The 121,896-nt window shown below is 40.7% G+C and overlaps 8 protein-coding genes across 19 annotated transcripts in view; 3 read left to right on the top strand and 5 right to left on the bottom strand.

The window, feature by feature from the left end:
• The window catches only part of LOC132979054 (EEIG family member 2-like), an 8,197-nt gene extending 5,538 nt beyond the window's left edge, over window positions 1-2,659 (top strand). Inside the window, exons 9-11 of the mRNA XM_061044521.1 lie at window positions 779-915; window positions 1,521-1,584; window positions 1,701-2,659. Coding sequence (XP_060900504.1) covers window positions 779-915; window positions 1,521-1,584; window positions 1,701-1,743 — 244 coding nt within the window. The 3' untranslated portion in view covers window positions 1,744-2,659. The remainder of the gene's footprint in view (window positions 1-778; window positions 916-1,520; window positions 1,585-1,700) is intronic.
• Window positions 2,660-3,316: 657 nt separating this feature from the next.
• Window positions 3,317-8,876, top strand: prpf38b (pre-mRNA processing factor 38B). Its single transcript, XM_061044524.1, has 6 exons — window positions 3,317-3,755; window positions 4,345-4,413; window positions 4,654-4,805; window positions 5,335-5,395; window positions 6,615-6,856; window positions 7,499-8,876. Exons 1-6 carry the CDS (start codon window positions 3,546-3,548, stop codon window positions 8,163-8,165), a joined length of 1,401 nt encoding a protein of 466 aa, XP_060900507.1. The 5' UTR covers window positions 3,317-3,545; the 3' UTR covers window positions 8,166-8,876.
• An 83-nt stretch (window positions 8,877-8,959) lies between these two features.
• LOC132979055 (fibronectin-like) lies at window positions 8,960-22,378 on the bottom strand. 2 transcript variants are annotated; one of them, XM_061044522.1, is made up of 18 exons: window positions 20,833-21,089; window positions 19,254-19,511; window positions 18,865-19,131; window positions 18,072-18,335; window positions 17,710-17,973; window positions 17,328-17,585; window positions 16,968-17,228; window positions 15,979-16,236; window positions 15,621-15,881; window positions 14,810-15,067; window positions 13,942-14,205; window positions 13,595-13,858; window positions 13,213-13,482; window positions 11,884-12,144; window positions 11,534-11,794; window positions 11,111-11,401; window positions 9,858-10,272; window positions 8,960-9,715 (listed from the first exon to the last, which is right to left on the bottom strand). In XM_061044522.1, the coding sequence occupies exons 1-17, from the start codon at window positions 21,059-21,061 to the stop codon at window positions 10,025-10,027; spliced, it is 4,437 nt and encodes a 1,478-aa protein (XP_060900505.1). In that variant the 5' UTR covers window positions 21,062-21,089; the 3' UTR covers window positions 8,960-9,715; window positions 9,858-10,024. The 2 variants fall into 2 exon arrangements, with proteins under 2 accessions (XP_060900505.1, XP_060900506.1); XM_061044523.1 differs by lacking the exons at window positions 8,960-9,715; window positions 19,254-19,511; window positions 20,833-21,089 and adding an exon at window positions 22,160-22,378 and having other exon boundaries at window positions 9,917-10,272.
• Window positions 22,379-39,557: 17,179 nt separating this feature from the next.
• On the bottom strand, window positions 39,558-47,794 carry fndc7a (fibronectin type III domain containing 7a). Its single transcript, XM_061044525.1, has 13 exons — window positions 47,621-47,794; window positions 47,091-47,109; window positions 46,641-46,898; window positions 45,727-45,987; window positions 44,866-45,123; window positions 44,501-44,755; window positions 43,773-44,027; window positions 42,673-42,930; window positions 41,874-42,131; window positions 41,190-41,444; window positions 40,083-40,337; window positions 39,924-39,953; window positions 39,558-39,618 (listed from the first exon to the last, which is right to left on the bottom strand). The coding sequence occupies exons 1-13, from the start codon at window positions 47,675-47,677 to the stop codon at window positions 39,587-39,589; spliced, it is 2,451 nt and encodes an 816-aa protein (XP_060900508.1). The 5' UTR covers window positions 47,678-47,794; the 3' UTR covers window positions 39,558-39,586.
• Window positions 47,795-50,592: 2,798 nt separating this feature from the next.
• LOC132979058 (uncharacterized) lies at window positions 50,593-61,374 on the bottom strand. Of its 4 annotated transcripts, none has more exons than XM_061044529.1 (22): window positions 61,036-61,374; window positions 59,700-59,934; window positions 58,303-59,510; window positions 58,149-58,223; window positions 57,914-58,031; window positions 56,852-56,991; window positions 56,565-56,624; window positions 56,266-56,399; window positions 55,974-56,166; window positions 55,225-55,400; window positions 54,621-54,785; window positions 54,250-54,409; window positions 53,963-54,057; window positions 53,651-53,856; window positions 52,983-53,097; window positions 52,698-52,880; window positions 52,480-52,586; window positions 52,227-52,358; window positions 52,023-52,121; window positions 51,626-51,737; window positions 51,333-51,501; window positions 50,593-51,225 (listed from the first exon to the last, which is right to left on the bottom strand). In XM_061044529.1, exons 2-22 carry the CDS (start codon window positions 59,896-59,898, stop codon window positions 51,055-51,057), a joined length of 4,017 nt encoding a protein of 1,338 aa, XP_060900512.1. In that variant the 5' UTR covers window positions 59,899-59,934; window positions 61,036-61,374; the 3' UTR covers window positions 50,593-51,054. The 4 variants fall into 4 exon arrangements, with proteins under 4 accessions (XP_060900512.1, XP_060900511.1, XP_060900510.1 ...); XM_061044528.1 differs by having other exon boundaries at window positions 51,626-51,740; XM_061044527.1 differs by having other exon boundaries at window positions 52,023-52,358.
• A 253-nt stretch (window positions 61,375-61,627) lies between these two features.
• gpsm2 (G protein signaling modulator 2) lies at window positions 61,628-70,869 on the top strand. Of its 3 annotated transcripts, XM_061044533.1 has the most exons (16): window positions 61,628-61,851; window positions 62,618-62,656; window positions 64,302-64,628; window positions 66,744-66,965; window positions 67,051-67,186; window positions 67,295-67,434; window positions 67,533-67,656; window positions 67,755-67,870; window positions 67,978-68,133; window positions 68,219-68,327; window positions 68,459-68,588; window positions 68,678-68,754; window positions 68,934-69,122; window positions 69,249-69,408; window positions 69,503-69,693; window positions 69,827-70,869. In XM_061044533.1, exons 3-16 carry the CDS (start codon window positions 64,564-64,566, stop codon window positions 70,001-70,003), a joined length of 1,992 nt encoding a protein of 663 aa, XP_060900516.1. In that variant the 5' UTR covers window positions 61,628-61,851; window positions 62,618-62,656; window positions 64,302-64,563; the 3' UTR covers window positions 70,004-70,869. The 3 variants fall into 3 exon arrangements, with proteins under 3 accessions (XP_060900516.1, XP_060900517.1, XP_060900518.1); XM_061044534.1 differs by lacking the exon at window positions 64,302-64,628 and having other exon boundaries at window positions 61,629-61,851; XM_061044535.1 differs by lacking the exons at window positions 62,618-62,656; window positions 64,302-64,628 and having other exon boundaries at window positions 61,629-61,851.
• Window positions 70,686-83,468, bottom strand: wdr47a (WD repeat domain 47a). 2 transcript variants are annotated; one of them, XM_061044532.1, is made up of 17 exons: window positions 83,283-83,468; window positions 81,572-81,741; window positions 81,145-81,228; window positions 80,894-80,978; window positions 79,966-80,097; window positions 79,401-79,577; window positions 78,751-79,262; window positions 78,506-78,623; window positions 76,835-77,016; window positions 75,858-76,103; window positions 75,719-75,779; window positions 74,999-75,156; window positions 74,550-74,716; window positions 74,278-74,448; window positions 74,047-74,178; window positions 73,681-73,899; window positions 70,686-72,185 (listed from the first exon to the last, which is right to left on the bottom strand). In XM_061044532.1, exons 2-17 carry the CDS (start codon window positions 81,727-81,729, stop codon window positions 72,043-72,045), a joined length of 2,745 nt encoding a protein of 914 aa, XP_060900515.1. In that variant the 5' UTR covers window positions 81,730-81,741; window positions 83,283-83,468; the 3' UTR covers window positions 70,686-72,042. The 2 variants fall into 2 exon arrangements, with proteins under 2 accessions (XP_060900515.1, XP_060900513.1); XM_061044530.1 differs by having other exon boundaries at window positions 74,550-74,719; window positions 83,283-83,467.
• Window positions 83,469-85,263: 1,795 nt separating this feature from the next.
• Window positions 85,264-119,947, bottom strand: camsap2b (calmodulin regulated spectrin-associated protein family, member 2b). 5 transcript variants are annotated; one of them, XM_061044536.1, is made up of 23 exons: window positions 119,356-119,947; window positions 114,074-114,333; window positions 105,636-105,815; window positions 104,494-104,580; window positions 100,966-100,998; window positions 99,716-99,857; window positions 98,496-98,635; window positions 96,942-97,032; window positions 96,710-96,814; window positions 96,032-96,101; window positions 95,649-95,927; window positions 94,126-94,855; window positions 93,881-94,027; window positions 93,552-93,783; window positions 92,713-92,896; window positions 91,808-92,543; window positions 90,585-90,721; window positions 90,249-90,463; window positions 90,056-90,155; window positions 88,963-89,028; window positions 88,200-88,315; window positions 87,964-88,082; window positions 85,264-87,153 (listed from the first exon to the last, which is right to left on the bottom strand). In XM_061044536.1, exons 1-23 carry the CDS (start codon window positions 119,492-119,494, stop codon window positions 86,854-86,856), a joined length of 4,608 nt encoding a protein of 1,535 aa, XP_060900519.1. In that variant the 5' UTR covers window positions 119,495-119,947; the 3' UTR covers window positions 85,264-86,853. The 5 variants fall into 5 exon arrangements, with proteins under 5 accessions (XP_060900519.1, XP_060900520.1, XP_060900521.1 ...); XM_061044537.1 differs by lacking the exon at window positions 100,966-100,998; XM_061044538.1 differs by lacking the exon at window positions 88,963-89,028 and having other exon boundaries at window positions 119,356-119,946.
• Between the last annotated feature and the right edge of the window lie 1,949 nt (window positions 119,948-121,896).

Consider the following 121,896-nt stretch of genomic DNA (forward strand, 5'->3'; position numbering starts at 1 on the left):
CTTTATATGATTTTTTTTTTTATTATTTGATTTTTTTAGTAGTGATACTACTCAGCCAATCAAATCCTTTACTTTGACGATGCATTGTGAGTGAACACGGGTGTGTGAGAATACAGTAAACACACAGTGGAGACAGCAGACAGGAAAGTCTCAGAAACACAGTGGGAGAAACTAAGTGAGTTAGGAAAAAGAAGACATGGTGTGTCTCAAAATTTGAAAAGAGGACAGCAAAAAAATAACTTTTAATCAAGAATGGGCGGCTCTTATTAGATTTCATTCTTACCACAGGCTGTTAAAAACCAGTACGCCTCGTACATTTCAAAAGCACACACATCTGTTGAACAGTCAGACCAACTCTCATCTAATCTGAGGAGACAGTAAATTAATGAACTACAAGCCCAATATGATACATCCACCAGAATCATGACACAATCATTCACTGCATAACAATGTGCCAACAGTATTCATTAAAAGGTGCTTTGGTTTTCGGTCAAAATAAAAATCCTTTCACATTGACACAGGGGAAACCTAGCATTCAGATTTTAAAATATCTTTATTTCAGTTCAGATGTTGACTGCCTACAGATGTTGCAACTACTAGACAACTTCAAAATATATGACACTGAATCATATCACAAGTTTGACATTATGATGATCTGGGCATTTGCTTGAGGGAATTTTCTCTTCTGATCTATGGTTTTTATATACTCATGTATTTAGTTTTTTGTCTTTTGAATCACATTTGAGTAATATATCACACCATTTATTGTCCTCCTTAGACATCCGGTGAAGCAGAACTCAGTGGAGAATCAGCTGAAGAGAGTTGATGCCACCAGGGTGGATGCTGATGACATAATAGAGAAAATCCTCCAGAGCCAGGATTTCAGCCACGGCTTCTTGGACTCCAGTGCAGAGGGTGTGTACAACTAATCCCTAACTTATTGGGCTCATGAAGGCGCTTGTTTGGAAGTATGCCTGTAATCCTCCTCATGGGTTCAAGTTTCTTTGTGGAACTGCAAAATACAACCTTTTTTTAGCACTTCTTAATGAAAAACTAAGGAAAGTTTAGATGTTTATGATAACAAATCCTACATTTGACATGAGGATCATACCTTAATGCCTACCTAAGTATTTTGGTATATTTGATTAAAGATAAAGAATAGAAGGTTAGATGTCATATCTATGAATACCACAAGGACAGTTTAACCTCACTGATAGCTGAGCACACATTGTGACTGCAGTGTTACGTATGATGTAGAGAACAGTCATTTGTTGTGTTGGGCTATGGTGAGTCTCCTCATTCAGTAAGCCTGATGTTTCACACTTTTTTTAGGGAAGGAAGTCTTTTGACAATGCAGCAGCTATGAAACAATTGTCTGTGTTTTTTGTTGTCATTTTTGCTACACTTAAACATCCCAGTCGATTTTCATTTGTTTTTTAGAAACTAAGCTGTAACCATTTCTACCCCAAATGTTATTGGCAGTATCCTTATTTCTAATCTGTGTGTGTGTGTTGTTGCAGAGGAGGGGCTCCGTTTGTTTGTTGGTCCTGGTGGGAGTACAGCCTTGGGAAGCCAGCACACAAGGTGGGTGTGACTTGCCATCCCAGTGTTAGTTCTCAATGTAAAACATTGTTCCTCAGCTAGATGTGATAACTAGCCTCGCTTCCTGTCATCTTACACATTGTTGCATTCTCTTACAGGGTCGCAGCTGGAGCTTTTGAACAGGTGGTGATCAAGCGCTAGCCTTTGGAAAGCACTTGTCTGTCATTAAGGGTGCTGTATTTCACTGACACGGGCGGGGACTGAGTATTGGAGATGCCATCAGAACTTGCTGCCGCCAAACTCCAGGAGACTTATTTCTCTTACACAATCCCTCTGGAGCTGAACCCCTACTGTCTGTTGACCAGGAGAGCCCCCTAGTGTCGAAGAAGTTGAAGTGAAAGCGACATTATTGGAAAATTATGGTGACTGAGATGACTGATGTACCAACATTTCTGCTTGTGCACATTGAAGACTAAAGGATTACTGCTGTTTTGTTGCACATTATGTTCACCCATGAGTGATATTAGAGCTGTTGAGTAAATCTGTTAATCTTATTTCATAAAAACTATGTTTTATTTCTGTATGATAGATTTATTTTAACAAAGCAGAAAACTAAAACAGTGTCATTTATAAGCTTCCTGGCACCAATAGTCCATAACAGACTATCACCTCTGTTCACCTGGCTGTGAGGGAGGATGGCTGCATACAAGATACCATGAAGTTTTATGTGTTTTGTTCTAGATGTGGTATCTATTTTTGTTTGAGCGTCTGTATGTCTGATGTCTGTAAAGTCAAAAGTAATTGTTTGTTTTTGTTTTTTTTACCTCAAATTTTGTTAAATTACCAAAATTACTTACATTTCTATTTGCTGCAACATGAGTAGTCAAAGCTTTAATATGTATTGAAAGTGAACTGTGTACACTCCCTGATGTATTTAAGATATCCTACATTGTTGAAAAGTTCTGAGGCCCTCAGTGGGGTATTTATTTTTAAGATTACTGACTGATGATTTAAAAGAATGTATTTGGTGGCATAAAAACATGCTATTTTGATAACTCATGTGTTCTGTGCTGTATTTGCTCATGTTTCTTTTAAAGGAGTGTGGAATTATTTTTTACTAGCATAAAGATAAAGATAAACTTTGTTGATCCCCCATGGGGGAAATGTTTTCATTACAGCAGCTCAAGAAAACAGGAAAAAGGAATACAATTATTCAAAATAAAATAAAAAATCAAACATATGTACATCAGTTAGATAAAGGCAGAAAAAATACAATAATAGAATAATACCAGGTATGTGCACTTCCACTTGTGGAAAGACTTATTATTAAAAACACACAGTGTGTAGCATTATTGATATGAGTGGTGATGCTGTTAAATAAAATTAAATACTTGGAAATCAGGCCATTAATAAAAGCTAAAAGAAAAAGTTAATAAAATAGCTGATGGATACATTGAAAGGAAAATTGTGAAGAGAAAATTGAAAAATAGTATGTACGGGTCAGACGCACTAAAATAACATGACTAGACAATACCACTTCCGGTTCTGACAAACATTTCAAATTAGAGACCTACTAAATACATTCATATGAAAAGCAAATAACGTAATATTTGGTGCACCTGTATAAACCAATTAACGTGCAATTATCTGAACGGGACAATATATAAAATAATAGTCATATATATATAGATATATAATTTTGTGTGCATCATGCTTTTATTTTGAAGCCGGAAAGCTCTCCGAGTTGACTGTATCTATGGTAACTTGACCTCATACCGTTCACATTGCACCACTAACGTTACAGTTCCGTTTCCACCTCGCGTCCACATTTCAGCTAGAAAGACGGCGGGAAGTTATTTGGACCAATTTTACCAAAACTCTGCTGCAACGATCTGACGGACGATACTGATAACGACGGAAACTTCACTACCGTGTATTGATGGAGCTGTAATCGGAAATAGGTTAACTGTAGTTTAAATTCAGCGGCGTGGACAACAGCTAACATGGCTAACGTCGGAAACCAGCAACCAACACAGGCCGTTAGCAAGTCTGCACCTGGAAAACACGGAAATGTATTGCCCCTGTGGGGTAACGAAAAGACTATGAACCTCAATCCAATGATACTCACAAATGTACTGTCGTCGCCGTATTTCAAAGTTCAGCTGTATGAACTTAAGACCTATCACGAAGTGGTCGACGAAATCTACTTCAAGGTACATTAGCAAATGCTAAACCGCATGCTAGCCTGATACCGATGTCAAGCTAGCATTGTTATTATGGTGCCATTGTACTTAAGTAGTAAAATAACAAGGACAATGTGGGATTGGGAAGTCAATATAACTGTACTTTAGACTCGCTCATTTAATGAAGTAAGTAAACAACCCATAAAACAGTTTTTAATTCGTTCATTCACAAGGCAGTCTCAACTCTCGTAACTTGTAAGTTAGCGGCTGAGCTCAGTGAAACATGGTGTCGTATGTAGGCTGCTGTTATAAACATAGACTGGCTTTACGTAATGACCGGTATACTGAGGAAAATGCGGAAGGGTAGTTGGAGGAAGTCATCAATTTCGTAGCTTTAATGCTAGTATACGAACTTAAAATGAACAGGTCAGTAAAGCATTATAATGTATACAAGTGAAGATGTTTTATTATTTCAAAGTACAGACTGTATGGCGGGTTACTGTACTCCTCATAAAGCCTCTGACGCCATTAGTTACAGTAGGATTAGCGGTCTGTTGTTGAAGAGGGCTTGTCCAATATAATGACAAACGTAAACTTGATCTTCTGTGTGTGGTTACAGGTGACTCACGCTGAGCCTTGGGAAAAGGGAAGCAGAAAGACTGCAGGCCAGACTGGAATGTGCGGAGGGGTAAGTGGGAAGTACGTGCTTTTTCTACTCCCCATCTATTCCCTCCCGTTACCCTTAAGTTTGTGGATGCTACTTTCTGTTTAAATAGTTTATGATATACAAGTGTGACAAATGTACATGGTTCACTATAGATGTACTTACTTTACTACGTTAGTTGAGTGTTCTAGTAAGGACAGGTAAGCTGTGAATAATATGCAATGATTCGCTTCATTTAAAAGGCTTCATCTTCTTCCGTCTTAGGTGCGCGGAGTTGGAACTGGTGGTATTGTGTCTACTGCTTTCTGTCTTCTATACAAACTGTTTACACTCAAGCTGACCCGAAAACAGCTGATGGGTCTGATCACTCATACAGACTCTCCATATATCAGAGCTCTCGGCTTCATGTACATAAGGTAGGTTCTTTGTGTGAGTTTACCAAATTTGACAACTATAGTTTTATGATGTAGAAGATGTATTTATTGACCTACAAAATTACATTATATAATAGATGTGTTTATTCTGGATTGTTTATATGGTGCGCTGGATAGATAAGCGGTTATGTAAATCTGTGTAAGGAAAAAAAAATTGCCTTTAAGAGAAAAGTTTCATTAAAAGTGAATTTCTTTTGGCATCTCTATGAATTGCAAAAAATAATTAATTAAAAGAGCTCTGCACAGTCCCCGCAGCGAGTGCAGTGAACACCACATCATCTCTCAAAGCCCCTTTAGGGAAGTTTAGTGGAACTGTTGAAATTGCATTTCTACTATGCTGATATAACATATAACGTTTTACTTTAGTGATTACCAATATAATACATAATTTCTGCAAAAAAAATGTATGATTTGTAACAAACAGGTCTATAAATACATATTGGTATTTGTGCAACATCTCGTCATGTTTTCGACATAACAAGCGTTGTTTGTTTTCTCTGTTCTGCTTCAGGTACACTCAACCCCCGGCAGATTTGATAGACTGGTACGATGGTTTCCTGGATGATGAGGAGGTATGTCACCTCGGGTAATAATTTAATGTTTCTTCTTCCTCTATTAAATACACAGTCACACATTATGTACTAAAAGTTGTCAGTCTCCCTCCCCCTTGTGATGCTCATAGCTGATTTTTCACCTTTGCCTTCATTTGGCTTAATTGTCCCAAAGTTATTTTTCCTAAACATGCGTAGCTAGGTGACTTGCTAACTGCTCTACTGCTGATTTTTTTTTTTTTTATCAGGGTAAGTAACTTAGATGATGCTGAGTAAATCGTTTAATGTAATATTAAGGCATGCCATGTTTTTATCAGGACTTGTTGCACAAAACTGAACTTGGGATACAAATGCTATTCGAGCATTGATACACACTGAAAAAGACACATAAACAAATCAAAAAACACACGTCAACTTCTGCAAAAGAAATGTGTTTGCTTCACTTATAGTTAAGGAAAATAATTTGATCCCAGACTGTGCAACCAGGCCTCTTTTGATGTTCTGTTGCATTTGAATTGATCGTATGAAATCAGTTAACTGGTTAATTCCCCCTGTTTTTTTCTTCAGATGCCCATTGTGCAGCAGGTGAATTGGAAAATGTATCTCAGCACTGTTGGGTTGCGTGTGTGAGTGCAAAGTGGCTGTTCTTTACCATATAAATTTGACAACTCAACTGGTAAACACTTGCCTCCTGCTTCAGTCTGTGCTTATACTGTGGGCAATTTTGTGCTTGAACATCCCCCTTAAGAATTCATTGTGCTCTTGAGAGACCAAGGAAGGAAGCCAAAGCATCTCTCTTTGTCCCTCTGGCTCAATGATTATGTTTCACAATGTTTTTAGATATGGTTCCTTCCTGTCATTTCTGCTCTGTAAACACATGTAAACTTCTTTTGAAGATGTTTTCAACAAATGATGGGAAGGAAAATTGTCATGGTATTCAAGCCCACACAGTAATTACAGGCCGCAGGAGTCGCCCTGCCAGTTTAGATGAGTCAGTATTTACTTGTTATTTATATATATAGTTATATTTCCCTTTTTAAAGTGATCAGTGTAAAACCAGGCACCTTTGATTGATTGATTGATATTTGGATTAAGCTAGATGAACAGAGGTGAAGGTTCAGTACTTGGTCATCACATTTTGTTTTTTTAAGTCAGATCAAAAAGCGCTCTGATATATCTGTGTGCCGTCTGTGTGCTAAACTGAGTTTTTCTTCGGAATTTTCCCACCGTTTCATTCTAGGAGCTGGATGTGAAGGCCGGAGGTGGCTGTGTGATGACAGTCGGGGAGATGCTGCGCTCTTTCTTGACCAAACTGGAGTGGTTCTCCACTTTGTTCCCCCGTATCCCCGTGCCTGTGCAGAAAGCTATAGACCAGCAGATGAAGGCCAGGCCTCGTAAGGTGGCGCAAAAGGAGCCGCAGGAGGAAGAAGAAGAAGCCGCTAGCGCAGAGCCGGGGAGGCAAGGAGAACGACGCCGCTCCAGGTAACATCTTAAATAATTCAAAGTATTAAGCCCCAGTTTTACCAAGGAAGTCCTGACGGAAGCTTCTCTGGTTACAAACATCAAAATTTATTATCAGCATGAATTAATAAACTGGTCTAATGGGAGCAGGGCCAGGGGTCTGAAACACAAGGAGTCCGCTAACATGAATGTGAACATTTACTGTTTTGTTAAAGTTAAAAAAAAAAAAAAAAAATTAAAAAACAAAACAATTACAGATATTCTCAGAAGAACAAAGGGACTAAACCCCACATTAACACATGAATGTCTACGAGGACACACAAACAAATACTAATATACAGAACAAACACAAGCAGATGAAAACAGTCTCAAAAGAACCTGAACTACAGATAGACACAAAATAAACAAGTCCAAGAAGAGATGAATTTGTACTGCACAGGGACATAAAATAATTCTAAGGAGATGCAACAACTACAGAGAGATAAAAACAACTCTCCAATAAGAAGCAAAATAACAAAAGAGGCTAAATGTCCACAAAGAGTTGTTGCCTCAAGTTGGAAACTCGACCTTAGTCAATATGAAACATTAACTTTAAATTGTATTCATTTTTTTTTATGGCTTATGTAAACTGTAATTTAAAGTAAGTGGTACTTCTCTTGGCAGGACACCCAGGCGGACCCCAAGCCCCAAAAGGTCACCCAAACGATCAAGGAGCAGGAGCCACCACCGTGAGAGAGAACGCCATGGGCCCAGTTTTGACCGAGAGCTGGAGAGGGAGCGGGACCGCCAGAGGAAGGAGAGGGATGGCAGGGACCGGGATAGGGACAGAGGGGAAAGAGGGGACAGGGAGAGGCGACGTTCCCGCAGTGCTGACAGGAACCATGAGCGACGAGAGCGCAAAAAAAGTCGCAGTGGCAGCCGGGAGCGGAAAAGTGAACGTAAAGACAAAGACAGAGACGGCGGTGAGGACAAGAGCAGGAGGAAGGACAGGGAGCACCACAAAGATAGAGGCGTTGAGAGGGAGAGGTCCCGGGATAAGAAGAGCAGGGGAGAGACTGATGACAAGAGGCATAAAGACGACAGGGACAGACACAGAGACGAGAGGAAGGCCAAAAAGTCGAAGAGTCGAAGCAAGGAGAGGAAGCACAAGAGTAGTGGAGAGGAGAAGAGCAGGAAAAAAGAGCGCAGCCACGACAAAGACAGGGAGAGAGAGGGAGAACAGCGTCCTCACAAACGTAGTCATAGCAAAGAGAGAAGCCATCATCAGCGAGAGTCCAACAACGACCATAGTAAACATAGCGAACGCAGAAGGAGTCATAGCACTGAGTAAATGTCACCTCACAGCAATATTCTCCTACTCCTCTGTTTTCTCCTCCTTTTTCTACCCAGTTGTCTAGTCCAGTCCCTTGTGCTGAAGAGAAGAAATGTCAGCTCTCCAGACATCCTGAATCGTTGTCTTTGGCCAATGTAATTTTGCTTTATGTTTCTCTGCCTTTTGTCCCCCAATAGACCATTGTTAGTCTTCACTTTATATTTCAAAGTGGGGAAAAAAATCACATTTTAATTTTCTGTGGTTATTTTACCCCACAAAGATGTGGGTTTGTACATAATGTTTCAGAAGCTGTCTACACATGATACGTCGCCAGATTTGCATTTCTTGCCATGTTGGTCCACAAATGACTCTATTGTCATAATTGTAATGTAATTTATGAAGAATACCGGTTATTTTTGGTTGGTACAGAAGCCCCAACATTTACTTTCTTCATATTTAAGCGTCTTAGTCATCTCTTGCTGGTTAAGCATGCCTTGAATGTTGAAAAAAGAGCAGTCAAAGTTATAATAGAGACATGGATTGACATTGTCTTCTTGGCATAAAGGAATCCTGTCCATCGTGTGTAGACAACATGAGAATGTTTTAATCCTCTAAAGGGCAGTCTGCAAAGGGTAATTTTTTTTTACCACACACAGCCCTGCTTGTGCTGTGTTTGGGTTATTGCTCTGTTGCATTTTGTTTTCTAATAAAACACTTTTACAAACAAAACATTGGCTTATTTTTTTCTGACAAGGCTACAGATATAGTCAACAAACCCAAATGAGTGACGAGAATCAGTCATTAAGTGGAATCAGAGGCTGGAGGCAAATATTTGTTTTGATAGTTTTAATAGAACATAGTCTGAAAATAAGCTTCCATATTAAATATACATTCAGAAATTATATGTATGGTAGTACATAGTATTGACGTAAATATTCCCTGACATAAACTTTAAGATCGCTAAAATACAGAAAACTTTGAGTTACCAAAATAAACCATGAAACCTGAACCCAAAGGAAACAAGTACCTCAAATAAGATTACAATTTTACACAAAAAGCATCAACATATTTCCTCGTCTTCATATCAAATAATTGCAGCTCATGATGAACAGAATTGTAAATGTAAGTAACCAACGACGATAACAATGTTCTACCAGATGACAAGTTACTGTGAATCAGAATCAGAAATACTTTATTAATCCCGGTGGGAAATTTGGTAGATGTAACCAGGAGACACTCTGCCATTTCAATCACATTTTAAAGGGAGTGTGCAGACTTGTTTTCTTAATGTACAAGCCCCTGTCCTGTGTGCACACACGCAGGCTCGGACTCTGGTCCACTTGTCACTGAGTTCTGGGCCAACAGCGTGAAACAGTAGGCCAAGTTTGGACTCAGATCATCGACAAAGATTCTCTCGCCATACACAGTCAGCTTCTGAGGCTCGCTGGAGCTGCCTTGCTTCCTGATCAGTAGGCTGTAATAGGAAGCAGCCGGTACTTCAGACCACTCAATGAAATATGCTGTTGACGTCACTTGTTTGACCTCCATCAGGGGAGCAGAGAGGCCTCCTGTTGAGGAAAAACAAGAGTTTAGTTAAGCACATATATTCACAACAAAAATTCAACCACTAGGTAAAAAAGAATGAAAGTAACAAATTATTTGATAGCCAACTGTTGACATTTTGAAAACAGCCGCTCCTCAGAAACGTACCATTATCTGACATTTCTTCCTTGAGATCTCTCCTTCTGCGCGTTAAAGCTAAAGAGAAAAAGCTTAAATAAGTCAAACAAAGCCTTCATTTTCATAAAATATGATTCAATCCTAACTGGTGTGTATTTTAAAATGAGTTCTTTATACAGCCCTAATACACACACACATTAGTTCTTACCATTCATGAGACTCTTTGCTTCACTTTCTCCTGCAGCGTTGCTTGCTGTGATCACCAGGTTATTGTAAGAACTGTTGGTCAGTGAACAGGACAGCCCTGCAGTGCTGCATCGCTGGATATTTGGTGTTACACTTCTGTCATACACTGTGTATATGGTGGCAAACACAGACGCATTCCAAGAAACGGTGGCAAAGGTGCTGTTACCACTGTACACCAATCCTGATGGAGGACATGGAGCTGAGAGAAGAGAAATGATTAGTTTAAAGCTAGATAACCTTTCCATGTAACCTTTCATTTTCATGACGATACATCACTTCAAATAACAACTGTCCTGAATTTGCCATGAAACACTGTTTACCCTTTAAAGCCCAATTAGCTGTCCTTGAATTGAAACTCTAATTCACCACAGAATATCTTTACATCATCAATTGACTCCTTACCTACAAAAACAGCCCATAAACTATCATCACAGTAAGAGTTGTTTTAAGGCAGGATTAAACGAGACCACACAACCCACAAGTATCTAGAAAAAAAACCGCTGAGACACAAAACAACTAAAGAAAGATACGACCACAAAGGAAAATAAAAGACAGGACAGAGATATGGAGGGATCACAAAAAGCCAATGAAAAACTACAGACACAAAACAGCAAACACATGGAGTACAAAGAACTTAAATAAACCTCCACAAAGGGACACCAAACAAATACAAAGAGATCCAAAGCATAAACAGAATGATTTAAAGAAGTTATTAAAAGCCTAACAACTGACAAGAAGATCCAGAAAATACAAAATAAATGGTCCCAAAATGATCAAGAGAGGCAAATACTGTCACTGTCAATGTTCTTCTGATGTAGGAGTGATTCAGGGCTTTTACATGTTTGTGCCACTGACACATTATCACCACACGGTCACAATGCAGTTTATGTCAGGAAACAGGATCAGTGGACACCTTCGCTAAGCTTACTATAAATACAGTAAATACTATTCCATGATAAAGATGTTTAAATACTCCATTGTTTGTAAGAGCAGAATAAAAAGTTTAACCAGTAGCTGAAGTGCTGATTGTAGTCTACCTGTTGTTCCATTGAGTGGCACAGAGGGGTCACTGGTACCAGCAGCGTCCCTGCTCTCCAAAGTAGCAGTATACAATGAACCACAGGGGAGGGGTATCTCAAAGTACGTCACGCTCGTCCAATAGGAGTAGAGCTCGAACTGAGCCTGGCTGTCTCCCAGCAGACTTCCCGTTAACTTCAGCAGGTACTCTGTGTTGTTGCATAAGGCCTGTGTCCAACTGAAGCGCATCACTTGGGCCTCCTGCACCATCGGCATCAGCTGCACCTCAACGGTGTCGGGAGGACAGGGAGCTAACAAAGAGAGAGAGGATATTTTTTTGTGTTAATACAAACATGGAAAATATATCAAGCCTCAAGGAAAGCAATCCAATTCAAGTCAAGTCAAGACATTTCATACACAAGGCAACACAATGTGCTCTGTACCTGCTCCGCTCTGCACCGGGTCAGCAAAGGAGCTGTTGCACGTCCCATCTGAGGCCTGAACAGAGAAATTGTAAACTGTTCCACAAACGAGATCCTGGATAGTACAGGTTGGTGTCCAGCTTTGACAGTACAGCATGTCTCCGTTTTCAGCCTGGGCACTTCCATGGTAGTATGCAGCGTTATCTCTGGGTTGCCATGACAGCAAAGCAGACTGATTGGTACAGTTGAATGTGACTGAGAGACCATCAGGCTGGCAGGGTCCTGGACAGACAGAAAATGGTCTATTATGAAATCACTTGGATCATATGCTGTGGTACTCACCATTTCTTTCTCTACATTAAGACAAATACCTGTGGTGAGTGTGCTGTTTTCACTGGCTTTGCTGGTGCAGTTCTCATGGCTGGCCGTCACAGATACTGTATACTGCTGGTCACAGTGCAGTCCTGACAAGCTGCAGTTACTGTCGGTGCTGTTGCAAGAATGCACATGTCCATCTACTCCTGTTGCCACCACATGGTACGTTTCTGCAACAGGAGAGGGGCTCCAGGACACCAGTGCACTGTGGTCCTCACAGGAGGCATTAACCATCAGGTTCCTGGGTGGACATGGCTCTGTGAAGAGGGCAATAAAATCTTTACAGCAGATATTTCAGCGAGGAAGAGGATTAGGGCCAAAATTGGTTCTGACTTTAATCTCAGAATTCTGAGAAAAAGAACCAAAAAAATGTTTTTCAGTGGCCCTAATCCTCTTCCGTATATTTCATCCTGAACAAATTAAGAGGTGTTAAGGGGAAATTCCCTCTCTTTTGGAACTGTTATAGTACAAAAAAGCCTTTTCAAAAACACCCCTAATAAGATATGACTTCATTTTAAAGACTCAAACAACTTCTTCATGTTCGTTGCATGATTCCTCTAAAAAATGAAGTATCTACAACCCTTAAAACAGCTTATTTTAAAGTGGCAGTTTCTCCGTTTATTTCTTTAAATGGATGTGGCTCTGTTCTGAAAGTTGTAATCATGTGACTTTCAACTGGTCAGAGGTTTGAATTAGAATCTGATGACAGTATTTTTATGTCCTTTGGTCACTGGTAATCAAATCTGATCTAACCACCCCCTTGCAGTTCTGAGTATGCAAATGTAGTTTAAAACTATACCAACAGGTGTGTTGTAGCTTCTTTATTTAGCTTCTTAAGCTGCAAAGAAGCTGCAAACAGTGTTCAAGTTTTGAAGAAAATAGGTTAGGCCACTTTTTCAATGATTTTTAAAAGACTGATCTAACCATTTTGGCAAACAAACTTTAAACAGACAATAGATCACTGCATCTGCCCAAGAAATAGTCCTTGATATACGCCAACATTTAATCATACATCGTCAACAACTTTGGTAAGTTTTAGTCAAATATTTACATTTGGACGGAGCCAGAGCAGCTGATTCATTCTGTTTCTAGTCATCACGCATTGTGCACTTGCTTTGACTTCATATTTACTGGATAGATTTGAATTCTGGATTGATCTTGTATTTTTAGTCTCAGCAGGAAAGAAACATGACATATTGTTCCAAAATGTCAACTGTTCGATCCAATCAGACATGGTAACCTCTAACCTTACCATTCATGGTACATTTGAACACATGTAAGGTATTCCATGTTAGAAACTAACAAACAAAAGACAATGTATATACCCATGCTGACTCTGTACGGGGGACTCCTCATACTGCTGCACTGGTCTGATGAAGCAGACACAATGATGGTGTATTGGAGGTCACATCTTGCTCCATGGAGGTAGCAGCTGGTGCCGGTGTTGTTGCAGTGTAAGTAGGTATGGTCCCTGGCTTCTGCTGTGGCAGTATACACAGTGTCTCCCCCGCTGCCCTCCATCAGATCCCATATGACCAGGATGGAGGAATTGTGGCACTGAGGGACTGCTGTGATACCAGCAAGGGAGCAGGGGGCTGGTGGAAGAGATGGATGTAATTTAACAACACTGCAGCATGCATGGAGGTTTGGATGTTGACATAGAATAGGAAATCCTGAGCATATATGAAAAATTAATAAATCTGTTACCTGTCTGTAAGTCGATGATTTCACTGGGCTGGCTGCCACACTTGCTGTTTTTAGCAATAACACTGAAGTTATAAAGAATGCCACATCCCAGGTCTTCCACCTCACAGGTAGTGTTGGAGGAGGTGGTGCAGTTTGCTGTATAGCCCTCTTCACCTACAGCTGACACAGAGTAGCTGTCCGCCCCTGGAGCAGCGTCCCAGGATATCTGGGCAGAATTAGTCACACAGTCGAGGGTGCCTCTGATGCCCTGAGGCTGGCAGGGAGCTAGAAAGTAAACAATTATGTGAGACTAGAACTGGATGGATAAATATGTCTACAAATATGGATGATTTTAAGTGGATTCATACCTGACATGATGTTGTGGGTGTGACTGTGCTGGCTGCGACAGGAGCCTCTGATGGAGCTGACTTGAACACTGAATGTATTCCCACATGTCACGTTACTGATGGAGCATGCAGTGTCTGTAGTGTTACATGACTCATGGTTTCCTCCACTGTCAGCAATTACTGACACCAAATAGTGGTCTGCTTCTCTCATGGCATCCCAAGAAATATTCATGCTATTCGACCAACAGCTGACCTCGGCACTCACATTCTCTGGCGGACATGGAGCTGGGAACAAAGAGATAATTTGATAACTCAGATCAAGATTTGAGTTGGAATGTTTTGTCATAAGAATATCGATTGTGGAGCACTTGGAATCAGTGTCCCACAATTGGACAATTGGTCAGGTGTATTTTTAAGATTTGTATGCACTTTTTAATATTAAAATAAGAAAATAAAAACAGGTGTTACGGCTGTGTGTTTCCCTGTACTTTTTGTCCCTTCTCCCTTTCTGTTCTCCAGCCCGGGTGAAGCCACATATTGCACAACAAGAAACACCTGGCCTCAGTGCTTAAAAGGCCAGTGCTGGCTGCAGGAAAAGAGGCATTTGGAGTTGGGACTGCTGTGCTGCTTAGTCAGGGATTGTTTGTTGTGTTTTGTTTCTAAGTTGATCTTCGTTATCGTTTAGTTTCTCATGTTGATAATGAATCCCTTCTTTTTGACTTGGGTAAGGTGTTTTAGAGTTTTTATTGGGTCAATGTGTGGATTGTTGTTAGCCCCATAGGGCCGCCTTATGGTGGGTTGTAAAACAGGTGTAAAGAAAATGTTTGGCATGCCCTTTACAAAACGATAAAACTGCAACTGTGTAGTAAAGTGTTTGTATTTCTATTACCTGAGTTGAACATCACCGCCTGGCTGGGGATACTTGAGCAATTGTCGTCCATAGCCACCACCTGAGCTGTGTAACGGCTGCCACATCTAAGGTTGCCAAGGCTACAGCTGAGGTCAGAGCTCAGACAGCTGACATTGTTATGGCTACTGATGGCTGTCACTGAGTACTTTACGGCACCACGGCTGGCGGACCAGGACATGACAGCAGTGTTGTTTTCACAGTCCATCAGCACTGCCACGTTAGTGGGGACACATGGCACTGCAGAGAGCAGCCAGACAACAAGAAAGGTTAGTCGAAATTTGAGGAGAGCATGATGGGTAAAATATTAATGAAAACAATCAGTGTGTCTTAACATGTATAGATATTAATTTAAAAAAAGAAGCATTTATATGTGGTAAATCGATCCCTGATAAATATGTAATTAAATTCCAGCTAGTAACAAAGCAAAAATAAGATAATGCTTTTTTTTCAGCTTTCAGAAAAGTTGCCCATGTCAAATTGTTTGGTTAAATTTACATTCTTTTATGGTTTTTATTTAGTGTGTTCCAACAATAATTACAAGATAAAACCTCCTCTATGTTATACTAATAGTTATGTTAAAGCAGGAGGAAGAACAACATTACTTATGTTGTATGTAGGAAGAGTGAGCATGTTTCGTCACTTACGACAGTGGATAGAGTCAGAATTCAGGGAGGAATAGAGTGGCAGGGGAATGACATGCAGGAAAGGAGCCACAGGTCAGATTTGAATTCAAGAGGACTATAGCCTCCGTATATGGGGCTTGAACCATTAACCACTTGTTTAAACCTACCTGACTGCAGCGTCGTGTTCTCTCTGGAGGTGACGTTACACTGCTGGTTGGAGGCTGTGACAGAAACAGAGTAGTACTGCCCACAGGTCAGGCCGGTGACGCTGCATTCATCAGTGTCTGACATGCATATTATGGAGATGCCAGTATCAGTCTGCATGGTGGCTGTGTAGTAGTCTGACCCATTACTGGCCTGCCAGGTTGCCATGACGATGCCTGAAAGACAGTCCTGCATAGTCGAGACTCCTGCAGGTGGACACGGCCCTAAGAGAAAAGACACAGAAGCCGAATTTAGACCTGATTGAGCCTTCGCTTCCTCTGTAATAATTGTACTTAAACATGTTGGATGTGCATAACCTACACATCTGTACAAGTCCTGCTGTAGTCGAGCTTCCAGGACAGTGCTGGCTGTGAGATGTGACTGTGAGGCTGTAGTTTTGTCCACAGGAGAACTCAGAGAAGTGAGCCGTGGTGTCATTAGTGGTGAGTGCGATTGTTTTGTTTCCCCCCTCGGCTGACACCAGGTACAGATTTGTTCCATTACTGGCATCCCAGCTCAGAGAAACAACTTTCATATCACAATCCACAGTTGGAGACAAATTCTGGGGCACACATGGATCTGGACGGAAACAGAGATGATGAATTTGTTATCAGAGTGTGGTTATTTAGGCCTGCCCAAGAGATGTGCTCACGCTCTCTCAGCTGGGCATGCTGCAAACATCAGTACATTCATGTCTATGATCTATTGTCAACTGGACAACCTTCATATATGTATGTATATATGTGATACTTTAGTTAATTAAACTATTATTTGAATGAGTAACTCTGTGTGGCCTCCCTCCTTTGTTACCTGCCATGAGCCAGGTGTACAGCCACATCTAGTGTTTAGTACAGCAGTAGATTTATATGATTCTATAAATGTATGCGCGTGTACATTTTGTTTTTAACTCTTTGTTGAACTAAAATATACACTTTGGTAGTATTGCAGTGAAAATACAGAAGGTATGTCAATTTCTATTATAATGACAATTTGAATTCTGCATACGCATTGAATTGTATGCATGCCTTTAGAAATGTTGGCATTTTTGCATGTAAAATGGACCTTTGTGAACTAATGAAAAACTTGATTTAGGGCAGGGATTAATTGAAAAGAATGACTTGAAAGTGTACTATTTATAAATAATTATTGGTACATTTTAAACGTCTTTTTCAATATATTTTATTCCAATTATAGCTTTGTAAAAACTAAACATTGTGCTTTTGTTAGCTTTATTGAAATGACTCCAAATGACATACCAGTGAGTTGTTAACAATCTACTTGTAATACATTTCAAATCACACATAACATACCCATATGGATGACTGTGCTGTTGCTGGGCAGACTGGTGCAGTTGTCGCCCTTAGCTCTCACTAGGACAGTGTACTCCTCTCCACAGTGCAGGTCATTCCAGGTGCAGGAGGTGGTGTTGGTAAGACACTTGTGGGTGTGGCCATCAAGCCCTGTTGCTATGGCGACATAGGTTTCAGCGCCATCACTCGGCCCCCAGCTGACAGAGCCCATGTTGGACTCACACTGAACATAGGTTGTAACATGGCGGGGAATACATGGAGCTGGAGAGAGAGGTTGAAGGTGAATACACACAAAAAAAAATAAGGGGCATGGAAGAAATTGTGTGTGTGTGTATTTTGCCATAAGACACTATATTATACCTGATTTGAAGTATGCAGGGCTGCTGGGGATGCTGTCACACTCACTGCCTTGTCCTTTTACAGTGACATTGTAGTCCTGTCCACATGGTAAAGCAGTTAACAGCTGATTCTGGGTTGTATTGAAGCTTTCCACATAACCAAGGTTTCCTGTGGCTGTTATTAAGTAATTCACAACACCACGTGCTTGACGCCAGAAGATCTGAACCTCCTCATTCTGACAGAGTCCCTGAGCAGACATGATCACAGGCGGACAAGGCTCTAAGAAGAGCAAAGAAAGAAAAACATGAGTACAAGTCAAAGTGTGCCAAAAAGCAGCAGAGAATAAAAAAAACTAGCGGTACTTTGTTTGAAGTCATTTGAAAACATTTGGCCTCTGCAGTACCTGTTTGGATGAACACAGTACTGCTGGCAGTGCTCGAGCAGCCTTGACTGTGTGCTGTCGCAGTAAAGTTGTACATTTCTCCACAGTCCAAACTGGAAAACTGACAGGTAGAGTTTGTAGAGTTACAGTGCTGGACCTCTCCTCCTGATGCCTTGATTGCACTCGCCACATACAGTTCAACATCTGATCTCTCCTCCCAGGACAGGACTGCGGTGCGGGAGCCACACTGGAGATTTACAGCTACATGCTTAGGAGGACAAGGACCTAAGAGACGTGTGAAAGCATGAAGGTTAAATAATAAACAAATCAAACCAAGACCAACAGTTGCAACCTATGAGGTGTGCTATAAGCATTCAACTTACGAGTGGTGAGGTTGAAGTGCATGGGCGCTGTGAGGCTGCACTGTGTGTTGCTGCCCGTGAGGCTGAGGTTGTAGGTTTCCCCACAGCTTAAACCCGTCACGTTGCATATGTTCTGCTGAGTTGCACACAGAGTCTGAAGATTTCCATTGACCACGGCGGTCAGGGAAAAGTTAGCTGTCCCGTATGTTGAGTTCCAGGACACAACAGCAGCTCCATCATAGCTACAGTCGACCTCTCCCTCCACCTCTCTGGGCAGACATGGAGCTGAGGAAAGAGCAGGAGACAAGTTTATACATGAAAATACAAAATGAAGCAAATAGTACGGAAGTCCTAAGTGGACATGCATGCACACACTTTATTTACTATGTTATCCTTTAATAAGTATTTCCCTGTTGCTCTCGAGATCTCTTCTATTTATCTCGTATCCCAGAGTTGCAAAAGCACGCAAAAAGAAACCATAAAAATAGGCTTAACGTATCTCATTGGTGCGGGCAATAGTAACATGGCATGTTGTGGTCTGCTCTATCACAGAGACCAGCATATTCTTTTGTTTTCTAGATTACAAGAAAATGATCTTGTTACCATGAGAAAACAAGCTTTGTTATCTCAAGACATGAAGACAATGAGATGAATTAAACAATTTTAACCGAAAAAACAGGTTTGTTATACCGGGATAACGGGAAAAATAAGTCAATATTTGAGAATATTACCGAAAATAACTTATCAAGGGATACCATATCCACTTAGGCCTTCCATAGAAAAGTACCAGTAAGTCATATAAGTTTGTGTTTACCTGATGTAAGAGACACCACTGCACTGTGGGAGCTATTATACTGATGTCCCAATGCCTTCACCCAGACATTGTACACGGTGCCACACATCAGTGCAGAGACACTGCAGACAGTATCTGTTTCTGAGCCGACACAGGAAGTAAAGTGACCATTTTGATTGTTAAAGTAGGCAACATAACCCACAGCCAGGTCACTTTGCTGCCAGGAAACAGTTGCAGAAAGTTGCTCACACGCCATGTTGGCTTGAACATTGGTGGGTGGGCAGGGCTCTGAGTGAAGAAAGACAAAAAAAAACATTTTAAAAGTGATATTGACATACTCATACAGTACAAAGCAATACCCATGTTGTAGTGAAATAGTTTACACATTTCATTCTAGTCATGTGGCGAACCTGTCATGAGGCGGTACTGTTGAGACGTCTTTGTGTTGTTGCAGGCCAGGTTTTGTGCCGACACAGTCAAGTTGTAGATCTGACTACACTGCAGGCCATTCAGGCGGCAGCTGGTGTTGGTGGAGTTACAGGTGACTGTCGAGCCTTGGTCAGTCACAGCCTGGACAGAGTAAGAGATGGCACCTTTTGCTGCTTCCCACATCACCCGGGCTGAGCTCACATTGTAGTGGACAGAGAGATTCATGGGAGTACAGGGCTCTGGAGGGAGACAGTAGATATATTCAGTATCATTTTACATGTATATGTGAAACATGAGATGGCTTTACTCTTGGCATTCCTTTGGTTGTTAAACTGACCATATTCACACACCATAGCAGCCATTTCCTCTGACATCATGTCCATTAATTGCAGCTCAAATTATGTTATAGATGTACTGTTCTGTTGTAAATCCCATTACAGGGAACTGCAACTGACTTCCAGATGAATCAGTTATGAAAGAAAGTGTGATAATCAAAATAGGAGGTGAAAAGGACAACAATTCAGTCAAAAACTAAACATATTTTAAACCATTGACTAAGATTGGATGACAAAAACTTATTAAAAAAGCTATTTCCTGGCTCACAGCTAATACCTTTAGCTTGGAAGTGGCTGAATACTTAAAATGACTTCGTTAAAAGTGTGAGAAACTGTAGGAAAGGTATTTACTGATCAACTTTTGTAAAGATCAAGTATTTCATATCCTATCATCTACTATCAGACAAAAGCTGATGTTTGCATTTTCTAGCTTTTAGCTAATAACTTTAACTTGGTAGTGGCTTAACGCTAAAATTAATTTGTGTTGAAGGAAAGTGTAGTTCAGTTAAGTGCTGTTTGAAACAATAGAAAAGGCATGAACAAAATTAACTTTCATACAGACAAAAGTGTTGATACCCATTTGTTACTTTTAGACAAAAGCTAATGTCACTCTTAAACTTCCTTGATAAGAATTGTTAGCCATGTATTTATGCCTTGCCTATACAGTACATACATTACTATCAACTTGTAACATTGGCTAGTAGCTGAATGCTAACATTAGCTTTTGTCTTGGTAGCCAAATAGTTATCAAATTAGTTTTTTTTTCCTTTTTAACTTGTAATAAGTCCCAGTGTCACTCTTGCTTTATAATTATTTATTTTGTTTTCAGTTGCTAGATTGGAAATGGTCAAATTATAGAGTTAGTAAACATTTGTAAGTGTATAGGCCTAAGTTATTTTGTAAGTTGCATACATACCTATTCAAGAATGCCCATCTGACTTGCAAAAATAAACATGTTTACAGCCCAGTACAAAAAACGATGACCGCCATTGAAAAGTTAGCTTCAGAAACCAAAAGGTGACGTCAAACTACATCCATGTTTTACAGTCTATGCGTACAACAAAAAAGCCACAGCACTACATCATCATGATTTGGCACGTGACCTTCAAACTCTGCATGATTTCCTAAGAATATAACTGCTGTGTGATTATAGTGAACTGTTCTGCTTCTGTGAACAAAATGACCAAAATTCAACAGAGGACACACACAGGTGAACTTACTGTACCTGTTGTGAGGTATCCTGTCATTTGAGCAGTGTTGTTGCGAGTATCTCCCAGAGCCTTCACAGAGACATTGTACTCCTCTCCACACTTCAGTGAGCTCAGCTCACAGTAGGTGTAGTTGGTGGTGCAGCTGGTGCTGTGGCCTGATGAGGCTGTAAGTTCAGTAACATAGGACTCGGTTCCAACGCTGGGCTGCCAGGATATGGTAGCAGAGTGTGCCTCACAATCCATAATAGCTTCAATGCTGCTTGTCTGGCAAGGTCCTACAGGGTTAAAATGAATATTAAGCTCCATCTTCCAAATCCTAAAAAAGTAAACCTTTGAGCTTCTTACATTATTTAGCCCAAACTTTAGAAATCAAGAACAAACACCAATGCACAAATTAAAACTGGCTTTTATGTGTTGACCTGGATATGGCTCCACATGCTGAATAAACAGCTCTATACCGTATACATTTCTTTTCAAAAGCCTTTAGACGACATTTAGCCTCAACAGAAATAAATCATTTTTTTACCACCTTATTCTGATAGTCTCTGGATTAGAGAAACAACCCCACTTAAAAGGTGCCAGTTGCACATCTCTTCTTAACTTTGCCAGCTTAACTTCACAAGAAGCAATGTTGGTCTGTCAGTCCAACGATCCACCACTTTGGTCAGGATTTTAATATCCAAGCAAACATTCATGGTCCCCAGAGGATGAACCAGGGACTGTATAACTTGTTGGTATGCACGACTTCCCCCTCAGATTGAAGCCAAAATATTCAGAGCTCCCCCTGCTGACTGTCTGCTGTATAGTTCATAAACTGTACCTCCTCCATGTTAACAGATGGGACATGGGTCAAACGATAAAATGAAAATACATACAAATAAGTTTTTCTGAAACACGGCTTCTGTTATCATAGTTTGCTGATTCATGCCCAAGTGTTAATTTTTCTGTGAAGTTTAGTTGATGCTAAAAAGAGTGGATGTCACATCACGATTGACAGCTCTGTTAAGAAATGTTTAACAGGTTAACAGAAAAGAGGAAAAGGGGGGGGCACAATAATTTGGTCTGATGTGGGCTGTACAAACCTATGGGAACATTTTTGTACAATGAGAGGAGATATTCATCATCTATATTTCTACACAGTTGATGGCATGAACCATAATAACTAGCAATCCCATGACATGTTCTTAATCGCCATGCTAAGGTTGATACTGTGAGTGTCACTTTGAGTGAAATTTCTCAACCTTTGGATTCATAATCAATACACTTGCTCATGTTACATTCAAAACAAATAATGGTAATAGTGGTTTTAATACACGTTGTTTTCTTGATCAGGTCACTAACCTGTCATGAGATGACGAGTTTCAGAAATAACACTGTCACAGACTTGGTTTCTTGCCACCACAGTCAAGTTGTAGATCTGACTACACTGCAGGCCATTCAGGCGGCAGCTGGTGTTGGTGGAGTTACAGGTGACTGTCGAGCCTTGGTCGGTCACAGCCTGGACAGAGTAAGAGATGGCACCTTTTGCTGCTTCCCACATCACCCGGGCTGAGCTCACATTGTAGTGGACAGAGAGATTCATGGGCGCACAGGGCTCTGGATGGAGAGAAACATACTTCATTTTTAATTTCTGTTTTAAATTTTTGATCCCCATTTCTTTACATTATGACTAAAAGGTGAGGCACTGTCATAACTTTCTGTGCTGTGATTTCCTCTGTAACCGATTTTTTTCAGTGTAGTCGACCCTTCGTCTCTTTACTGGTTTGATTTGAAACCCTCAGATTTGAGTTAAAGAGTATTACGACTAAAAGGTTTTAGTCATACGCACCTGTAGTTAGTCTGGCAGGAGAACTAGCAGGACCGGGACAGCCAGAATTCATTGCCTCCACAACCACAGAGTACTCCTGTCCACAGAGCAGGTTGTTGAGGTAACAGGATGTGCCCATCTCACTGCAGGAGGCGTTGTGCCCATCAACAGAGGTTGCCTGGACACTGTAGGCCGAGGCTGCAGCTGCGCTACTCCAGCTGACCATCGCTTTGTGTGAGGTACAGTTCAGCGAGGTCGACACATTGGAGGGAGGACATGGAGCTAGTAAAGGAGAAGGAAACAGTTAAAGAAACCATTGGAAAATACAACATTCAACAAAATAAATAGTTTAATGTTTTTGGAAATACACTTATTTGATATAATGTTGAGAGCTATATATACGAATTTACAGCTCAACCCAGCGTTAGCTTAGCTCAAAGGGTGGAAATTGAGAAGCTGCTAGCTTCTCTAAAGGCAATACAATACTTAAAGAGTAAAAACTGCACAGATTCATAGTGGGACATTTTGGATTATGCTCATTGGCCTACCCCTCATAAAGCTTTCGAGAGCTAAATGAGCGAATTGGCACCACTAACAAGTCTTTAACCCAAATGTAAGATACAACCAGCGTACAGTTAGCCTAACTTGGTACAAGGTGTGGACATGGGGAAACTGCTAGAGCAGTTTACACATTTATATAAAATGCTGAAGAGGAAAATAAACATGGCTTGTCGTGCAATCATTTCCTAATGTGTTGTGGATTGCTTGTGATTTACCCCCTGTTTGATGTTTTTGTGCTAGGCTAAGTTCACCATGCTAGCAGTAACTTTACATGTGCTGTACTGTATAATAGTGGTATGAATCCTCCTAGCTAATTTTCTACGTAATAAAAGCAAACATATTTATTTATTTTTACCAGTGAGCTTCTCTATGGGTGTGCTCATCTCGCTCATGCACACATCGGTGTGTGCCATCACTGTGAAGGTGTATAGTTGACCACAGCTCAGGTCCAGGAAGGAGCAGCAGCTCTCAGTAGAGTCACAGGTAGAGTTTACACCTGAATCAGATGCTGCTTTAACAGTGTAGTTCTGTGTTGTGCCGCTCTGTTTCCATTTTACTGACACCTCATTGCTGCTACAGTTCTGGTCAACTGAGGTGTTCTCAGGTTTACATGGAGCTGGAGGTGGAGAAAACAAGCAATCACATTATTACGCACAAAACACAGCTTTATTTTTACAATGATTTAGAATGCACATGAAAGAGCTGCACTAACCAGACTGAACCTTGTAGTCAGAGCCTGCAATCATTTCACATTTGATGGAGGAAGAGGTGACCGCCACCTCGTAGAGCTTTCCACACTCCAGATCATGAATGGAGCAGTAGTTGGATGTTGAGTTGCAGGAGGTTCTGTGTCCGTCAGTGCCGATGGCCCAGGCGATGTAATCGTCAGAGCCTGGGGTCTGTGTCCAACTCACATTCATCACATTAGTGTTGCACTCTAACTCAGCTAAGACATTCTCTGGGAGACAGGGAGCTGTGGGAGAGAATTTAACAGGTAAGATTATACATTGACATTCTGGATTGACAAATGACAAGCTAAAAATATAAGTACTTAAACTAAGGTTTTGGTTTATATTGGTCAAATAAACACTATGCTTCAGCTTGTACAGATTTGAACGCTGTCCATACATCTTACCAGATTCAAAACTAATGTCGGAATTTTTGGTGCTGTTGCAACTTTCTGTGGAGGCCACCAGTGACGCTGAGTAGGACCAACCACAGTGAAGCTTTATGGTGCAGGAGGTGTCATTGGATGAGCAGGATGCTACATGGCCGTGAGCTCCTCTAACCTCAACAGTGTAGAAACCTGCTCCTTTAGTCTCATCCCAGGAGAAATTCCCTTTGTTTGTCCCACAGTCCACACGGGCAGAGAAGTTGGTTGGTTGACAAGGGGCTGAATGAGGGGAACCGGAGGTTGTGATCATTTTGTACTTCTTTAAACAAATAAAACTTGCAATGTTTTTTTTTTTATAAAAAGCATCTTACCTGTGCTTATCTCGGTGGGTGAACTGTAGCTACTGCGACAGTTTCCCTCGTGTGCTGCGATGTGGAAAGCATATCTGTGTCCACACAGCAGGTTTGTCAACATGTGTGAGGTATTAGAGGTAGTGAGCACTGTAGGAGGCAGTGGGCCTCCTATCATCTCAGTTTTTAAAGTGTAGGAAACCCCTGACACTGGACTCTGGTCCCACATGAGGGCCAGTGTGTTGGTTTCACAATTGACTTGGCCCGTCAAATTAGTGGGTGGACACAGAGCTAGGGGAATGGAGAAAAGGTAAAGGTAAGAGCCTCACATAACAAATATTAAATCACTGATATTTTTGACATTCATTGCGATTACAAACATAAATAACATAAATCTAATGACTACAGTTTTTTCTCACCTGTTCTCAGCTCCACAGCTGAACTGGGCTCGCTCCAGCAGCCTCTGTCCACAGTGACAACAGTGACATTATACGTCTCCCCGCAGTGGAGGTCGGTGAAATTGCATGAGTTTGAATAGTTTGATCTGCAGGTGTGTGTGTGCCCATCATCTGCAGCTGCTGTTGCTATGATCATGTCGGCCCCAAGTACATGAGACCAAGAGACGGTGCTGTCGTCACACGATGGAGACACGCTGATGTTACTGGGAGCACATAGACCTGTAGAGAAAAAAAAGGTTTAAGGTCGTCACTTTGAATTAATTTGAAGGATTTTTTTCACAAGTAGAAGACTTCAATATTTCCTGCACCTGCTTTAAAGACGTAAGCTACACTGGGGTTTCCTGTGCAGGTCTTCGAGTAAGGTGCGACTGTGATGCTGTAGGTTTCACTACAGTGGATGTCAGAAATATTACAGCTGGTTGTGTTAGTTTGCCAGTGGTGTGTGTGTCCATCTTGGCCTGTTGCTGTCACATTGTATCCTAAAGCACTGGGGCTTCCTACCCACGAGACAAGGGCTGAGTGGTTGAAACAGGCCAAAGCGGCACTAACATTCTCCGGAGCACACGGGACTGCAGACAAAAGAAAAGAAAACACAAGGAAGTTATTAACCTACAATTTATAAATACATTTTTCATGAGGTTTGGCAGTTTAACATGACATGTGGGGTATATGCCCATTTTCTCATTAGACATTAGTAGAGAATATTGATACAACTATAATTTCTTAAAGTACACAGATTGAGCCAGCAACCAGTTAGCATAGCTTAGCACAAAGATGTGAACCTGAGGGAAACAGCTAGCTTGGCTGTGAATAATACTAAAAAGAAAAAAAAGCCTAAATCTTGCTTACACATTGTTTATGCTAAATACATACAAAAGTTCATTGGTTTGAGTATTACCTGTTTTGAGTGTTTCACTGATGCTCGGGTTGCTGATGCACTGCGCACCCTCAGCCTGGACCGTTAAATTCAAATCCAAGCCACAAGGAAGACTTTGGAACTCACAGCTGGTATTCATCGTGTGGCAGATAACCTGAAACTCTTCTCCTGCTACTTGAGCCTTGAACCCGAGGTGTCCCACAGGGTCAGTCCAGCTGAACATTGCTTTCATTGTGTCACAGTTGTACTGCTTAGATACAATAGTTGGAGGGCAGGGGGCTGAAAGAGCAGTTGAAACAGTATATAAAGGTTTGTTTACAGGGTGGAAAACACATCAAATTCCTCCTCACACCTGTACTTAATACACTCTCGAAACCATGCAAAAACTTACCTGTTGTTATGTTGATGCTGGGGCCAGGTGCACTGTCACACTGGCTTCCTTGTGCAGTGATTGCAATTGTGTAAGTTTCACTGCACTGTATATCTGTTAGTGTGCAGTTACCAATAGTTGAGCTGCACAAAACTGTGTGCCCATTTGTATCGGTCGCATTAACAATGTAACCAATGGCGTCGGCCATTGGCACCCAAGACAGAGCGGAAGAATTGGTGCCACAGATCAGGGTACTGTTTTTGACTGTGGGAGAGCAAGGGGCTGAGAGGGGAAAATGAAAAGGAGAAGAAGGGTCAGTATTATTTTAGGTAGGCTACATACAGTCCTAAGACACAAAAAAAATCGGTTTCTCTGTAGGTAAAGCTTAAATCTGTCGGTTCCCCTCCTTCTACCTGTCATCAGGGTTGTTCTGATGCTTCCTGTGCTGTTACAGGTGGCATCCTCTGCCAACACAGTCAGGTTGTAAAGTTTTCCGCACTGCATCTGATTCAGCTGACAGGAAGTTTTATTGCTCCTACAGGATGCATAATGTTGGGAGCTTTGGTCTTTAGCAAGTACAGTGTAGGCCACGGCGCCTGGAGCAGCTTCCCAGGTTACTGTTGCCATGCCTGATCCACACTGGAGGACACTGGTCACATTGACAGGGTCACATGGTCCTAGAAGAAGGTATACAGAGAATATATGTATGATACGATGGAGTCATAGTCAAGGAAACTTGAACGGAAATGAAATGTAGAGAAATATGTGAACACCACCTGTCATCAACACAGTTTGACTGGGAGGGCTGGTACATTGGCTGCCCTGTGATGTCACTGTGATGTTGTACTGAGTGGCGCACTGCAGGCCAGAGACAGAACATGTGAGATTGGATGAGGAGCAGGTTTCAGAAAATCCCATTGGGCCCATCACCGTCGCTGTGTAGGAGGTAGCACCATAGGATGCTTCCCAGGATGCCAGGAGGGAGTTTGTGCCACAGTCTGTCACTGCTGTTAGGCTCTGAGGGGGGCAGGGAGCTGGAGGAAGACAACACAGAGCATGAAATCAATCAAAGTAACAAAATACAGTTGAAGTACTATAATAAAGTCTTTATTACCTGTCTGAATAGTCTGTGGGGTGCTGCATGCTCCACTGCAGCTACCAGAGGAAGCTTTGACAGAAACATTATAAGTCCGTCCACATTGAAGACCTTGCAAATTGCAGTTAGCACCACTTGTGTCGCAGGTGACTGAACTAATATTTCCTCCTGTTGGCATGGCGGTGACGCTGTAGTTTAGGGGCTCAGGAGAGGTGGTCCAGCTGACTGTCAAGTCATTGGTGCCGCAGATCAGTAATGTACTGACATTCGCTGGAGCACATGGTACTAATAAAGAGAGAACAGTGTGGGAATCAGTCAAGAGTCAATGAGAAACATGTTTGTTTTCTGTCTTTATTGCAAGAATAAATACATGCGACGTGTGATACCACTTCCTATAACATATTATTAATTGAGACTAGCTGTTTCCTCTGAGTACAATCTATAAAACAATCTAAGGTAACTGTTTCATGGCTAGCCGTGTCTTAGCTCCAGAATAGCCAAATGGATTTAAATGATTCTAATAAATCCAGCAAAATGTTGAGCTATATCTTAATGCAACATCAAACTGTCTGTGAAGTGATCAATAAAATGATGCTTTATAGTTTTAACTTGAACCTGGTTGGATTCAAATATTGCTTCCTTCCACAAAAGAAGCAGCCCCTGTAAGAAAAGATGTCTGGTACTGTTTGTTTTATCAAATATGGCCAACCTCAGAACAGTACCTTGGTCTTGCCTGAAGGGGGCACTGTAGTTGCTGATGCAGGTTCCATCAGTGGCTTTCACGAGGATGTCATAAGCCTGGCCACAGGTGAGGTTATTCAGTGTGCAGTTTGGGCTTTGGCCACCGCAGGTGAGGGTCTGTCCATTACTGGTTGCTTTCACATCGTAACTTACTGCATTGGCACTGGGAGCCCAGTGCAGCTGAGCCGCACCTGCACTACAGATCAGCTGGCTGGATATATTGGATGGAGGACATGGCTCTGGAGAGGGAATCAAAAAGAGGTCAACTACTGTTATAAAAAAGACTGCTGTTTCTCTAAATATAAATCTCTAAATAAAGCCACCATATATTCCTACTGACAAAAGTGTTACCTGTGCTTAAAGAGACAGTGTCACTCAGGTGACCTGTACAGTTGTCATCAGCTCCTGAAACACCAACACTATAAATCTCCCCACACTTGAGTCCAGAGAGGCTGCAGGAAGTGTTATGTGTCATACACTCTGATCTATGACCTCCTCTGCTCACAGCGACAGCAGTGTAGTATTTTGCACTGTCACTGGCCACCCACGACACAGGAACAGGAGTTGGAGCGCAGGTGTGCACGGCTGTGATGTTGGTGGGAGGACATGGCACTGAAGGGAAATATAGATGGAGATGTTTGTGACTACATTCAGGAAGATTTCACTGATTTATGTGCATCATTATTGATGATAAATGTGCATTTCTCACATGTCTGCACTGTGACCTCTGTGCTCGGCAGACTGAAGCACGACCTAGTGATGGAAAAGACGTTCAACGTGTATGAACTTCCACACAGCATACCTCCCGTCACGCATTTTGTTGTGGTAGAGTTACAGTGCAGACGCTGACCCATCCCTTTAGAGATGATGGTGGTGTAGTTCTCTGCAGGAACTGAGATGTTCCAGGCCACTGTCAGCTCACCTGTAGCACAAGCTACACTGGCACTCACATCCTCAGGACCACATGGCACTAAAGAAGAGCGGACATGACAACATCAGTCATTTCTAATGTCCTTCTTCCTCATACATAAATGCTACTCACTCTTACTTTACCTACCTGAGTCCATGCTTATAGGTGTCGAGGGGGACAGACAGGTTCCATCATTGAAGGTGACAGTGACGCTGTATCTCTTTCCACAGGGCAGAGAGGTGATTGTACAGTTGTTGACTGAGCTGCTGGTGCAGTTGAGCTGAGCTCCACTCTGATCCTCGATGGTTGCTGTGTAGTGACCTGTGGGCTGATGGTTCTGCCAGACTATCAGGGCATTGTTGGCGTCACAATCTCTGTATGCCGTAATGTTAGTTGGAGGACAAGGACCTAAACAAGGTGGGCAGAGGATTTCCTTGAATAGGTTTTCAGAAGGTATGCTTTTGGCAAATTGGGATTTGTTAGTGAGATTTATATTTGAAAATGTATAGCGGAGCTAAGTCCTCCAGATAGGAACAACAGATTGTTTTAAATTTTGGTGTAATCCAGATAAGCATAGTTACAAGAAAAGTAAGCGATATCTCTAAATTAGCTTATTTCAATTCATACAGCCCAGACACTGCAGCATCATCGTACATTCACCATTGTTTATGACTGACTGGTGTCATGGCACGCCCCCTTGATTTGCTGATCAATTGGGCAAAATTGACTAAGCTCACAGGCCACAAACTTTTGACCAATAAAATTAATAAGTAAAATAGATGGTTTTTTTAAGTTAAAATTACTGGGATCGTAATTAGTTCTGTTAGCCCATTTAGGGCAATTTCTACTATGTGATAGTACCAAGCCAACAAATATCATATGCAACACTTTTTAACTCCAATAAACAAACTGGTTGCAGGTATTGTGAACAGTATCTGCAAGGAAAGCACGTTATTGGAATTTTTGACCTACCTGTCATGAAGCTGACCTCCTTGCTGACGGTGCTGTTGCACTTCAGATTGGTGCCGGTAACGCTGCCAGTGTAGTTTTGTCCACAGCTCAGAGCTTCAATCAGGCAGTTGTTGCCCATTGAATTGCAGCTATGTGAGTTTCCATTTGCATCCTGAGCAACTGCAATGTAGAATATAGAACCGATACTCGTGGTCCAGTTTACTCGTGCAGAATCTTGGCTGCAGTCAACCAATGCTGAGACATCTTTGGGGGGACAGGGAACTGGAGAGAGAGAAAAAGTTTGTGTTAAAGACTAATCTATATTTAGGAGAGTCATTGGTGTCTTGTCCCAGAAAAGCATATCACATAGGGTCTTGCAAATAATCCAGTACATACCAGTCTGAGCGACTTCTCCCAGCACCCTGTTGGTAGAGCATTTGTCGTTGGAGGCGACGATCCACACGCTCAGGTGTTCACCACAGGGCACCCCGGTCACTGCACAGCTGTTGTTGGAGGAGGTGCAGTTGTAGGTTTCTCCGGTGTTCCCCTGTGCTTCAATTGTGTAGGAAAGAGCTCCAGCAGCAGAGTCCCAGGTTGTGATCAGTTTATCAGGGTCACACCCAGCAGCTGTCTTTACATTTGTTGGTAGACAAGGAGCTGGAGGAATGGAGAGACAAGAAGAGGATATAAAGAGAAGAAGTAAAGACTTATCTACTCTGAAGTTACTTCACCAGCTTGGAGTTCATAATTATACAGATAAGGTACTGTAGTATGTCTATTAATCGGCTCATATGCAGTTTTAATCTTTGATGACTGTGATCTGTAGTTAAATGAAGTCATACAGAGTGAGAGACATTTTTACTGCTAGGCTTTCAACAATAGTATTTCATTTCCTTAAATTATATTCTTCAGTCATCTCTGATGATAACGCTGTTGTTGTATATTTTTTGTTGTCCGAAACGCATGAAAGAACCAGCTGACACTGAGTTCATCTATATCTAAACACTTATCAAATCCTCCGGCCTTAATCTCATGCCGATTTGTAAAAAAAATAATTGACATGTTAAAAAAAAAAACATTCTCACATTGGTATACTTTTATGTTCAACAAAGCTGAATAATTACTGAAAACACCTGTGCACTATATTTGTTTTTGTTGCAAAGTTTATGAAGACAGGGGGAAACAATGTATTGCATCCACTGTAGTTTTTTAAACTCTTTGACACAGAGGAAAAACATTTATGAGACATTGGCTTCATTATTAATAAAATTTTTTAGTAGTTTCTTTTGGGATTTCGTCTTGACACGTTTTTTACACAATAAGAGAAATGGTAGCAGAAGGATTTCGTTCCAATGGAAAAATCAAGTCCTACTCACAGGTCTGGACAACCTCAGGTTGGCTGGCTTCACTGTTGCATTCAGAGCTCACGGCGTACACAGTGAACGTGTAGACCTGACCACAGCCCGTGTCCGTGAAGTAACATCTGTTATCTGTCGTCCTGCACTCAGTCACTTTGCCTGTGTTGTCCACAGCCGTTGCGATGTAGTAGAAGGTGTTGTTGGTGGGCTGCCAGCTGAAGACGATCACATTGCTGGAGCAATCATTGATGGTTTGAGGATTTGCTGGAGCACAGGGGACTGGAGGAACAAGGCAGAGAATGTAAAAGTCATGAATACATAGATAGTCATTATTTTTATATTTCTAGTAAGAGGCCATAAGAGTGATAATGCATTGTACAGTTTTCATTAATAGGAAATAATGAACTCCACTGCTCGTTTGAAAGCTCTGGCCTTCTGTCTTCCTTTAATATGATACTTCACATCATCAGTTATTATCACTGACCATCCACCATTGGTGTAAACATGTGTGTGTCTGTGTGTGTGTGTGTGTGTGTGTGTGTGTGTTTGTGTGTGTGTGTGTGTGTGTGTGTGTGTGTGTGTGTGTGTCACCTTCACGTTTTTACTATCCAGGCTGATCACATTGCTGACCTTTGAGGTAACTACCTGATTTCAAAAGACTGTAAAGACTCTTTAGGCTGACTGGTGTTGGATGGCAGGTCTTGTGTGCTAACGAGAGGGTGTGCATAAGTGCTTATCATGACAGAAGAACATAGGACACCATGGGACAAACCTATTCAGTTTCCCACAGGACAGGCCTATAGGGGAAGATTTTCGATAAAGAGCTGAATGTTCATAGGTGTGAGAGTGTATGGCAGTGAAAAGTAAAAAAGAGAAGGTGTGTGCACACGTGGGAGACGTAATGAGGCACAGACCATGAAAGCATTTTCAAAAGGGAAAAACAGAACACATTTATAATTTCCTCATGAGCATGTGCTCCACCCACCTGTCTCGAACAAGGCTGAGGTGTTGGAGGTGCTCTCACAGTCGTCAGAGATGGCTGTGACGTGGACCACGTACTTCTCACCACACGTGAGCATGTTGATCCGGCAGCTGTTGGAGGCTGAGGTACAGTTAAGGGAAGCACCTGTGCCGTCTACAGCAGTGGCCCTGTACAAGGTAGCCCCGAACACCAAATCCCAAGTTACATTCACCCTACCGCCGGAGCAGCTATAGTCCACAGAGATGGTCGTCACCGGATTTATAGCTGGATGAAAGTGAAAAAAAAAAAAAAAGTGAACAAAAGCAAAACAGATCTATTTTTAAAATGTTGAGGGGTCCAGTAGCATATAGCCTACTATTATTCAAAATCTCATAACTCGATGTATAGGCCTTTTGGAACAATTTTTGACTCTTCTAAAGAGGACCGCTCTCCTGCACTTATCTTTGAGTTAAACTCAACATCTAATCTCCCAATCAGTATTTGAAGTTAATACTATTTATTTTCAATGGACATTCTGTTGACTCGTGTAGCATATTTAGCTAGCTGTGTAGCTAAAGCTAAATACACTTTACAGTCTGACTTTCAGAGTCTCTAAAGTATATCCACTGTCTATGGAAGAACACTTAACACAAGCACGTGTCTACCTTGGATGTACAGTTTAGCTAACAATCATCCTGAAGCAATGATAGTTAATACCGTCCTTCCCATGTACACTAAATAGCTATTGTAGCTAGCTGTGTCCAATGCTTGGAGATTACATTACCAGTTAATATTTCAGGTGCCTTCATTTTTATATTGCAAGGATCCTAAGACTCAGACGAAAAGAGAAAAGATGACCTCCAAATTGTCATATTACAATTTGGACGCTGGAGATTTTTCTGAATAATTTGAAAGTCATAATGTGAAGAAAATGCTGTTTCTTCTAATTGCTGTCATAATCTTTAGTAGTTGAGGTCTATGGGACTGACCGTTGTCGTATTGAGCATGTATTTAATCTATAAAAGGGAATTCTTATCCTTAGAAACTCACTGGAGGTATTGTGTGACACATTAGCAGCCTCTCCAGGAACTAAGAAGACGCTGACAGATGAAACTCCAACGATGTAGGTGGAGCAGGGCTCCAGATTACTGATGTCCATCGATGTGGCAGAAGTGTTTCTGATGACAGGGGCATTGCTGGGGTCCACATCGCTCACCTTTACTTGGTAAAGCAGGACTTTACTTACAGCGTCCCACGTCACTTGAGCAGTGCTCTTTCCTGTCTTTACCAGAGTCACACCTGTTGGTGGCTGCACCACTTCAGAGAAAATACAGGTGTTAATCTGATGCTTTCACAAAATTAATGATTTCATATATATTGTTGTACATTGATGAATAATACCCTGTGTGAACTTACATGTCATGACTGTCTTTGTACTGCTTTTGCCACCTCTTCCTCCATTGTTGATGGAGTAAATGTAACAGTTGTAGGTGGTAGATGGAGTCAGGCCGCCCACTTGCCCACCTAGGGTTGTGAAGGTCTGGTTATATTTTCTTGAGGGGGAACTAAATAACTCCTCCACAAACAACATGTAGCTGTCCGCTCCTTCCACACTGGACCACTCAAACCTTATGGATGTGCTTGAAATAGCTTTGAATAAAGTGATCTGAGAAACAGCAGGCACTGTGGGAATGAAAGATAAAGGCATTATTCAACAATTTGACGATCATTTAATTCACTAGTTATTTAATTTATTTCTATCTTTACCTGTCATTGTCATTTCAATGTCTGTGCACACAACAGTGTAATATTGTAAAACCTTCAGTGTGACTTGATAAACATTTCCGGGGTGTAGCCCCTGTATCAGCCTCTGTGTGGTTGGTGCTGCCTGCATCACCACCACAGGGGCGATACTGGTAGAGTTCACAACTTTTAGGTTCAGTAAATAAACTGAAGCTCCGGTATAGCTGCTCCAGGCTATCTGCAGTGTTGATGCTGTGGGAGATGTCACTGAAGAAATATTACATCCTGAAATGGACAAAAGCACGATATTTGGTTAATACAATTAAATAAGGTATCTGTATTGGACCCTAAATATAAATGAAGTAGAGGAGTAAAAACAACAGCATTGAACACTGAATCATGTGGGTGATTCCACAGAAGATAAAATACAACTGCACACTTTCACACATTCACTGTTAACTTAGAATTTCACACATTTTGAGATTAAACGGGAAAGGGGGTTAATGGTAAGCTTTTTATACATGGTTTTTATTATAACTCTATTTATTAGGGTTAATGTTGACTAACTGAGACTAAATTGTGAGAATACATTGGAACATTTTGAAAAAAATTATAAAATTCTAACTATTATCAAAATTATATATTTTTTCTTATTGAAAACAGCTAAACAGTACATACGTTCTTTCATTATAAAACAAGAGTACCTAGAATTGCGGCATGAATTGTTTTATAGATCACTGTCATTTTTTATATATGAGGAGAAAAATGTAGTCAAAGCAAAACAGAAAGTTATGTTAACTATTAATAATTAATAAAAAAATATTGACGTATTACAGTAATTGGTAAACAAGTTTATCTGTGAGGCGGTGGCCCTCTGCTGGCTGAGTAAAAATAATTGCTCACTTGAGTCCACCTTAAACCTCAAGCAGGGTCTCTGTAACCACTCGAGATCACTTGAACATGTTGCTTAATAAGAGACTTGTGATATGGAGGGCCTCCTGAGCTGTTTTACTAAAAAAAATGTTATATTAATTTATGTTATGTTTACGCCTGTATTTAATTGTGGGTCTATCTCCTTAGTGGATTTTGGGGAATTTTCATATAAAATGAAATATTTTGCTTAAGAATCATCCAACCATGATAAGTAAAGATTATTGTATTTCTATGCAAATAAGAGATCATATTTGTATATAAAAACTTAAAATGTTAGCCTCACTGTCTGTCTATGTAACTTCACCCAACTGAGTGATGGACAAAAAAAACAATGGGTCTAAAAATGTTTGCCTCCTCACAGCATCTGCAACACTCACCTGTAGTGAAAACATGTTGTATCTAAAAAAAAGATAAAAAATGTATTAACAAACTATTTCAAATAATGTTATTTTAAATTAAAACAGAAAAGGAAGTGAATTTGAAACAAGTACCTGTATAACAGACAATAAGAAGATTGATGAATAAAACGTCCTCATCTTGTCCATTGTGAAAATCAGGGTTCAGTAAGTTACATCCACACGAGGGTCTGCACTAAGCAGGTCATCTTCTGAAATCTTTGCAGGCTGAGTACTGTAGATCAACTTTATGGGAACCAATCACAACGTCCTAAATGAGGACAGGTAAGTTGCCTGTGGGCTACCTGTCATCATGAGAAGGAAACATAGTATGTGGCATGTTGGGTGGAGGTGGGGGAATATTTAACTCCCCCATCCCCTTACGGTCAACTACACTTCTTCCATGTTCCCAGAATATTTCTGTATGGTTATAGCTCATTACCATGGAGTCTTTATTTATGTTAGATAAACTCTTGATTTTTTTTTATATAAAAAAAGTTGTAATTTTTTTTCTTTAAATGTTCATTATTTCTCTAAAAATGTTGACTTTCTTGTAGCGAAACAGGATTGGCTTGCTGTAAGGAAACATGATCTCCATTGTATCAGATACTCAGAGACTAAGGGAACTGAGTCTTTCTGCTACATTCTTCCTGGATTGATGTCATCTTCCTGGATATTAATCTGTAATTACACATTACTGTATAATGGCAGCACTTAATATGTCCAGTCATGATTGTTAAGTTTTCTTTGTATCACTTCATTCTCACGTCATTATACATCTTTTTTTTTACTTTCACAACCAGTTATGTTTCTCTGAGTTTAATGTGTTTGTGCAATAACAGCACTTTAAACATGTGAAAAGCGCTCTACCCCCCTTAAATAAATCTTATGCAATATCAAACAAACTAAAATGAAATATATCAAAATATCAAGTGTGGGTGTGCTGGTGGCACTGTGGTTAGTGTGGGCTCCCCATACACAGAGGCTATAGTCCTCCAAGCGGGGGCCCAAGTTCAAGTCCGACCTGTGGCTCCTTTACCACAGGTCATTCCCCACTCTCTCTCTCACATGCCAACATTCAAATAGATACAAATCTCTTGTATCAAAATCCCAAATTGTGGTTTGCGTTGATAAAGACACTGACCATGAACTTAGTGTTGTTGTTTTTTTAGTTAATTATACTTTGGGGAGATTTGAAAATATTTTTTAAGGAACATTTTATAAGTTCTAGTTGAAAAATGATTCATTTGATTTTCACAACCTTGAAAATCAGACGTTAAATATTTGTATCCTGGAGGATACATCGCCCAGATAGGTGTATAAAACAGGTACATCACTCATACATGTGTTTTATGGCATAATACTGTATAAATAATAAAGACTATAAAGGTGTGAAATATTTATTACACTTAATTTTACTCCTAATTGTGTTTTATTGGTTATTTAAACCAGTGTACACATATTCATTACTACTATTTAGAGCATGAATAACTACTGTTCACTTTTTCTACTTTATTAAAACATTATATGCAAACAACGTTTTGTCAAAATCCCATCTCACACCCTCAAGAAGTTAATATTAGGTGTCTCATAGTTGCTTTTGAATCCCCTTATAAGCAGCTATCTGTGACTTGCTGTCTATAGATTTTTTCTAAATTGTATTCTTCTGACTTCCTCTTTAGAACTTTGATAATAGATAATCTGGATGAAAGCGATGTCTGAAAGGAACACTTCCTGAAACACTTTGATAACGTTTTCTTAATATAACTTTGGATGCCATTCTTCTTCCTGTATTAATCAAAAGATTATTGTGTTTACAATATGTTTTAATCTAATCTAAACGGTCTCATACCTTTATTACCATTTACAATGTACGGCTAGAGAGAGTTTCAGTTCATTATATGTTCAGCATCCCAGTCTTTAGCTCAGTGTATTCTGCTGTGGGTGTTATGTAAAGGAATATGATACCTTGTTGCATGTTGCACTGTATGAAAAAGAGAGCTGCTGACAATAGGTCCACACCTCTGTCTTCTCCCTGAGCTCTACCTGGACACATGTGTTTGTCTTCACGTCTATATGTCCCACTGTGAGGATGCAGACGATCACGCTGAAATGTATTCACCTGAGTGTCAAATAGCTCTTCCAGATACAAGAACGCTATGTTCCAGATAAATACACATTTTTCACTGCTCACCTTTGGGATTCCTGGTCACCATGCTTTTTTTTTGTAGGGAAATAAATTGAATCCAATTTCACTGGCCATAAAAATTGACAAAAGAACATTAATAAAGTACAGTACTTTTTTTTTTTTTTAAATGTTCACAAAAACTACTTAGGTCGATAAGGGATAAAGATCATCTTTGTCCTAGGCTACATCACTAAAATAAGAAAAAGTCCACATAAGGCAAAATGTCAGCAAGAACGGCTCACCAAGGTTAAATAAAGTACATATTATAAAGGTGAAAAACAGTGGGATTTTATCCATCCAATCAGATCATCACCCCTAAAAATGTGTGTACTGTATGTGTGTTATACAACTTCAGGGTCAGTGAAAGTAAGTCACTGAGGTATTTTAAACCAGAAAAGAGTGAGACCTACTTCATGAAGTGTCTAATAGATCTGTTTCTGGAATATCCTGGTGGATCCAAACCACACAGCTTCATGAAAAACTCCACAAAGGATGATTGATGACAGAAAACATTGGAATGCGATCAATGTGCTTTATTTTCGCCGGTCAATTGTGAGGAAACAAAATCCATTGAAAGAGCGGTTACATTGAATCTGATCGGACGTATCATCCACAGGATTCACCAGGCATGACTCCGGGCTAACAAGATGGATACCTGCTGCCCCACTTTTAACCCTGACCTCATTCTGAAGCACCAACTAGCAATGCAACTCGGAGACATGTCATACAGCGGCCATATGGAGGTCTAACTTGGAGAAGTCCTAAGATCTTCATTTGAATATAATTTGTCTTTGAAAACATCTCAATTTCCATGAATTAGTTATATGGGAGTATCCCTGTTAAGTTTTCTTATCAGATCTTTTTCTATAAGAGACAACTTCAAGACTCATTGTGAAGGTGCAACTTTTACAAGTAAACATTAGAAAGAGCATGAAATGGCATGCAGCCTAGCAATATGGACAATATTTGCCAAATACATTGGATTACCAACCACAGTTATTTATTTACAAGTCCCTCTTTTTTTAATGTATTGTTTGATTTTAGGATTTAAGCTCTCCAAAGTTACTCGCGGGAAACAATGTTTTTACTATTTCAAAAAAAAAAGAAAGCTTTTCTTGCTTGCAGCAGTTTGAACAAATAGAGATACTTCTAAACAGGAGTGATATTTCATCTGGGTATATTGGATCTTCAAACTGCTGTTGATGTAAACACATTCTTTTGTCCATGTTCAGTGTGTGGTGGTGATCGGGATCGGGATCGGGGGTGGTGGGCTTCACTGCAGGGTGAGAATGAAAAGAGAGACAGAAATTCTCAACATGGACTTAGAGGAAAACATTGATTACCAAAATCTCATTAAAGCTTCTGTAGAGATTTATTGTCACTTCTATTAAGGGGGTTGTTTGTGCAGAAATAAAACCCTTAAAGTCTTTGTTGCAAAAAGCAGAATTCAGCTTTGTCATAATGAGTCAGCAGCTGTTAAATTTCTATCACATTACACTCTTCACAGATACAATAAGACAACTGCGTCACGTTCCTGCAGCAGCTCCTCATCTCCATTTACCTAAGTCACGTTCCTTTTTCTTCTTCTGTCCATGTTTTCCAGACATTATATGAAAAGTCCCCGAGGTAACAGCTGATACAGATCAGCCTCACCTGTGCTACCCATATGTATCTCTCAGCTCCTCTCTTCTTCTATACTCAAACATTCATGCATATTGTTTAAAGCCAAACATACAGTCGATTTATGCATGCTGTTACACGATCCCCTTCAAGCCGTGATGTAGCACAATAGCTGCATTTTGTAAAACAAGATTTCATCAGTGTCCTTCACGTGTGTTCCCCTTAACAAAACTCACACAAAGCACGTTGCTTTACTCAGGTGGTTACAGAACACGTGGACTGAAGACAATGCATTTAAACCAGAGGAGAGTTTACTAACAATAAACTTACCGAAATTAATTCACACTGCGTCTTCCATGAGAGATCACTAAAGAAGGAGAGGGGGGGAGAATATAGCACAGGCGTTCTTAAACAGCTCAATATTTAGATTTCTAAATAGTTTGACATTTTAATGAGTCACTTATTAAACTTTATGGTGAGAGTTAGAAAAGAAGATGGACAATACTCTAACTTATTAGCAGTATGTGAAGCTATATCCAGCAAGCAATTAGCTTAGCTTAGCATGAAGACTGAAACAAGGGGAAACAACTAGCATGGTATCAATCTTCTGAATAAATGCTTAGAAAGTTGCAAAATTTGAATATTTAACAGAGTTTGACAAAAGATACTTACTCATACCAGCATTACTTCCAGGACAGGGAACTAAAAATGTAAAATAATAGTTAAAAAATAAAATGAAATAGGTTTTCTCAGAGTCTACAAATAATGGGAACTAGCTCAGATGTGTGATATGATTTCCGAGTAATCACCTTTATAAAGTTTATAACTCACCTGAGAACATCCTGGGTCGACAGAAGCTCACTTTGTCCCCATTCAGTCCCACCGGTGCTGCCACCACTGTGTACACATCCCCACATGTTTCCTCCGGGATGTCGCAGTATTTCTTGCCGACACAGGTGTGGTTAGCCCCTGTCCCGTACAGCTCTACTGTGTGATTCTGGATCTGAGGCCCCAAAGAGCGCCAGTACACCCTGAGAGACTGGTTGGTCCTGCGGTAGAGCTTGACACTTGTTGGACAGCAGGCACCTTCAGGAATGAGTGATTTAAAAGTTCTGTTATAAACTGTGTTGTGGATGTTTTAATCCATCAACTACAAACTTTAGAACTTTAATCAAATATGTTGATGTCCTATTTTCAGGCAGCAACTAGTTTTGACTTCCACTAGGATTTTCATGATTCGTTTAATTATAGATGAATCTATAGGATTTATGTATTCTATTTTTTCCTTTTTGTGTTTTCTTCAACACAAAGAGAGCATATATCTACAGATTGCTGTGAATGCACTTAAGTTATCCAAAAGACTTTAATTTGTAGACAGCATACAGAATGTAGAATAATTAAATGAATATAAGATATTTTAAAAGCTTCTGAAATGATTTAGATCCATGCAAACAGGCAAAACATTCAAAATGTCAAACACCACGTCATGCAGTACACAATAATCTTATCAAAAAAAGTAACATACACCTATAGATGCCAAAGACAATGTCCAGTCCAACATAATAAGATCAATTATTGTAAGAAAATATTGAAAATCATGGTCCGAAATCCAAAGTAGACAGAATAAAACATCACATCCGAGAAACTAGACTTTTTTCTACAATACTCACAATGAGTCATTTTTTATTTAATTGGCAATAGTTCTGTTTTCTTACTAATCTTTAATAATCTAATTCCTGCTTTCTTGTGACCATTTTAATGTGTAAATTATGTGATTCTCAGTGATTCGCTTGAATATTTAACACTATCAAATAATCTTTGAGGTGACATTTTCCATTTTTCACATAAACGTGTTATGCATCCCTTATCTTACACTGTCATATAGGCTCTTGTTTCTAAGTTTCTGTGTTTGTGCACATGTATGTTTTTTTTCCTCACTTGATGAAAATCCATGATGTTTGCACTCCGACATGTGTCCTGAGCTGCTGATGGCTTCCAGGTTGACGGTGTAGTTGGTGCTACAGGTGATGCATCCCATCAGGCAGTGGGTGTCCAGGGTGTGACACTTAGCATGGCCGCGTGAGGACGTCAGGGTGACGATGTATGAGCGAGCTCCACTGCCAGGCGACCAGGTCACATTGGTCATAGCCTGGGTGACTTGGGTCACATTTATAAACATGGGGCAGCAAGGACCTCAGGGAGAAGAGTACAAGACAATGATCAGTAGTGGAATGCATATGTATGTAATGAGGGTAGAAGAATGAGAACCAGGAATACACTGTCATGTTTTCACAGTCATGAATAAGATACAGAAATCAAATTAATAAAACATGCACCCAACATACATCAGATACATCACAATGATGACGTAGTAAAACGTCACATACAACCATTAGGGAGAGGTTTCTTGGGAGTATTTTATTTTTATTTGTAGGATAACTAAAAGGAAAATTTGGTAAATGGTTGATTCAAGACAGCTGGGATGTAAAAAGAAGAGGAAAAAAATACAAAATGACATTCGAATGATCTACCCGCAGCCCTGACACAAACCAAATCTTTTAGACCATGTAAACAAAACTTATCTGACTTGCCGTTCACTTCCTGTGAGAATCATTCATATACCTGTCTCTAAAGGTTTAGTGTATCCAGGTAGACTTCTCCCCACTGTAGTTGTTGCCACTGCCATGACCTCATATGTTGAGCCACAGGGCAGCTCTGTTAGCTCACACGAGTTGTTTCTTGCATGACACTTGTGGATGTCTTGCCGTCCGATGGCAGTGATAGTGTAATTTGTGTTGGGGTTGTTGGGGTTTGTGAAAAGGACTCTGTAAGTGGAGTCGTCCGTCTGCGTCATGTTTATGATCTCTGGAGCACACGGAGCTGCAACAAGACACACAGGAAGCCAAAAAAAACAAACGTTAACCCTGTTCTATTTCGTTATGGTGAGCAAAGTGATTCAGAAAAGTGAAGGCAACCCTAGCAGCCAGATAGTTTAGCTTAGCAGTCATTAGAAACAAAACTCACTGATGAACAAAGTATATCCTATATCTTAAGGCTGTACAATAATAAAAAATAAAACAGGACATTTAAAATCGTAGGACAAATGTGTTACATTTGACAGAGCCATGCTAGGTACACCCCCTAGTTTCAAGTCTTTGGTGTAAGCCAAGCTAACCAAATGATGGCATGCATCTCATATTTATAGTTTAGACATGATCGTTGTTTCAATCCTTCCATCTTATTCCTGGCTAGAAAGAGAACACATATTCAAAAACGTGTTTAACCAGCAGAACTGTGTTTTGTCTCACCTGTTTGATTCATTAGATTGAATAGCTTATCTCTAAGTAGAGTTCCCGCCCTCCCTTTGATGTGTGTTTTTAATCATTTGTGTTTTTATTATAAGAGATTCCATCCATTGTACCTGTCTCCTGTGTGTGTGGATTGCAGGTGCGGTTGCATCCTCTTAAATCGCTGCACGGTGTGACGGTCACAGAGTAAACCGTGTTGCACCTTAAGTCGGACAGCACACACACGGGTGCTGTGTCGTTACAGTGGATGGTGTCATCGGTTTGTGCCGCGGTGGTCTCGTACAGCTCGGCCCCTTTGACTGGTGACCACATCACCTCCAGAGTCTCTGTAGAAACCAGATTCACGGTAACGCCATCTGGGCAGCAAGGGACTGTGGGAGAGGCAAGGAGGAGAAATTAATAAATAGGTGAGAATGATAATCAGCACTGTGCAAAGGAGTATACATGTTATTTACAGCCCCTTCTAGGGAGACATTATTTTTACGTCACATCAACTTGAAGGTAGCCTACCTCAAATTTAGAGTGCACAGTTTGGAGCTGCCAAACCTATTTCTTTGACTTTTCATATTACACAGGATACAAGTGTAATTAATAACATGGGATCCATTTCATGTGTCAAATAACTCAAGGCCAGTGTGAACCTTTTGGCCCACAATACAAATACAAGGGAGGTGGTATTGAGAGAGAAGTGGCACACCTAAATGGAACCCAACCAGGTTAGTGATATCAATTACACCTGTGCCTTTTCTGCCCTGGCATTTCAAAATGACACCATGAAATAGGTTTATTTGTACAGCATTGCACCATGGTGGAGTATTCAGTGTTGTCAGTCATCTGATTTTAAGAATTAGCTGCTTCAAAAAAAAGCCTTGTATTCATGATCTTTGATGTCAGAAATTCAAGTTGAGAGGACTTATGTATGAAAAGGATAATGTGTATTAGTGCAATTTTGTGCTGCTTTTTACAAAGCTACTATTGAGCTAGCACAAGTTAAATTTAGATTTGAATGTTTTCTTGAGGATTTGTGTTAGACATCTTTTTTCGATAGCATAAGTCTGACTTAATGTTTATTGTGATGAACCCTGACCATATCTCAGGAAATGTGCGTGTCAATACATCTTTATTTTCACCTTGAAGTGAAAGCAGCCACTCTCAAAAGAAGAGCTCTGTCGCCTATTTGTATTGTGTCAGATTTGAAAGGTAATGGACCTACTGGTAGTGTAATTTTGGACTTGTGAGTAGGGGCTAGAGCCGGCCTGGTTGTAGGGGAAGACAGTGGTGAGGTAGGTGTAGCCACACATGCAGAAAAACGGGCAGGAGGTCCCAGTCGTGTTACAAGACTCCTCCATCCCGTCGCCCCTCTTTATGAAGGCCATGTAGTACTCAACCAGCGGCACCTGATCCCACACCACCGAGCAGTTCCCGGCCGTAGGCTCCTCCACCCAGATGTTCTTTGGTGGACATGGATCTGACATAAAAAGAGATAGAAATGAATACAAAATAAGAATAGCCTTGTTGAGCGAACGGTTTCATATTTTGGGAAAAATGCTTGTTTTCTCCATTACTGAGGGTTGATGAGATGAATTATAAAATTCAGATTTTTGTTCTGTTAATATGAAGGTACAGGAAGTGTTAGCTAAGCTTAAAATAAAAATTAAAAGTCTGGGGGAAATAGCTAGCTTGGCTTTGTCCAAAAACAAAGTCTGTTTGCTAGCACCTATTAAAACCATCAACCATTAAGAAATATCGAACATATCAATTGTGACTTTTTGGGGGACTGGCAGTAGACTTTTGTGACCTTGTTCACAAATCCAGCTGTTTTGACTATTTTCCTAAGGGATGAATTCCTTTTCTGCGGAAAACTAGGCTAAACAACTGCACTTCTTAGTTCTTGGCAAAAAATTAACAATGAATACTTGTTGTTGTGTGTGATATACCCACATGTGATGTAGTCTGCGGGCTCTGAGGGGCTGCTGGCACCAGCTCTGTTATAAGCTATGACAAAGACAGATTGGTTCTGTCCGCACTCCACAGGTATGATAAAGCAGTAACTACTGCCTGTTGAAGTGCAGTTTTGGCCATTGGTAGTCCAGACCACGTAGCTCTCAGCTCCCTGCACTAACTGCCAGTACACAGTGACCCCAAGTGACCGACCCGTAGTAACCTGGACCTGGATCACATCTGGGCTTGGAGGACCTGGATATCAAACCAGAAGAAAACAAGTAAAAGGATATTCTCGTCCGGCACCAACTTAGCTACTGAGGTTTTGTGTTATAAGTGATCATTAAGATTTTTTTCATGCTTACGTGTGATCTGGCAGATGGTGATGTCATCTCCGACTCTACCCTCAGAGTCCCATGCCGTGCCCTTGATACAGTAATTGGTTCCTGATTCAAGGTCATCAAATGTCACCATGGTGTCGGTGGTGTTCAGTTTGAGGCGAGAGCTCGAGCCCTCTCTGATGAAGCAGAGGGTGTAGAGGACAGCGTGCTCCACCGGGGTCCAGGTTACAAGGATGGTGCTGTCATCAGGGGAGCTAGTGTTCAACTTGGGTGCCATTACCACTACAAACAGATACAGAGATAATAAACAGGAATATAAATGGACAATCGCATTGATTTCTTAATTCTTCTCTCGCCCTACCTTTTTTTTTTCTTCATAATTCATGTAAAAAGGAAACAATTTCCCTGTGATTATGTTACGTTAAATTTTCCTTCGGGAAGGGAGACAACCCAGTTCTCAAGGTTTAGCTTTTCATATTTAGAGAATGGGACAGTGCAGAGGCATGGATACTGTTTCCAACCACCTGTGATGGCTGCAAAGAGTAGAGACTGAGTGACAATGGGCGGTAAAATAACACACCGTTATTGCCAGCGGAGTGAGATAACAAGCTATTGTCCTACAGGAACAACAGCAGGGCTATGTTTCACTCTTCATACACTGATTACTATCTTGAGTAAACTGCTCCTTATGTAGAGTTTAGACAAGTAAAAGTAAAAGTTACAATTTCCAATTCCTACATTCATTTTGTTAATACAAATGAGCCTTTATGAAGATAAACTGAAATATGTTCAAAAACTACAATTTCATTCTGTAATCCAATTTCAAACAGTCAAGCCACACTGTGAAATGTATTTTAGTTTCTAATGTAAGACTTTTGTCCACACCTGTCCCAGCTTGGATGGGGTAAGACGGCTGGCTCCGCCCCCCAGAGTTGACGGACATGACACTCAGCTTGTATTCTGTGAAGGGCTGCAGCTCCATCACAGTGCCCGGTGAGCTGCTCACCACAGTCTCGGAGAAGAAATCCCCAATAACTGACTCTGCCCTCAGGATGTAGCTGGTTGCCCCGGAAACCTGTGTGAACTCCACAGTGATGCTGTCGCTGTGTTTGGAGTAGGCCTGATCGATGCTGGGGACTTCAGGGGCTGGAGAACAAATCATAGAAATTAATCAAATAACAATCTATGAATCTTTTAATCTGTTGATTTAGGATTCCAACACTTCAGTCAGTTTCTCCATTTTTTTCTTGGATAATACTCTAAATTGTAATTATATTGTCAATGCATTTTTTTTTTAATAACTTTCTTCGACAAGTATTGAAAGCATGTAGTTACTAGTTTCAATCAGAGAATAAATTTTATATTACCAAATAAAAGAAAACGTATAAATTACAGCAGGCGCTTATTCAGTTTTCCTTCTCCGTTCATTTTTGTGTGAAAGCAAACAGCAAAAATAAAGAAAACTGACTTTAATAAGCTCCCAGACCAAAGTATTCTTCAAATGTCTTACTTTTCTGTCCAGCTGTCTAAAACTATATATATTATTATTATTATATAAGTCAAAAGGATATAGATAAAATCGTATTAGCTTTAATGAAAAATACACTAAAAAGTAACTTTTATTTTTAATACAATAAGCTAATTTAACCAACTATAAGGTGTTTATACTTGAGGAACAATGAGAATGCAGATTTGCCTGTTTTAAATAAGTTAAGAGTCTGAGGAGAACGCTATAGAAATGTAAGTTTAGTGTGGTCAGGATTTATTCAATGGAAAGTATCTGAATCTGAGCTTATCACCAGTGGTCTCCTCCGTCTCTGCACTGCTGAGCACGTTGAATGTGTTGTCCATGGCCTCCAGCTGCATGGTGTACACTGTGTTTGGGGACAGGGAGTTGACTGAACCCATCACCGTGTTGCCACTGAACTGAGCGAAGACGGATCGTTCCGGAGAGTTCTTGGGTATTGCTGTGATTTTGTAGGAGCTGGCACCAGTTTGACCGCTCCACTGCACTGTCATACTTTTAGATGTTACTGTGAACACTGACAGGGTGATATCTGAAGGAGATATAGAGAACAAGGGAAACAATGATGGGAAACACTGAAAGAGAAAAATATTCTAATAAATTGCACATTTGTTCTTTTAGAATGAGTGTGTTTTTACAGAGTTTGACCTAATTACAAACAAAACGATTTTAGTTATTATAAGAGTTCCTTATCATCATTAAGTTTGTCAAAAAATATATTTACCATTATCAGCTGCAAAAATCTGAAAAGGACAAAACATGAAACATGAATGAACACAAGAATGACATACGTAACTGTCTGATAGATTACTAGAAATGTAATATTTAAAAGACGGGGACATCATTCCAAAGGTAGCAGGCTCGAGGTATTTCACAATATATCCTGAGGAAAATTATGCCCTGTATCATATTCTGGGAGCATGAGAGGCATGAGGCTGCACATTACCTTCACTCAACACAGATTTCAGGGCTGGTCAGTGCAGGTATTTCTTTCAGGTCTGAATGAATTTGTCTATTGAGCTACGGTTGGGCATGCAACACACACTTGTTGACAGCAGTGACAATCAAAAGAGCCACTGTGTTCCCGTTTAAAAAGTCCTTCCTTCAAAAGTTATCAATAATCTGAGTATGTAAATTATGCACTGGATCAAAGGTAGGTTGAACATTGATTTGTTTTATTAAAACATTTTATTATTAGTGTTTTTTATTGCAAAAACAAAATCAGTGCACAATTAGAAAAGGAGCATCTCTTACCTCTGTGAAGGTCAACAAAAGTAAAAGTTTCAGCATCTTTAACTTCAGGATTCCCATTTCTGCTGACTCTTTCCTGCTGCCTGAAGGCAAGATGTGTGATGCTGTTTCTCAAAATGACTTAAGAGAGACAGCTCAAGTTTGAATTAAACTTTTTTTTCCCCTGCTAACTCTCACTCTTCCCTCCCCCTTTTTCTCAGATGAAAGGACAGGTCCTGTTTTGTTTCAGCAAATACCGAAGAGCCCAAAGGCGGTAACTCCTCCCCGGGGGATGCCTGGGTGGCCTATTGGAGTGAGAGGAGGAAGCTCAACTTTGTTGCGTAAAGATATTAGTATTGTGTTGCAAACTTTTCTGGCTTTTTTTTGGGGCAGTTTTTACTACTGGGCTTTGTAATTGAACAGTTTGTCAGATTGTTTCTTGTCCTGATGTCTGACATATTTTTTACAACAGCCAAGTTTAGAAACATTCAGCCTCGCAACTTCTATAAAATGCAGCATTTAGGGACGACCCTGAATTGGTCAAAGTTTTCAAAAACAGAAATATAACAACATCCCTTTCACATTAAAGCAGCCATGGCCCTTTAAAATTTGTAAATACAAATATTGTGTGTAAGTCGGTGCTTAATAACGTATAGCACCTGCATCACACAGTGTATAACCTCCACCTGAAGGGTCTCTATGATGGATAAAATGTGATAACTCATCTTCTTCAGAGTCAACTGGGGTCAACATTCACTTTGAAATAACAAGACAACCAGCGAGCTTATGTAACCACATACATTTGGCTAACTGAAACTTTATACACCGTGCTACACAACAGTAGTACGAGTATCTACGTCAGGTGTATTATGGAGGAGGACTGGGAGGATCCAGCTCAATCTCTTTTGTGTATGAAGCCATTTTCAAAGAGTAAAAAGAACAACAGTTTCAGGTATCCAAACTGTACAGTCAAATTGTTTTATATGCTGTATAGCTCCAGGAAACTTTAAGATGTGGTAAATGAAACAAATAATCAGAAAATGTAGATACTTTTAGACGGAAATGATGGTTGTGTACAAATTAGACATTTTTGTCTGTAAATATTACTTAAATTCCCAGATGTGCATCAAAGTTTTACAGTATCTTGCTTCAGCATAATATCAGCAATAACGCAAGCTAATAAAGGAGGAATAGTTACATTGACAGATTGTTTAAGGATCAGCACTGCACAAGCTGGTTTAGACTGTGCTGGAACAGCACAATGTCTAAGGCAAGATCAGGGACCTCAATCTTTACAGCTACTATAGTCTCATCTGGAACTTCAACAGCAGCATGGCAACAGCTAATGGCATCACACAAAACATAATTTCAGAGATTCTGTTTTAATTTGGGCATGAACTTACTGAGGAGGAGCACGGCAGAAGAGAAGCACAATGGCCTCTTGACCAGGTCATCTATCAGACCGCCCCCTTTCAGAGCACTTATTGATGACCTGATGGTTACAACAACAACATCTCTACCTAGCTACAGATCGAAAGTCACAAACAACTAGACTATGGCATTGGCTTCTCCCTTTCTGGTGTCCAGATCCCATTTGTCATCAAGAAGCTAATCAAGAGCCTCGGAAAAATCTACTGCACCTTGAGGGACGCTGCAGTGGTCTGGGCAACCAGCAGTGTTTTATAGGTATGGACTGCTGTGGACAAGTCATGGTTCCCTGGAAAATTGTGTCATTCTCTGCCGACTCTCTGTCTATGAGGTCACTCTGACCACTGTGGTGTGCTGCAAAAGGAAAGAAAGTCACTACCCACAAAGACGGCTGAGTCTGCTTTAAGCGTCATCACAATCTTTTTCCTCTTTGGAAGCATGGTAAGCTGAGGCTTCCCTTCAATAGCCTTACAGATTTTATAATAACTCTGTTTAAGGATTTACCCAGTACCCAGTTAGTCATTGTCTCAGGGTGTCTGATGTCTGGTCATTCAACATCAGATGCTCTTGCCAAAGGCAGCCGCACCCAAAAAAAATCTAGATCTTAGAGGGGAGGTTACAGCAGTTTTCGTCAAACATTTTCTCGGTACCTCACTATGAGGTACACCCTTCTGTGTTAAAAGCCCAATATCACTAAGCCAGACACATTGGCTGGTAGTCGTGGCAACTGCATCAAGAGGAGTGACATCCTCCATTTGCAGTTTCTTTTTTGGAGTTTCTTTTAGATTTCAATGCCCGTTATTGGTTGGAGAAGCACAGGTCGGTCCACTCCTTCACGACCAATCATGCACCTCCCTTAATGCAGCGACCTGCTGGCGGGTGCAAAGGGAAAGGAGCTTCAATCGCCACCCATAGTTGCTAGCGTTCTGGGTTTAACCAGTGAGCAACAAATTAAAGCCAAGTTTTGAACACACACACACACATCTGTCAACTACTCATTTTTTTGCATAGTCATTTACAACCGCGTACAATAATCATTTTTGGTACAAAGTAAAGTAACTATGTTCTTGTGATTGTTTAAATGTGAGAAGTCTCTGTTCATAGCCTGCAGGATATGGAACAATGAGAACTTCTTCGGTTCTTCAGACAATCACAAGGAACAGTTCAGGAATGTTATTTAGACACATCTTCTTTCCTGATACCCTCTCAGATACACAACAGAGAAAGTTGATCCCCCACAACAGAAACTGAACACAGCCCGGCACCAGCAGGAGACGGAGCCACAAAGACACCCAAAGGTAGCTCAGTAAGAAGACACTGTGACGCAAGCACCCATGGGCAGACAGGGCTGAGCATTAAGGAGTCTATGGAAAATGTTTGCTTAAAGAAGAAAATCTGACACCAGTAAGATAGAGAGGGGTTTTCCTGACATGTAATGTTAATAATCTGACCCACTTTTTTATTAAGTTTAAATCCATGACCCTGTGGCTGTTTTTTATATTGAGTTGGAAAACAGGTGAATAAAAAAAACAGAGACAAGTGCACTGAGATGGAGCATTGCGAAAAGATATGGAAAATGTTTTATTGGTTTATTGCTGAAGTGAAACTGTACTATCCCCCCCCCCCCCCCCCCTTACAAAAGGTCAAGCTGGAATTTTATTGTTTCTCCTTCATAAAATACATAAAGGTCTAGGAATCATTTTGATCTGTATTGATCAAATATTGTTGTGGTCAAAGGACCTCAAATCAAATGTAAACAAAGTCAATAAAAGACTCTCTAAAAATATCAATTTGCTTTAAAATGATCACAGAAAAGTCACATACGGTTGTACATTCTGAGAGTGATTTCAGACTGTTCTGTGAAATATAAATATACAAATCTGTAAAAAAAAAAGACATGACCTAACACAGGTTCTTAAATAACTCCCTCAGCTTAGAAGAAAGGTAGTACTGTATTATCTATAGGCATCAGGTGACATAGGGACTGACAGATTGATGATTTTAGGGTAAACTGATCTGTAACCTTCTTGTTACAATGCGTGGTGTTTCCTGCCCCCAAGTGGCTGAATATTGTGCAGCTTCCTGTGGAGCTTGGCCTCAGCAAGGTCAGCTGACAGTCTCTTTGCCATCCTGTCCGTGGTCCTCTTCATGCTGCGGGCCACCTCGATAGCCTGGTCTAGAGTCCTACTCATCTCTTCTTCCTGGGAAACAGAAAAAACATTTCCAATGAACCAACCATGACAATGTTCTATTTTGGAGATTCAAAGCATTTTCTAGCATGCACACAAGAAATCACTAGACATCTCACCTTGCTTCCTCCGCATCTGCTTTTCCTGCTGCCAGCCTTTGAGGGCGTTGATGCTGGGGTCTGTGTCCTCTGGAAGTACACATTGCTGGGCAGGAGTGCCGTGTCTGACTGGGTAGAGCGCTTTCTGTGTCGGGACGTGGACTGCATCAGTGGCTCCCTCACTTTATAGCTGGATTTTTTTTTTTGTTCAAATAGTGAGGAGGGACGATTCCACTTTAACAGAACTATACAATCAGTATTCGACAACTTCCTGTGATGTGATGGATTTACTTTTTCATGAGACCTATGATTACCTTGCAGGCAGGCTGCTGGAGGAGCCATAGCTTACTTGTAGGAGGGGCTTCTGAAGAGATGGAGAGGAGAAAAGAGGCCTCCTCTCCTTGACAAAAAACCCGTCAATGACTGCTGCTGGAACATGGAAACATGTGAAGCAATAAGTATGAACATGAGTAACACACAACACTTAAAAAAATAGATATCCATGGTTTTTGTTTTGAATGTACAACTAAGGACTTTTATGAGAGGACACTGTTGATTTGTGACAAAGATGAAGCTGTCTTGTATATAGTCCTACTATATATCCAAATTTCCTATGATGGAAAAATTAAGTTACCACTGTTGACATTTTATTATTCACTTGCATGACACAAAATGTTTGCATAATAAACACTAGATTTTCAAATGACTTACTTTGTGTCCTCTTCATGGCTTGGCTATCAGTAGTCTCTTCTTTCCCTCCCTTTAAGATAGAGCTGGTCGGAACAGAGTTTTTAACTGAGCTGTTTCTCTCTGACCGAGGACCATAAGACACATGTGACACATCTTTGAGTACAACATATCCCATATTAATTAAACAACTGAATAAAGTCAGTACTAAGAAACAACAGCTCAGACCTTGGTTGGATTGCAGTTTATTGGTAAACTCAGGTGAACAGCTCACGCTGCCCGTCCCTCTCCTGCTTCCTATGGGTGTACTTTGGAACTGCAACATGTTATCAGAACCGGCTGTGTCACCACTGTCTGTGCCTATGGAGCAAGTCATCCAAAATTTTAAGAATAATGGAAATACACAAACATACATTTAGAAATGTGGAGGCACAACAATGCAGGGTTTTGCTGCTATTTTCTTTTTTTGGTGGTGTATTACCTTTGCTCCTGCTGGGGTCCATGTCTGAAGATATCCAGTCCTCCATCTTCACCTGACTGGAACTAACATCGCTCAAAGGCTGTCTGCTACTTGATGGCTTCCACACACTAGAAGTAAGAATCTAAAGGGTCATTATGGACCAAATTCCAAATCAACACACCCCAACAAAGACCATTATCCGTCAGTTTTCCCATAATACCTGCTAGTAGCATGATCACCTGTTGCATGGTAGTCTGTGCTGGTTTCGGAGTCTGGTTTTAGACCTGCGCTCCTGACGATCCTCTCTGTATCTTGAGGTGAGATAGTCCATCTTCTGTGCTAGGTGAGGCAGCTGGTCCAGGCCCTCCTCAAGGTCCTTCTTCAGCCTGGATACCTCTGACTGCAAAGCTACGATAGCCTCGCTATACCCACACACAGATACAGATATTGACTCTGTGATAGGGCAACATCAAAAGATAATGAGTAAATCTTTATAACACTGGCTCTCCCTAGCATAAACCAACCTATTACAAGAGCACGAGTTAAGTGGACTGCCTGTGTCATCTGTGTCCATGGTGGCACTGAGTTTGGGTTCAGGAATGTGGTAATGGAGCTGAGCAGGCGGGCTGCCTTCAGATCCTGTTCAGTGGAAGAGAAGCATTCATTAAATCAGTATTTACCTGTAAATACGAAATAATAACACAACTTTTATGTTGGATTTTCAGCAGAACAAACATTCCTACAATAAGTGAACTTGTAATTTGTTGAACCGCTATGGGAGACTGCAACTCTAATACATCTTAAAATACAAAACAAGGTACAAAAAATCTGAAGTAAATGATAAATATAAAAAATTCCAGTAAACAAAATCATGAATAGAAAATGTAATAGGAAAAGCAAAAAAAAAAAAAATGAACCAAACCCCCAACAATCAAACATAAACATTACAAACAATTCATTACAATTGTCTACAGTTGATATAATCCGTGCACATATCAGGCCTATTCCTGGGAATATCATGTACTCGTCTATCATGTCACTTACATAGTCATAGTCATCATGGTCCTTTTACATAAGAAAACAAAGGGGTTTCATGGAATTTGCTCACAAACACTGAAATGAGGTTGTTTAAATTATTTATAATTTTTTGCGTTGTAGAACAAGAATTTAGCATTAGGACGGATTCACTCACCTTGCAAACGGACCAAAGGCTCCTTAGTGGTACTCTGCACCCACCTCTCCACTGCTGCTGTTCCACCACAGGACTGTGTTTCAACAGATTGACTGGGGCTTACCCACAACTGACTGGGGAGGCTGGCTGAATGGATTGCCGTCTGCAGGTTGGAGCAGGAGTCCTCACTGTCTGTGCTGCTTAAACCATCATTCTGGGACGGCACACTGAAGATATGAGGGTCAAACATGAGTTGATGTGGAGAAAGTGACAGTGGGTGTGTTTGTGTTTACTGACAGAAATCTGCTCTTGCTCATTTATAAACGTTTGTACCGTTCTGTGAGCCGATTCGATTCAAATGATCCAGAAGCCGAGTTATTCAGGTAAGAACTTCCAAATCCGCTGTCAGTCTCTGGGCTCACAATCCTCTGCATCGAAAAAAACATAAAAAGCAGTATTTGCATTCAACTCACAACTTCAGAAATGAACCCTGAAAATGTGATGGATAAAAACCAGTAAATTATAGAGTATGTATAAAAAAAAACTTGCAGAGTCGGCCGATACCACAGTGGTAAATGTGCAGAGATAATCAAACTAGCCAATCATTAAATGGGACCGACCTGTGCTGAAGATGATGTTTGGAGAGGAGGCTCTGAGAGGTTGTGGATATCTGAGTCTCTGGGTGCATCAGACAAACAGGAGAGCTCCACAGCTAGACTCACACAGTCTCCCTGATCACACTCACCCACTGCGTGCAGGACACTAACCAGGGTGCTATGACTGCAGCGACAAGAACAAGTGACATATTTAACATCTGTAGAGTAGGCTGACAATACAAACACTCTGCAGAAGTAGCTTACCTACACTGTCACAAGATTACAAGATGGATTACATGCATGAGCCATGCATTATTTAAGAGTAAACAGTATAGAGGAACCAGAGTCACTGGAGGCATGGTTAGCTGTAGTCTTTGGACATCAACAACACTGACCTGTCGGCTGTCCTCTGTATCTGTCCTGAGAATGATGAGCTGCTTCCATCTAAGTATGCTAAGATGTTACTGTGGTCGATCTCATCTGAAAAGACAGAGGTCCTCTCCTCCTCCTCTGTCTCCGCTGTGTGAATTTCCAGTCCCTCCACAGAGCCCTGCGAGCTCCTGAAACAGGACAGAGAAGAGAACCCGAACGCGGCAACTCAAACACTTGATGGAACTGAACACCGTCACTGCAGCTGAAACATTATCTGCCCATGGGAGAGCTGAGAACATGGCTATTATTTTAGCACAAACACACACACGCCATCGATCAAAACACTCAACGTGCAGAACAATGGTGTAAATAATTATGCATCCAGGAGAACTTTTTATTTCTGTACATATTAGCACTGCTTACTTGTCTGGCTACATTTTTCACAGGAAGTACAGAGGTGTGTCATTCAGCAGACCAGTTGAAAACCCCACATTTTAAAACTGAAAATATTCATAATTTACAAACAGAATATAATATATAAATATGAAACTAAGAGCTGGACTAAATACATCACTTAACAATGAACAAAGTATTCTAATTAAATCTTAAAATTATCTAAGCAAGTACCTTGAATGGCAGCTGCTGTGGCCGCTGTTTCTCATTAAGGAGTTTGTTGTTAGAACTTCATGACTTTCCTGTAATTGAACATCTCCATAGACCTTGCTGTCCTTCTTTACTTTCTCCATATTTTCTTCTTCTTTCTCCATATGAAATCCAGCAGTGGAAAAACCTGAGCATGGTCCCTGAAATGAGAAACCCAAACAGATAAATTGCAGTTGGGGTTGTCTTTCACGCACAAAAACACTCAACGTTTCCTCCTTGAGATGATTTGTCTTAAAAGAAGAGACCAGGTGAACATGCTGCAAGGGGGAGCTGCCTGCAATATGTCAGAGGCTTCAAATTCAACAGTGCAAGAAAAACTTGGTGTTTTCATAATGTCAAGATGGAACATTTTTGTTTGCTCATGCATTATTAAGTATCATATTTACCAATTCCAAGCCTATTATGTCAAAAATTGACAGAACATTTAACCTTCTGGTCGTGCTAAAGAAAAGTCAGAGGACCATTAAACTCCTTAATATTTATGTCAAGGAAAACATGAACGTCTGTATAAACATTGAGTCCAGCAGATAAAGAAGAAATGGAAAACCTTAACTCTTTGTGGCTCTATATAAAAATCCTGTTTCAAATGGATGATGTCATCACAACATGAGAGATGCTATTTCACAGATGAACAAATAGCTGACACATTGCCGAACATTGTAAAGATGAGTAAGTGCGAGTGAGGGTGATAGGTGTGTCAGAGGGTTGATTACCTCATGCAGGTATGGTGGGGGTGAAGGTGTAAGTATGCAGAGAGGATTCAGCATCACATGCTGTGTCTGTCTCATGGGTGTGGGAGTGGAGGATGAGTGAGGTGGAGATATCTGTTCATACACGTTTTTGTCTATCAACTCCTTTATGTCCTCAAGGTGCATCCCTATCCTGAATATGTCTCCCTCCACCAGCCTGCACACAATTTAACACACACACACGTTAATATGCAAAGAAGTGGACGCATTATGATGATGCTGGCACTTTTGGTTGCAACAGCAGACTCTTTTTCACCTGTTTGGGTCAAATGTGCCAGTGTTCCTGCACAGACCCATGTAGTTTTGCATCTCCAGAGCTCTGTGCTCCTCTTTCTTGCTGATGTATTTTCTCTCCAGCTGGTCCTGAGCCTCCATAAGCCCCCTCAGCATCTGACCAGGGACACATTTTTACAGTAATTGTATGCACATGTAAAACTAAAATGTAGAATTGCATTGGTCCTCAAAAAAAAAAAAGAGTCTTCAAGTTATAAAATGCATATATATGACGTTCTTTATCACCTAAAGAACGACATATAGGAAGTGAACAACACTTACCATGTGCTGCTCTGCTGTGCTCACTGACATGTTGCTTACACTCATTTTGAGTTCTTCCACCTGAATAGAAGAAAAATTGGTTTAGATATCTGTTCACAGGTAAACTCCTGGCACAACTTTTAACTTAAGAAGCAGAGGAGGGTCATCTGGCACAACTTCACCAACTACCCAGGTGCATGGAGAGTGAAAGGCTTGATGTCAAAAAGCAACAGCACCACTTAAGGTACAAAGATCAACTTTATTTACTTTATTCTATTCATCTATTAAAGCTCAAACTTTTAACTTACCCTCTGCATGAACTGGCTGATGATGTCTTTCAGCTCTGTTGTCATTATTTCTCCATAACTTGGACCTTCTTCAGGCTGGTTGGAGGAATCTGTGTTCATCTCCTTGATTTTATTTTGGGAGTTTGTTTCTATTTTTTCACCTGAAAAAAAGAAAGATTTGAGTGAAACAGACTAGAAGGAGGCCGGTGAGAAACATCTCATTGATATTGATACTGGTTTCTGAACATCCACATCCAAAATACCCAAATTCTTAAACTCTTATGCCAAGAATTTGAATTAAAACACACACGATACCAACAGTTACTTACAATTGATTTAATACAATACAATGCCACTGTCATGATTTGGTTTTGTATGTGAGTTTCCCTGTTTTATCCCAGTGTTGCTTGTTTCCCTTGTGTGTTAATGTTCCCTAGTGTTGCTGGTTTTTCTCTTGTGTGTTTCCTAGTTTTGTCTTCAGTGTTTTCTGTTTTATTTTGTCATTTAGTATCCTCGTGTATCTCTGTGTTCTAGTGTGTTTTGTTAGATTCTTGAGTTATGTGTGTCTTGATTTAGTTTGTCCTCAGTGTTTCTTGTTTGCCTGCCTCTGTGTGTTTCCCATTGTGATTGCCCTCATTGTCTTCACCTGTGTCTTGTTAGTCTCACCTGTGTATGGTTACCCTGTGTCTATTTAGTCTCTGTGTGTCTTCCCGTCTGTGTCTGTTCATTCATGTTGTATGTTGTATGAATGTCAGTTTTGCTCGTGTTCCTCTGTGGCTCCCGGTTTTTGATCCCTGTGTTTTTTGTTGAACTTTTGAAATTAAGTTTTGTTGCCTTTGGCCTTTTTGTTTAATTAAATATTTTTGGTTTCTGCACTTGGGTCCACCTCCCTTGTTTTTCCAACCGTCTGTGACAGCCACTTCATTAAAGTGCTCCAAAAGCAAAGAAGAAATGTTTGTGTAACCAGGAGTATGCCATCTGACCCGGTTTGTTACCATGGAAACCGGGTGCACTTGATTGCGTTAACTGCAGGTAGTGAAGCTAAGCGTCGACATGTCATAATATCAGATGTCAGAGACTTACCTGATGTGGGAAGGACAGGAGCCAATGATCCAATATGGATTCCCTTAACTAAAGGTATGTTTTCTAGATGATTATCCTCACACTCAAAATGAAGCATGAGCTCTGAGGAGGACTGAGCCTTGAAAAGAGAGACATAATTAATCATGTTAATTAAACTATGACTGAAATTTTAATGATTTTCACACTCCCACAGTAATTAGATATCAGTCAAAAAAATACTTAATTGTTTACTTACATTAGTTCCAACTCTCATTTGATCTATAAGGTTCTCGGCCTCAGCATATTTGGTTAGTAATTTATCATATTCAGCCTGAAGACATATGGAGACAAATGTCAGTCCAATGTAAAGCATTCACACTGCTACTTTCTGCACTCTGAAAATGTTCTACCTGCAGGTGATGCACCAGTGCAGGAGTCTGTTTGTCCTCATCTTTGAACACATAGGGCTTCTCTGACAGCTGGACTGAGTCCTCCAGGACTCTGCTGATCACTTCTAACATCCCTGGAGAGGACTGGGCTCTGTGCATGGTGCTGGGGCTCTGGGGAAGGGGTTGGAGTTGGGCTGGTCCACTTGGAGCTTTGGGGATTTTAACCTTCGGGGCAACCTTGGAGAAGTCCGGTAGTGGATAATGGACTTGGCCTTGTCCATATTTCATCTCAGTGAAGGACCTGGTGCGCACAAGTGGGACTTGTCGCACCTGATCATTTTCTTGGGACTTTTCCTGTTTTGCTAGATCTACAGCACTTGTGTCCTGTTTTGAGTCTGGACTTTGAGAGCTGGATGCAATACAGTTAGAAGCAGAAGCATTTACCTTTTCAGGTCTCTCTTCGGGCTCCTCCACTAAACTTGATTTTACATCATGACTCTTTTCATTAGATCTTTCTGCACAGGAACTCTGAATCATCTCAGAATTACAAGCAAAGCTCTCTGAATTGTTACTGTTATTTGTTGTGCTGTTGTGTGCTGGAGCCCAGCTCATAACTGTGCCATCCATGCTCTCTAGCAGGGACACCTCAGGCAGAGTCTCTGCATCAATCAGCCTGCCAGGCCTCAGCAGTTCTTCCTGGGAGAAATGTCGCAACAACACCTGGTTAATGTCTGCAGGGCATGATGGGGCAAACTCCTTTGGCTTTAAAGCATTAAAAACATGATCCTGTTTAGTGTTGGCATCCTCTTGCAACAGAGCTGCAGGTTTCTCAGCATTGTGCTCAACTGAAAACAAGTGTTTAACTAAATCATCTCTCTCTATTTGATTACATTCAAGCCAATCTAAAGCATCTGGACTTGCATGGACAGTAGCTCTTCCCTCTGAGCTTCTTTCTACCTCAGAGATAGAAGTCTTGTTGAAGTAGGTGCTTCCAAGGTCACCATCGAAAGGATCATAAGGTAGGTCGTCCTGATCCTCGTCGCTTGTATCCTGCCCTGCGTCCTCATACCCCTGATTTAATGGGGGCTCACCTTGCATGGTGTTTGGTCTTTGGGCAGACACATGCAATTTGCTGCTCTTGATCTTGTTCTTCACCAGCCTTTCACTCTGACTGCTGACAGTGCTGGACTCTGAGGAAGTGACATCTAAAGCTGACAGCTCTGCACTTCCTGCAAATGACATAATGTATAATTACAAAATATGAGAGTTCTATTGATTCATTGCTTAATACTTTTAATGACACTGGCATCTTATCACTTTGACTACCCGTCACTTTGGTTTAATCACATTTATTGTCACCCAAAAGATAAAAAAAAATAAAGTTTTTCCAATAACCAAAAATAGACTCCAAGACTTACCACTGAGATGGATGCTGGCCTCAGAGGCTGCAGACTCTGCTTGGGACAGATGTATGGCAAAAGAATTCTCCAGGTCACTCAGGTGAAGACTTTCATCCTCACTAAGGTCAACAAAGATGCTCTGCTGAATACACTTCTCCCACAGCACGGTTGGCCTGTCCTTAACATCCTCATCTGCCTCGTCTGGTTCTCCCTCCATGAATACTTTGTCTGCAAAGTGACAACCTCTCCTCACCTGTGTTAAGAAAGGAGAACAGGGAGCACCTGTTCATCACTTAGCAACGCAACCTGTGAGCTGACAACACTGGATCAAAATGTGTTAAGCTGTCAATTATTTAACAATCAGAGCATTGTGTGCTCACAGGTTGGCGTGACAAAAGTGTTACATTTTTTTTATGGTCGAAAGAATTTATGTGTACTTGTGTGTGAGAGAGATAGAGACATTGATGGAGTACATATAATAATAAGTACTTGAGCATCAAATTATAGTGTATATTCAATAATATCAAAATAATCAATTAAAACTTTAAGTCCTGCTTTTTTCATTAAAAGAGAAGGCATAGTGTTTTAGCATTTGTCAAAGGCAAATGACTTATGGCAATTATTGCTGACATATTGGATGTTTTTATTACACATTCTTTAACATGCTACACAATTTAGATGCTGTATCTACTAAAGGAATTGATTAATATTGTTGTAAAGGTTTTTTTTTTTATAACAAAACGAACAGAATGTCTAGGTGTACCTGCCATGCTATTGTAGCGTACTACACATTTGCCTCTGAACCGCACTGGGATTTTGATTTTAAGAAGCAGAAATACTCAAATAATTGCTGTCTCAAAATAACAAATTAAATATATTGATTTTGATTCTTTTGATTATTCCATGCATAAATAATATGACCCCTCCAAAAAAATGTAATCATACCATTATTTGAAAAAAAGTGCAGCACCAGCATACAAAAAGAAAAGTAGGCATACAAATAAACCACACTGACCTGTCTTGCAAACTAATTAACAAAACAACCATCCATATCTGTAATTATAGTTGTACCAACAATTTTATTTTTTTGACCACATGTTTCCTTTATCAAAGGTTTTCTTCGTTTAAAAGAAATAAAAAACAAAGTGACTAATTCGCATCCACTCCTAAAATACTTTGTAATGTAAGAGAACAGGGACATGTCTGTGTATTTTATGACGCGACAATACACTCCATAGTGAGACTTTTAAAAAAAATGTAATTTAGTATAAAACTACCTGTTGACCTAGTTTTAACTTGCACTACAATTACAGTCTCACATGATGTTATAGTAGTTTTGTTGGTGGAAACTTACTTGGATGTTTCACGGTTTCTTCGGCGGAGTAACATCAAGTAGATCCGATCCACAACCATCGCCTCGCTCTTGACATCATCTTGTTACCGGCTAAAGTATTTCTGTGTCTTTCTTTCTTGACATATGGTTTCTCGGACAGCTTTAGTTTCTCTGCCATCATTAATAATGTAGCCTTCACGGAGCGTCTAGAGCCGGACTAGCAGCTGTACAGGCAGGGAACGGTTGCTTGGTAACGGTGGTGAGGCCTCCACCAAAAAGACTACTGATGAAGAAATGTGTTTACGTTAGCAATTTTAAAAGGATGATAGACCACAGAACCTCGCATTTTAATGATTTTATTTCGTGTATTTTTAGCCGTATGGTTTTGGATACATTCTAACTCCGACCTTCTTTACACAGCGGCTCTCATTATTATTTGTTTGTTGATACTCTGCGATTAAATGGTGTAAAAGTTTCATTCACTGCCTTTTGCCCATCAGGTCCTGTCGTAGCACGTCATCTCTTTTCTATTCAAATCTGGTGGTCCAATGACTGTTATTCTAGGCGTGGCTATTTTTGAATTCCATCCTCTGATTGGCTAGTTGGCGAAAAACACAATACGCTTTGAGAAGCCACAAGGGAATTTCGTCTACCTCGCCGAAGTTATAAAAAGTTTAACAATAGGGGAAGGATAATGAAGTTTAACATATAGTACAGTTCGTCACGAAATTAAACACTTGTTTCATTTTTCGAAACGGAGCTATGTTTTTATTCTTGTAGAGAAATTAAAAAAAAAGAAGAGGACAAGTCACCATTGTTCGAACTGGATCGTCCAACGTAAGTTTAGAAGCTAACACGCTAGCTTGCTAATCATTTTGCTGGATGTGATTCTTTGAGCTTAAAACTCATGAATACACTGCCCGAGGTTGTGTTTCCTCCGGCTGGAGTAAAGACGTCTTACCGTAGTGCCATTCATGAAAGTGTTTACAATCCTGTCATTCAGGTCCCTCATGTTGGAGTAAATCAAGTTAATTAAATTAAGAACGGGTTGTTTACATGAAGCTAAAATGTTCGTAAGAATCACTGACATACTGTTTGTTGTAGCGTTTTAACCCTTACTATGTGAACAAAGTACTTGCACAGATTTAATTTCAGATACTTGCACTAACTTTAATGTGCATGTCAGATCATTAGTAATGCATCTTCATAGAGCATTGTACCTCTTCTATCGGACACGGACATGGATCACTCAAACCTTTAATGTATGGCATATGTTTACTCTGTAGTGTGTACGAGGTGTGCTTATAAAAAAAATGTCTTAATTCAAAGTTATTCTTTTTGTTTTAGGTTGTTTTAAAACATGGCTTTGTCTTCCTTTTCTGAATGTTGGGAGAACCTGGTTTGATGTGTACATCAGTATTTGGGCACTTTTACCCAATTAACTGGCAACTGAGTGTATATCAACTTTAGTTCTGTATCTCTGAAGTTAACTTTATTTAATGTCATCTCAAATCTATGTCACAGTCTTCATTTATGTTCTGAGGGAAAATACACAAATGCTCATACTTAAATGTAAGTAAGTCCTGGTCACTTTTCTTTGCAGACTCTCAAGATATCCTGTCCCTGTCAGGAAGAGTTACCGGTCAGTATTCTAGTACTCAGTAGTTGTTTCTTTTGTTTTGTTTTGGAGCAGGCTTTTCCTGGCTCATAGTGTAATACTTAGATGTGTTTCCATATTTAGATTTTGCTCTCAGTAGTAGTTGTAACAGGGCTTCAATGGGCTCTAAGTACCAAGAAAACAAATCAAATCTTCTTTGTGTTTAAGATGAAATCATGTCCTGTTTGGACTCAAAGAGTCATTGATGACCTGTTGTGACACTGTCATTAAGAAACAACCTCGCGTTTCCTATGATGCACCTTTTTAGTCATGAATCACTTCGTGCTGCTAAACGCTTGTTCGTGCCCACAGTAGGTTTGTGAGCAGAGTAAGTCTCTCTTTAACACACCCAGTTGGCATGCAAAGGTGGAAAAGGCTTCGCCAAAAGTGGCACAAATCGGTGATTATATAATAATCTGCAGAAACATGCACCGCACAGACTCCAAAAGCCCTGGGCTTAAGTTTGTGTTGAAGGCTGTTCACATTCACATAGCAGCAGGAAGAACAGACGAGAAGATTTCAACATACCCATACCAGGTTTATTTCACAACGCCTGACGAAGCACAAGTACTCAACAGTTATGGACAGTGAATTTCCAAAAGCTTTATTTATTTATTTTATGCATGGGTTACTTTTAGATACACACTTTTGAACTCTTAAATATCAGAAGACAGAAAACTCTTTTTACAAAAACACCAACAGGTCCTCATAATTGCATTTTTTTTAAGAGGCCTTAAAACTATCCGTTATCCCCTTAATGCGAGGTATTAGATTTCTAAAGGTTGATTGTTTTCATGGAAGAATCTTTCCAGTTTTAGTCTTTGTTCAACAATTATTATTATTTGTCTGTGCTGCATGTTGAAGACCAGTTTTTCTCTGCAACATCTAGATTTAGAAAAGTGTACAATCATTTAAATGTATGTTTATAAGTCAGTACCATGTATCAAAGAAAGCTTTACATGCTCACAGACACACTAGACTTTATGTCACATCTTTGTTGTTATCCCATAATACTTCCATATATAGTTCACAAAGTTTAAATTGGTTAAAATTTATAAGTGTGCCCCATTTAACATTTGATGTGTGTGTTGGGAGGGATTGCTGAGTTCAACTTGGGGGACTAATGGGTGTGGTTTGTATGACCTCATGGAGAAATGAGCTAATGGTTGGCTCTGGTCTTTATTTCTTGCAGTTTATCTTATCCATATTCTTCTAAGTAAGCATCCTTCTTGCTTATCACTCTCCTTTCCTCTGGTGGAAGTAACAAGCACACAGTTGTTTTGCTATTTTCCATAGCCAACTCTTAATTTGGTGATCTTTGCAACAGGTTGCTGCTGGTTGCTCTTCCTCTGGATATTATGCTTTTTCTGCCATCTCTGCTTGCATAGGTTACATTCTGTTGCGTCATAGCTTGCTCAGCTTGGAGCCGCTTTAATGCACACACTTTTCTGAGAATGAAACGAGTCTTCATCTTAGAGTGACAGCATGTCTGTGTTGACCCCATCAATTCCTACTCTATCTGCCGGTCCCGTCTGCCCCACTTGTGCGCGCTGCTGTTTGGTTGGTGTTGCCATGGCAGCCCCTGGCCAGAACGAGGCTTCACATACAGCATCTTGTGTTCTCTTCACAGAGGGCAGCTGACGAGAGTGAGGGGCAGTGACGCAAAACACACAGTATACGAAAGCAGCGGTGCGGACTGACGCTCAGGACTCTGCAGCTCTGTCTTACACTTAACGGGGTTACCTTCCCTTGTCAGCATCTTGCAGAGGGACACAGTGGTTAGCCTCCTCTTGACCCAAAGTTTTTTTTTTCTTTCTATTGGCTCTTGTTTTATAAACGCAGCCATTTTTTCGGGAACCAGACTGGGATTTTCCCTCATATTATGCACAGCAATGGATACAAGTGGCTCAGTGGTTAGCACAGGAGCTGAGGAGCAGTCCTTTCATGTCCGCTACAGGTAGGCATTTCTCCTCTCAACTTAAACTGTGTTGTCTCTTAGTTTCTCTGTTTTTCTTGCTAGTTCTAGAAGCAGTATGAGTGAATTATTTTTTATAAACAGCAAAAAAAAACAAGTTACATTTATAATTGTTCCAATGCTTCTCATATAAAATTTGTCAACATAGGTTTGACTAACTTGGTGTTACTTTGTTAATGAAGTGATAATTTAATATAGCATTGTAAATTGAAGCCAAAGAGGATTTGAGTGATAAGCCCTTTACAAAAGGCTTATTGTGAGTTTGTTGACTAAAGGCAGGTGAGTTCCCTCCTCCAAAAAGGGCATCTGCCAGCTGCCCCTACATACCCAGGTAAAAAGCTCTGGGAACAGGTGTGACCTGTCAAACTTAGAAAGACCAGCTCCAGGAGGCTTCAATATTTAACAAGGCCTGAAAAATTCATCACTGCTGCCCTTGTTTTTTCTCCACACGTATCCAACTTATTTGGATAGAGTTTGTATCTGCTTTAGGATGTCTGTTTTTAATCATGAATACTACTGTTCTGGATGTTTATCATCAATGATTTGATTCCATTAGACCTCACGCCCTCACCTTAGCAGTCTGCTTGTGTCCGACACGTCTAATAAAGCTTCTTAGCACTCGATTACTCTGTAATCTGCTGGTTGCACATTCTTCAACTGTAATCTCAGGTGACCAGGTCAGACGAGAGAGCTCGAAAAAAGCGGATTAGGATGGAAATTGCTGATGGAGCAGTTTCCACGCTTGCATGAATGGGAGAGTTTAATTCTGTGATCACACCACTTGTGTCACCTTGAACGTTTGCCAACTGGTGATATGACGTCAGAAGAGGAATTTATTTCATATTAGAAGGAATGCTGGTTTTTGTAACCTGTTAGATGCCTCTCAGATGTTCCATGTGCTGTTGTTGTTTTGAGACGCCAAAAGCCAGCAGGTAGGCTACCATTTGCTGCAGCTACTTTTCCTTTAGACAAGTAAACAAGGAGTAATCGTACCTAATTTAAGAGTGATGATGACATGAGTTTTATCACTTATTCAGAAGTCCATGTTAACCTTTGTTTACAAGTCATAGCCTTGCCAGGGGTGAAACAGGCTCCTTCTGTTTGTTTTTGACAGTTTTGTAGCACACTATAGACTTTTCTAAACTTTTTTTTTCTCGTGAGGATTGGAGACTAAATTGCTACTTTATGTCAGTGTTTGAGTCTCTTTTTTTTTTTTTTTTTTAGAGCTTTCAGACAAACTTTGGTAGCTAAAGGAGTAAATCTTGTGATAAACAAACTGAATGGACTTTGTGCGAAGCTGGTCTCGCCCCAACAATACAGTTTCCGGTGAAACAAAAGTTGGCAGACTAACAAGTAAACAGAGGTGCACAGTACAAACATGTGGCCTAATCTGAAGATAATTCATCTGCAGATAAACCACCGCCCATTGTTTGACACTCTTTTCATCTGGTCTTGACACGTCTGAGACAAACTATCTTGTGATTCTACAGGGCTTGATTCTTAACTTCCATTTCTTAATACATAGGTTGTTTCTATATCTAAAAGATTTTTAACAGAAAGTCACATCTCAATCTTTGGAGCATCTGTGCGCAGATAAACTAAATTGAGTGGTCCCTACTGCAACAGTAAACTATTATTAAGATACAGGAATGTTTTTTAGGGTATATCTTATTTCTAATCAAGGTTAATAAACTTTGGTATACCTTTCTAACCAGTCTTTCTTTTATGTCCACTGTACTGTGAAAGAAACCCACTTTCTCGTCTGAGGTATGTCTAAAGGATGTGACGATAACAAACAAACCCCAGTTTGAGCCATTGTTCTCTGTGGGCGAAAGGAAGTAACTAAACAACATTCCCTGTAGAAAGCTTTTTCACTTAGAAAGAGGATATGGATTTAGTTCTCTGGATGTGAGTGGAGTCGCTCAGTCGGCTGCAGCTTTCAGCCAGAAAAGATCTACTACCACAACGTCTTTATTGTTGGTCTTTAGTTATTATGTTTGGTAGCTATTAAATAGTTTGGTGCTGCTCAGTAAGCTTTTTTTTTCAGTTCAAACAGCAGCTTGTTAGTAGAGGCTGATTCTTTTCTGTCTGCTGTAGGATGGAGGTGTCCTGCCTGGAACTGGCGTTGGAGGGTGAGCGGCTCTGTAAGGTGGGCGACTACAGGGCAGGGGTCTCCTTCTTTGAGGCTGCCATCCAGGTGGGCACGGAGGACCTGCAGGTGCTCAGTGCCATCTACAGCCAGCTTGGGAATGCCTACTTCCATTTGCATGACTACGCCAAGGCCCTGGAGTTCCACCGGCACGACCTCACACTCACCAGGTCAGACCTGCAAGAGAGCCCCACCGAACCATGCTGACAGATTATTATTATATTCATAATAACTAACACACCATGCTTTGTTTAGGACAATTAATGACCTGCCTGGAGAGGCCAAAGCAAGTGGAAACCTTGGCAACACGTTGAAGGTGCTGGGGCGGTTTGACGAGGCTGTGGTTTGCTGTCAGAGACACTTGGACATAGCAAGAGACATCAATGACAAGGTGAGGCAGCAGAATGTAAAAGCACATCAATGCATTCAGTGAAGTGTTCTGTTTTTGGGGGGCATCATCACCTTCAGCACTGATGTTTTTCTCCTGGATTTGTGTCAGGTGGGTCAGGCGCGAGCTCTTTATAACTTTGGAAACGTGTACCATGCCAAAGGAAAAAGTATTTGTTGGAGTGGAGCCGAGCCCGGAGATTTCCCCGAGGAGGTCATGACAGCACTGAGGAAGGCGGCAGAGTACTACGAGTGAGTGATTGTACAGTGTTCTGCTGGGTGACATTTCTTTTCTTCTGTTATCCACTCAATATACAGTAACATGTGACTGTACACATTTGTGTTTTCAGGGCAAACTTGGCGATAGTAAAGGAGCTCGGGGATAGAGCTGCACAGGGTCGAACATATGGCAACCTCGGCAACACGCACTACTTGTTGGGGAACTTTGGTAAAGCTGTAGCTTCTCACGATCAGGTGTGGTATAGAAGGCGTATTTCCAAAGTGTAAACATTGTCTTCTTTTATTCTATCAGATGTGATCATATATGTTTTTTTATCTCTGTTTTTGTGCAGCGCTTGCTCATAGCTAAGGAGTTTGGCGACCGCTCGGCAGAGAGACGGGCTTACTGCAACCTAGGGAACGCCTACATCTTTTTGGGGGATTTTGAAGTGGCAGCTGAGCATTATAAGTAAGCTACAGCCCACACTTTCATCTCCCAAAAGTATCTCCTGTGGCATCAATGAATCCATGGGCTAACACTGCAGCCTGTCTTTGAAATGTTTGTTTGTTTGTCAGGAGGACTCTGCAGCTGGCGAGGCAGCTGAAGGACCGAGCTGTGGAGGCTCAGGCCTGCTACAGTCTAGGTAACACCTACACACTGCTCCAGGATTATGAACGGGCCATAGACTACCACCTGAAACACCTCATCATAGCTCAGGACCTCAATGACAGGTACACACTCATTCAAGATTGGATCAATAATTCATGCACATGTTTCAGAAGCTTTAATTATTTCCTTCCTCTGTTTATGATGCAGGATCGGAGAGGGCCGTGCATGTTGGAGTCTTGGAAACGCTCACACTGCGCTGGGGAACCATGACCAGGCCATGCACTTTGCTGAGAAACACCTGGAGATCTGTAAAGATGTAAATGATGGCTGTGGAAATCATAATCTAAGCTGTTTACTTTCAAAGCTGAACATAAGGGAAAATAAATTGTTCAGTCGTACAGTTCATCTAATTGTTTTAGTGTTTTTGTTCTGTTTTGTTCTTCCTAGACTGGAGACAGGAGCGGGGAGCTGACAGCTCGTATGAATGTATCTGATCTCCAGACGGTTCTGGGTCTGAGTTATAGCACAAATAACTCCACAATGTCAGAGAATAAGGACATAGACTACAACCTGCATGGTGTGTTGGTCAACTTAGAAGTTATTTAAATTTGAAGCCTTAAGTCTGTTTTTATCTGTATAGTTGTTTTAACATTGTTTGTGTGTTAGGAGCGAGGCCCAGGATGAGCCGAAGACACAGCATGGAGAACCTTCAGCTGATGAAACTCACTCCAGACAAGATAAATGTAAGAACATCTCATCCCCCCCCCCCCCAATCTCGAAGCGGACCTTCTGAAACATGTTCACATCATGTTCTATCACAAGCTGGATCCTTTAAACTCTCCAAGATTGACTTTTCTTCTTATCCTCTTGTCTTCTGTTTCCTCCTGAACTGTGATAACTAATCCATTCATGTGTGTTGAAGGGTCAGAAGTGGAACAGTGACATCCTGACCAAACAATCCAAACCCTCCCTGGCTAAGGCCTCCTCCAAGCTGTTCTTTGTCAACCGTCTGCGTGGGAAGAAGTACAAGACTGGTGGCTCCAATAAAGTCCTCCAGGACACCAGCAACACCCTGGACACCAGCCAGAGTCTCACACAGGGACCACAGAAGGTACACAGTGCAGGGCTGATAACAAAACACAGACATACACATGCCAGATCTGGTTTAGTCTCCTACAGTTGTCATAAGACCAGATCAATTCATATTCCTTTTCTTCCCGTTTTTGTGCTTTTTTAGCGACTCAGTCCCGACACACTTGGTGACGAGGGATTCTTTGACCTGTTGAGCCGTTTCCAGAGCAACCGCATGGATGACCAACGCTGCTCAATACAGGATAAGGGCAGCAGGTTGTCATTGAATAGTGGTCCAGAGTCGCCTCCCACAGCTATCAGGAAATGTAAGTCCATGCATTTTATGCTCAAATGTTCCACAAACAAAATAAGTGAAATAAAATGACATCAGCAGAAACTTAATTCTTTTAAACTCTGTAGCTAAATCTGAGTCTGGGAACGTCTCGGGAATCCCAGGCCGGCGGTTAGAGGAGTCATCGGCAGCAGGAGGAAGCCTGCCCGGCCTCAGACTGCATCAAAACAGCAACCAGGCGGTGCTTAGTCACCTGATGGCCAATGCGGACAACACTGAGCCTGACGACAACTTCTTCGATATGCTTGTCAAATGCCAGGTACGATCCAAAATACGTACATGGCTAGCAAAGTCTAACTGATAATATATCCTGCCAATCCTTTTATATTCAATGCAAACATAACATCCAAAAACATCGGAATCTGACACTCTCTCTCCTTAACCTCCACCAGGGCTCCCGTTTGGATGACCAGCGCTGCGCCCCTCCTCCTCCTCCAGTCCGAGGGCCCACTGTCCCAGACGAGGACTTCTTCAGCCTTATCATGCGCTCTCAGGCCAAACGGATGGATGAACAGCGTGTGACTCTGCCTTCAGCATCAAATGCTACAGCCAGGCCCGACTCCAACTAAACTCAGCACTACAGAGAGACACAGGTTGTTTTTTTTATGAACACATTACGGTGTGGAAAACTTTGATGGCCAGTGGATGGTCACTCAGAGTAGTGTGTCTCTTGACCTTTGTCCTTCTGGACAGAACAAAGCACTGTCAGCGTTATGTGTAGTCAACAGTATGGAAAAAATCTCAAACCGTACAAGGACTTGTTTTGCAAAGCTTGCACAACACCAACAAACTCTCAGTAATTTCAGGGACAAAACTGTTTTTTTAGTCTTGTGTGTCATAAATCTGTTCTTCTTCAAATGCATTTCACCTGTTGTGTATTTTTCAATACACAATGCATTTATGATTTTATTTATTGTACTTTTAATGATTGTTTTAAATTTTGTTAACTGCCGTCCCACAACAAAATGTAGTTGTACCACTGTGGTGTCGAAATCAGTGTGGACACACAGGTACAGCACTCTTTCCATGTGTTTATATGTGAGGGGTTTGTTTTTTTTGTCACCATGGCCAGGAAAGGGAAGAGGTATTTTAATAAGCAAACTGTTTGATAAAAGAATGAATTCAACCCATGTACAGACCAGATGATATTTTGTACAACATTCTTCAATGAGGAATAAAGCCTCATTTGGAAAAGAATCTTGTTTGACTATTTAAAAGTTTTTTTTCTAACCCAAAACAATCAAGATACAGTTTGTGTAAAAGACACTTTATTGAATGTACCAGCAGTCAGACTAGAGTTAGCTTGAATCAGTTTAAGTCACTTTTAAAAACAAGAAATAGAAAGGCTAAATACAAGAGCCACTAGCATTTAAAACATACTAATAATAACTGTACATACATGAACATAACTGAAATAAATACATCTATGTACGAATTAGTTTGGCCTTCTTTGTTAAAACAATATATACTATACATTAACATAAAAAGTTAAATATGCATCTTAGTAAGTAAATCAATGTTAAGAGACAAAGTGCGCATGTTAAACACAAGAAAAGAATATGAATGCCCCAAAATACTGTTTCAAAAATAAATATCCAAACACCCGTTCTTCCACTCAGGTTCCATTGTGCACATGGCAGGACCCTTGTTATGGGCAAAGACTGCCCCCTACTGGTGTTATATCATTACAGCAGTAGACAAACCAAAGCTTTATGGACACTGAAAAATGCCAGGGCTCAACCACAAATTACACTTTTTTCCCCATTTGATGTCGACATTATCACAATTTTCCTTTGCAAGCAAGCCATTGCAAGACATGAACAGGTTCACTGCAGCAACACTGATCTCAAATTTGAAACGAATGCACAAGCTAATTTATACATTTTGAGTAGTAACGTAGTTAACAATAGACATCAGTACATTATCCCACAGGGAAGCAACAACTGACCCATCGAGAGATAGAACGACTTCCACAGATTCAGCCTCCTGATGGGAAAAGTTTGTGACCGACACACTGAAAATGTATATTTTACACCATAAAGTCGACTCTTCCTTTTACCAAACAATAGCAGCATAACATCAGATGTAAGAAAAAACTATATGCAAAAGAAGGAGGAATGTAGGACTTCTCAAAATGAGCTCACAAAGTTTGATCTTGAAAAAAGGACCATGTTATCCTTTTTTAAAATGTTTTTTTCTTTTACATTTTTTGTAATGGAAACTCAAGGAAGGCACCATCATGAACATGTTTTGTCTAACCTCGACCACTCTTCATTAAAAAGTACATGCAGCAACTGAATGGAGTGTAAAGGGAGTCAGGGATGATGACCTGATGAAGTGACAGTGAGAATAATTAATAAGATGAACGCTTGATGTGAGGAATGTTTAAAAAAAAAAAAGGAAAACATGCAACATGTGCTTTTGATGTGTCAAAAGTTTGTTTCCATTTGGTTTCCTACAGACTGCAAGGGTAGGCTCATTCTCCTGTTTGTGTGTTCATGTATGTGTATTTTTTAGGCTGCTAAGTGTCCATGGTGTGACAGTGTAGGAGGAGCAGTGTTGTTTTAGTTAGATCATAGAGACTGGTGTGTGTGTGTGTGTGTTTGTGTTACGGGTTGTGTGTCCAGAGTGTGACAGTGCGGTCAGCTGAGGATGAGAGGAAGGACAGGTCCTGCGTGTGCCATCGACACTGAATCACCTTGTCGCCGTGCTCTCCCACCACAGTCACAGGCAGCTGTTTGGTCAGGTCACCTGAAAATAGAAGAAATATGAAGACACACACGCAGGTTAAGAAGAAGACAAACTATCTTTATCCCAGAGGGGAAATACAGTCGCTCTCTTATTGAACACACTTCACACACGACCCCGTTGTGTTGGGGGTCTGGTGCCTTTCTCAAAGGCACCTTGGCAGTGAACGGGCAACTAATCCAAATCCTCTGGTCCATGCCAGGACTTGAACTAACCATCCCCCAGTTTTCAACCCAAGACTGAGCTCCTGCTGTCCCACAATGCAAGTTTAACAACATGACACACACAAAATCAATCCTGGTCTCACAGAGGATTAAAAAGTGTTTTAGTTGTTGTTTAAGACATCAGGGATCATGACATCATAATTAATATAGAAGTATTGACACCCAGTTCAAGTAGATAAGTGACTTAAAATCACCAAACTTTCCATCATCATCATCTTCTTCTTCCTCTATTTCTCATTGGTAGAGCCATTTCAATACAGGAAAACAACACTTAGTAAATATTGCTCTGTACTTACTAAGTATATTATGTCCATTCATTGCTACAATGTACATGGGTGTCAAATACAGGGAATGTGATGAAACAACGCAGGTTTCAGATACATTTTCAGCACTTTCCACAGGTTGCCCCTGTAGCTTCCTGTTTATTCTAGGAATATAAATACTGGAAATAATCTTATTCTGGAATGTTAATTAACTAATCATTATGTACTTTCTGTTAATAATAAATAAATAAATGTAAAAAAAAAAATACAGTTAATATGTAGCTACTGCCAGCAGTTTAGATGAGCATTAATACTGAAAATGAGTAAACAGCCAGCCTCGCTGAGCACATGTAAACTAAATAAGCAGGATAAGAATAAGCAATGCTGTTTCTTTAATGATTAAAGAAACAGCATTGCTTATTCTTATCCTGCTTATTTAATAGGTACCGATTAAAGTTTTACCGATTAAAGTTTAATCGGTACCAAAAAAAAGATACATTCCTGTTTAATTGTTGCTTATGTCTAAAAATAAATCTTGTGAATAATGAAGTCCTGCAGTCTAATCAGCATCATGAGACTTCAGGAAGTGACTGCCCAAGCCAAGAAATAGTTCAGCCCCCCCCCCCCCCCCCCCCATACCAGAACCAGTTACTTTCTACTTGGAGTCTAATTAAAGTTGTTTTAATGAAGAAGTCAAAATGCCCACAGCACAAAGTTGACATCTTAACATTTCTTATTTTGTCTGACCAACAGTTAAATACCAGTAACACCTTTTTACAATGATGTGAAAAGAGAATCATTCATACAATAACCTTCAGGTTTGATTCACAGCCAGAAAGATGAAACCTGCATTTATTAGATTGAATGGAAAACAAGTATCCCAACTACTCCCAGCTTAAAGGTATCTTTGTCTCTGTGTACATAAGCTGAAACCTGCACCACTGTATGTATAACCAGCCAGTTAGCTCTGCTGTTATCTGCTGAATGAACGTGTCAGAAGGTGAGACTTACCTTGGAGGTTGGTGACCATGACCTTTGTGTCGTAGGAGCCGGTGAGCAGGTAGTGTGCACCGGGGGAGAACCTGACAGAGCGCACATCGCTGCTGTGTGGCCGGTACACCTGGACAGTTCGTCCTCCTCTGATGTCATACAGCATGCATGCACTGTCTTCCTGTCCTGTTGCTAGGAGACGGCCACTTGGATCGACTGCTACTGTGGCAACAGGACTGCCTGTTGAAAAAAACATTCTCAGTACTGTCCAAGAGTAATAAAATTCAATATGAAAATAAAATAAGAACTTCACTTCTGGTGTAATAAGTGTTTTATTCAGAGTTCTAATAAGAAGACAGAAGTGTAATGACAGGAAATGAGCCCTACCTGAGCCATGGAAAGCAGTCCCCACTACTCTAACACAGCTGGGCACCCTGAGGTCCCAGAAACGCACAGTCTTGTCTTGAGAGCCTGAGGCGATCATCCAGCCTCCCCATGTGTACAGAGACAGAATGTGACCTGAACAACAAAATGACACGTTTCACACCTCTCAGAGGAAATCTTTGCTTTTTCACTCTTTGACATGAGTTCAGAAGGAGGACAGGTGGATGAACGTACCTGTGTGTCCGCTGAGGGCGTGCAGACCCTGTCCTCTCTGACAGTCGGTGGTGTAGATGTTACAGTCTCCAGCTCCAGCGCTGATCAAGATGGCTCCTCCGCTCTCTGGACCCTCCATGAAGGCCAGGTCTCTGATGGTGCCGTCATGCATGCTGAACTCCAGGTCTGGACCTGAGGGACACAAAGACACAGACAAAACTCTTGTGAGATCTTCGTATGCTCGGACACTTACAATTAAGACTGTCTTCATGCTCTAATGCGGGTTGTCTCACCTGTAGCGTTGCTCGTCTCAGCACTAAAAGGAACCACTTTGACATATTTGTCGTTGGAGCCTGTTGCCAGCAGCTGTCCACAGTGACTCCAGGCCACACAGTAGATTGATCCTTTGTGGTGTTTGTTCCTCTTGAAGCGGACAACCGGCTGTTTTATTGGACCTGTACTGCTGTGAAGAAAAGAAAAAAGAGAGAAGCTGAGTTGTCAGACAGTTTTTCAAAGTAAAGCAGTCAACTTCATGCTAATAAGAAAAAACATAAAGACAGATTTAATACTTAATCTGAAAGTGATGCAAACATTTTCAGTCCCACTCAACGTAGCCTGAATTGTTCTGTCTATTTTGTTGTTGACTGTTTCATACTGTCTCTTGTGCATTGATGTTTGTTGCTGAGAGATCCCTAAAATCAGGAGCCTTTCATTTAGCCCTTATTTTGATTGTCCATGTTACCTTGGGTCTATAGTTTCTGGGTAAGCGCAGACGCGTAGAGTTTTGGAGTTGGATCCCACAGCGTAGAGCGCTCCAGACGGGTGAAAGGCGACAGCTCGAACAGCCTGAGTGTCTTCCAGGGTATGCACAGGTACAAACAGGTCTTTTGTCTTCTCACCCTGGTGACACACATGCACACACACAGAGACACACACACACACACACACACACACACACACACACACACACACACACACACACACACACACACACACACACACACACACACACACACACACACACACACACACACACACACACACACACACACACACACACACACACACACACACACACACACACACACACACACACACACACACACACACACACACACACACACACACACACACACACACACACACACACACACACACACACACACACACACACACACACACACACACACACACACACACATATACACATATATATATATATATATAAGACAACTCATTGCCACACAGATGTGTTATGATTATTAGTAGAATGTATTTTTATATTCTCTAACCTAAGACATCCCAACAAACATACCATCCAAGCTTAAACTGTAATAATCAGATTAGTTTAACTAGCATGCTGAGGTAGGAATGAGTTAGAACAGGTCTAATAATCGTTTTCATTCAAATCTAGTGAGTGGTTAAATTTTTGCTTGGGGAACATCTTGTGTCTATTGTTTACCTCTTTACTTCTGGTTAAAGAGCTCGGAGAGTCGTCTTGTTGACCTTTGTTTTTCTGCTCACTGCAAAAAAAAACAGAGTAACCGTCAAATACAACTGAGCATGAATGAACTGTGATATAACAACTAAAGAATTCTTACCTCTGTGAGATGACCGGGGACTCATCAGGGGGCTGGACTGCACGCCCCCCCACTGTGTGTTGTGGGGTGCTGCTGAGCACCCCTCCCCCTCGGGTACTGTTGTGCTCGGGAGTCCCAGATGGAGGGTTGTTATTGTCCTCAGAGGTGGGCGGGTTCCCGTTGCCATTACACTGCTGGGCCAGAGATTTCACCTCTTCCCCCATGTTCTCCATCCCAACGTTGAGCTCCTCCAGCTTCTGGATAGACCTGACGAGACACACAGAGACATTTATTGTAACATTAAAGCATTCTTTTATCCACTCCTTAAGAGGATTTTCTTTTACTTGAATCGATTTCAAACTAATTCTACTTTTGCATACAGACTGTCAAAATACAAACTGTGGTTGCAGGCTAGTCAAATGTATTACAAAAAAATCTATAACTTCAAAGGACAAAGAAAGCTGAAGTAGTGATGTCATTATGCACAGCTTCCCTTGTGAATAATGCAGAGTATACAGAGACAGGGAGGACTGGAGAAACTCTCATGGGACAAATCAAAGCGCCATTGTCCTCCTTTCAGAGGAGCAAAAATGAACACATCTCACATGTTTTTTGTTGTTCTCATAAACTCACTATTGGGTGCTATTTTCTAGTTAAGTCTGGTTGTAACATTATGTATAATTAACACACAAGTCCCATGGTGTGATGTGATGTAGCTGATAACCACAGATGGCTTAGTGTGGACTGGAGGAGGGCATTTGGAGGGGGGGGGGGGGTTGTCATGCAGGGAAAGCCACCTGGGACTCATAATTATCAGGGACGGGAACATGTCTGCTTGTCAGACAGCTGCTCCTCTTTTGTGTGCAAGATATTAAAAACCAAACAGTAATTAGCAAGCTGCACCGGAGCCACCATAACCAGGCAGACAGCTTTAATGCATTGACTAGTTCAAACTACAAGAGAGGCTAACATTTCATAAATCTCAAGTATGTGTGTACCTGTTGAGAAACTTCTCCGTCAGGCTGTTCTGCATGTCGCTGGGCGGAGGATCCTGCTGGACCCCGCCCTCCAGCAGCATCTGTTGGTACAATTGCCTCTGCTGCTGCTTCTGCTCCAGGTGCTGCTGCACGCGAAGACGCTGCCGATAGAACTCCTCGTACTTCTCCGTTGAGTCGCGAAGCTTCGGATTGAAGATAAAAAAATAAACTTCCATGTCATTATTTTTTAAATTATTTTAAGCATTATGTTCAGATGAACTGGGTTAGGGTTAGGGTCTTCGGTCAGTTTAGGTATCAGAGGATGAAGGAGTACATGTCTGAATGTAAGAGCAGAGGACAGGTTTCCTCTCTGTCCTCTGCTTCCTGTCCTGGCTCTCTGACATGATTGTTCAGGAGAAGGAGGAAGCTCTAAAAAAAGGATTGGAGGGCAGACAGAAAAACAAGAGAGGGAACGAGCGTGACAGTGAGATCATAGAAGCCCCAAAGTCTGCTTCTGTTTCTAGCCTCTTTATGTGTCTCCAGGGTGACGAGGAAGGCTGAATGAAGCACTAACTTCACACCAAGCTGCAAAAGGGGGCCCAGAATAGACAGCATGAGACAGACAGGAACAGATACTGTGTTAACACTGTGTTTACAGGCAACATGAGGGCAGTAATGACTCATTGTTGTGCTCCTGGGACTTCTGTGTCCCTTCTGACCAAATCCCACTGGACTTCTCTTCAACTGTTTTTTTTTCTTAAGAGATGCATGGTATAAATTATAATAACTTTGTAAAGATAAATAAATTAAAACAGAAATAAGACTCATTTTCAATATAAAGCCTCTTTTTGTTCAAAAAAGTAGCTATTAGCAGTTCCTGTTTGCAATGTAATCATAGCTAAACCTAAATCACTAGAATGCCCTTCATAACAAGGAAACCTGAAAGCAAGATTATTCCCATTTATGTCTTAAGTAACAAGGAGCTTTTTGTATGATTTCTAAGCTGATTTATGGACTTAAGTTTGCAATGGACATTTGAGATAATGACACCTTTTGAGTTAGGAATAGACATTGAATCGAAAAAAAACATGGGTATCATGTCTTAGAACTCACTGGAATGATGCCCAAAAGGAGTTTAAAAAAACTTGAGGGTTAAACTACAATAACTTGCAGCACAAGCATCTATCTGACCCCTCCTTAAACCTGAAGCCGTTTCTTTGCTTCACAACTCTTCCTTGTTGTTGGACTCTTTGTGTCATTTTTAATACTCACATCACACATTGTATAAAACTTCTGCTTCATTTCCTACTAAATGTATTATATGAGGTTTCCTACGTTAATGTGCAAACAACACATTAAAATACAAAAGCTATCTCCTCCAAGCACAACAATTTGAAAGATATGATGATATGATTAAAGTCTACCAAAAGACAAGACAGCCAACAATCCAAAACAAACTCTTTTAACAGTCAAGCTTGACAGAGACTACGCTGCAACTCTTGCAGAGGGATGAGTCAGACCCGCAGCGTACTGAATATTTTTAATTGGAACTGGACTAAATATAGACTTCAACAGAAGGCAACACCCAGAGAGAAAAGAAAACAATGCAGAGACAGAACAAATTAAAGCACTTGTTCAGCAATGTGTGATATAAAACAGGTCTAACAAGTCAAAAAACAAGAAAAGGTCTACCTCGTTCCCATCAGCAGTGCCAGCTGGGGGAGCCTCCTCGCCCGGGGCTGGGGCAGGACGAAGATTCTGAGCTCCACCTGAACTCAGCATCTTATCTACAGGTGTGTCTGTCCTTGACCTTGGAAGAAAAGCAAATTAACAGATAATGCGACAGGATTTTGTACTCAACAAAAGTGTCAAAACATCTATGGAGCGTGCTCCAGTTGTAGCTTAGGATGAAAATGATGGGACTGTTAAACTCTCACGTTTCAGGGGATTCCTCAAAGATGCTGTGGCAGTCGGAGCTCTCCATCATCAGACTCCTGCTCAGGTTCGGTGCTCCCGCTCCGGGGTAGTGGAAGTTTGCAAATGAGTGAGACATGGGAGAAACGCCTTTACCCGGGGCCACCTCCCCACCACTTGCTCTCTTATCCTGACCGGACAGCCCGTAGGACAACCCGTCCAGTGCTGGGTTCAAGGAGCGGGACATGTAGGTATCAGCGGACTGTGGGCGTCGGAGCGGGGAGGAGGGGTATGGAGACAGTTTACTGATGAGCGGGGTGAGGAGGTCGGCGTAGCCAGTCTTTGCAGGCTTGACCAAGCGGTCCACGTGGATGTTAAGTTGCTTCTGTTCGAAGGCGCAGGAGAAGACGGTGTGGGCGAGATTCTGCATCCAGGAGAGCAGGGAGAGGTCCAGGTCGTCGCAGCCGTTACCGCATAGCATGTCGACACCCATGAGCACCTCGCTCTCTGTGATCTCCTCACCTGTCGCCTTACTCTTCACATTAAAGAAATCAAGATTTTTATCTTCTGCATATCAGTACAGCCAGCCATCTGTTAGGTAGTTATCAACAAGTCAGACGTCCAAAATCAGTTTAGAACACATTTATGTATGTTTAGTGTTAGTCGCTCAAACCTGGCAGAACTCCACACAGCACTCATAGAGGACTCCTTTGAGGAGCAGCTGGAAGAGTCTGTCCCTGCTGGCCTTGAAGCCGGCCTCACTCAACTTCCTGTCAGCAGGGATGAACTCTGCTACCATAGTGCAGGCCTCCTCAAAGCACTGCACCCTCGCCGTGCTCGGGTTCCAATCCTGATGGAGCAAAGAAATAAGGAGTCAACATGAGGGTAGTAAACATATAAATAGATATATAGATAGATAGATAGATAGATAGATAGACTGTATTGTCTGTCCCAACAGAGACAGAAATTCTCCTTTGACAAGGCTCGAACAATAAACACAACTTACATTAAAAACAGAAAGTGCAGTACATTAAAAGAGGACTTAAAAACAACAGTTTCTAAAAAAGGGGGGTCTATTTGATTTTGTTCAGAATGGTTATTGCAATTATGGGAATGAAATAAACAATTGAACAAAAACACACAGGTGTTTTTTTTTTTTTTTAAGCGACTTGGTGAAACTTGTTAAATTGTCTCAACGACTGAAATATTTCCCCTTTAATTGATTTCAAATGCCTTGCCTTGAACTCGGCGTGGTTTGTGAGGCGAGGCAGCGTGAGGAGCAGACACAGTTTGCTGTAGTCGTCTTTAGAGGGACAGAACTCCTCCAGGGCATGGAGACCCTTGACTGCTTCCTGCATGGTGAACTCCAGCTAAAGAAAAACATGACAAAGATATTAGTATGTACATGGACATTTCTCTCAGACCAGCAGAGGGAGAACAAAAAAATGTTCCTCTTGCATCTAGTTTTGCAAGCGTCACAGATGACTTTGAGATGTCAGAGGGACAAAAAAAAAAAAAGATCAACTTCCAAGCTAGCATGATCAGAATCGGGAAATGAGCTTTAAAAAAAGCTCTATTTTCTCTAATGCACTATATGCAAATGTCTGTAATTTTCAGCAAGACTATTTTTGATAGACGCTGTTCTATTTGATCCACAAGCCATTGCCTTTTGGTCGTTTCATCTGTGCACAGCATATCACAGGTAGTAAACACATGCTCTTATAAGAATACACTACAGAGTCACACACATACTGTACAGCCTAATCCAGATCAGTCGTAGACCGCAGAGTGGCCAATACCAACATCACTCGTTGCATGCAAATGTTGGTCACATGCACACACACCACCTGCCTCCTCCTCTCTTTATATCAGAGAGGTTGTGAAGCTTGTTAATATAACATGCAGCAGGTTAGTGGTTTCAACCAACACAATTCAAAAAACACAGTTTTCTTCTCCTCCAGTCTTCGAGATTTAACCTTTTTTTTTTTTTTTTTTACTGCCATGACAACCAGTGACAGTCAGTGGGAAGACAAAGCAGCACTGTTACAATATCTATTCATAAGAAAGACACTTTACGACTGTGTTGTTACTCTGGAGGCTAAAAGACCAAAAAAGAAAAATACAGATAATTAGTTGATTTAAGACCATGAGGTGCTGTTTACTTACATGCAGGGGCTCATCCTCTGCAGATATGGCGTTGTTCACACACAGAGCCTCCAGAAACTTCTGCTTGAGGATGATGTAACGAAACCTGAGACGTCACAGACGATGTTAGGAACCGTGGCACAAAAGCTTTTCAGTGCTGATGCTGTTTGTGTCTAACTTTGCTCCAGTACACAACATCATCATACACCTCAACCAAAGAAATCTAATAAATGCAAGTTAAAAAAAATAATTAATAGTGAGAATGAACACACCTTTTTCCGTCAAACTTATCCATGCACTCCAAAGGCTGAATGAACTGCAAGACCTCATCCCATTGACCATCAAGAACCAGTTGCCTGAAAGAGAAACAGTTCATTTCAAATACAAAGACAATGCATTGAAGGAAAATGAAAATGCCCCACAAATGTGCAAACTCATATGACTGTTAATGTCCACATAACAGCTTAGAAACCACCTTTTTGTTGTAATAACTTTGAATAAAGGTGTAGAACGACAGGCAGAGTAGAACTACATAAAACACACTGTTAGCTTTAGCTGAGCAGCAGTTAGTTTGACACATCTCAAGCTGTAGAGGACATGATGTTCAGTGTTAGTATGCAGCTTTTTGGAGGTGGAATCTGAGATGTCAGCGTCTAAACTATGTGGTGGTTGCAGGGGGTTACTGTTGAGCTCATCTACCTGAGGAAGAGCATGTCGTCTGAGTAGAGCCCATTGATGACGCCGCTCTCCTTCTCCAGAGCCAGCATGCTGATGTGCAACTTTCTGGAGTTGAGAAAGTCCAGGATCACCTTGATGATCTCCACCTCCTTCACATTAATGGTTTCCTCCGCTGTCATGGTGACGACGGACTGCAGACGACAAGGGCATGTGAGCAAATCACTGATATTACTGAACACATGACATTTTTTTCTTTTTAACATTGAAACACCCAAAGTAACTGAAACAGACTTTTAAGCAGATGATGAAGGGGCTCTGGATCAACTTTATCTACCAAACAGCTGTGCCACATTGTGATAAAACAACCCGAGATAGAATTTCACATGTCTACGTTGGCCAGAGTAGTTATCTGATATCTAAGAAATCTGATGATATGTTTGATTTTCAAATACAAACGTTTAGTCAAATGTAAATAATTTTTTTGAATTTTGCTTATTATTACGTCTATTTTTTTCTTCTCCCTCTGGACTTGTGCAAATGGGTGGCATGGAAAGGATTAAAAGGCGATGCTGATTCTAGTTTTGATCTTGATGATAACCATAAAATCCCTAAAAAAAAGTCTTCACGAGAATTCAGCTCATCAGGTAGGATTTTGCTTTCACAACATGCTTGATTCCTAACACATGATTCTGAAATATTTGCCACATCTTGAATCATATCGATACACGGAAATGATCCTTATAGCTATGTTATCGATATCAGCAAACTTGACTGGCAATATTGGCCATTTTCTCTTGCAGAAAGCATCTAAAGTGCACGGAAAACATCTGCAAAGAACAGAATCTAAAGTGCCCTGTGAACCTGACAGTACTGAACAGTATTGTCTTTTTTTTTACTGACAACTATTTGTGAAGTCAGAAGGCATGGTCCCTTATCCCACTGTACTGCTCCTGATCTGTAAAGTTTAACTTTTGAAGATCAAAGGTGTCAAACCAAACAGCACATCAGTCCCTGTTGTGATGTGCAACAAACCCTTGTTGGCATGTTCAACCCACTCAAAGACTTCACAGTAAAATGATGGCTTGAGAATAAGACTTTCTTGAAGTTAGTTTCTTCAGAAAAACCCGTCCTCTATCGTGAAAAAAACATGAGTTTACAAAAAAAGGATAATAATTTAGAGATTGTTGCATCATGAAGACAGTACCTCTGGTGCAGGTATGTATCTTACTTTGACATGATACACAATCCACATGTTGTGTTAACAGAGGGGAGAGAGTCATTTCTTTATCCTTTGTCGTGACAGTAGTAAGCCTTACACACAAACACAACATCTAGATGTGTGAGGTTGACAATGTTTCCACCAGCAGCTATCAAACAAGTATGAAAGCAAGACTTCCTTGCTTACAAGCATCAGAGACAGGATCACTGCAGTCCTGCTAAGCTAGCATGAGAGATGGTTAGCTAATAACACTGGCACCAAGTCAAACAGTGTAAGAAGCTTAGGCTACTTGTTAGCAGTATAAGGCTTCTGAATATAGCGAGCGGATTATAGAAAACAATCTAGTTACAGGAAAAAGCTCATACAAAGCTGGCTAATTTAACGCTGGGCGGCTGGAGGCTAGACAGGCCGAGGGGAGTGAGGCATCATCCGCTAGTTAGCTGTCCGGGCGGGGTGCGCACTGACAGCTTTCCCCAACAACAACAACATAAATCTGCTTCTAACAATGCTTACCTGTGTCTAAAAATACATGAAAACAAATCCCCGGGTGTTTCCGTGCCGCTGACAGACGCTGTCAAGACGGTACCGCTCGGTATAGTGAGGGCTGGTTGTGTTGCCTGGTTGTCCCTCCCTCCTTGTCTCAATGTGTCCCCTCCTTGCTGGATCTTTCTGCGCTGCTCCTCTGCGGTCTGCTGCTGCTGCCCAGCCCTGCCTGCTGCCTGCCCGCCGCCTGCTGCCTGCAGGAGCACCGCCTCCATACATCCTCCAGACACTTCACATCAGCAGCACCTTGAACAACATGTTAGCAGCAAAGTACTTAATACTGACTGAGAACATTAAAAAAAAAAAAAAAAAAAAAAACAGGCGTACCCGTAAACTAAAATAGAGGGCCTTTAATATTCATGTGCATTGAATCCTTATTGTCTGACAAAATTTGTCAAAATAGTCAAAGGAAATGTAATGTATATGTTGTGCTTTCTTTCCCTGAATAATAATCAATGGCATTGCATTTGAAGAAAGAAATGGACAGTTTATCCACCTCTTACATCAGAAAGGTCCAAAGATACAGGAATGAATCGCAGTAGATGCAGGGTATGGAGGACGAGATCTGACAGAAGTATAAATAAATGTATAAATAAATGTATAAATAAATACTGGAATAAAAAAATAAAAAAATAAATAAAACAAATAAATAAATAATTAAATGCGTGAATAAATAAATAAAAACTGGAAAATAATTGGGACATAAATAATTAAATGTCTTAAATTTATTTCTACATTTATTTATTTCCACATTTATTTATTTCCACATTTATTTATTTCTACATTTATTTATTTCCATATTTATTTATTTATACATTTATTTATTTATTTATACTTCTGTCAGATCTCATCCTCCATAGCAGGGAGGGGCCCAGGGAGAAAGACATGTAGGCTACCTGACACAGAGTTTCGTTCTGAGGCTCGACCTGAACTCACAATGCTCTCTGTGTCTCTGTAAACCCGTAGATTGAGTGGATTTAGCTGCAGTAAGATCTCATATTAGTACATGCAACTTTGACAATATTTGGACAAGAGACTGGGACTGGAGATGAGTGAGGGATTAGCACACTGAAGGTTGCCACACCCTAAAACATACTCTATTTTTTTATTGCCTATTTTAAATTGGACATGATTTACAAAGTAAGCAGGAGGCTGTATTCAAGAATACCGACGACTAAAAAGGCAACAAATGAATTGTTTATTCTTTCGCATTCAGTGCAGATGTATCTGCTGGAAATGCAAAAGGATTAAAAATAGGAAGGAATAGATCAATTGGAGCTTACACTTTGGTCAGTTTTGGAGAATAATACAGATAAAAACTGATTGGAACTGATTTTTGAAGAAAAAAACAACATTAAACTTAATATCTCAACTGGCATACATTTTTTTTAACTAATCCCTAAATGTAATCATTATGAAAAACACAGGGCTCATGACTTTTTAACAATTGAAAATAACATCCCATTGGCCAAACAGTTTCAGAATTTTAGCTATGTATCAGACACACTTAACCATAAACATTTGTCCTACATTTCACCTGTTATAGGAATTTGTTCTACAGACAAATAAATCAAGTTTATGGCCAAAACAGAGGACTTTCTCAATTACTCATTTTTAAATGTAATAGTCTGAAGTCTTTAGTATTTAGTGTCTGCAGCAGTAAAGCCTCGTTAGTCGGGACAAAAATACACGAGCACCAAAACAGACAATGACTTTGTTTATAATGAAAACAAAAGTATTGTCTGATGTGCAGAGTAAGCTGATTTTCAGTTTGCTGATGTTCTGTTTATGCAAAGAGATGTAATAATGACGGCAAAACAAAGTGGGTAGATAATATTGAACTCTTATTTAACTTTGAAAAGATAAAGACAATAGGTTGGTTTTTATTACATCAGACATGTTTAAATAATTGATCATGAACAATCGGTTGAATCAAATGAGACACACTGAATACTGTTTATAGCTGGCATTTTAATAAAGCTCAAAGGAATAGAAAAAAAACATGAACAGTTGAGCCCGTGTAGTTAATTGAAAATTAAAAAATGAATTCAGAGTTGGGAAAAATACTATGCTCTTTTCATTATACTTAATGGATTTCATACAATACTACAATAAAGCTTCAGTAAGACTTCATATACCTTGCATCATCGGTTACAATTTGCTTTCAACACACTTCCTTCCACAGCCGTACGGCTTCATTAATACACACGTTCAACAGGTAAATGTCATTACAAAAAATACTTCTATATGCCAAAATATATCTGTACAGTGTCAAAAACATACTGAAGGAAAACATGATGAAAAATGTAACAGAACTGTAAAAACAAAGTAGCAATTGGGACCATCATGAAGTGGAAACAACAGTGGACAAGGTCCTGAAGTGCTATCATTTGTGAGTTCATTTATTTACAATTGTGGACGACTTTGAGGGTAAATCGAAATCTACTATTTAAGACAAAATCCTCATTAAAGTGGCATTTTGAGTGAGTTTCAACTGAAACATCCTCAATGGTGATTTTTAAATTGCACAGAGTGATGACAAAGTGTCGGTGTTTAATCTATCTATACTACTGATGATAGTCTTCTCAGTGACACTGAGGAGTGCTCACACTCTTTGCATTTTTAGCACAATAAAAGGCCCCAAAGGACAAACACACTGATACACACACACACGATAACTTGTCAAAGCTACTCGAAACGCTACTACAAGCTGACTTCTTCATTTTCAATGGATCTGCCACCATATACAAACTTATTAAACTTATAATCCTGTAGTATTTTCTGTTTCTCTGAGTAAAATCTACTATGACTTTTAAAATATATCCAAAGCATTATCAAAATGAAATAAATTAAGAGTCTGTTGCAGCTGCTTTCCACAACTGTTCGATGGCATTTCATATACTCCACAAAATCAGCCCCTCTTTTGGAAAGTAACTGCAATCACAAACTGAGGTTTTGTCCTCAGTCTCATTGGCACTTCACTTTACACACACACATACACAAATCTGTTTTTTCACTCACATATAAAAAAACAGTAAAACATGCCTCAAGAGAAGCTCAATAAAACTCGTCCAAAATGCTGCCTCCACCTGATCACAGATCAGACACACACCCTGGGCTTCAGGGATGTTATCTGATCTGAGACCTGTAGTTACACACAACCTTACATGAAGTACAACAGACTTGTTCAAGAGATGCTAATGAAATGACACCAACACTCACGGCACATCCATATGACACAAAACAAGCATAAGGCCACACATGAACAACTTAAAGAAACCAAAGCGCCTCTGTCAAAGGCGTGACATTCACTGCTTCAGTGGTTCAACTATGTAAGGCATCGGCCCGCCTATTGTTTTCTTCTTTTTTTGGCACATGAGAACATTGAAACACATGCTGACAAGCACACAGGTGTGCCCAAAATTGAAGTAGTCCAGAGTGTAACAGTCACCTCTGTGTGTAACAGTGTCTGTGAGGCCTGCTTGTGTTCCACATTCCAGTTGTGATTTCTTACAGTGGGACTAAATTCTTCAGTCCAAATCTACTTTGGGTGCAGTTTCTTTGGGGTACCCTGCTTCTTTGTTTGCCACAGATGACTGGCGATGGTGATGGCGTCCACGCTGGCGGACATAGTTTTGGCAGGGATCAGGCTGAACTGCTTCCTGTCCGAGTTGTATTTGTACAAGCCCTCGATCATCTTGGTGGTGATGCTCCTTGGCCCGATGCCAGCAAGTTTGACGATCTCCTCTGTTTCAGGGCAGTACGTGTACACGGACCTGAACTGGCAGCCAGAGTCACGGAACAACACCAGGAAGCTATTGGCTTCAGATTTCTCCATTTCCTGCAAAAATATCACAGAAAACTTATTGAGAGATGATCTGGTACCATTTTTCTTTCACATCAAGATTTCAACACCTAAATCTGAGTTTTTCCCCATGCTTAGAACCGCCTCTAATACTTGTGCGATAAGAAAAATGAACATATAATTAATATTATTCAAGATTTCTTTTTAGACTTTTGCCTTTATTTGGTCAGGACATCAGGAGAGAGAGTGGGGAATGACGTGCGGGAAAGAAGCCACAGGTCGGACTTAAACTCTGCCTGCCCACTTGGAGGACCATTTCCTCTGTACATTGGGCGTGACCCAAACGCTAGGCCATCTGTGCCCCTTATTCAAGAATTTTATAAGCTTAACCACCAACCAGTATGAATAAGAAATGTTTGCTACCATTGTTGCATGGTTTGGCTCAGTACACTAAAAGAATCCTAAACTAAAAACATCTTGAGCTAACATTAGAGTGTCAGTAAATTTAGTTGAAACTGCTTTATTTCGTATCTTTATCAGTTGTAATTATATAAACTTTGAATAAGCCATTTTGCTAGCTCTGCTAATCGTTAACTCTATGCTAGCAGCTAATTGTTTACAACTGTAAAACAGTAGTTGTTTGTATCATTGCTATGTAGACTACTGTTTTGGACATGAAGAAATAAATTGGGAGGCAAGCTAATAACAGTACTGGATAGAAGCTTTGACTGGTGTGCTGGCCACGACCTTACACCACATTTCAGGAGGCTCTTTGAGTACTTATGAGCTATTATGGGTGCAGAATAATATTAAATTGAGAGAGACACACAAAATTCTGAAACATACATCCAGTATCTTGTTCTTTTGCCCTTCATTGACCTTGCCAGCCAGGCAGCAGTGGGACAGGGCATTCTGGATGATGTGTTTGTTGGATTTGGCGCTCGGCTCCTTGTAAAGTTTGGGTCCTGCAGGAAAGAAAGGACAGGGATGAGATTGCAAAAAGGAAAGTGTCATGTAAAATTGAATGTTCTGTACAGTAACTTGTGTATTTTGGTAAACTCATACGCATGTATGTATCATACCTGTGTACTCAGCGTTAGAGGGAGTGGAGGAGGTGGTGGAATCATTTTCCCAATCCTTCTCTCCGTTATGACTACCAGTCGAAGGGCACGAGGAGAAACCTTCTGCAGAGTCAGGTCTGGAGACGAACACACAACGAATGACACAAGCAGACACAACCAAAACCAACGACAAACATGTTGATACACAGAAGCAGGAGTGAATAGCAAAAGCCAACAAGGACAGAGTGCACAAACAGACATGCAGACACACAGATACAAAACACACACAGAGAGATGGAGTAGAACGGGGTCAGACGCTGTGACACAATTCACCAAACCCTGCCTGTTGTCTCACATTACATCACAGTCGGACTGAGCTGTGAAGCGAGGGGCAGAAAGGCATGTTCAACCAAGCAAAGCAAAGACTCAGAGCGGCCATTATGAGAGATGGCATCAAGAACTTGTGGAAGTAATAGTAAACACAGTGGTGAAGCGCAGAGCAGCAGACAGAGAGAAGAGAGCAAACAAGCCGGAGAGCAGTACTGCAAGAGACAGAGAGAGGATACAGAGCAGGAGAGCTGAGGCGGAAACATCTCAACTGTGCAGGATCCTGTTCCTCAACGCAGAAGCAAAAACTGCAGCCATGGGTTATGTTGAATCATTTCACAGTTGAAACATCTGTCAACTGGCTACAATGGAACAAAGCCTTATGTCCGATAGTTTCATGGAGCTATTTGAGATGGAGCCACATCTACTACACCTCATCACTCGGAGCATTACTGACCTTCCCTTTCTTTCTTTAGGAGAGCTTAGAAAGAACGGGATATTTGCAAAAGCAATTTTATTGCCTCTGAGGGACGCATGCAGGATAAAGAGAAAGAGAGAGAGGAGAGTCAAGATGCAGAGTTAAGGCCTCTACAGATGATATCTGGGCTTGACACAAAAACTGGGATTAGAATGGGGAGGCTTTAAATGTTTGTTGTCACATTGGTGTTACTAAATAATGAATGGACAGCTGCAACTAACCAGCTGCAGAATATGCAAATGTCAAAATGAAACAATTGGAAACATTCTGGAAAACTTGTTTTAGTGAAGAAGATTCTCAAACATTAATAACTAATGTGACATTGTGAAAGTTATAATCTGATATCTCTGAAGAAAAGATGCTGTAAAGAGTGGAGTTTGTTAGCTCACTTTGACAAGTAACTTGAGAACGGGGAAGTGGAAAGATGCAGGATAAAAACAGAACTGAGTTTGGATCACTTTACCAGTCAATATATTTTTCCACAACTACAGAACATTAAAGTTTGCAAAGCAGCAAAGTTTCCTCACAAGCTTTCATTGATTTCAATTTTGCTGCCAGATAACGGTATTGTTTAGCTTTTTACAAAAACATTTAACATGTGAAACAAATTGCAAACTGTGTATACACCTTAACCTCAACTTAATTCACAGTTAAAAGTAGGACAAGACCGATATGGGATTTTTGGGGCCAATACCAATATTAATATTAGGGAGAAAAGTAACTGTGCATGTACGTACATCACTGCTTCACACTCTGGAGAGTGAGAATAATGTTGAAAATGATAATGTTGTAATCCATATAGCACACTCTGCTGGTGAAAGAGAACTGCTAGTGTAATACAATGAAACTCAAATAAAATGCTATTTGAATGGTGAATAAATCAAGTAATATCGGCGTGTATCTGCGATAAAACTAGCCAATACAGATAGTTATTTGATATGCTAATATCGGCCGATATTATTGGCTTCTCCATGGTTTTCTACAACACGTTAGGCTAGTAGGGTGCAGGTTGAGATAGCTATTTCTTGAGCTTGTTTTATCTGAGATTCATTATTCTTTAGCAGCTTCTCACCTGTTGTTCTTCTTGTTATTTGGCTGGTCTCTGTCGTTGTCTGCCAGGTTTAGAGAGGCCAAAGAAACACTTGATACAGAGAATCCTCGAGGACGCACTCCTGCAAAACAACAACATTCAGGATCAGTGGCTATCATAGAGTGTTTGTGTGTGTGTTTAGTTTGTTTGTCTGCAGGATTTGTGTTCAGCTCACCTGTTGTTCTCACAGGTGGAGTGGATGACTCCATGACGTCTCTGTGGATGGATTTGGGCCGCGGCTTCTTCTTCAGACTTCCAGATCGAGGTTTTATGACGTCGTTCATGTCCACCATCAGCTTGAGCTGCTTCTTTCTCAAAAACTCATTCCTGATATATTCCCTCCTGTCCTTCTCCTCATCCTTCTTCTTCTGCTGCTCCTCAGCTTTCAACCTGCAGGAGAAGATAGAGATTGTTTTTGTATGAATGCAAAGTTCTAAACACACACATGTATGTTTTGATGCCATAAACCTGTGTACAGTGCATTAACTGGCCCATAAAGTATCAGACAGACCGTGCAGCTCCCTTCTTCTGCTCCTGGTCCAGCTCGTGCTGTTGCTTCTTTTCCTGTGTCTCCTTCTCCCTCCTCAGTCTCTTCTCCAGCAGAGCGGCTTTCTTTGCTGCCATGTCGTCTTCCCCTTTCCCATCATCCTGGTGTTTGATGGGAACACAGCACAAGTCTGATTATTTGTAGAAATATGTTCACTGAATCTTTTATTAGGACCTATTTATTTATTTATTAGGACCTGGTAGATACACTGTTCTAGTTCTGCCCACTCTAGATCTACTGGTAATTAACTGCATCTTTATCGTCAAGTAATTATGACATAAAGCACCTTAATATGTAATATATTATCATAATCTAAGGATTCCTTCCTTTTTTATGTGTTTTTACTGACATTGCTCTATGACCAGAGCGCATATGGTCTATGATGCATCTTTAACTCATCTCTGTCTTTGATCATAGCTTCACATGTTGATCCAGACTGACACAGTATGAGATTCTTTGTGTCGCGTCTAACTTCACTTAGCACCATGTGGCTTATTAGACTGCATTATAAATGGGATGCTAATTAACTGTTCATACCAATTGGCATTTTAGATTTGTTGCTGTGGTTACTAAAGCACAGGGAGGGAGAAACTGTGGAATTTAAAATCCATTAAAAAAGCCCCTTTTCACGGTACGCATTTTGACCTGCTACAGCTGCAGATAATTACGTTACTAATTGCTGCATTTCAGGCATGTGGACACTGTATGCATTAAAAAAGGTTTTTAAGAAACTTCCACAGTTGGAAATAATGCAGAAACAACAGTGTTTTGATGCTAGCAAGGATAGCAGGATTCATGCTAGCAGGTTAGCTAACATGGACAGGCTTTTAATAGAACACAGAGAAAACAAGCCAAAATAAGTCAAATTTATAACTCGGGAAAGCTTATGTTGGTCTTGAAATCATTACCAGGGGAACATTGCATGTCTTTTTTGTATTAAAATAAATGTAGACATAGCTTCAAGCAAAATGTTAGCATGGTGGTAAATTAGCTTATTTGTTTGCTTTCTAGCCATTGTCTGCACAAAAACACAAAAAGGCCACCACACGCAGTGCAGATGGCAACAGAAAGCAGCACAACTTCTCTTTTTAGTTCTAAGAACAAATAAGGATTTTCCAAAACAAACCTTTATTTTTTATTTGATAAGAAATATTGTTCTCTTCATTTTTTTTGTAACTTCAGCTCACCTTGAAGAAGAATCCACAGCACATCTTCTGGTCCTCTCCATAGGTGTCTCCTCCTGCCTCTCCCTCTCCTGTCATCTCCTGACCCTGAGTTGGACCTACTGGTGCTTTCAGTTCAGACAGAGGCACCTCCACCAGGTCTCTTCTGTCCTGGGGGTCTCCCTTGATCTGGCTGCTTGTGGGTGCTTGGAGGTCAGACACCGGTTGACGCAACACCTCCGATGACCTCGTTGGCTTGACTTCACCCTGCGACTGAGCCTGCTCTGTCTGTTTTCCTTCCTCCTGCCTCACTTCTTCTTTCCCTTTGGCTGCTTCTTTATCAGACGGCTGAGGAGTGCCAGCACTCGTCATTGCCTCTGTCTCGTCTTGGTCCTCAGCGTTTTCCTTGTCGACCTTGCTGTCTTGGTTGTTGCTCTCCCCTGATGAGTCATCGTTGCCCATGTAGGCAAAAGAGCAGATCTGAGATTGGCTGGAGTTGAATCGTCTCAGTCTGGGCAGGCTGTCCACAGAGGTGGGAGTGTTGAGCATTCGGCTGAAAGGTGTGACCTTAAGATCATTAGGTCTTGGAGTCCGAGGTGTCCTTGCATGGAAGGAAGCTGGCCGGCGCTTAATGCCAGCAGGGGAACGATTGGGAGCGTGTGGAGAGCCAGAGGAGGAAAGGATGGGAGATAAAGACCCAACAGAGCCTCGTCCTGATCCACGGCCTGTTACACTGCTGCTACGCAACTCACGGAGTTGCCTGTGTGTGTGTGTGTGTGTGTGTGTGTGTGTGTGGGGGGGGGGGGGGGGGGGGGGGGGGGGGGGGGGGGGCAGGGCAGGGCAGGACACAAGGCCATAAGAGTGTTAGCAGGATGAGTGTAAAATTATAACTCCAGGTAAATGATCAATACCTCACATTTAGAGATTACCTGTGTGGAGAGGGGGCCGGAGGGGGGATGACCCAGGCGTGTTGCTGTGGCTCTCTCATGGCCATGATCTTCTCCTGCTGCTGAGCCAGACGCTGCATCTCAGTCTGCAGGAAGCTCAGCGATGTGTTCAGCCTCTCGATGGAGCGTGTGTAATCTGCAAGGTCGATTTCTCCGGGAGTCACACCTGTGACACCACAGAATACACACAGGAGATTCAGTTAGTAACCAGGTTGAGGAGAAAGTTTGATAAGATTGTCAGCACAGAGAAACCTCCTCATTGTTGTCAGATGTGCTCATCTGTCATGTGAAGTACTTTTTCACTCCAGGTTCTGAAATGTGAAATTTGGGCAATTCATGGCTTCTTTTTCACTATTTTATAGATAACATTGAATTATTTATAAAATGTACATGATAAAAAAACATAACTTTGGTTTATAATAGATATAAATAATGTTTAAATGCTTCGAGCCTAACAAAGTTAGAGAAACAAACTCGGCTCAATGTTCCTCTGTAATTCAGTTCATTTACGCTGGTTTGAAAGCTTGCAGTCTAACCAGGATTGTGGAGTCTTTGCATTTTGGCAGTCCCTTATTTATTCTGTAGATAACTTGATTTTTATAAATATTTATTTGTCTTAGAACTGAATTCCCAGCCTTGTTTTGAAAGTTACTATATAAATAAGGTTTGTTTCACTAAAATAATAAATAAAAAGCAAGTGTAAAGTAATGATGGCAACTACGCTTAATCGCCACCATAATTCATTCAAAAATGCATCTTTTTTTAAACCAAATGCACAGAATAAAAAAGGTATGGATGCTCTCTGGATTGTGGATACTCACCTCCACCATCCTCACAGGGGGATTTAGGAGCGGCTCCATCTGGTTTGCATCTCTCTGCCCGCTCTATGCTGCCCTGGCTGCTTTCCTTTGAGGACATTTGTGGCTCTGGAGAAGGTGTTTCTCCTCCACCTGAACTGGGGCTGAGCGGGGCAGTGACTCCTTTTCTCCTCACTACATTCAGAAAAGCTGTTCTGCCCATCTTCTGACGATGGCGGGTAAAAGCTGCTTCCACCTGGGAAAATGTAAAAATAGCATTATTTATACATTTACATTAGTATTCAAAGCCACATGACTTGCTATCTCTCTCTCTCTCTCTCTCTAAAACGTACTTTCTTCTTCTGGGCCTCAATGGCTCTCCGTTTCTCTTCAAGCTTCATCCTCAGTTGAATCATCTCTGTGGCTATCAGGTGTGAGGGGTCTCTATGGGAGGGCTTGACTGTAGAGGGAGATGTGATAGGTAGAGGAGGTGTAGAGATCTAGAAAAAGGTGCAAAGATCATTGTCATTACTTATATGCCAAATTGCATTTCTGTCTCTGCACCAAAATCAGAGTCAAAACTAAAAGAGGCACAAACCTGAGGTGAAATGTTTCTTGGCTGCTGTGTATATGGCACATTGACATCTGAACTCTCCGGCGTGGTTCCTCCACTGCTCCTCCCCTCCAGCTTCCTGAATTTTTGCTCTGCAAAGCTCGTCATCCGGATCATCCCGCCTCCAGAGCCTCCAGAGGACGAGACAGGGCTGGCTGTGTGAGACCTGGGGAGTGTGGGTGCTGAACTGGGACAAGGGCTGCTCCTGTCACCTCCATCTCCCCTCCTCTCACTCTCGGGATCTGCATCGCGGGGTTCTTCCCTCCCACCGTCCCTGCTCTTCTCTCTCACCTGATGGTCCACCAGAGGGCATGACCGAGTCATAGCCTCACAGTCCGGGTCCATGTCTGAATAGTCTCTGAGCGAGGAGGAGTCCTCATCCAAGCTCTGGATGTCCTCCGTCCTCACGTGGATTCCCGTGTCCACTTCATCCGTGGACACAGAGTTGGGGTCGTGTTCATTCAGTCGAGCCTTGGCTAAACCCGGGTCATCTTCTTGACCTTGAGCCCCTTGAGGGTCTGAAGGTTCTGCACCGTGGAGAAAGAATCCATTGTCTCCATCCCCAACACCCAGGCTGGCATGGGGCCTTTCTGTGTCATGTATTATCTTCAAAGCCTCCTCGATGCTCGGAGGAGTTGATGGGCTGATGTGGCTGCTGTGGTTGCCATGGTGATTACTGGAGCTGTGGTTGCTGTCTGGGAGTCCATTAGAGTACCTAGGGACAAGTTTTGGTAAATCAACTGATGGTAGTTAAAAGATCATGCCAGCGTATAAGAAAACTTTAAGAAAAATGTCCTTCTGAACCAGTTTCAGATAACAAACAAAATGATTATTTGATTTTTATCTATGTAATGTTTTGTATATTTATAACTGCAAGAAAAGCTTTGCAAAGCTTAATTCATTAAGTAGTGGATGAATTAGGCAGAGCAAAGCATGGCACAAATGATGTCTCAGATGGATCTCATGGGGCTTAATAAAAAATATAGATAAGAAGAAAAAACTAAATTAACCTTTTTGGGGGGTTTCAAAGCAAAGCGGATTTATTTAAAATTTCATATGTATAACTACATTTGAAAGCTGTTTAATTGTTGGAGCAGCACAACAATTTGATTAAGCAAATAGTGGTAGCCAAAGAATTAGATTACAATCTAATTTTTACCCTTTAAAAAGTCAAAAGTCCTTTAATTGCCAGAGAGACAATACAAACTATTCTGAAATCATTTTTTTTTAAAAACACACCAAATAAATAGATAATTAAAGGCCAAAAGAATACATAGCTTTTCCTAAATTATATATGTTTCAATGTTTTTTTTTGTGTGTTTTGTTGTTCTTTAGCTAGTTACACTGATTAGTGATTAAGATATATATCTTTAAAACATACATAAAATTATAAAAAACTAAGTTTTCTTTTTCCTCAGTTAAAGATCATTCCTAAATCCTATAATACTATGTATTCACACCTACAACATGGCGATTTAGAGCATGCACAACTCCACTGTTTGCTGTACCTGTTTTGGTTCTTGAGTGAAAATGTGTTGTTCCGCCCTAGAGGCTTATGGGAGATGAAGTCCTCATCCTCCTCTGGTATGTGTTTGCTCTGGCCGTTTACACTGACAGGCATGAGGGAGAGGTGGCGCTTCATGCCCCCTCGAGGTGTAAAGTGAACTTTGAACCCGAGACCGTCACTGCTGGCAGAGCGGGTCATACCATGGGAGGGAACCTCACAGGCTGGCATCATGGGGTCTCCGTCCAGAGGGATCTCAAAGGAGATTCCCCGAGCGGAGGAGCTAGGAAGAAAGAAATGAAATGTTACTATGATAAGGAAACAGACCACTAAACATATGGGAGTTTCAAATGCTATATACTCTTGTAATAAAGTTTAGGTACTAACCGCTTCTCTTTGGGCCATGTCCCGACACAGCCATCCACGTAGGACATGGAAGTAGATCTTTTCATTATACCTGCAACAGAAGATTCATATACTGTATTTACCAGAATAACTGTGACTGTACCATTCCAAGCTTTTCAAAGGTAGTTTAAAGATCTGTCATGTTCTCTTCACACTTCACCTTGTTTTTTCAGGTCATATATTTGTACTATATATACTGTATAATAAATAACAGGTCAATTTCTACAAATAAAGCTCAGTTGTAAAAGGGGGCCTCAGAGATACTGCATTGGTGTAAATTAGCCACTAGAGGGCCTTGGCTTTCAAAACAAAACACATCTGCACACTATTCCATAACTCTGGATTCAGGCCTCAAGTTACAGTGTATAGTGATATTTACATATTATTATATTTTTTTCTAAATCACAGAGGACACGTGCTGTAAAAGCTGTGTTCAAAGGAATACTCTCACACTGACTCGTTGGATTAACAAGTAAATTACAAGATGAAGTCTTAACAAGCAGTACGAACCTAACTAGTGCTTTAAATAACCCATGTGGTTTAAAAAGTTTTATGTGTTTCTTACCCACACATTTGATTACATACTGTATATGTATATCTATATATTTCCAAGCAGTCATGAGTATCCCAGGAAAATGGATTAGAGATCAGATTATTTACCCTCTGCAGGAATGTTGTCTGGTCTGTCAGCATTGTCTGCATAGCTCTGTTTGACTGGACTGGACACTGGAGCCATATTTCTGCAGGATGATACCAGCTCACATGCTGCAGAAAGAAACATGCATTTATCAAATTCAACATTCAGCTATCAGAGTTCCAAAAGTAGCATGAACAATACAATAACATTATTATTTTTAACAGCGTGTTGATATTACTGTAAAGCCATTCTTACCATTTGGATCAAAGACTTTGGGCTGCACAAATGAGGGTTTCACCACTTCAAACCACCAGAAAAGCTCAGCCATAAATACCAGGTAGTTACTCTGCAAAAGCACACAAACACGCATACATACATTAACACACGCACATGCGAACACAGACACACACACATTTGTGATTAATGTTTCAGTCATTTGCAGTCTTTGCAGAGACAGATCGGTCTCTCTGTGTCACTGCAAAGATGACACAATGGCAATATTGATAGATCAGTGAGTTCACGGCCCGCCAACTGTTGCTAGGGAACAGCCTCAGGTTTGTGTGTAGTTTAATGTCAGTATGTTCTTCATTGTCTGAGTGGTTTAATGGCAAACCCACACACCTCACAACAACAGCCAAAATCACCATCTGAGGTTTAGTGTCAATGTGACACATTATGCACAGATGGATGCACAAAGCAAAGAAGAACATTTAAGGCTATTATAAACAAGGTCATGATACAAACAGAAAGTCTCTGGAAAACTTAACAGACCATTTCATTTGTTGGAAACACTTTGGTAAACACACAGACAATGGGGATAAAAAGATTAAAAATGTTATTATATTCCTGCAAACTTTAAGTTAAAGATGGAACAGGATTGGATTTCTGAACAACATCTATTTATCTGTATTATAAGTGTAAAGAACATACACAGATATACACACACTGGTTAAGATTCAGAGGGCACTGAGTCTGTGATGAATGAGCAGTGTGCCAGTCTCTTTAACTTCCCTTCAGTAACCTTTTCTTCACGTCAAATAATTACTCTTTAAAACAATGTAGTGAATCATAAAGGAAACGCAGAGCAAAGAGTGCATTTAAAGCAGTGCCGTGCTGTTTTGTCTTAAAGAATGGAAAGTCCCGGTCAGCCTGGACCGTGACTTGAATCTTGAATGTTTCTACCCACGCGCTCTGCATACTATTTACCCAAACAGACTGCTGTTGTGATGTCTGGTTGGCACAGAGATGCTCATAAAGTTCCACACTTAGTTTTCCTTTAATCCATTATAACAACTGGTGTAAAATAGAAGAGCTCTCAGCCTGAGGGCCAAGTGAATCAGCTGCTGTGTTATCTAAGAGTTCACTGATATTTTGTTTGATAAAAACAAAATAAAAACAAAGGGGATGCGATAAGGAGGGGGGGGGGGGGGGGGGGGGGGAAGGGAGGCAGGCAGAGATGGGTCAGGACTGTGACTCTTCTCGGAGTAGAATTGGTCTCTGTCTGAGAGGGCTAAAAAAAATGGGTTGGGGGGGTGGCCTGCACTGCTTGTACTAAAAAGGCACCAACACACACACATAGTAAAACCGCTGTAAGAGAGGCAAGCCTGCATATATCCAGTAGGAATCTTTTCCTTGCATGACTCATTTTTGCCTTTTTGTAATATCCCGCTCTAACTCTACTTTCTACCCAAAACCGATTTTCCCCCTTTTTTTTCCTAGAACTGAATCCTCTTTACAAAAATAGCAACATTTCATATCCTTCATGTACACTTAAAAACATTAAAGACGTCCATATAAAAATGTTCAAACCTTTATGGATGCATGTGCGTAGAGCATGTCCTCCAGGCTGAAGTGGCAGCAGTGGTTGAGGTTGTTCCTACAGAACTCCTGCACCAGCTGGAGGTTGTACAGACTGTCAGCCAAAGACATAGTCTCCTTGAGGCAGATATCTGCTCAGCCAGGGGAGGGGTCAGGCACACAAACACACACAAGGGAGGGGGAGATTATAAAAGCCAGGCAGGAAGACGAGGAAAAGATAAGGCAAAGCGAGTGTTTAAAAAAGACAGGATCAGAAGAAAATGGCCCTACTTTAAATGAGCAGATCTGTACCATATGCCTTAGCAGATTTGAATAACTAATCCCTCAAACCTTTCATGACTCAAGTTTTTAAACTGTTTTTAACTTCTAGTCAGACATTTGAACATGATGTCATTCAGTATATTACTGTACTCTAATGAATCAAGCAGCCAGTACATAAACCTAAATGAGGTTTAACTCACTGCCACATCTGGTCCACATGTGTAAGGGCTGCCTGTGAACTTTATTTAATCCCTTGAGAATCCCACACTAGGGTTGTTTATCTTTGAAATAGCAGCCAGATACTCCTCCAACGGCTCTCTGTCACTTAGCCCTCATGACCAATCACAGCCTGACCTAGGGCATTTTTAGAAACGAGGGCGCAGTCGAGCTGAGAGGAAACAAGCCTTTACTCTCACTTTGTCTCCTACTCATTCTCCATGTCTGGTCTGACTTCTCTTTGACTCATTGTGATCTTTCTTTGGTCAGTATAAGCAACATCCTCCATAAATGTCTTTAAATGTAACCACAGAGGATCAAAACAGGCTCCTGTAACTCTTGATGTTCTTTTCAGATTAGGATTAGAGTTTTAAACATTTCCTTCCAAATGCTGCTACACTGTAATCAAGAGTGAGCTGTCTTATTTGTGTGGACATATATATATATATATATATATATATATATATATATATATATGTTCTTTTGTATGGGGAAAAAAACCCTCAGATAATAAATCTGCTTTTTGTTGCCCTATTCAAACGTATGGTTTTAGTGCAGAAAGGAGGTCTTTGTCTGTCCCAGTGAAGACTGCAAATCATTGTGGTTTCCTCATTGTATGCCATTTATTTCCTATTTCTAATGGAATGACTGAACTGACTGTTTTTATGGTTTACTTTTCTGGAACATTACAGTGAAAGAGGGCGTGTCTACTGAGATTTAGGGTAAGGTCCCACCTTCCAGTCTGACGGCCTGTGGGCAGTAGAAGTGCAGCAGGGTGGTCAGGGCAGAGCCGTCCGTATTGTCCTTCAGCAGGTTCTCCACCAGGGGGAGTGACGGAGTGTTCCTCTGCTGAGCGTGCTCCTTCCTGTAGCGAGCCTGAAACCATGGCAACGACACAAAGATATCACCTATATGTGTCATCAGGGGGGATGTGTAGAGTTGGCTCTCGAACTGTAAGTGCAGACACACCTTTATCTGCATGCACACGTAATCACACACTCACTTATAAGTGTTAATTAAAGGTATTCCAGGCATATGGTGGGCTTCAAGCTGTATTCATATAATACAGATTAAATGTATCATGCAAATAATCAGATAGCTTCAAGACAGAAATAGTCATCTTACTTATAAATGCATCACAAGAAGGCAATCATAACACTATAGCGCACTCTTTGATTGCTTATGTGAATTGGTTAGTACTCTAAGTGGTGAGGTGTTAGTAGTGGGACTCTCATTTTCTATTGTAAGAGCAGAAACTGCTACATGTTCTTGAAACTCGATTGAACAGTTAATAATCTTGGTAAAGCATCCTTCCTGCCTGCAGGCGTTCTTTGAGTCTCACTGGAGCTGTAAAACTCACAGAAACACCACCAAATGTGTCTTCAGGATGTAAGTACTCCCAGTTACACCATAATCACACAAGAGTGGTGTCTCCTGTGCATTTTACAAGAGACATGATGAAAGCTTGAATCACAGCAGCTGTCATTGTCTGATGGCCTCTCAGTCTGTGCATCATCTTCTGAGGAAAGAGTTTTGCTAAAAATGCTACCATAGAAAGAAAAAGCAAAACTAAAACAGGCATAACCAATCAAACAAGACATTTGAAAGGGTAACCAACACCAGGGCAGTGGTATTGAATTACGATATTTTTAAGTTGACATTCTTAAAAATAATGAACTAATTAACTTTTAACATGTGATGATCATGCTGTAATCTGAATGCACTTCAAGGTATAGTTTTTACCCTGAAAGTTATGCAAGTTTCAAATTGTTATTTTATCAGTCGCTGACTTCCTTGGAATGTGGAGACGAGGGTAGGGGGTGGTGTAGGGTGGAAGGTGTCTGACCAACGCATGATTGGGCTCAGGGCCACATGCAATGAAAAGAGAATTGGAGGGAAGGATGATTAGGGGTTTATTCTTGCAGGTTTGGGATTGGGTAAATAGGATATATTTTGTTAAATTCTTCAGAATGGATGGACTTACAGGTACTAGTCTCCAGTACCATTTGCTAGGAGACTTGATGTAGGATGATGATTGGACAACAACAGGAGAGAGAGGGAGAAGTGTTAGGCCAAAAGTAAGGAAATACGTTTTGCTATAACAGTACTACATTCAGAAAACATTGGAACAAACCCTCTCTCTCAACAGTAGAAAGGACTGGACAGAATATGTGCTTAACCTCTGTGAAGACACCATCCTCTAAATAAGTCTTTTACATTCATCCAACCAGGAGTATGTAAAGATGAAGAATATCTAACTATAAGTGCCTATAATTCATCATATAATGGCTTTTTCTGTCTCAACTTCATAATGCACACATAATGCACTTTCCTCTTAATTACTGTAAGCCCATAAGCTCACCTGTTTATTTAGCCAACGGTCATGCAACTGTACAAATACCTTTGACTTTTGGCATAAACACAGAGACCATGTGTGTAGTATGGTATTGTTACAATTTGCCTCAAGTGTCACAAACGTTGCATTATATTCTAATCTACAAAAAAACATTAGAGGCTACGCTTTCATCACTGTGAGGCTGCAATTTAAAGGAGCACTGTGTAGATTTGGTAGTGAAATTTTTATGTTGGAGAAGTGAAACAATTCTATGCTATATTTTCTGAACTGAATACACAAACTTCACTCAAAGTAAAAAATGGGTCCCTGGAACACCGTTTGGAGCTAAAAATCTACCAGGAGAGTTATGGTTTCACTGTTGCGGACCCCCTCCATAACTTCTCGCTTAGCATCTCACTAATCCAAGGAAGTCCATGCATAACTTTTTAATATAGGATTCAATCTTGTCAGAGAGTCACTGTCCAGAAGGCTCCACAGACAGAAAGAAAATCTAATTTTGTGCAAAAAATAATTAAATCTATTCTATACAGTTTGGAAACCCTTTTAAATATCGGCACCATAAAGTACTTACTTCAGTGAACAAAAAAAAAGGGCCCTACATTAAAACTTGACTTCCTTAGAGGAACTGGTGGAAGCTACAAATGTAAACTTGTGGTACTTATACAATGAACCAACTCGTCCGCTTATGCAGGTATCTAAGCACAAACATTCACGTAGTATCCACACAAAAAAATGATCTCAGTCATAAGACCAGAGATGGAGATTTTTCACACCATCCCAGAACAGAAGAGACTTTCTGAGAAGTGTCTTGTGCTCTTCCTTTAGTGTGTGTTCATGCCGGCATACATGTGTGTGTGTGAAATTATCTGCTCAGAGATTGTCCTGTTCAGTGAACAGACTTCTGTTCAGTCTGATTATGAAGAGAGGGGGCTCTGTGATGGAGCGTGGAGTAAGAAAGCAGCTGACTGACAATAAGCGAACAGCGTATTCCTCTTCCCTCGCTGTAACTTGTTACCTTTGATAAAGACTGAGTGTGTCTATGAGAGTCAGTCTGTGATAGGTTGTATTCACCATGTACTGTACATTATCAGCCCTCAGAGCACATAGTACAGCAGACATCACTTCCACTATATCGACACAAAAATAGACGATAGAAGAGAGGAAATTCAGCAAGAAACTCTGACAGCAGATAAAAATGCCTTTAAACTGAATTAGCGACACATGACATCCTGAAACTTGTCGAAGAGAGGAAAATTGTGTTTACAGCCTGAAATATCTCAACAGCTATTGTTGTACAGACGCTTTTGGTCCACAGATGATTAATTCTACTGACTTTGTGATCTAATGGCCTTTTTGTAGCGCAACCTTGAAATTGTTTTTAAAGGTTTTAAATGAAATGTCTCTGAATTGCAGTTAAACAGAGTACACAAATTCATTAACTCCTGATGGTTATGTTAAGATCCTTTGGTTAACCCAGGACTTTTCATCTAGTGCTACCATCAGGTAAGAAAAAAGTTTGTAGAACACTTTGGTTCATGACCAAATACCTGAATTTAATTCATTAATTTGAACTGTAAGTTGTGTGAGACAATATTAGCGTGCTAAGATGCTACATTAAGGTTAATATGGTAAAGAATATGCTATAGGCACACATCAGTATAGAAGCATTAGTTACAGTGAGCATGTTGTCCTGTTAGCATTAGCATTTGTCCATAAGCAGCCTCACAAAGCAGCTAGCATAGCTGCAGACAATACCAAGATTAGCACTGCAGATAGCTAAAAGCTATTTTTGAAACTAAACATGGCAGTAATGGCAGTCTGCTATTTACACATTCAATTGAATCAAAGTGTCAATCAGTGTTTACCTCTGAGTTGATATTGAATTGTAGGAAGTATATCTATTGATCTAGCTTTAATTAATTTTTATTGCTGCCTGTGTATACACACTCAAAGGGTTATAATCTGGTTTTGACCTTTAACCCCTTGTCACTGTTTCTGTGGTGAGGGTCCTGACCCGATAGGTTCCTGTGATGTGGTTTTATGGTTAAGCGAGTGAAAGAGGACGGTAGCTGCACGCTGTGTGTGTTTGTCCCTGTGGATGGACTCATTGTGTCACACGGCCCTTACATAACCAGCAGGCCTGCAGGACGACAACACTGTCTCTGTCTGTCACCGACTGTCTTCTGCTACAGCTGACAAAGTTCCTGAGTATCTCCCTCCATGTTTTCCACCCATGTGTTATTTCTCCCATTACACTCTCTATTCCTCTCTCTCTCTCTCTCTCTCTCTCATTCCCTCTCTGTGTGTCATCCTCTCTCCTTTTTCCTCCACCCCTAACATTTTTTTTCCCTTTCTCCTCTAAAAGCAGCGTTGTGATTCTTGCCAACATTTCTCTGCAGCTGGCCTGAGACTGAGCTCATCTGTTTCTCTGGTTTACTGAGCAGTGTGCACTGTTCTGTAGGCTAATGTGTTCACTGTTTATATCATGTGTTTCTGCATGTGCCTTGTGTGGGCGCAGACATGTGCTGATGCTTAAGGGTAAAGTAGTCGTAAACTAATTAAAAACTACTATTAAGAGATATATTTAGACACTCCTCTCCTCGCTGTCTCTCTCTCTCTCTCTCTCTCTCTCTCGATCTCTCTCTCTCTCTCTCTTTCTCTCTCTCAAACTCATGGTTTACTTTCTAACCCCTTCTTTGGTTACTCCTGTTTTTTATGCAAAGCTAAGCTAACCTTCTCCAGGTTGTAGCTCAGTTCTTCACATATAAAATAAACTCTTGAATGGGAAATGAATAGGTACAAAAGACTTGTAGATAAAGAGGGCGTTACCAGTCGGCCTACATATTGTAACTATTTTTTAGCAAACAACAGATGAGCACACTGACTGGACACTCATGCTAACAGTATCTTAAACCAAAAAAGTGTAATTTATACATTTAAGTGTGTGTGTGTAAATTTAACAAAATAAATATTACCTTAAATGTTCATTCATGGGCTGAGGATGTGCAGGTAGGAAGAATTTAGAACCAGGCACGCTATGGCTAGCTACAGTATTTCCTCCTTGTTACCAGATTTTATGTGAAGTTAGCTTGGCAGTGAAAGAAACACAAATATGTTGAACTATTTCTTCAAACCCTGTGTTGCGTGTGTTCTTACTTTATGTGTTGTTGAATTTGAATCCTGGTAAGAAGCCTCTCTCAGCTTTTGCTCCTCCACAAGGATGTCCTTCAGGTGTTCATTCACCTGGAAAGAGAGACAGACAGGAAGAGAGACAGACAGGGAGAAATGTCAAGGTCAAATTTCAGATAAGCATTATTGTGCACACTGAGACTGAATGGTGAGTCTGTGTTAGAGAGCGGGGAAACTTGAACATGAGAACAAGAGGGCTGCACACATCAGAGAAAACTTTTCAGCAACTCCACTTCTCATTAGCCACCGGTGCTCAATATTACTGAACCTTGTACACAGAGCTCAGCTGACGCAAACAAAATAAAGAACAATTCCAAAGATGACTAATTATAGTATTGATATAGTATTTTTCCCCTGAAAAAGCCCCCTCTCCTTACGGTTACTACTTTTTTTTTTTTACTTCAAAAGGTCGATACAAACAGTGATGTAACATTTTGGCCTGAGGACGCACAAGGTTGCATCGGCTAATCGCAACCATGTCGAGCTGCATCACAGAGCTACATAGAGAGCTCTCATCTCATCTGTTTTATATTGTCTGTAATGAGACCTGCATGTGTATCTTCCCGCTTTTGGGCTGGAAAAGGCAGCCGCTAGAACATGAGCCTTTTTCAAAAAGGAATGACAGCAATCTAGTTGTAGGTCAGCATAATATTATAAAATAAATGTGTCAACACCCCCTCAAAAGCTTAGTTTAAATGACATAAGTGACATAATATTCTGTAAGATCATGGTTATACTTAAGATGCTAACAAAGACTTAACTCCTGCCCTTTTGAAGCTTTCAGCACTTTAGAGATCTGACCTTAGCCTCCATTATCCCGCTTTAACAAACCAGAGGAGGCTAGGTTGAGTTGGTTATCTCTGGGCAATCTCTTTGACATGATTAAATGAAGTTCTTCATCTACTTTGTCTTAGAAACTTGTATAATATCAAACCAGAAGTGGGAGAATTGAGCGTGACAAACTTTCCTTTTGTGTCTTCTATTTTTGGAGTAAAACAAAGAACTGTGTGTCTACTGCTGAGAAAGACTCAGGGATCTGTACAGTAGTTAACCTCTGATATGAGAAAGCACATGAGTTCACAAGAATGTGTTCCAGTGTGTTTGTGTACCTTGTTGATCCAGGTTGTGATTGCGTCCTCTGTGTCATAAGGCAGCTCCTGAACGTTTCCTTCGCTGTGTGAGGGATCAGCGGAGGAGTACCTGTTGATGCAGGACATCACCCGCTCCACGCTCACCATCTCCACAGTGTACGCCATCATCAGGGTGTCTATGAGCGCCAGGTGGGAACTCTGCAAAGACAAACAGCAGTATTGACAGGGTTGTATTTCAAGCTCTGGAAAACTTGACTTCTCAAAAATTAAACTGACAATTAAAAACATTGTTATGTTGGGGCGCTGGTGGCGCAGTGGTTAGTGCGCGCGCCCCATGTATGGAGGCTGTGGCCTCAGGTGGGCGGCCCGGGTTCACATCCCACCCGTGGCCCCTTTCCCGCATGTCATTCCCCACTCTCTCTCCCATATTTCCGACTCTATCCACTATACCTATCTCTCCATTAAAGGCATAAAAAGCCCAAAAATAAATCTTAAAAAGAAAAAAAAACATCGTTATGCTTCAAATGTCTTCAGACTAAGCTTGAAAGATATGAAAAAAATATGTAATGTGCTATATTACTGGTCTATATTGCAATAACGATATGGATTGCGATAAAGAAACAAAATGATTTGCTATAACTTACAGTTTCTATGTCAGTCTGCTGCTGTTCTCCATGTATTACAGAACAGCTGAGTGTGCAACAGTTCCCATCTAAAAAGAAATCCTAAAAAGTGTTGTTTTTTTCCACTAAATTGTCACTAATTAATCTGAGAGTAGCTGATAGCTTCAGTTTCATCTGACAGCATCAAAATGGTGTGACCGCATGGCCATTATACACATTATTGCCATTATTTTTTACAAAGAATTCAGACTTTTGCAATGTGTTTATAGCGAATGCCTCTCGATTCTAACAATAAAATCAATATGAATTGCTCAGCGCTACTTGAGACTCAGTCAAAAATTTCCACACAAAAAAACAACATGTTTTTTTCATTCTGCAAAAGCACAGAGATGATCATAAAATGTGTTCTCCTGAAAGTGAAAAGATTTGCTAGTATTAACCCTTTGGATCCCACTCTAAAATGAATCTGAGACAACCATTGACAAGACTGCAAACACGATTAAAGAAGTGTTACATCTATTTTTACAGTAAAACGTTTTCCAACAATCAGTCACATAACCACCATGTTTGTAAGCATCATATAAAACCTGAACATTTTCTAGCCAATGTTTTGGGATCCACTCAACAAAGGAAAGGATTTCCCTGGAGGTTTCCCATCTGTAAATAACTTGCTATTGACTGAGGAGTAGACAATATGCAACACAGCTCTTTCAAATCACAATATCACAAAATATATGTTGTAGTAGTTTACCATTATAAATCTAATGATACAAGTTATGATCCCTATCAGCCACATCTGTAGAAGATACACAGCCTACAGTCCACTTTTCACGCCTTTCCTTTTTTTCCTCACTAATGGAGAACTGACTTTTTATTTCTGAGCCACTTCATTTTCTTTCTCTTTGTGTATTTGTGTGTTCACCATGTACAGTCTATGGTGTTCACTCAGATTTAACAAAGCCAAAGTGCAATTGGTTGCTATGTTAGCAATGATCCCTCATTGTTAGCTCAATGTGTAGTAATTAACCATCCTAAACTATTCTACCCACAGAAAACACTTCATGCTTCAAACCTTCTGTCTTGTGATTTAAAGGGACAGAAAACATTGTGTGTCTCATGATCTGAAACCACTACAAACTCTCTGACATCTCTACATGTAGAACTTTTTTGTATGTTGCACACTCTTCCTACTCTTCAGTCACTGACTTTTATGTGAGTGTTTTTAGCAGCCATCAACACTGACACAAAGCTCGACATTCTGCTGGCCTTTCTAATCCCATTCCAGGCAGGTCAGACCAACAAGACCTCCCTTTCCTTTTCCTGTCACACCACAGGTCTGCTCAAAAACACTTACATGTGTTGGTTGTGTATGTGTGCTTGTTGCTTACCTAAGCATCTGTCTGTGTTTCCAAGTTAACTGAACAAACACCTAAGTCAGGGGCTCCATGATACCCGTCCCAGTGGAGCCGAGACTGTCAGGCACAGGCCTCTATTTAGAACCACAGAGTTAGTGTAAAGAAACGTCTGCTCCAGTGCGACGACTCTGCTGCTACTGGTGACCAACGGAAGCCCTCACACTTGTACAGATGCGTGTTTGTACAGAGGAAATATGACCCATTAGAAACAAATACAATAACCAGTGTTACTTTATGTCAGGCTATATCCTTAATTCATCTGATATCTATTTCTATCAGGAATCTGTTGAAATGCAAGAAAAAAAAGAAAATGCAATAAATACTTTTTGGCTGGAATCTGACTTTGTTGAACAAATGCTTAAAAGAATGTGTTACATTTTACACATAAATACAGCAGAAATCAAGTATATCCTCTGTAAATATCGCTCTGATTCATGACTGTCTACAATGAGGAAGAAGCGGAAGCCCTATTGCTGTCGAGCCATGTTTACATCATGTTTACATCATGTTTACATCATGTTTACATCATGTTTACATGAACGGGACGGCCTTGTGTATAAAGCTAGAGAAAAGAACAATAACAGAGCCTACTCACTGCTTATTTGGATGTCGCTTAAGTATGTTTCGATCATGGTCATTCCGTGTCAATTTATGTGCAATATGAAGCTATGAGTTAACCAAAGTGTGCTAACATTAGCCCGCTAACACAGCAATGCAGACGACACGCAATTGCAGCTCGCGCAAAGGACGGTTTTGTCCTCCGCTTGCGCTTAATGGTGCTTAATATTGGTGCGTTCTAATTCATAACTCCTTTGTGCGAAGGTGAAGGGAGAGAGGGCTGGAGGTTTGCTGCTGGAGGAGAGCAGGAGGCTTCAGGATAGCGGAGGGAGACACTCATTCTTACCAGACCTGTCTAAAGATGTAAGGTAATAATAATAATAATAATAATAATAATAATAATACATTTAATTTGTAACGCACTTTACATTTTTGCAAAAAAAATCTCAAAGTGCTACAGGAAGAAAAAAATAGAAATAAAAACAAATTTAATCAACTAAGCAACTAACGAAACTAAAAGCACAAGCAGAAGGCTTTGTTAAAAAGGTGGGTTTTTAGGGCCCTTTTAAAAGCATCAGCAGACTGTGGGGCCCTCAGCTGCTCGGAGGAGAGCGTTCCACAGACTGTGGAGCAGAGGAGCAGAAGGCCCGGTCACCCATGGTGTGGAGTTTAGTCCTGGGGGAGTTCTTTGAGATAGTGGGGGGCATTTCCATGGGTGCACTGGTAGGTGAGAAGGGTGACTTTATGTTATGTATGTTATTCTCCATCTATGGTGTATTCATTGAGTTAACAGGATTATTTGGATTGGCTCTAAACAAAAGACAGGTGTACTACAAAGCCTGATATTCAACTTTTGTTTGTGTCTGCAGTTCCTGCATATTCAGGATATTGAGAACATTTTTGACATTGTGTGCATTCTCCACCAGAGGTACGGTATGTAATCTGTCTGACAGCTGGATGGACTGACAACAGAGAGAGAGAGAGAGAGAGAGAGAGAGAGAGACAGAGAGAGACAGAGAGAGAGACAGACAGACAGACAGACTGTTTATAGAGAGACATGTCAAGCAGCTAAGACTGGAGCTTGAGATCCAGACAACATGAATTTAGTAAAAACTTACTGAGCGTTTTCTGTGATTGAAGATTTTTTAAACCTAATTTGCATCACGTATTTCTTTCATTAGCTCCTTTACGTAACTGAACATGTGCGTTCCAAAAAATTGACCAGAATTTCTTACATCAAGTGATCGAATAGGATTTCACTCACTAAAAAGTGTTTAGTGTTTTTTCTCAGTGAATTAAATAAAATGATTAGGGGGATGTCAATAAAGAGCAGAAAATAATGCATTTTATGGTTATTGGGAACAGTATTATAATGATGATATTACTTATATATGTTTATGACTCTAACTCCAAATAGAAAACACAATGTATCTTGTTTACATTTCTGTTTATTCACAGATAAAATAAACAGATATAAAATGACAATGGGTGAGTCTTAAAGTTGCTATAAGGCACTTTGGAAAAAGCCAGGCAAGCTGTTTCCCTTTGTTTCCAGTTTGAATGCCAAGCTAATTACAGAGTCATTTAAACACTCATCAGCAGACTCAATCGTATAATCATCTCTGTATTCCAAAATGTTGAAGTATCCTTTTAAAAACATTTGGAGAAGGCCTTCCTTTTAAAAAATAATCAGCTTCTCTCTGGACCCCTACTTATCATTTTTCTATTTCTTCCAGAGTGGAAATATCTTTGTTATTGATATGATTAATAGTGACATGTGGTAAAACGGTACAGTGATACTACATCTACATTTTTTTAAAATATTCTTCCTCTGTATTTTGTGAAGGATGGTCAGTTTCAAGGTTTCTATCATGCATGTGTGTGCGCATATAAGTCAGAGAAGAGGACAGACAGTACTGCTTACATATCTACACACTCTTCTCGTATCCACTAATGTTGACACCACAGCATGGATTTAAAAGGCATGTGCTGTCTATTATCCCTTCACAGAGACTTTTGTATTGCATTGTGTGTGTGTGTGTGTGTGTGTGTGTGTGTGTGTGTGTGTGTGTGTGTGTGTGTGTGTGTGTGTGTGTGTGTGTGTGTGTGTGTGTGTGTGCGCGTGCATATGTGCATGTGGGCAGAGACGCAAAACACCCCTGGTTACAGACACGCCTTATAAGGTTGTGGAAATGGCAGTCTGGTCATAAAGAGCTGCAGAGAACTCGTGCACAATATCTACCACAAGCATCAGGATTCAGACCCACTACTGTTGTATGACCGCGCCTGTGTCTGTGTCTGTGTCTGTGTGCCCTTGATCAAAGGCATCTATAGGAAAAGACTCAGGACTTTACAGCTGAGCAAACAGATAATAAAAGTAACCTCGTTCTGCACAAACATCACAAGTGTCCTTTAACACAGCTACACATTGTTAGATGACCTCCATCAGAGCAAGAAAACGTTTTTTATCGTACAACTTTACACACATGTGCGGCCCTATTCAGCTTTTGTCGAAGTTTATGACGCATATGTCCAAATTGAAAATAATGAGCGCCTTAGCTTTTTTTTCTCATACATGCATCCATGAAATCCTCAAAAATCTCTCAGCGTTATTCTGCAGAATGCTTTCAGATGAGGGGACACACCCCTCTGCAGGAAAATTCAATTACCACTACGCCTTTTCTCTCCTCCGTCACTTTGTCGCCTCGGTGTTTTAGCACTTAGAGGGAAGAGCAAGTGAGCATGTGCGAGACCGAAGGGGAAAAAAAAAGGAAACAGGAAGGTAAAGCTTGGAAGGACACAAAAGTCTTGTGCACACTGCTGGAGGTGTGACGGGAGTTGTGTGTTCATGTGTGTGCGCGTAGAGAGGGAGGGCTCATTTGTGCACCAGACGTGCTTTGACTCACTGTGAGACCCCACCCACCACAGTGCTGCAGTAGTGAACATCACGTCCTCCTCTGTCCTCCTCTACTCTACTAAACCCTCCCTACTCTGTATGTGCTCCACTCCCCCCCCCCCCCCCCCCCCCTTGCTTTACTCCCCCTCCTCTTTCCAGATGGTCATATTAACATTAGACTCCTTTTCTGGAACACACATGTCATCCCCTCACAGCCAAAAAGGCAATACCTTACCCTCCCTCTCCTCTCCTCTCCAAGTTTTCCTCCCGCCTTTACACAACCTTCTCATTCTTCTTCTTCTTTTAGTCTTCCACACTCACCCTTTCCTCTCCTCTCTTGCTCTACTTTCCTTCCTACACGTGGATTGAAGCCAAATGGCAGCTCCTGTACTCCATCTTTCCCCCGTTTTCCCTCCTGCCCTCTCTCTCTCTCTAAATCCATTCATCCTGTGACAGACTTCCAAGCTCCTCCCCCTCCCTGACATGAGTTATCCCTCTGTTGCACATGATTTGGAAAAACATGAGGTCATCATTTTCTCTGCAGATATACCATAACCCAAAATGAAAAGCCTCAACTTTAGACTGAAATTAGCCACACACACACACACACACACACACACACACACACACACACACACACACACACACACAGATAGTCCCTCTTCTTTAAAGAACTATTAACTACAATGGATGGACAGCTCATAAATTGAGTGGCTGTGAAGGTCAACAGTCAAAGGGAGGCATTTGTCTACTTAACACTGTCACTGAAACTGTCCATTAAATCACAGAGACAAGTAGACACATGGAGAGACTTGCACTAGGCTCCACATGTACTTTTGCATGTGTAAAAGGATGTTAGATCATTAAGCTTTGCACCTTACACTGTCCATCACTCCTCCTCCACCATCATGACATCCTCAATCAATGCAGTGCGCAATGAACCGAAAACATAAAAATGTTTTGAAAATGTCCTTCACCCATGACTTTCAATCCTCCTCAAAGCTGAGGAGGTACTATTATGCATGTATCTGAATTTTAAATAAGTGCTACAACCTTAGAAAAAGAAAGATGAGTGGTGGGCTGATGAAATGCGCTTAAGCTTAAATTAAATATTCAGGAGATAGCAGCATCTCGGTCTCATTTAATCCACAAAGATAGAGTTAGGAAGAGACGGAGGCAGTGGAGAAGCAAAGGCTAGAAGAGACCATGACAGGGAGAGAGATGAAGACGGAAGAAGAGAGAGAGAGAGAGAGGGAGGGGGAGAGATGGGGGGAGAGGGGTACTGCAATGCAGACACCTTTTGGCGTCAGCAGAAGTGCCCAGTCTCCAGCTATGCATGGCCTAGCAGTGTGTATGCATCAGGCTGTCACAGACTCACCCTCGTTTCATGACTTAAACAACACTGTTGACGCACTCAATGGTTCAGAAGCTATTCATTTCTGACAGCGACACTAGTCTGTCTTATGAACTGAACAATGAGGTTTATTATTGATAACTCAATTAACAGGAAATTATCCACACAAGTGTTTACAGTTGGATAAGATACACTTGTAGCCACTCAGATGTGATTCTCTGATTAATGTCTTAGTAAGTTGAATACTTTTACTTTTGGATTGTCGCTCTTAAGCAATATCAGACGACTAGTCTTGATGTTATACTCATTATCAGCTTACATAAAAAAGTAAAAAAGGTTCTGTTTTTCAGTTTCGTTTGATCATTTAATAGGCTTTACTAAAACAATTACTTTCACAAACGATTTACTGCACTCCTACACTGTGTGTTTAATTATCTGCATGTTTCTATCGATCATGCAATCATGCTTTTAGTGGCCTTCTGTAATATTAACTTTACAACAGTTATTATTGACAAAGTCATCGAAATGGACAAAGAAACATCACATTTCACTATATGACATTATAGTGAAAAGTGATGTTGTAGGCCTACTCTATAGTATATGTCACTCCTCAAGCTACTGATAGTTAGCATTATTGCTAAGAAGTGTGTGTCTTTACTAATCTAGCTCGTACTTCAGGATTCACACAACAAACTCTTATATCACTGCTTGATAAATAAAATATAAAGACAAATGTATATACAACAAAGTAACAAAGACACAAACAAAGTAGCAAGACTGAAGCAGAATGCTTGGGTTGCTTAGCAACAGTCAAGTTTCAGCTCAGTTGTGGAAGTACGAGTAGTTGGTGACGAAAGAATGAGAATCTGTTGTTTATCATTATTTTTTACGACTACATGCTGCTTGAAGGACTGTTGAAAAAAAAAAGTATCACATATGATTTAGCTTTGCCTGCGGCCTTGTGTCTTTGACCAAATCACAGCAGTGCTAATATTGAGTACAACATCGTGTGAGATACTGTTTGATGAACTGTATTCAGAATACTTTGTTCAAGCAGATTGATACATATTCTCAGTGATCTGATGTTGTACTTTATCTCAGCACTCAATAAATGCCAATCCGATTACTTTGTCTGTTGAATAATCAATATCCTACAGGCTCATTAATGGATTTTATTACAGAAATTATACATCACAGCATAATTCAGTCTGCACACAGTATTGACATCATAGTACTAGAATATCTCTTGATGGTGAGAGCTAAGGCATGTCGTGTTTGCCCAGTGCTGTATAATGACACAGAGGATGAACAGTGAGTAATGGGTTGCTATAGGAAACCCGTCATTAGCGGTTCTTTTTCTCTCAACAGGACAGATCTTGGAGGACGGTCTAACAGTTCAACACATAGAGCCATACACACAAACACACTATCAAATAACTCAATTATGAATTCCGATGGGGGAAAAATGCACAACTCAAAGAACATTTCAGTTTTCACAGCCCAGAAACAATTTGTTTCTTTGTTGACTGACAGAAAATGATTCAGTTAAAGTTATCAAATATGAAATAGCTGGTTCAAACCTCCATGTCTGCATTTCTCCGTACACTCACCATGTGTATAGGCGTGCTAGTTAGGTCTCTCTCAGTAACCAGTCGGTCCTGGTCTGTGACATACAGGCCTTTCTGGGCCAGGGCCTGGATGACGGCGTTGTGACCCAGTAAAGGTTTGACAGCATCACTGCGGAGGATGAGGCTCCCTGCCCGGCAGTACAGCTCTGCAGACTGGAGCAGGCACGCCACAGGAGGCTTCAGGTGCTCCTGGTTGTACTGGTCCCTGTATAGAGGTTCCACCAGCTCCTCTGGTACTGCATCTGAGGGGAGACAAGACACAGGAAGAGAGGTTTTATTTTTCAGCAACAGGCACCTATGACACACAGCCCTGCTGTGACACCACTATCTATAGTATCATAGTATCATAGTATCATCACAGTAGCATCAACTATGCTGCTTTTCTTTCAATATTCTTTTACTGGTTGTTGTTGCTATGGCTCCCTTACACTGTTGCTCAGAGCTTCGCCCTCATGTCCACAACCAGCTAAATCTGTACTCACACAACCACACACTAACAGTTCAATTTGGTACTTTACACAAGTGTAAGTTAAAAAGCAGGAGCACCTTGTAATCCTGTTACCGCATTCAGTAAATCTGATTTGAAGGAAATAGCTTAACCAATCACAACACACACACACACACACACACACACACACACACACACACACACACACAATCACACACACACACACACACACACACACACACACACACACACACACACACAATCACACACACACACAGCTACGCACTCTTTTTTTCTTTACCATTTTGTTGTTCAAGACTCAACTTTGTGACTCAAAGTTTTACTACACTAGTCATCAATGTGTCACTGAATGGCATACATTTAACATCTGTGCACCTCGATCCTTGACAGTGACACACTTTTAAAAGATTGTGTACTACTGATGAGTGTGTGTTTCTGGTGTGTAGGGTCATTTCCTCTGAATCACACTGAGGGAAACAAAGGACACTAAAGGAATCTACCTTAAAGGAATAGCTTTCTGTACTTAAATCTTTACAAATAACGCCACTTTGCAAGCAAAGAGCTCATCTAAACAGCTTAATGAAATTAAACACTTCAAGCTCACTGCAAAAAGAAGAATCCATTGAGCATGTGATCAAACCTCAGCAGTTTTCCAGCAGCTGTGGTTAGTGCTGCTAACCCCCCAAAAAACCCCACACTGGATGATGAAAAGATATTTAAAGCAACAGGCAGAAACAAGCCTTTGGGAAATCCAATTTGGTAAATTTTTGATGATTAATTATGGTACTTCTGTTAGAAATGGTTAGTTTCGGTGTACAGTCACACAAAAGCACAGATTCATTATCTGTTTACACTTTCTTTTTTTTCTTTTTTAAAAACAGCCGGCAACGAAAGCATAGAAAGCAAGTTATTCTAGAGTTCATGAAAATCTGCCTCGTCAAGGAAAATCCCTCTCCTTTGTGTTTGCCATCAAAGAGGAAAAAGACAGGAAGTAGCTGCTACAGGAAGTCCAGGCATGAAGAGGACAGCTCCCCCTGAGACCCTGAGGACCACAGCTCAGCATACACAACATCACGGTTAGCCGTGCTTATCTCTGCCGGCTAACTGCTCTTTGTTGGTAAAAGCTAATCCAGGCAGTAGGCTAATCTAGCCGCTGAAAGTAGGGTTAATTCTTCCTTAACTGTTTTACAACTAGAATAGAGTTATTAGCCGCATAAGCCTGGATTTAAATATGTTTAAAGTACCAAGTTTTTATTTTAAACAAAACTTATTTGGCAGCCAAACCACTCTGAACACAGTTCTGACATATGATACTTTTTAAGATAGTTTGGTTAGTAACGCAGACCATTATCTTATCTCACATGAGCTACATACTGTATGTCTGTAATTAACTTACCCTTTTAGCTATGTTTACAGTTTCTACCTAAATGTAATACAAAATATCTGGAATTTTAGCTGCTAAATCCTGTGCTATGTTCATCAGCTAGCTTTGTCTGACAGCTGTTTAATGCTGGGGAGTTAGCATACAGGACTTTTTTCTAAATTTTTCCTTTTTTGTTTATAAAAAAGCTGGATGCTATGGACAATACAACTCCATGGGGTACAGTGGACAACAGAAAAGCAGCAAATTGAAAAAACATAAACAATGAGCTAAAAGAAGCTTAAACACTATTTTATCTGCAGTCAGGTGCGTGTGCTCTTGAATTTGTACAAATATTGAGTATGTGAGCTTCAAAATTACACTCGTGAAAAAAATGGACAGACAAGGTATCAAACCACTAATCCATTTATAACATGGGGTAAAGGCTGGGCTGAAAGGTATCCTTGTACTGGATGTCATATATTGATTCATTTTAACACACTAGGCAAGCAGCATGAGCACCTCATTTCAGGCACGGTAACATAGAAAACATTATATAACCATTAAAATTCAATGCAGAGCGGTTACTGATCAAAACCTGAAGTGTCTTTATTGCAATAAAGGAGTTTGAATGTATTTATTCAAGCCAAAATCTAAACCACCTCAATCCACCGATCAGTTCCCTCATAGTCTTAACAGCAAAGCAGTATTTATGCAACCATAGCTTGAGTGTCTAAATGTTAATGTTTTTCATTCCTTTTTTTTTCTAAGTAGTGCTGAAAAAGTTGCAAAGCTGCATTTCCATCCATACAGGGGCATCTCCTAAATGATAATGTAGTGTTGGTGATCTGTAGTGCTGCTGAGATACAGCCAAAGTCATGGTGTTGTAGTTGATCATTTGAAATAACCCTTTGGTATCAACTCACTTACAAACAATCGCTCAGGTTTCTGACAAGCCAATGACCAGATGTTTACAGAAATTCACATCATGTTAAAAATGACATACCGTACTTGGGAAAAGTGTCACAAGGATTTGGTCAAACATTCAATTTATAACCAGAAATGGCTGTTGAGCACAGTGACATTTAACTGAAGTGACTGGATGAAGTAAAGGATGAAGTTAAACAATACCAGATGGCAACCACTAACCACCAGCTAGACCCAAGAGAAGGTTAAAAATAATCAATGCTGTTCATGTATTGATTGACAAGTTAATTGAAAGTTTTGCTTAGAGACCACATCAGACACTGATGATTTATTAAGCAGAGTCGTTTCATGTGTCTCAAAGCACGTCTGGTTAGATCTTCAAAGATACTTGATGCATTAGGGTTGCACTTAAGCACTGTTGTTAAACCTGAGACGGCCATTGTTGGTCCAACTTTGGTGTAATTTTATTTAAAGCCTATATGGAGTTAAAACAGGACTAAAGGGTATCATTACACACCCACTCACAAAACTTCCCACGCACAGATGCCAGGCCACATCCGTGCATAGCATCTTTAAAAAATAGCCCAACTGATACAGGATTAGTGTGATGGATAGCAATACATGTTAAGAGGGGGACAATTAGATGATTAGGAATCCCTTTAGACATTGCCAAATCGAGCAGGATATTTAACGCCGCTGTTTGTCATAGTGTGCTATATGTAACACATGGAGGCAGAATGGTGGGGCGAAGTCATTCCGCCCCTAATCTGCCATCGTACGTAGTAACAGTGGGGAACGTTGGCAATGTACAATGTGTGTGTGTGTGTGTGTGTGTGTGTGTGTGTGTGTGTGTGTGTGTGTGTGTGTGTGTGTGTGTGTGTGTGTGCATGCCTGAGTGTGTGCGTGAAGCGCCCGCTGTTTGTTTACACATCTGTGCTGTGATACTCGACATCTGCGGCAGACAGAGTATGGAGCGGCTCCACTGGACAAACTACACCAAGACACCATTTGTAGTCCACCCTGACATCGTTTTAGCATCATATTTTCTGTAAAATAAGTTTAAGGATTGGTCCATAATGGCCCTCTGCTCACTCCTTCTGTTGTAAAATAAACATATGAACTTCTCTTTCAAGAAGTGTTAAATAATATTTCTACTTCTACACATCTAGGTACACACACAAATAAATCTCTCTGACGTCTCAAAACACACTTTTCGACTGATGAGGGATTTGTTACATCCGAGCATCACCAGATTCAAACTATCGCTCATCCGTCCAAACTAGGCCAAATGAGGTCTCCGAGGACCGCGGATGAATTGGGCCACAGTTCTCGGCAGTGCTGGGAGCTAAAACTGTGTCACTGGAGGGGACGGGTAAAATATGGTGGCAGTACAGTATGCTTACAGCCACAAGTCTTATGAACTGAAAGTGGCTCTCTCACATGTTGCTGCCCTCTACTCTGTACATCTCTACAACAGTCAATCATGTACAGCCCTGTTTGGCACTCACTATGGGATCAATGGGTGGGATTCAGAGGTCTGTCTTTTGACCTCTGTCTCTGTCTGTAGGGCTGTGCTGTGGCTGTTCAGAGACTGTGAGTATTGTGCAAGAAGCTGGTTAAAGTGTTCATTAGGAGCACAAGTAAACCTTCGGGGATGAGTGCAGACAGGAATGACTCTTAATGAGTGCAGGCGGACAGAGCTGCAAGGCAGACAACAACTTGTCAGAGCTCAGATATATGTATGTAGTAATTTATGAAGGAGTATAAGCTAACATCCATTGATACTATAAGGTAAATGTAAGAGTCTGCTGTCTGTCTCCCTATTTCCTGCTCTTCAATCATGCCGATTGGAAATGACATTGTATAACTAATATCTTCTTAGTTTAGACTTGGCTCATAGGAGTGTGTTGTGATCCAAATGACAAAAACAAGAAGTTCCTCACAGGAGCTTTTAAATGCATATTGGCTCTTTGCATTTGTTTTTAGTGAGTCAGTTAATCACCAAATTAATCTGCACACATGCTGCAGTCCTAACCTGCAACACAGAAGTCCTCTAAGCATCTGTTGATCAGACATTAGTCAGTGGAGAACTCTGGTCCAAAGTGTTACATAATAGGTTTGTCCTGACTTCTGCAGTGAGGAATAATTAGCATTAGCAACCAGTTACATCATTGACACTGTGAAATAAGCAGTGGATGACCGAAATGTATGAGAATATGGGTATATGGATTTATTATTGTCGCTCAAATGTGTCAAATTGCTGCTACTTCATAGCAATAGGAGAAATATTTATGTTTATAGTAACAAGGGAGAAACATTCAAGACATTGTGATGTGTCAGTGAGTGTGATTAATGTTGCTGTTTACAGATGAGTCCATCTCTTAACTCCTGTTGTCCAACTCAACATCAGTCCATATTGTGAGACATTTAAGATGATGATCTTATAACAATGTTTTCCGCTGAATCTTAACCTAGAGATAGCACGATTATGAGGCGCCAGCAACCTACCCGAGCCGAAAGCCTTGGCCACGAGCCACGTCAGGCTGCAGGATATCTTGGCCCTGGTGAAGTCGTAGTGATCGAAGCTTTTGATGGCAGGGACGATGAAGGTCGGTCTCATCCCACTGTCATCTGCAGCATCTCCCATCTTCTCTCTCTCCCTCTCGCTTCAGTGCAGCCGGAGGATCAGTCAGCCTAAGGAACTCCCCCTGACTGCGGATGACATCCCGTCCAGAGGAATTCAATGCAGCAAAATTTCCCCTTCTCCAAAAAAAAAAAAAAAAAAAAAAAAAACTTTGAGCGTGGCCTGGGAGTGCACGACGACTTGGGCTCAGAAAAAAAAAAACCTTACATGAACACCATCTGTAGTTTTCAGCTCTTAATGTTCCAGGGTATTCTTGAACCCCGACAGCCCAGCGCAGTTTAGCAGCATGATTTCAGAAGATTTCCCCCCATTCCCTGACATGTTTATCCGACATAACGGAGCAGCTGAGCGGCGGAGGAGGACAGCTGGAGTCCGACACACGAGGACGGCCTCAATCTCGAAAGAAAAACGCCTTTACTCCTTGTATTTTCTTACTGTTTTCTTACTGGGTTTTTTTTTTTATCTCTCTCTCTAGCTACGCGGCGTCTTCCCTGCGCTTTTCCTGCCGCACTGTTCGGGGATAGAGCGCGCTGCGCATGCGCGATCCACCCACCCAAGTCTTTTCAGTCCTGACTGAAGCACTGAGCACACTAACAACCAAGGTGGAGTTCACTGGAAGGAAGATTTCTAACAAAGTCCCAGATGTTGTTTCCATGGAGAAACTCAAACTGAAATGCACTTTTACTCAGTTCTTTACAACACAGTCTCCAATAATACCCATTAATAACAAAACTAACCTACCACCCTTAACTTAAGCATATAGCCTATAATTATTACTGTAAATATTTAATGAGCATCTCCTTGAAATCAATACGTCACCTTTTGGAAATAAAGATGTTTCTTAACATCTCTATCTCCCTCTTAAAAAGGATTAGAAACATTATATCTTTTCATTTTGATTATCAATTAAATGTCCTAAATTAAATCAATCTTTAGGCCTATTTGTGGCCTATTCATAACAAATGTCTCAGGACACTTTACAAAAAGCCGGTAAAATACCTTACTCTTTGTTTTATTAGGTTACAAAAGAACAGGTAAAATATCTTAGTCATTGTTATATTATCTACAATGACCCAACATTAATCCATCATGAGCACAGCACTGAGCAACATTTGGCAAAGTTACAGTGGCAAGAAAATAATGCCTTTAAGAGGCAGAAACCTCGAACAGCTATCTGCCAAAACTGTGTTAGGCTCGTGAAGTGGGATAGAGGGAGATGCAGGAAGAAGAAGATGGATAGAGACAAACAGATCGAATGATTTCCTTTTTCTGGTTTACCTCTTTCTCTCAACATACTATTTAAACTTCCCCTGTTTGGAGGTTTTAATAGACTTTATGTGCCTTTTTGTGTTTGTCTTGTATTTGCTTTGAGTTGAGCATCAGTGTCGTTATAAACAAGGGTTTTCCCCAAATGATCTGTCAAGTATAAATCAACGCCGATTGATTGGAGGGTCTCTGTGATTGTTTTTATACCTGTTTTGATATGAAAATGAGCATGAAGAATGAATAGGCCTATAACTGATTATAGTAGAGACAGAGATTGTGTTTAAGATGCTACAAGTACAGGAAAAGCTGACTTAGACTTCTTCAGGCAAACAGAACATTTGCAAATCGAAAGACTTTAATCAGCGGAATGCTAATGAAAATAAATAAAATGTTGTTGCTTTTGTCCAACCAGTGAACATCCATCGAATAAATATTTTGTTTTTACTTTGTTTAAAATGACTTGTGTAGTATTTTAGGGTGAAGGCCAGATCATTTTCTTGTGGCATGAGCAGACCCATATTGACAGGAAACAAAACGATAAAGGGACTTGGAGGCCCCAGCTGGTTAGTATAGAAATGTGTATGTTTCTGAAATAGTCCTGTACCTTGTTGTGAAAGTATTTGCTCAGACAAAGAGCAGCACTCACCATGCATTTTAGACAGTTACAGGGATGAATAAACATAGTGTCCCCTCTAATTAAAAAAAAAAAAGCCAGGACTGATCCTCTATCACAGAGAACATATGCTACATTATTATCCCAGCAAATCAACACCTAAGCCTCTTAATGATCTCTTAGAGGGGAGGCTTGTGATGAATTGAAATATGATGAAGCACTCCTGTAGGGCAGCGACACAACCTGCTCACCCAAATCATACAGATTCCAAAGTTTTAAATGACAATATGACAAATATCTTAAGTTTATATTCACAAACCTAGTTTTTAGCCAAAATAAGAAAAAGATTAAAATGCACTTGAACACCTGATTATTAAAATTAAGATAATAGTAAATTATTTTGAGTATATTTATCCCCAGTAATTGTCCACTTTTACTTGTTTTGAAAGTTTTTAGGAAGCTAAATGATAATAAACTAGCTTCCACTGTACTATCTTTAAAGCTAAGGCTTAAGGCAAACATAGAA

Source organism: Labrus mixtus, chromosome 8, assembly GCF_963584025.1.
Source record: "Labrus mixtus chromosome 8, fLabMix1.1, whole genome shotgun sequence".
NCBI classification, from domain to species: domain Eukaryota; kingdom Metazoa; phylum Chordata; class Actinopteri; order Labriformes; family Labridae; genus Labrus; species Labrus mixtus.

Coding starts and splice junctions, on each gene's coding strand:
- camsap2b (XM_061044536.1), bottom strand. CDS start 119,494: ATGGGAGATGCTGCAGATGACAGTGGGATGAGACCGACCTTCATCGTC. Junction 97,033..98,495: donor ACGCACATGCATCCATAAAG/GTTTGAACATTT, acceptor GTGCTTTTGCAG/AGTAACTACCTGGTATTTAT. Junction 88,316..88,962: donor CCTAAAGAAAGAAAGGGAAG/GTCAGTAATGCT, acceptor GTTCGTCTCCAG/ACCTGACTCTGCAGAAGGTT.
- LOC132979055 (XM_061044522.1), bottom strand. CDS start 21,061: ATGGATTGTGAGGCACACTCTGCTACCATATCCTGGCAGCCCAGCGTT. Junction 19,512..20,832: donor GACAGGATACCTCACAACAG/GTACAGTAAGTT, acceptor GTCTCCCTCCAG/AGCCCTGTACTCCCATGAAT. Junction 18,336..18,864: donor AGTGGTGTCTCTTACATCAG/GTAAACACAAAC, acceptor CTCTTTCCTCAG/CTCCATGTCTGCCCAGAGAG.
- LOC132979058 (XM_061044526.1), bottom strand. CDS start 59,898: ATGGAGGGAGAACCAGACGAGGCAGATGAGGATGTTAAGGACAGGCCA. Junction 56,625..56,851: donor TCAGCCAGTTCATGCAGAGG/GTAAGTTAAAAG, acceptor TCTTCTATTCAG/GTGGAAGAACTCAAAATGAG. Junction 53,098..53,650: donor GCCTTTGGTCCGTTTGCAAG/GTGAGTGAATCC, acceptor TCCACTGAACAG/GATCTGAAGGCAGCCCGCCT.
- wdr47a (XM_061044530.1), bottom strand. CDS start 81,729: ATGACAGCGGAGGAAACCATTAATGTGAAGGAGGTGGAGATCATCAAG. Junction 80,098..80,893: donor CAGAGGATGAGCCCCTGCAT/GTAAGTAAACAG, acceptor GTTTTTCTTTAG/CTGGAGTTCACCATGCAGGA. Junction 78,624..78,750: donor TTTGAGGAATCCCCTGAAAC/GTGAGAGTTTAA, acceptor TTTTCTTCCAAG/GTCAAGGACAGACACACCTG.
- prpf38b (XM_061044524.1), top strand. CDS start 3,546: ATGGCTAACGTCGGAAACCAGCAACCAACACAGGCCGTTAGCAAGTCT. Junction 4,414..4,653: donor AGACTGGAATGTGCGGAGGG/GTAAGTGGGAAG, acceptor CTTCCGTCTTAG/GTGCGCGGAGTTGGAACTGG. Junction 5,396..6,614: donor GTTTCCTGGATGATGAGGAG/GTATGTCACCTC, acceptor GTTTCATTCTAG/GAGCTGGATGTGAAGGCCGG.
- fndc7a (XM_061044525.1), bottom strand. CDS start 47,677: ATGGGAATCCTGAAGTTAAAGATGCTGAAACTTTTACTTTTGTTGACC. Junction 42,931..43,772: donor AGTCCAAAATTACACTACCA/GTAGGTCCATTA, acceptor CCTCTCCCACAG/TCCCTTGCTGCCCAGATGGC. Junction 39,619..39,923: donor TGGAAGTAATGCTGGTATGA/GTAAGTATCTTT, acceptor CTCCTTCTTTAG/TGATCTCTCATGGAAGACGC.
- gpsm2 (XM_061044533.1), top strand. CDS start 64,564: ATGGATACAAGTGGCTCAGTGGTTAGCACAGGAGCTGAGGAGCAGTCC. Junction 67,435..67,532: donor AAGGCGGCAGAGTACTACGA/GTGAGTGATTGT, acceptor TTGTGTTTTCAG/GGCAAACTTGGCGATAGTAA. Junction 69,694..69,826: donor ATATGCTTGTCAAATGCCAG/GTACGATCCAAA, acceptor AACCTCCACCAG/GGCTCCCGTTTGGATGACCA.